Here is a 141,453-nt window from a genome sequence, read left to right on the forward strand (position 1 = left end):
GACAGCTGTGCCCAGGAGCAGCTCTTGTGCACAGCACAGCCTGCAGCTAACAGAAGGAGCAGTGAGAAAGGGAAGAGAGGATGGGTACAGTGTGAGCAGACTGTACGCTCGCAACAGGAGCATTGCTCTCATGCCTTGACATGGTAAGTCTCACTGCAGACCATTCAGCTGCTGTTCCTATAGGGTTAACTAAAACTGAGACATCCCATAGCAGATCAGGCTGCAGGCACTGCATGCTCTTTTCCTGTGGAAAAAGATTTCTGCTTTAGCTGAGGTTTCCCATGCTGCACTATGAAAGCACAGCCCTGAGGGTTGCGTGTCCCAGCACGGCTGCAAGCTGTGCAAACGTGGCTGCAGGCGGGTGCCCAGGGCTGTCCCTGCTGTGTTCCAGGGGCTGTGTCCTGGTATGGGACTTCGCCACCTGCCAGGCCCAGCACTAAGCCAGCCCAGGGTGCTGTGGGGATACGTGTGGGGGGAAAGAGCCCCCCGGCAGGGCTTGTGCTGCCACAGCTGCTGACTGGGGCAGGGGGATCACAGCTCCACTGCACAGCAGAATGTTTCTGAGGGAACTTTGCAAGAGGATAGCCAAGGCAGAGATTTTCCATTTCCTATTCTGAGGGAAGATTTGAGGCAGAAGTATAAAAGGGGCTGTCAACTCTGAACACAGCTCGGAGACTCCTCAATATTTCTCCAATCAGTTAGCTGTTTTGTAAACAGTCCCACAGGTTATGCTTTCAGCCTCATGTACCTAGAAGTATATAGTCAGCTTACGTTATAGTTGTTTTGTGCAGGCATTAATAGTTCACTTGTCCTGCAAACAGGCTGATTTGTCTTAGATGATTTGAATTGCACAGATGCTGGGGCTGGGGTCCCAAAGAGCAGCTGCAGTAAAGAGGAAAATATCCAAGAGGCTGGGATATGATTAGGAAATGAGAAGAAAGTAAGAGCTTCCCAATCTCCTACTACTTAAGGGATGGTTAAACTCATGAAAATAAATACAAGTTCTGGAATTAAGTGAACATTTTCCTACGTCAAATGAGAAGAGCCAAGGAAGGGGGTTTCAATTTCCTTCTCTAAGGCAAAAAAGGATTGGATGCAGAAATCGTAAAGTGGCTGTCAGAGTTCTGAGAAGTTTTGTCAATTAATTGCTTGTTTTGTGAACAGGAGTGTGTCTGAGAATGGTCTGGACTTGTCATTATCTTCTGCACTCTGAACAGGACTCCAAGCCCACGGACAACAGATGCCCAACAGCAGCTCCAACAGCGAGTTCTTCCTCCTGGCATTGGCAGACATGAGGCAGCTGCAACTTCTGCACTTCTGGCTCTTCCTGGGCATCTACATGGCTGCCCTCCTGGGCAATGGCCTCATCAGCACAGCCGTAGCCTGCGACCGCCGCCTGCGCTCCCCCATGTACTTCTTCCTCCTCAACCTGGCCCTCCTCGACCTGGGCTGCATCTCCACCACTCTCCCCAAAGCCATGGCGAGTGCCCTCTGGGACACCAGGGCCATCTCCTACGCAGGATGTGTTGCACAGCTCTTTTTCTTTGTCTTCTTTATCTCAGCAGAGTATTCCCTTCTCACCATCATGTCCTATGACCGCTATGTTGCCATCTGCAAGCCCTTGCACTACAGGACCTTGATGGACAGCAGAGCTTGTGCCACCATGGCAGCAGCTGCCTGGGGCACTGGTGTTCTCCATTCCCTGCTGCACACTGCCAGTACTTTTTCATTGCCTCTCTGCAAAGGGAATGTTGTGAACCAGTTTTTCTGTGAAATTCCCCAGATTATCAAGCTCTCCTGTTCAGCCTCCTACCTCAGGGAAGTTGTGTTTCTCAGTTTTAGTTTCAGTTTAGTCTTTGCGTGCTTTGTTTTCATTGTTGTGTCCTATGTGCAGATCTTCATGGCCGTGCTGAGGATGCCCTCTGAGCAAGGACGGCACAAAGCCTTCTCCACGTGCCTCCCTCACCTGGCTGTGGTCTCCCTCTTTCTCAGCACTGGCTTTTATGCCCTCCTGAAGCCCTCCTCCGTCTCCTCCCCATCCATGGACCTGATGTTGGCACTTCTGTACTCGGTGGTTCCTCCAGCAGTGAACCCCGTCATCTACAGCATGAGGAACCAGGAAGTCAAGGATGCAGTGAGGAAAGTGATGACCAAATGTGTTTAATAAATATTGGACTGCCCATCTTTTGGAATTCATTACATGTACTGCATCCTTTTTACTGAATCTAGATCTCTTTTATTGTTTGTTTTGTTCCATTTTATATGTGTAATTTATTCTTATGATTTAAAAAATAATCCTGTAATGCTTTTCATTACAAAGTCATTACTCAACTCAATTCCTATTCAGCTTGTACCTTTGCTGTGTACTTCGGACACACTGTATATAGTGAAACAGGCTCTCTGTGAACCATAACATAATAAAGGTCATGCAGTGACTCTGTCTGTCAACCTTCTTGTGAGACATTTCTGGAGCTGTCAGGGTCGGATGTTCTCAGAAACCCACAGTCCAGCAGGAAGCACACGGCTGTTCATCAAACTGTGTGGTGACTTCAGCCTGCAAGAGTTTTCAGCTGGTCCCTTGCCCAGTGTTCCCCATAACACTGACAATATAGTTTCAAAATATTCTTTTCTTATCTGGCCTGACATCCTGCTTACCCAAGCCCCTCTGCAATAGTTAAGCCCCTCTGCAATAGTTAAGCCTTAGATTGTCCCCTTGTTTGAACTCAATCTTCCCTTTTCTTGGACCTAGCAAATCCTTTTGCTAGATTACTTCAATCTGGGAAAGGGAAGATTTCAAATAACTTCCGCTCTCCACTTTCTGTCTTAGCTTGTGCTTTTTGTATTCTTCATAGCTATTCCCATAGGTTTTACACTGCTGTAATACACACCTCATTTCAACATACATTAAAACAAGCATGATGATTACAATATTGCAAAGCAATAAAGAGTTGCTTTAGCCATGCAAAATGCGGTAGCCAACCAGTAAGTTTTTCCCACAGTTAGGTGAATCCAAATAAAGTCTGATCTATCAATACTTGATGAAGTAGTTTAGTATGTTCCCATATTGCCTGTAGACCAGATTATCTCTTTTGTTGTTTGTAAGAGATGTAGTTAATCCAATCTACATTGCTGTTAATTGTCACCCACCAGAACAGTGACTCAAACCCTGCAGCAATTGGATTTCTCACCTTAAATTTATCAGAGACACCTCTGGGCACTCCAATCGAATCTATATCTATATACAGCATCATCAAATGAGAACCCTAAGCTCCTTTTGTTCCTTCTGGGGGTGTGTGACATCCCATTTGTGAATGCCAGGGTGAATGGTAGAGCTCATGGAGGAATTGCACAGGTAGCTCCTCAGTGAGATAGGAGAGTGGACCGTAAGATCTTCTCACCCGCTGCAACATCACCAGAGATCTGCTCTACATGCATTTGCAGATGACTTGCGTGCAGGAGTAGAAGATGTTTGCTGATTATACCAGATGAGCAGGTGATATTGCCTCCACTGAGGCTGGAGAAGACTTGCAGAGAGATGCTGACAAGTCAGAGAACTGGGTACCAGTTGGTACTAAGCACCAAGTGCATAACGCATAACAAGTACCTAACTGTGCACCTGGGTTGGGGCAACCCCGGACATACACACAGACTGGATAAGGGACACTGGAGAGCCATCTGACTGAATAGGATTGGGGGCCCTGGTCAACATCAAATTGAATGTGAGTCAGCAGGGTCCCCAGGCAGCCAGGAAGGCCAGCGGTCCCCTGTGCTGCATCAAGCAAGGTATTGCCAGCTGGGTGAAAGTAAGGATCGTCCCTCTCTGCTCTGCACTGCTGCAGCCTCACGTGGAGCACTGGCTGCACTTCTGGGCATTGCAGAGCAGAAAGGACAACAAACTATGAGAGTGTGTGCAAAGAGGGCACTGGAACTAAAAGATATCAAGTTCAGAGTTTCATTGGGATTGACTACTTGTTCAGACAGGGTCCTTCTCACATCCTACATTCTGCAATGAGAGTCGGGGCACACATGGGACAAGAACCTCACAGTGTCCTTGCACCCCATGCAGACCGTTGGATCTTCTCTCCCTGTGTCTTTGATTGACATCATACAGACCTTCATTGACTTCCCAGGAAGGATCCTGAGCAAACATGAAGGACAGGATCTCCCTGCCAAGGGTCTGGGAATCAGGACTTATTTACAACTTAATATGGAGTAGGACTCATGAGAATTTCACATGTTGAGAAGGGTTAACGTGTATTCATTGATTTCTGTCTTTGTTTCACTTTTATAGGTATTAATGAACATCACGCAGACTTTCAGCTCAAAAAAAAAACAAACCAAAAAACAAAACAAAACAAAACAAAAAAACAAACAACCAAGTGGGATATCCATTTGTGTTTCACACGTGGCCCGGTGCCCCCTTGACCTTCACATTCCCCACCAGCCTTTCCTTGCTGGTGAGTATGAGATCCAGCAGTGTTGCACAATGGCTGCAATAACAGGGCAGCCATGAAGATGTGTATGAGCATAGCCTGTATCACAGTACAGACTGCATAACCATGGGAAAGTGTTAGGGGTTAAGCAAAGGACACAATGCCCTTGAAGCAAGCTGCAAACAACTAAAACTGGAGTTTGTATCCGCTGGTCTAAGGAAGCTGGTGAGTGTCCTAACCGCAGTAGCCCACACAGTGGTCTTGCTTGATAACTGCTTTATATGGCTATTCTGCCTAGCTTCATATGGTTATTCCCTCTAGCTTCATATGGCTGTTCCACCTGGCAACTATAAGCTACTCAACAATGACAAATGACACACGTATTAGGAGCACTGTATAAGCTGTGTGAGAGTCACAATAAAGTTGAAACTTGATCACTCATGTTGAGTTGGTGATGCTTCCCAGTTGGATGGCAATCACACAGAGAACCCGACCCACGGCACATCAGAGCATCTCTCTTCCATGGTTCCTCCATGGCTTGGTCAAGAAGCTGCCATCTGTGCTCTCCAGGGATCTCAGAAAAAGAATCCTTGTGAAGGTATAGAAGTGATGTGAGAACTTGTAATAAAAAGTTTGGATCGTTCCAATCTGAGTCCATGCTTCAGATGCAGCATTCCTGTGCACCTATGTCCACAATGCCCCCCACAGCACTTTCCCCCACGTCCGTGCTGTACACCTTTTCCAGTACTGGGGGTCCTGGGATGGAAATGGTGGTTCTGTCAGGGACTGTGGGGGTCTGTGAGACTACAGGGGGCCTGGAATGGGTAAGGGAAGTCTAAGGGAGGAAATAGGGGGGTTCAGTGGAAACCCAGTGGGGCACATGGGGCGCTGTTTGAGACAACGTAGTTCTGTGAAGTTTTGGGCCAGCTATGGGGAAGGTGTACAGGGTCTAAGGAAGTCCTGGAAGGGTTCTGGGGCTCTGTGGGGGCTGTGGGGTGGCTACAGGTTCTTGGATGGGTGTGGGGATGCAAGAAAAGCTGTTCAGAGCAGCAGCTGTGGAGCAAGATAAACAGCATGAGAACCAAGGACACCTCTGCAAGGAGAAGAAGAGTCTCACAGCTCTGATTGGATATGTGCCTGCACGGACAGTTGAAAAGTGTTTTGTAGAATGCTTTGCTGACATGTAAGGTGTTTGGGAAAGTTGTAAGGGCGGATGGGAAAGTTAGAAAATAACAACTTGTGAAGGTATATAAGGGATGTGAGAACTTGTAATAAACGATTTGGATCGTTCACATCTGAGTCCGTGCCTCAAACGCTGCAGATGGGAAACACTGATGGGTACTGAGGCACTCAGGGAATTATGGGTGGCTGTCATGGGAAAGAAAGGGCAATCTTCTGGAAAGCAAGGGGCAGCCACGGGGATGGAAGGGACACCTACTGGAATGCAAAGGTAATCCAGGCTGAATCACAGAATCACAGAATTGTAGAGGTTGGAAGGGAGCTTTAGAGATCATCGAGTCCAACCCCCCTGCCAAAGCAAGCTCCCTACACCATGTCACACAGGTAGGCGTCCAGGCGGGTCTTAAATATCTCCAGAGAAGGAGACTCTGCTTTCATTCCCTGTCAGCACACAGCGATGAGCCGTACAGCCCATGCTCTCAGCACACACACCTCTTACCAGATGCTTGCATTCCTGTGCAGTGCTGCTCAAAGCCCTCCTCCAGCTCTCCCTTCACTATGTAATCCACAGCTCTAGGCTGTTTGATGCCTGGACCATCATCAGGTCCTGCAGAACAAACCTTGGGCTTCAGAGCTTGGAGGAGACAAGCGCTCTGTCTAGGAACATTCACCATCTGAAGCACTTCAATAAATGACCTCTTGAAAGCCCTGGATCTTTGTGACACATCAGGAGATGCTGAACTCAACCCACAGCCCTCTCCACAATGGAAGAGCTCTTCCCAACTGGCTGGAGGGGAAGCAAAGACCGTCTCAAGACCTCCAGTCCAGCTTCAAGGCCTTCAGGCTTCTTGGGCGGTAGATGTCCAAGACCACTAGGTTCAAGGACAATTCCTAGGTCTTCTTGGCCTCTGTTCTTCCAGACTCCCTCTTTCTTGGCCTCCATGCCTCAGTTTGGACTCAGGACTACTAAAGCTGCAAGGCCTCTTGGCCAGGCTTTCGGCCTCGCTCCACTCTGTTTTACCTGAAGGCCTCTAAGCCTCCTTGGCAACCTCTAGGCCTTTAGGCCTCCTTCTATGCCTCTAGGACATCTGTGCCTCCAGGAGTACTATCCATCACACCTCTAAGCCTTCCTCTGTGCCTTAAATACTCAGGGACTTATGGTCTCATTTTTGGCCTTTCTCTATGCGTCAGGCCCTCAAAACCTCAGTGCTTCTAGTCCAGCCCATTAGTACCTTGGCTCAGCTGGTGATGCTGCAGGCAGTGCTTCCTATGCCTGCCCAGCCTAAAGCCAGCACACAACGTTAGCGGCTGCCTGCTGCTCAGATACAAGCACAAGTGTTGGTGGAGAATCAGAGCAAAGCACAGCCTGAATAGACCCCGTAGACCCCATAGCCCCATAGACCCCATAACCCAAAAGCCCCCATTGACCCCATAACCTCCATTGACCCCATAACCCCCATAGACTCCATAGACCCCCATAGACACCATATCCCCATAGACCCCATAGACCCCATAACCCCATAGACCCACATCCGAAGCCCAGGACCAGCAGCAGCTCTGTTGCCCTACAGAGGGACATTGACTTTGGAACCCCACTGACCCCATTGACCCCATAGAACCCCATAACCCCATAGACCCCATGTATAGGTGGTGTCTAAAGGTGGTGTAAAGGTGGCTAATATAAAGATGTTGACCAAGATGGTGATAAATAGAGGCTTAGAGTCTTAGGGAGAGTAATACAAATGTTTCAAGGGTACTAGGAGGGGAAGGTCTGCCCTGCAAGGCAAGATACAGGCCGTATTCTTACCTTGGGTCAATACTTCTGCTTGTACCGGATTATGCCCCGGATGCTGATGCCATACCCTCTGGCCAGATATCTGTGGCTGTATAACTATATCTGGCACCAGAGGAGGATTTTAATTTGCCATAAGGACATGATAGGTGTCCCTTTAGCAATGAAGTATTGACCATGATGTCAGTAGGCCATGTACCTATCACCGAGGGGGTGACTGAACCTCCCACCTCCAATAATCTCCCCCAAGAGGCAAGTAGGCCACACCACTTGGGTCCTACCTGCACCTTCCAGGACCAATTTATCTTATGGATTCCTGGTTCTAGATTCTCAGGGGCAGGGAGCAGAAGATTATTTTCATTACCAACCTGCAGTTTTACCTGATTATCAGTACCCGTAATTTGGATCCTAAGACGGGAGGCCCATATAGTCTGCAGTATTTTTAGGGCACTGGGTCTGCCATCTCGAGGTCTTTCATTCATGTCCTGCAGGGTTTCATATAGTCATTTTGTCCACCCCTGAAGGGACTGGGAGTCTGTCTTCAGGGCAGTCTTGAGGATACCATTGTAACGTTCAGTAAGGCCTGCCCCTGTTGGATTATATGGTAGGTGGAATCGCCATTCAATGTTGTTTTCTTCTGCCCAGCACTGTATCATTGCACCAGTAAAGTGAGTCCCTTGGTCACTCTCAGTAACTTGAGGTGTCCCATAGGTAGACATCAATTTAGTAAGTGCCTAGATGGTATACACCTGATTTGCTTTTGGCACTGGATAGGCTTGCAGCAGTCCACTTACTGTGTCAATGCAGGTCAGGGTATATCTCGCCCCCTCAGATCGAGGAAGGGGCCCAATGTAATCAACCTGCCATCTTTGAAGAGGACTGTATCCTCTAGCAATGTGGGATGTTGTTTCGGGCAACGGTCTTGGTCTCATCTTTGAGCAAGCGTTGCAATCCTGACATGCTTGGACTATATCAGATAGTTGTACAGGCAGCCCCCATGCTTTAGCGGCTGCCCACATTATCTTTTGTCCAGCATGTCGTAGTTTCTGATGTAACCAACGGGCAATATTTTCGGATTGTGAGTTCTTAATCCATCGGATTCGGGCCAGTGTGTCAGCTTCATCATTTCCTGTTGACTGTAGGGGTTGATGACCGCAGACATGGTAGACACATACTGTCCCGCGTTTGTCTGCATTCCGTATATTTAACCACATGTCTTTACCCCAAATCAGTTGGGTGTGGATAGTCCATTCTTGAGTAGCCCACTGCGTAATCCAAAGAGTGAGCTTCCGATACACAGCCCAACTATCTGTACAGATGTTCAGGACACCGTCACCAGGTTCTTTAGTTATAACCATCCACACAGCTCACAATTCTGCCCATTGGCTGCTCTGACCACCCCCCTCATCAAACCAGATTGTCTCAGTAGAGGGTTGGTATGCTATCGCTCGTCACTTACTCCGGTTGCCTTTGCTTGATCCATCCGTAAACCAGGCATCATCAGGAATAGAATATCTTCCTTCCTGTATGGGACTCTTCTCTGGTGGAGCAACCATCGGTTCTTTTGGTGCATCACTGTGATATGTCACTGGGCCTAGGATTTTCTGTAGTTCTTCTTTAAGTGGAGATGAAGACAGACCACTTCTCTGGCACAGATAGGCGACCCATTGTGCTACCGTTTGTGCTTGGGCCACCCCTGTCTTAGGAAGGTGGGTCAAATTCCTTACCCACCCCTGGATTGGTAATGTAGTTTTTACTATGACTTTTGCTGTCTGCGTTATTGGCTCTACTGCTTTCCACGCCAAATAGGCAGCCAATAACTGTTTCTCAATCATGCTATACCTTTGCTCTGCTCCATGCCAAACCTGAGACCAGAATCCAATGGGGGTTTGAACAGCACTCTGGCATTGCCACAGGCCCCAGCCAAAACCATTCTGAGTAACATGAACATCTAATTTGGCTGGGAGGGTAGGATAAAATATACCCAATGCCTGAGCTTGTTTAACTGCCATTTTTGTCTGTTGAAAAGCATCCTGTTCTACCTTCCCCCAATCCCATGACTGACCCTTTTTAGTGAGTTTGTACAATGGCCTCAATAGCTGCGCCAAATGAGGTATAAAGGAGCGCCAATACCCCAATATACCTAAGAATTCTTGCAGCTGCTTAGATGTTGTAGGGACGGAAATGCCTGAACCTAATCAACTACTGCACTGGGTAGTACTTTGGTTTTCCTCTACCAAATAACTCCCAGGAATTTCACAGATTACCCTGGACCTTGCACCTTCTGTGGGTTTATAGCCCACCCTCTTTTCTGCAGATAAGTTGTCAACAAATCTGCTGCTTGTCCTACCGCCTCTAATGAGTCAGATGTTAACAGGAGGTCGTCAATATAATTATATAAATTGACATTATCTGGCTTTTCCCAATTAGCCAGGTCAAGCGCCACTAAATTATGATGATAGGTGGGAGAATGCACGTACCCTTGTGGTAGGACCTGGAAAGTCCACTGCCTGCCCTCCCATGTAAAAGCAAACTGGTCTTGTGATTCTTCCTTGGTTGGAATGCAGAGGAATGCATTTGCTAAATCCAGGAAACAGTGGTATGTTTTAATTTATCTGCTTAGTGTGTCCATAAGGGAGGCAATATTGGGTACGGCCGCATGAATGGGCGGCATGAGCTTATTCAATTCTCTATAATCTACTGTCATCTACATGTTCCATCCAGTTTTTGCACTGGCCATACTGGGGAGTTGTATGGGCTATGTGCTGGTCTTATAATACCCTCTCTCTCTAACTCCTGCACTGTTTTTGTTATTTCGTCCTGCCCACCCAGGAGTCTATATTGTTTTACATTAGTAATCCGGCATGGCTTCGGCAGAGAAATAGGCTCATGTTTGGCACGGCCTCTCAATATTGTTTGTATTGCTCGGATACTAATGCATCTCTGTTGGAGCCGAAACTCCCCCACCATTGTGTGGAGAGCCAGGCCCCACAAGATGTCAGTCCCCAATATATACTCTGGAACTGGGGCAATGGATACCTTATACTCCCGTGGTGGGAGGCACTCAACCCCCATTTTTACCCAGGTTTGGGTGACTGGAATGGTCTGTCCCCCAAAACTTCCAATTATCACTCTATTGCCTTTGAATTTTGTTGGGTCTCCATAAATTATAGATGTTTCAGCCCCAGTATCCACTAGGGCCATAACCTTTTGTATATTTTTCCAGGACCAATGTATTTTTAATTCTTACATAGGGCCTCCGGTCCCGTCTGGAGGCCCTAGGGGGACTGACGTCCCTCATCATGCCATGAATTGGGCTAGGTTCAAATCTTTTACCTCTGAAGTCTCAGGTATTGTAGCTCGAGATACTTGAGGCGGTTTCTTTTTTCTACTAGGAACAATGAAATCTTCTAAGTTCCAAGTTACTGTTGGACATCGTTCTATGATTCTTATCCTTGGTCTTTTAGGATGGTTTTGAAATTTTTGTTCATCCTTCAGCTGCTTCCACAACTGAAGGAGGACATGGTTAGGCTGGCCATCAACTTTTGTAAATTGAATGCCTGCCCAAAGAAGATCACCAAACATTTGTTTTCAGGACACTCTTATAGGTCCCGACTGAGGGGTTCGCAGGGCTGGTTTCCTAGTTCAAGTTATTGGAAAGATCTCTGCATCTTCTATTACCCTAATATTGCGCTTAGCTCTTAAACGCTTTGTCTCCCCCAGATCCGCTACTAATTGAGCAGCTTGTTGAACTGCTGCTTCCGAAGCCACCAATGGATTTAATATGGAAACTAATGTTCCATACATATGTGAGGGAGCTTGTTGCAGTATTAGGTCCCTCATCTCTACAGAAAATTTTACCATATCAGGGCTATCGAATGTATGTTCAGAAATGGCTTTTCGCATGCCCAATTCCCGTATATAATTTTGAAGGTCCTCCATCGAAGACCACATGCCCATGTTTACCAGTACGTCAGATTTATTTGATCATACCATGCGGCATGCAGCCATCAACCAGTCTATGATTGAATAATTTTCATCAGGGAACTGGGTCCCTGCATATATAACATTTGCCTAATGGCAGGATCATCATAGTATCATAGTCTCGTGCGGGTTGGAAGGGACCTTAGAGATCATCGAGTCCAACCCCCCGGATTCGAGCCTCCGTGTAGCAGAGCGGCACTTCTACCACTTGCGCCACAGGGGAATTCGAACCCAGGGCCTCCAGTGTTGCAAAGTGGTGTCCTTAACCACTTGCGCCACCGGAGGCACACAAAGGATGGATAGTTATAGTTGCTAGTTTAGATACTTTGGGTCCGCTAACTAATACACTTTCTGCCCCTGAATCCCATAGACGCAACAGCCAGGCCGGAACACTTTCTCACGGCCTTTGTCTAAATCGCTGAACCAAATCCATGAGTTCAGTGGATGTGTAGGGGCAGGCTGTTACATGTAGGTAAGTCTCGACAGGGGGCCACTGATCTGGTGGCACGCCTGTTGACTGGTTCCGGATCTTTTCTGTCTTTTGAGTCACCACAAGACGGACATCTAATAAGTCCACCTTAGGTGGTTCCTCCAGATCAGCTTTGGTGACTTTGTCCTGATCTGTTGTTTCACGATCTTGTTCTTCATTCATTGTAATATATCTAATTTGAGGATTTGGTGAAAAAAATGATGGATTTTTCCCTGTTAACTGAGCTCACTTTCTAGCTTTTCAATTTGAGCCTTTAATAATTGATTTTCATGCTCAATATCATTTTATCTCATTTCAGCCTGATTTAAAGCAGTTAGTAAGGACCAAGCTACTATAGACGCAGCCATTTGTCTTTCTCTGGTAGTAAGTATATCCATATGTAATCCTTGAAAATATTCAGTTAAATGAAATGGGGACATGTTGTCCACCACCCGTAAGGGACCCCATTGTTCAATAATAGTCGCAAGTTGGAAATATGGGGATCCCATGAATCCTGGGATTTGCCCAGGAAGGATCTTTCCTAAAGGAATGGCCTTCTCCCTCTTGAACCAGCTAAACATATTCCACAAGAAAGACATCTCTTTACCTGTATCCACAGGCTACACTGCCTGGCTCGCCAAATGTAAAGGTGGTGTATAAAGGTGGTGTAAAGGTGGCTAATATAAAGATGTTGACCAAGATGGTGATTGTCACGGGTTACCTAGATTTACCTATGCCCGTGACAGAGGGGAGCCACCCCGTAGGGCACCCCTGGCCCGGAAAGGAAAGGAAAAAAGGGGAATGGGATAAAAACAGCAGCAATCTAAGGAGGAAAACTTATTTTACTAAATATGATATAGGAATACAAGATAACACAATATAATAATATAATATAATTGAGGCTAATAAATTGAACAAAACAGAGAGTCCCCAAAAACCGAGAGGCCTACTGTGAACTCTAGGCGACACGGCTAGAACGCTTCCCACTCTCCAAGAAGTCTGAGAGAGAGAGAACTCCAGCCTGGGAATGAGATTATATAGCGTCCTGGTCCCGTGACTCATCCCTGACTGTGATGTTCTCTGGGATATGTAGTCTTCTTCTGTGGACTGCACATTTGATAAAAATGTCCATGTTTTACATGATGTTATGATGTGGAATACTGATAGCAAAATTACAAAATTACAAAACCATGACATTCCACCCCTTATTCTATTTTACATGTATTATATATGTATATATATATACATATATATAACTATGATAGCTAAATAGTACAATTAAATGAAACATAACTAAATGTATAACTATAATAACTAAAATACACTACACATGCAAATATATACATAGATACATAAAATTATTGACTGCACAACCTCAGCATCAAATTCCCTTGTGGTACACACAGAACATCCCCACCCTTCTGCATTACCCACCAAGTGCACCCAGGTCCCTGGGCAAAGACAGTTCCACGGACAGGTTTTCCCTTTCCAGAGGCTGGAAGGACCCAAACAGCTTTTCCCAACATGTTCTTTACATGTACAACAGGGACCTTATCTCCTTCTATAGTGTGTAGGGGGCTAGATTGACTAGGACCATCACGATTGACAGATCCTCTAGTATTGACCAACCAAGTGGCTTCTGCCAGATGCTTCTCCCAGTGCTTCAATGTTCCACCACCCATTGCTTTCAACATACTTTTCAACAACCCATTATATCGTTCAATTTTACCAGAAGCTGGTGCATGGTAGGGAATATGATAAATCCACTCAATGCCATGATCTTTGGTCCAAGTATTTATAAGACAATTTTTGAAATGTGTCCCATTATCAGATTCAATTCTTTCTGGGGTGCCATGTCGCCATAGGACTTGTTTCTCAAGACCCAATATAGTGTTTCGAGCAGTAGCGTGGGGTACAGCATATGTTTCAAGCCACCCAGTGGTTGCCTGTTCCATGGTGAGTACATAACACTTACCACAGCAATATTGTGCCCCAGTGGCACAGATGGTAGGAATGCCGCATTGCAACACCAGGGCCCGGGTGTTCAAATCCCCCTGTGGCGCAAGTGGGAGAAGTGTCGCTCTGCAGCACAGAGGCTCGAATCCCAGGGATTGGACTCGATGATCTCTGAGGTCCCTTCCAACCCGCACGAAACTATTACTATTACTTTTACTTTTACTATTACTATTACTATTACTATTACTATTACTATTACTATTACTATTACTATTACTATTACTATTACTATTACTATTACTATTACTATTACTATTACTATTACTATTAATATTGTGGCAAGGTGATATAATCAACCTGCCATGCCTCGCCATATTTATACTTTTGACATCGCCCTTCCTCCCAGAGAGGTTTCATCCTCTTGGCTTGTTTAATTATGGCACGTTTCACAATCATGAATAATCTGTGCAATAGCGTCCATAGTTAAGTCCACCCCTCGGTCTCTGGCCCACTTATATGTCATGTCTCTTCCTTGATGACCTGAGGTCTCATGGGCCCATTGAGCTAGAAATAATTCGCCCTTATTCTGCCAGTTGAAGTCAATTTGAGCCACCTCAATTCTGCCAGCTTTATCTACCTGATGGTTGTTTTCTTGTTCTTCAGTAGCCCGACTTTTGGGCACATGTGCATCCACGTGACGCACCTTTACAACCATATTCTTTGTTTGGGCAGCAATGTCCTTCCATAGTTCAGCTGCCCAAACAAGTTAACCCCTCCGTTGCCAGTTATTTTGTTCCCACTCCTGTAACCACCCCCATAAGGCATTTGCCACCATCCATTAGTCAGTATAAAGATACAGCATTGGCCACCTCTCCCGTTCAGGAACATCTAAGGCCAGCTGGACAGCTTTTACCTCTGCAAACTGACTTGATTCTCCCTTACCTTCAGTGGCCTCTGCAACCTGTCGTGTGGGGCTCCACACAGCAGCTTTCCATTTGCGATGCTTCCCTACAATGCGACATGATCTGTCAGTGAATAGGGCATATTTCTTTTCATTTTCTGGTAGCTCATTGTATTTAGCATGTGACACCTCTTCTGCTGGTGATGTTCCAAACCTTTTACCTTCAAGCCAGTCCATGATCACCTCTAGGATTCCTGGACGATTGAGGTTTCCCATTCGTGCTCGCTGTGTAATCAGTGTAATCCACTTGCTCCAGGTGACATCGGTAGCATGATGCGTGGAGGGAACCAGTCCTTTGAACATCCAGTTCAGCACTGGCAGTTGAGGTGCCAAAAGGAGCTGTGTTTCAGTCCCAACTACTTTGGAAGCAGCCCGAACCCCCTCATACACAGCTAAGTTCTTTACATCCTGTCCAGTCAGTACTGGCCCCAGGGCTACGGCGCGGGCTATCTCTTGTTGAATCTGTTCAAAAGCCTGCTGCTGCTCAGGGCCCCATGCAAAATCATTCTTCTTCCACGTCATCTGATAAAGGGGGCTTACAATGAGGCTGTAGTTTGGAATGTGCATCCTCCAAAAGCCCACTGCACCCAGGAAAGATTGTGTCTCTCTCTTGCTAGTTGGTGGAGACACGGCAGCGATTTTGTCAATCACATCTGTTGGGATGTGACGATGTCCATCCTGCCACTTCATACCTAAGAACTGAATTTCCTGGGCAGGCCCTTTTACTTTGCTTCGCTTAATAGCAAAGCCGGCTTGTAGAAGAATCTGGATTATCTGCTCTCCTTTTGTGAAAACTTTCTCTGCTGTATTGCCCCACACAACAATGTCATCAATGTATGACAGGTGTTCAGGAGCACTACCCTGTTCCAATGCAGTTTGGACCAACCCATGGCAAACGGTTGGGCTGTGTTTCCACCCCTGGGGCAAATGGTTCCAAGTATACTGAATGCCCCTCCAGGTGAAGGCAAACTGTGGCTTACGTTCTGCGGCCAAAGGAATAGAGAAGAAGGCATTGGCAGTGTCAATGGTGGCATACCATTTGGCTGCTTTTGACTCCAGCTCGTACTGGAGTTCCAACATGTCCGCACAGCAGCGCTCAATGGGGGTGTGACCTCATTCAGGCCACGGTAGTCTACTGTCAGCCTCCATTCTCCACTGGCTTTACGCACTGGCCATATGGGGCTGTTAAAAGGGGAGTGAGTTTTACTGATCACTCCCTGATTCTCCAGCTGGTGAATCAAATCATGAATGGGGAGCAAGGAATCCCTGTTGGTGCGATACTGCTGTCTGTGCACTGTCTTTGTAGCAATCGGTACCTGCTGCTCTTTTACTCGTAGCAGCCCCACAACAGACGGGTCCTCTGACAGGCCAGGCAAAACAGACAGCTGCTTAATGTTGTCCATATCTACAGCAGCTATCCCAAAGGTCCATTAATACCCCTTAGGATCCTTGAAATGCCCCCTTCTGAGGTAATCAATACCCAGTATACATGGAGCCCCTGGGCCAGTCACAATAGGATGTTTTTGCCAGTCTTTGCCAGTGAGGCTTATTTCAGCCTCCAGCACAGTCAGTTCTTGAGAGCCCCCAGTCATTCCAGAAATATGGATTGATTCTGTCCCTTCATGACAGGAGGGCATCACGGTGCACTGTGCACCAATATCCTCCAGCGCCTTATATTTCTGTGATTCTGTGATTCTTTATGGGGTCCTTTGTGGTCCATATGGGGTCCTTATGGGGTCCTTATGGGGTCCTATGTGGTCCTTACAAGGTCCTTATTGGGTCCTATGTGGTCATTACGGGGTCATATGGAGGATTTATGGGGTCCTATTTGGCTCCTATAGGGTTTTTATGGGGTCCTATGTGGTCCTACGGGGTCCTTATGGGATCCTTTGTGGCTCTTATGTGGTCTTTATGGAGTCCTATGTGGTCTTTATGGGGTCCTTATGTGGTCTTCATGGGGTCCTATGTGGCTCTTTATGTGGTTTTTATGGGGTCTTATGTGGTCTTATGGGGTCCTTATAGGGTCCTAACGATCTTGGAGGTCCTTCCCAACCCTAATGACTCTGTGATTCTATAAGAAGGGAGATTTAGGCTGGGTCTAAGAAGTTCTTTACGACATCGGAGGGCGATGCCACATCCACGTCCCTTAGCTCCAAAGCACTTTGCTGTGCCACTGGGCAAGCAGTGCTGACCCAGCACTGGGACTGACCTCACACTGGGCCTCCACTCTGTGGGGGGGTTGTTTGCTTACATCTCAAATCCCATCTTAACAAACCAGCGCTGATAACTCAGCCTCTACAATTGCTGAAGTACATTCCCAAGTATATTGACCTATAGCCCAATAGGACTTCAGCTGTTTAGCATTCAAAGTGAGCTATAAATCAAAGCTTACGAAGGCATTACATTGTATAATACTAACACAGAACTTGATGTGGCTTGCTCAGCACCAGTGGCTAAGTTTGCTGATGCCTTAGGCCACAAGCTGTGGACCTCCACCAAGTCAGTCAAAGGAAGACCCTACTCGCTGCTTTTAGCCAGAGGACGAGGAAGCCTCGCCCAGCAGAAGAAGAGTTTACTTGCCATGTTGTTCTCACAAGACTGCAAATATCCAGGTTTGCAGATAAGGTACCACTAAGTCCCAAGGTCATAAGGAGCTACACACGCCACTCCCATCTACCACAGCCTTTAAACTCTAGTGAATGTCATCAGTCATCAGTCATCAGTCAAATGCTTCCTAAGCTGAGTTCTGTCATGCAAATATTTTAATCAGTTTCATTAACCACATGCATATCAAGGCCTAGAGAATTGGATATCAGTGTGTTTATATGTCTAGGCCTACTGGCCTCTGCATACACCAGAGACTGAAATGTTCGGTACGTGTACAGTCATTGCAGCAACCCTGAAATATTGTTCAGGAAGAAGGATGAGGCCTTAAGTCCAAATGCTGCACATCACATGTTGCCTGGAGAGAAGGCATTATTCAGCCTCAAGTCAAATTCCAGTTTCCCAAGTCGTTTTCCTCACCTCATGCCTCAGAGCAACCTGGAGATATGTGTGTGGTGGATCTCCTGTATACCTAAGCTGCTGCTTATCTGTAGTAGAGTGGAAAATCATTAGTGTGAATCTGATTCACGTTCAGTGTCACTCTCTCCAACAATGACCCTACAGGGTCTGTGAAAAAGGAATGGCCATGAGAGTTCTGCAGAACGGGAGCCCCAGGGCAGCTGGGAGGGAGGACCAGTTGTGCTCTCGATTGGCCTTATTTTCACCAAGAACCATTTCTGAGATGAGGAGAGTTAGGAGCTGTTTGAAACCAGCCCACTCTAAACAGCATTAGAACCAGCCACCAACATGCAGCTAGCTCTGCTTGACCCATGGTTTACAAATGGCATTGATTAGACAAGAGTACCTTCACTTTTCTTGGGATCTAACTAAAGCACTGTAGATATCTTCCCGGTTCTCATAGGCCATATTCCCTCTGGGGCAGCCTCTTGCTATCCCCTACATTAGAGCCGTAGTCAAGCCTGGGTGCCTCATTGGAGAGCTACTAACTGCAAGGAGAGAAACCTTGAGACTCTAATAATGCACAGCGGAGCCAATTGAGGTGCATCGCCGTCATTTGTCAGGCATCAACTTTTTAACCACATCGACTGAGACCTCATTAAAATCATCTCCCAGAGGGGGGGAAACCAATGTTATTAAATAGTTTGAATACAGTTAAATAGGTGGCCAAAAGCTGAATGGAATTTGTGTTTGACTTCAGAGTAATTATCTCTGGTTTCTGCAGTGATTGCATCATGCTTCCTTGCGGCAAAGAGAACATAGCAGATAATTCCCCTAGGGTGGGTGATTATATTCCAGTACCTGAAAGGAATCCAAGGCTGGGAGTGAAAATTGGCAGAAGGTACCTGAATAGGTAGGTTCTGAAGTTACTGGGGTGTGTGCCTGAGCTTCAGCAGAACAAAGGTGTCCTATGGGTTTTGTTCCCATGATGATCCAGCCTCCTGTCATGGCTTCAGAGAAAGTGAGTCTTGTTTTATCCGAATATGCGGAAAGAAATAATAGAGAGCTGATAAACTGCTTAGAACTGCAAACAACTCAAGGATTCTGCAAGGAAACATGATATGCCAATTTGAAATGCTTCATCTGACAGAGCAGCCAGCTGGCCACAGCTTTCATGGGGCATTTCCCATAAACAGGAGAGCTGCTATGGGTCATCTCTGAGAAGAGCACTTGAACGTTTACGTTAGAAATGGCCCAGAGAGCAGCCAGCTAAAAGAGTTTCCTTTAGGCTGCTTCTGCTCTGGGCATTTGTCAGAGTTGATCAGTGCTGCCTCAATCACTACACTTAAATGTAACGTGGCATTATCCCTACTCTGGGGTTCTTTTGGAAAGAACCAACCAATTGTCCATACTGCCATCACTGAGGAATCTTGACTGAGGGGAGGTACAGACTGTCTTTGAGATCAGTGCAAAGCAGGTGGATGACACTTGATAGCAATTAGATGTGAAAGATCCTCCTCAGGAAAAACCCTTGGCTGGACTGATGACATCTAAAAAGAAATATTCAGGCTTTTGTAACAGTCAAACACTGAACAAGTGAAATGTGACATGGTCTGAGTTCTCAGGCTGCTCAGCAACAGCCTCCCCTGCAGTGATCTCCCAATCACAGCATCATTTAGGTTTGAAATGACTTCTCCGATCATCCAACTGTTAACTCAGAGCTGTCAAGTCAACTGCTAAACCCATATCTGTGACATGTCTCCCGATCTTTGCTATGGCACATTGCTGGGCCCTGAACTTGTTCTGCTGGGGAACAGATGTAGGGATTTCCATGGTACAGCATGTTCTTGGTTGGGCTTGATGACCTCAGATGTCTTCTCATTCTGGGATTCGAGGAAATTCATGTTCCATCACGATAGTAGCATTCTCATATTTGATGTTGTTTCTCCAATTCTGGATTTCTTGGATTCTAGAGCCATAGGAGCATAGAAATTCCAGCACGTAGGATTCTTGCTTTATAGGATTCTGGATTTTTCCTTTTCTTAGTTTTGTAGGATGGTAGGACTCTTAGATTCCAAGATTTCAATTGGTCGCTGCGCCCCCTGGTGGCCTCCTTTGGATCTGCGGGATCAGCCCCAATGTTCCAGGCTCTGCACCACTGTGTCAGAGTGCTAGGGGAAAAAATTTACAGTTGTTGACACTGACCAATACTTGCTGAATGCTTCTGGAGACCAAACAATGGGTGTGAGCAGAGCGAGGCAGAGGGAGGTTGTAGAGAGTGTTATTTACAGCTGGTTAGCTGAGAAGGGTTGTAAACACAGAGCAGCTAAACAAGCATCCTTACCACCTGCAAGGACAGCAAGAACAACAGGATGCCCTGTGATGATGAGAAACTAGCCACGGTTTTGTGAACTCAGCAAGGGAGTAACTTTCAGGATGATAACAAGTTGCAAAGATACTTGGGGACGGTATGTAATTGGGAACCAACGACGAGCTCCGCTTTTGCAATATGTATGAGCTAATTATCCATATTATAAAGGTACACACAGCCAAGGAATAAACGAGATTAGCTGATCATATGTCAATGACAGGTGTGGTCGTTTGCTTTTCTCCAGCTATTCTGCAACAAAAGGTGTATTTCAGCAGCAGTAATGGTGGGTCACCTCCTCTGGTGCAGAAGTTTATGAGCAGTCTGACCAGTACAGGTCCAGAAACGTCTCACAAGAAGGACGGCAGACAGAGTGACTGCATTTCCTTTATTCTGTTAAGATTCACAGAGAACCTGGTACATTATGTACAGTGTGTCTGGGCTACACTACAAAGGTACAAACTGAACAAGAATTGGTTTCAATAATGACTTAGTAGCGAAAACATTACAGTATTTTTTTAAAAAAGAATAAGAATAAATTACACCGAAAAAATGGCACAATACAAACAAACAATAAAAGAGAGCTAGATTGACTAACAGTCTGCATTACAAGCCATGAATTCTGAAAGATGGGCAGTTCACTGCTTTTAAAACACATTTAGTAATCAGTTTCCTCACTGCATCCCTTACTTCCCGGTTCCTCACGCTGTAGATGAGGGGGTTCACTGCTGGAGGAACCACTGAGTACAGAAGTGCCACTGTCAGATCCAGGAGAGGGGAGGAAATAGAGAAGGGCTTCAGGAGGGCAAAACATGCAGTGCTGACAAATAGGGAGACCACGGCCAGGTGAGGGAGGCACGTGGAGAAGGCTTTGTGCCGTCCATGCTCAGAGGGCATCCTCAGCACAGCCATGAAGATCTGCACATAGGACACAACAATGAAAACAAAACACCCAAAGCCTAAACTGACACTAAAAATGAGAAGCACAACTTCCCTGTGGTAGGAGCCTGAGCAGGAGAGCTTGAGAATCTGTGGGATTTCACAGAAAAACTGGTTCAAAACATTCCCTTGGCAGAGAGGCAGTGAAAACGTATTGGTAGTGTGCAGTACGGAATAGAGAGCCCCAGTGCCCCAGGCAGCTGCTGCCATGTTGGCACAAGCTCTGCTGTCCAACAAGGTCCCATAGTGCAGGGGCTTGCAGATGGCAATGTAGCGGTCATAAGACATGATGGTGAGAAGGGAATACTCTGCTGAGATGAAGAAGACAAAGAAAAAGATCTGTGCAGCACATCCTTTGCAGGAGATTTCCCTGGTGTCCCAGAGGACATTGGCCATGGCTTTGGGGAGAGTGGTGGAGATGCAGCCCAGGTCGAGGAGGGCCAGGTTGAGGAGGAAGAAGTACATGGGGTTGTGGAGGCGCTGGTCACAGGCTACAGCTGTGCTGATGAGGCCATTGCCCAGGAGGGCAGCCAGGTAGATGCCCAGCAAGAGCCAGAAGTGCAGGAGCTGCAGCTGCTGTGTGTCTCCTAGCGGTAGGAGGAGGAACTCACTGATGGAGCTGCTGTTGGGCATCTGCTTTTCCTGGGCTTGGAGTCCTGTTCAGGGTGCAGAATGTAATGAGAAATTCAGACGATTCTCAGAGAAACTCCTTCTGCTATGCTAATAAATTTTCCATTCCCCCTCAAAAATGATCATTTAGCACTATAACTTGAATTTATTTTCATGAACTTCACCATTCCTTAAGGAGAAGAAGATTAGGGAGTTCTTTCTCACTTCTCATTTCCTAATCATATACCAGCATTCTGAGTATTTTCCTCTTGACTCCAACTGCTCTTTGATACCCCAGCCCCAGCCTCTCTGCACATCAATTTGTCTTTGAGAAATCTGCCTGTTTGCAGGAAAAGTGAACTATTAATGCCTGCAGAAAACAAAGAAACTCTAATTTAAGCTGATTATATCCTTTTAACTAGATGAGGCTGAGAGCACAACTTGTGTGACTGTTTACAAAACAGCTAATTGACTGTAAAAATATTGGGGAGTCTCCAAGCTGTGTTCAGAGTTGACAGCCCCTTTTATATTTCTGCCTCCAATTTTCCCTTCCCTCTGAAAAGGAAATGAAAAATCCCTGACTTGGCTATCCTCTTGCAAAGTACCCGTACAGACACTCAGTTCTGCAGTGGAGCTGTGATCCCCCTGTCCCAGGCAGCAGCTGTGGCAGCACAAGTTCTGCCGGGAGGCTCCTTCCCCCCCAGGAATTGGTATACACACGTCTCCATGCAGAGCCCTGGGCAGCTCCCCGGGCAGGCTGAATGCTGAGCCTGGCAGGCAGCAGAGTCCCATACCCGGCACACAGCCCCTGGGCACAGCAGGGACCCTGCTCTGCAGAACAGCCCTGGGCACCCGCCTGCAGCCCTGGCTGCACAGCCTGCAGCTGTGCTGGGTATCGCAGCCCTCAGGGCTGTGCTCTGATGCTGCAGCACAGAAGCCCTCAGCTGGAGCAGAAGGATTTATCCAGTGTAAGGAAACATGCACTGCCTGCAGCCAGATCTACTATGGGATGTGTCATATTTATTTATCCCTGTATTAAATGTAGCTGCATGGCCTGATGTGAGACTTACCATGACATGGCATGCGATCAATGCTCCTCCAGTAAGCTCTCAGCTCACTCACACATTATACATCCCATAAGCTGTCGCTCCCTTCTCTTCTATCCTCATATCACCTGCAGATCATGCCCCAGCCCTGCTATGCTGTGCACAAGAGCTGCTCCTGGGCACAGCTTTCTCTCTGCAGCGCTCCCTAGTTTTAGGAGCTCCCTGTGTCCCAGGAGCCCAGCTCAGCTCATCAGCAGAGGATGTCATTGTTTTCCTTCCAACTTGTCTCCCCTGAGATGTCTTTGGGCCTTCATTGGCCAACAGCTCCTGAATAACAACAGCATCATAACTGTACTTTGAAATCTGTTAAACACCAGATTTCAAGTGGTCTGTGACTAATTCCAGTCATGTGGTGAGTCCTCCCAGAGTGTGTTTGCTGAAACAAAAAGTGTACACAGACAAGGACAGGGAATCCTAGAATCATAGAATCACTAAGGTTGTAAAAGTCCTAAAAGATCATCCAGTTCGGCTGTTCACCTATCACCAACAGCTCCAACTAAACCATGTCCCTCATCACAATATCCAGTTGTTCCTTGAACACCTCCAGGTGACTTGCAGAATCAAACTCCATTGACACAAATTAATTATAAAGCAGGTATGTTTAATGAGTGATGCGCACACACCCTGGTGCAAGGGGGATAGCTGCACCTCACTTGCACACCGTTATGAGAAAGCGTGCTACAGATGTAGGCTGAACTGATACATCACAGTAGCTGGCAGGAATTGGTATACATATTCATTGCATTCCTGAGACCCAATTAGCACGCAGTCCCTCCCCCTTTGTGCGTGTGTAGTGAGTTGTGGGGGTGGTTGTAAACTTTCAACCCTGCGGGGGGGGTGCAGCCTCCAAACTAGTTCCAGTTTGCCCTGTGGACATCTAATCACCACACTGTTCTTAGGCTGTTCCACCCTTATCTTCATGGCCTTCATCCCCCTTGTTATTCCAGCCCCAGTGCTACTCAAAACTTTCACATAAACTGTCTTTTCAGTCTCCTTGTTCCAGTTTCTGTAACAGATTCTTTCTCTCCCTTACTGTGGGACCCTTCTCTCATCCTTCAGACTCATTTACCTGGGAATGTGAGCAAAGCCTAGAGACACAGAGCAAGAATGTTTTCCAGCAGGCTGAGCATGTCAGAGGCAGGTCCTTGCTAGGAGAGCTTGTGCTTTAAAGCATCAGGTCATGTAGAGAAGGTAATTCTAAAAGCAAGCTTACCAGTTCTTTTTTACCTATCTGTTTTTTACCGAAGTGATTTGAGATGCTGATTTGAGACTACTGCCATTGAGGCCATCCATCCTTCAGGCTGAGGAGTGAGAGTGCCAGGCCCCTATGGACTGAAGGCAGGCAAAGAAGTGGGGCTTGCTGGAGGAAAAGCCAAGAACCAGCCCCGAGGACTCTGAGAGCAGCCTGGGGAAAGGTTGCAGGGTGGAGGTTCCTGAACGAAAGTGGCTCTTAGGTCAGGGCAAAGGTGCCAGCCAAGAGAGGTGGTCTGTGCAGATGGTAATGACCATGACAAGCAGCAGCAGAGGCCTTTAGGGGAGGGGCCAGAAAAGAAAAGAGAGGGAGAGGGATGTCAAGGACAGAATGAATGTCCTGTGACTGATCCCCATCCTCAGCCAACTTCTGTACTGCTGGCTAACTTTGTTCATCACAATGGAGCCTGAGAGAGTCCTGAGAGTCTGCGCCCAGGTGCTGGGGGCTTGCAAGGAGCAAACTGAGCTGGTGGTGAGTAGACAACCCACAAAAGCCTCATGTTCCCTCACAACAGTGGCATCTCTAGAAGGAAGCCCTGCCCAGCTGGCTTAACAGACAGGCTAAGTCCTGATTCTCAGACTCTTGGCAGGGAGATTCTGTCCTTCATGTTGGCTCAGGGCTCTTCGTGGGCAGTGGATAGAGGTTTGTATGATGTCAAATAAAAGACATGGGGACAGAAGACCCCAGGCTCCACATGGGGTGCAAGGACAATGTGAGGTACATGTCCCATGTGTGCCCTGTGACTCATTGCAGAATGTGGGAGCTGAGAAGGGCCCAAACTGAACAACCAGTCAATCCCAATGAAACTCTGAACTTGAGAACTCTCAGTTCCAGTGCCGTCCTTTGCACACACTGCCATAGTTTGTTGTCCTTTCTGCTCTGCAATGCCCAGAAGTGAAGCCAGTGCTCCACGTGAGGCTGCAGCAGTTCAGAGCAGAGAGGGACAATCCTTTCCCTCACCCAGCTGGCAATACCTTGCTTGATGCGCTACAGGGGACCGCTGGCCTTCCTGGCTGCCTGGGCACCCTGCTGACTCACGTTCAATTTGATGTTGACCAGGACCACCAATCCTATTCAGTCAGATGGCTCTCCAGTGTCCCATATCCAGTCTGTTTTTATGTCCAGGGTTGCCTCTACCCAGGTGCACAATCAGGCACTTGTTCTTGTTAAGCTTTATGCATTTGGTGCTTAGTGCCAACACGTACCCAGTTCTCTGACTTGTCCACATCTCTCTGCCAGTCCTCTCCAGCCACAGTGGAGGCAGCAGCACCTGCTCATCTGGTAACATAAGCAAACTTGCTTAGAACATCTTCTAGTCCTGCATGCAAGTCATCCACACAAACATGAAAGAGAACTGGCCCTAAAATGGAGCCCTAGGGAGCCCTGACAGTGACCATCTATCAGCATGATTAAAACGCATTGACTGTAATCCTTTGGGCTTTACCTACTGGCCAACAGCTCACCCACCACGTTCTGTTTCTGTCCAGCCAGATGCAGGACATTCTGTCCAGAAGGGCGCTGTGAGAAACAGTATCAAAAGCTCTAATGAAATCCTCAAAGATAACATCAGCTGGCTTCCCTTGTTCAGCTAAATGGATATAGGTGTCATAAAAGGACCTGAAATTGAATAGGACATTCCCCTGGGAATATTGTGTTGGCTGTGACCAATGACAAAATTGTCTTTCAGCTGTTTTTCCATAACTGCCACCATCATTTTCTCCATAATTTTACCAGGCACTGGAGTGAGACTGACAGGTCCATAATTGCCCCTGTCATCCTTCTTGCTCTTCCTTACAATGAGACAACACTTGCCAGCTTCCCATCAAGTGGTATGACCATAGATTTATTTAGATGCAATTGAAATGCAAGCCCAGAGCATACCAAATTGTCATCATTACAAGAACGTAGATGTGCCACTGTTTTGCAATGCCTTGAACTCTGGAGTATGCCACAGATGGAAGATAAAGACTGGCCTCTTCTGTTGGCAAGCAGAATAACACTACATGATACACAAGGACTGTGACTCTGCTCTGCTATGCTCTGCTGGCAGGGGAAAGGTGCAGGGGGTTGCTCTCATGTCAGTGCTCATACCTGAGGTGTGGAGTCAAAGTAGAGAGACCAGGCTCTTTTCAGCAGTGTGTGAAGACAAGACAAGGGGAAATGGACAGAAACTGGAGCATAGGAAGTTCTGCACGAATGTGTGCAAGAACTTCTTTCCAGTGAGGGTGCCGGAGCACTGGAACAGGCTGCCCAAGGGGTTGGGAAGTCTCCTTCTCTGGAGATATTCAAGACCCGCCTGGACGCCTACCTGTGTGCCTACGTGGTGTTCCCCAGGGGTCTGTGCTGGGGCCTGTCCTCTACAATATCTTTATTGATGACCTGGATGAGGACATTGAGTGCATCCTTTGTAAGTTTGCAGACTACACCAAATTGGCTGGGAGTGTGGATCTGCCTGGAGTTAGCAAGGCCCTACTGAGGGATCTGGACAGGCTGGAGAGCTGGGCTGAAGCCACTTCAATGAGGTTAACTGAGACCAAATGCCGCATCCTGCTTTTCAGCTGCAACAACTGCGGGTGACGCTATGCAGGCTTGGAGTGAAGTGGCTGGAAGACTGTGTAGAGGAAACGGACCTGTGGGTATTGATTGATGCTCGGCTGAACATGAGCCGACAGTGTGCCCAGGAGGGCAAGAAGGCCAACGGCATCCTGCCTTGCATCAGAAACAGGGTTGCCAGCAGGAGCAGAGAGCTGATTATTCCCCTGTACTCAGCACTGGTGAGGCTGCAACTCGAGTTCTGTGTCCAGTTTTGGGCCCCTCACTGCAAGAAAGACACTGAGGCCCTTGAACATGTTCAAAGGAGGGCAACAAAGCTGGTGAGGGGTCATATGAGGAGAGGCTGAAGGGGCTGGGAATGTTCAGTCTGGAGAAGAGGAGGCTCAGTGGAGACGTTATTGCTCTCTGTAACTTCCTGAAGGGAGGTTGTAGTGAGCTGGGGGTCGGACTCTCATGTCATTTATGATAGGATTAGAGGGAATGATTTCAAGCTGCAGCAGGGGAGATTCTGGCTGGACAGTAGGAAATATTACTTATCAGAAAGGGTGGTCAGGCACTGGAATGGACTGCCCAGGGAGGTGGTGGAGTCACCGACCCTGGGGGTGCTCAAGAAAGGATTGGATTTTGTGTTGAGGGACATGGTTTAGTGGAAGCTGTAGGTAACAGGTGAACGGTTGGACTGGGTGATCTTACAGGTCTTTTACAACCTTAGTGATTCTATGATTCTATGATTCCCTTGCCCTTTTTCCTTCAGCAAACACTCCCTGGGAGGTCTCAACACATATCTGGAATTGAAATCTGGTGTTTAATTCAACAGGTTTCAAAGTACAGTCATGATGCCGTTGTCTTTCAGGAGCTGTTGGCCACGAGGACCCAGGGACATCTCAGGGGAGGCGAGTGGAAAGGATAACAATGACGTCCTCTGCTGATGAGCTGGGCCGGGCTCATGGGACACAGGGAGCTCATACAAGTGGGCAGCGCTGCAGAGAGACAGCTGTGCCCAGGAGCAGCTCTTGTGCACAGCACAGCATGCAGCTGACAAAAGGAGAGGAGAGACAGGGGAGAGAGGATGAGTACAGTGTGAGCAGACTGTGAGCTCGCGACAGGAGCATTGCTCTCATGCCATGACATGGTAAGTCTCACTGCAGACCATGCAGCTGTAGTTCCTATAGGGTTAACTAAAACTGAGACATCCAATAGCAGATCCAGCTGCAGGCACTGCATGTTTCTTTCTTGTGGAAAAAGATTTCTGCTTTAGCTGAGGGCTTCCATGCTGCAGCACCAGAGCACAGCCCTGAGGGCTGCGATACCCAGCACAGCTGCAGGCTGTGCAGCTGGGGCTGCAGGCGGGTGCCCAGGGCTGTCCTGCAGAGCAGGGTCCTTGCTGTGCCCCAGGGGCTGTGTGCCGGGTATGGGACTCTGCTGCCTGCCAAGCTCAGCACTCAGCCTGCCCGGGGAGCTGCCCAGCGTGTTATGGGGAGAAGTGTGGGGGGAAGAAGACCCCCGGCAGGGCTTGTGCTGCCACAACTGCTGCCTCGGGCAGGGGGATCACAGCTCCACTGCAGAAATGAATGTCTGTAAGGGTACTTTGCAAGAGGAGAGCCAAGTCAGGGGTTTTTCCTTTCATTTTCAGAGGGAAGGGAAGATTGGAGGCAGAAATATAAAAGGGGCTGACCACTCTGAACACAGCTCTGAGACTCCCCTATATTTTTCCAATCAGTTAGCTGTTTTGTTAACAGTCACACAAGTTATGCTTTCAGCTTCATCTACCTAAAAGGATATAATCAGCTTAGGTTAAAGGTTTCTTTGTTTTCTGCAGATATTAATAGTTCACTTGTCTGGCAAACAGGCAGATTTCTCTAAGACAAATTGAAGTGCAGAGCGGCTGGGGCTGTGGTCTCGAAGAGCAGCTGGATTAAAGACGAAAATATCCAGAATGCTGGGGTATGACTGGGAAATGAGAAGTGAGAAAGAGCTCCCTAATCTTCTTCTCCTTAAGGGATGGTGAAGTTCATGGTAATAAATTCAAGTTATGGTGTTAAATGATCATTTTTGAGAGGGAATGGAAAATTTTGTAGCATAGCAGAAGGAGTGTCTCTGAGAATCGTCTGAACTTGTCATTATCTTCTGCACTCTGAGGAGGACTACAAGCCCAAGAATAGAAGATGTCCAACAGCAGCTCCATCAGTGAATTCCTCCTCCTGGTGTTGGGAGACACACGGCAGCTGCAGCTCCTGCACTTCTGGTTCTTGCTGGGTATCTATTTGGCTGCCGTCCTGGGCAACGGCCTCATCAGCACAGCCATTGCTTGTGACCAGCGCCTGCACACCCCCATGTACTTCTTCCTCCTCAACCTGGCCCTCCTTGACCTGGGCTGCATCTCCACCACTCTCCCCAAAGCCATGGCCAACGCCCTCTGGGACACCAGGGCCATCTCCTACACAGGATGTGCTGCACAGCTCTTTTTCTTTGTCTTCTTCATCTCAGCAGAGTGTTCCCTTCTCACCGTCATGTCCTATGACCGCTACGTTGCCATCTGCAAGCCACTACACTACGGGACCTTGATGGACAGCAGAGCTTGTGCCACCATGGCAGCAGCTGCCTGGGGAACTGGGGTTCTCTATTCCCTGCTGCACACTGCCAGTACGTTTTCACTGCCTCTCTGCCAAGGGAATGTTTTGAACCAGTTTTTCTGTGAAATCCCCCAGATCCTCAAACTCTCCTGCCCTGGCTCCTACATCAGGGAAGTTGTGCTTCTCATTTTTAGTGTCTGTTTAGGCTTTGGGTGCTTTGTTTTCATTGTTGTGTCTTATGTGCAGATCTTCATGGCTGTGCTGAGGATGCCCTCTGAGCAGGGAAGGCACAAAACCTTCTCCACGTGCCTCCCTCACCTGGCCGTGGTCTCCGTCTTTCTCAGCACTGCCATTTATGCCTACCTGAAGCCTTCTTCTGTCTCCTCCCCATCCATGGACCTGATGTTGGCACTTCTGTACTCGGTGTTGCCTCCAGCAGTGAACCCCCTCATCTACAGCATGAGGAACAAGGAGGTCAAGGATGCAATCAGGAAAGTGATGACCAAATGTATTTCAAAAGCAGTGAACTGCTCATCTTTTGGAATTCATTGCTTGTAATGCAGCTCTTTACAGAATCAAGCTCTCCTTTATTGTTTGTTTCATGCCATTTTATCTGTGTAATCTATTCTTATTCTTCTTTAAAAAATATTGTAATCTTTTCACTACTAAGTCATTATTGAAACCAATTCCTGTTCAGGTAGTACCGTTGTTGTGTAGCCCAGAAACATTGTACATAATGTACCAGGCTCTCTGTGAACCTTAACAGAATAAAGGAAATGCAGTCACTCTCTCTGTCCTCCTTCTTGTGAGACTTTTCAGGACCTGTACTGGTCAGACGATCTCAGAAATTCACAGTCCAGCAGGAAGCACATGACTGTACATCAAACTGTGCAACGGCTTCAGCCTGCAACAGCTAATGGACCATCCCTGGGCTCCTGTCTGGTGTCTGTGCTTTCAAGCTCACATCTGTCAGTGCCTCTGAGAGTCCAGCAGCAGCAGCTGGTTTGCACGTTGGTTGTCAGATACCCTCTTCCTCATTCCCTGTGAGACCCTGCACACAACAAGTTCTTGGATGTGTGTTATCATGTCAGAAGTTCCCAAGCTTCCTCCAGGGCTTCTTCCAGTTTCTACACAGACGTGGTCACTGCCTCCAGGATGGTCTGTGGAGAGAGAAATCTCCACAGATCTCTCATTGCCAGTGGTAGCTCTGCCCCGCCCCCAGCCTCTCATTGGCAAGTGGCAGCTCTGCCCCGTCCTCAGCCGCTCATTGGTTAGAGGCAGTTCTGGCCCCATGTCGCCATCTCATTGGTCAGCGGCAGCGCCGCCCACTCCGATTGGCTGAGCCTCCGCACATGCGAGTGGCCGCCATCTTCCTTCTCGGGGCTGCCTGGCTCTCCCCTCATTCTGCTGAAGCCGCACAGCAGCTGTAGGGAGGGAGTAGGGTAGTATGGGGCTGTGGGTGGCAGTGGGATGAATCTAGGGGTGAATAGTGGGGGATATGGGGTTGTAGTGGGCTGAGGGGGGATACCAAGGGATATAAGGAATGGGTGGCTGTGAGGGGAATGTGAGGGCTGTAGGGGGATATGGGTTGTAGATAGCTGTTGTGGGAATGTAGAGGGATGTGGAGGTGTGGAGGGGCTATCGGGAGAGATCTGGGGCTATAGGGAGCATTTGGGGGGCTATAGAGGGATATAGGGCTGTGCAGGGTTTCTAGGAGGATATGGGGCTTAGGGTGCTAGGGGGACTGCAGGGGTAGATGTAGGTGTATGTGAGGCTATGGGGAGCTTCCAAGTGGCCATAGGAGGGGTATGGAGTTATAGAAAGTTGTCACGGACTTCTGAAGTGGTATAAGGGTATATGGGACTGTGGGGACTCTGGGGAGAATAGAGATGACTGCGGAGGGGATACAGGGCTTATACTGGGCTGAGGGGTCTACAGGGGATCATAGATCTATAGGGAGCTTAGGGGCTGCAGTGTTATGTAGGGCTGCTGAGGAGGTTCTACAAGAGTCCCATAGGATGCTCTGGATGGGCTATAGGAGGATTATAGAGGATATGTGTCTCTAGGGGGCTGTGGGTGGGCAGTAGGAGGATTCTAGTGGGATACAGGGCTCTTGGGGATGTATGGGGCTATAGGGCGATATGGGGCTATAGAGTGGGTTATAGTGGCATGTGGGGCTAGAAGGCTCTCCCTCGCTTTCCCCTTTCCTTTCCCCTCCCTGTTCCCCTTCCATAGCAGGGTGGGTGAAATGCTAGTCCTGAAATTTAAATCAGAATTGGAATTGTATTGGACTAGAAAATGACTGTTTTGTGGTCTTGGATCTGAACTGTGTTTTCTCCTGGGTCTTCAGGTCCAGGTGCTGTTTAATATTGACTTATGAGAAGGTTTCAGCATTCAGTCTGCTGCTCAGGAAGAAAGAAGGAGGATTCTGGAGGACTTGCTGAATAGTGGAGCGGCTGCTGAACCTCCCCTTCTAAGAAGGCTGCAGGTGAGGACGTGGTGCATCTCAGCCTTTCCTCAGTGCAAGGTATTGTCATAGGGCTTTGGGGTCAATGGGGTAATGGGGATAATGTCCCTCTGTAGGGCAAAAGAGACGTTGCTGGTCGGGGGCATTGGATGAGCGTTTTTGGGGTCAATGGGTGTTATGGGGTCAATGGGGGCACTGGGATCATCTCTGTGTGCTGACAGGGAATGCAAGCAGAGATCTTTGCTCTCTGTTCTTTGTTGTAAGGCTGCGGCCCCTCAAAGCGTGCTGAGGATCGGCAGCATGACGACAAGCCAAGGGTGGCAGCAAGAGATGCAGGGCAGCCCTCTCCAGCAGCCAGGTGCATTTATTCCTCTTTCTGCTTCTTAACCTAGAAGGTGTGTTGAGCTTCCATAGTTGGTGCCTTGGTCGCCTGTTTTGAAGGCTTTTAAGCTCTTCCTCTTTTTCTCACATCCTAAGACAGCCAAGGACTTCCCTGATTTGATAGGAATGGCTCATGTGCAAGGGCATGGCTGTCTGTGTCTGTTCCAGATGGTGAAGGGGATGGTTATGTGAGTGCAATGATGGAGCTGACTTTTTAATGGCACTTGCACCCCGCTGACGTGCAGCTCTTTCTGACACAGGCAGGAGACGGGCGGCAGGACTGCAGCTCCTCTGGCAGTTTTACAGCAAAGCTGGGAATTAGAAGATACGGGTTTGAAAGAGGAACTCAGCTACATTTCCTGTTTTTCTCCTGGCTATCCCCTGGCCTCAGCCCGGATTCCCTTTGCATTCCAGTAGGTGTCCCTTCAATCCCCATGGCTGCCCCTTGCTTTCCAGAAGATTGCCCTTTCTTTCCCATGAGAGCCTACCCATAATTCCCTGAATGCCCCAATACACTTTCAATCTTTCCCATCCAAGAACCTGTAGCCACCCCACAGCCCCCACAGAGCCCCAGAAACCTTTCAGGACTTCCTAAGATTCTGTACACCTTCCCCATAGCTGGCCCAAAACTTCACAGAACTGGGTTGTCTCAAACAGCACCCCATGTCCCCCACTGGGCTCCCACTGAATCCACCCTTGGCCCTTCCTTACCCATTCCAGGCCCCCCATAGTCTCACAGACCCCCATGGTCACTGACAGAACCACCATCTCTGTCCCAGGACCCCCAGTACTGGAAAAGGCGTAGGGCACGGACGTGGGGGAAAGTGCCGTGGGGTGCATTGTGGACATAGGTGCACAGGAATGCTGCATCTGAAGCATGGACACAGATTTGAACGATCCAAACTTTTTATTACAAGTTCTCACATCACTTCTATACCTTCACAAGGTTTCTTTTTCTGAGATCCCTGGAGAGCACAGATGGCAGCTTCTTGACCAAGCCATGGAGGAACCATGGAAGAGAGATGCTCTGATGTGCCGTGGGTCGGGTTCTCTGTGTGATTGCCATTCAACAGGGAAGCATCACCAACTCAACATGAGTGATCAAGTTTCAGTAGCTTATAGTTGCCAGATGGAACAGCCATATGAAGCTAGAGGGAATAGCCATATGAAGCTAGGCAGAATAGCCATATGAAGCAGTTATCAAGCAAGACCACTGTGTGGGCTACTGCAGTTAGGACACTCACCAGCTTCCTTAGACGAGCAGATGCAAACTCCAGTTTTAGTTGTTTGCAGCTTGCTTCAAGGGCATTGTGTCCTTTGCTTAACCCCTAACACTTTCCCATGGTTATGCAGTCTGTACTGTGATACAGGCTATGCTCATACACATCTTCATGGCTGCCCTGTTATTGCAGCCATTGTGCAACACTGCTGGATCTCATACTCACCAGCAAGGAAAGGCTGGTGGGGAATGTGAAGGTCAAGAGGGCACCAGGCCACGTGTGAAACACAAATGGATAACCCTCTTTTTTTTATTTATTTATTTATTTATTTAATTTTAAACTATTATTCTACACGATGTTGATTAATGCCAATAAAAGTGAAACAAAGACAGAAATCAATGAAAACACGTTAACCCTTCTCAACATGTAAAATTCTCATGAGTCCTGCTCCATATTAAGTTGTAAATATGAGACATTGAGGGGATTTTGTGTATTTTTTTTTCCTGTAATTACATTGTTTTCCAGAACTGTGTTTGCAGGACACAGATGCCTTCAGGTACAGGGAGACAGAGAGTGGTGCCAGTCCCAATGCCCTGTGACTACAGCCTGGGATCTAACTCATTCCTTGTACAAATATTTCCACTGAAAGACAAAACCCATGAGATGCAGCCAGGACATGGCAAGCAGTTGATCACTGTATTTTACCGTTCGTTCAATTGCATCACCTTTCCTTCTCCTCGCTGGCCAAAAAAAAAGAGAATTCTTTCCTTGCCCACGTGCAGCTGTATCTCTGAGGAAAGCCTGTGGGAGTTGGTGCAAAACAGGTTTAAAACTGAGCTGGAGACTGCAGAGGAGAAGAGTGATGTGAGGAAAAGTGATGTGAGTCCCATGGGGCCAATGTGAGTAGAAATGTGGTGGGGAGTTTGAGAAGGACGTTTGACCATGCAGTAACAGAATAGAACTTATTGGGTACATCCTGGTTTGATATCTGTTGCACAGTGCTGATTTGATGTCTGCTTTAAACCCAACTATAAATAAATAGACAATAATTGTCTGCTGGACTCTGGCTCTTTAAGCTCTCTTCAGATACCTCTCCATTTTGATGAACAAGTTCTGAAAACCTGCAGAAGATGGCAGGAGGGCACAAGGCACAAGAGGCTCTTTAAGTTATAATGGGCCCCAGGGTGCATTTGCTGCTGAGTCCATCAACATCCAGTGCAGAGAGAAGTTTGCACAAAGTGCTCAACAAGACAGAGTCAGAGGTAACAGTGAAGTGAATTAATGTGAAACAGTATTAATGGCCCACTGAGGGCCGTTACCAAGTGAGCTTCCCAGGGGACTTGTTAGAGAAGACAACTGGAAGGTATGACTACAGGCAGGCAAAGGCACTGGCACGGTGGCTCTGATTTTGAAAAACCCCTCCATAGCCTTACAAAGCAGGCAGGCTAAGTCCTGATTCGCAGACCCTTGGCAGGGAGATCCTGTCCTTCATGTTTGCTCAGGACCCTTCCTGGGCAGTGGATGGAGGTCTGTATGATGTCAAATGAAAGACATGGGGACAGAAGATCCCCAAGCTCTGCATGGGGTGCAAGGACACTGTAAGGTTCATGTTCCATGTGTGACCTGCGTGTCATCACAGGATGTGGAATGTGAGAAGGATCCTGTCTGAACAAGCAGTCAATCCCAATGAAACTCTGAACTTGAGATCTCTCAGTCCCTGTGACCTCCTTCCCACACACTCCCATAGTCTAATGTCCTTCATGTTCTGAGGTGCCCAGAGGTGCACCCAGTGCTCCACGTGAGGCTGCAGCAGTGCAGAGCAGAGAGGGATGACCCTTTCCCTCACCCAGCTGGCAATACCTTGCTTGATGCGCTACAGGGGACCGCTGGCCTTCCTGGCTGCCTGGGCACCCTGCTGACTCACGTTCAATTTGATGTTGACCAGGACCCCCAATCCTATTCAGTCAGATGGCTCACCGGTGTCCCATATCCAGTCTGTGTTTATGTCCAGGGTTGCCTTTACCCAGGTGCACAATCCGGCAATTGTTCTTGTTAAGCTTTATGCACTTGGTGCTTAGTGCCAACAGGTACCCAGTTCTCTGACTTGTCCACATCTCTCTGCCAGTCCTCTCCAGCCACAGTGGAGGCAGCAGCACCTGCTCATCTGGTAACATAAGCAAACTTGCTCAGAACATCTTCTAGTCCTGCATGCAAGTCATCCGCAAAATCATGAAAGAGAACTGGCCCTAAAATGGAGCCCTAGGGAGCCCTGACAGTGACCATCTATCAGCACGATGAAACCCATTGACTGTAATCCTTTGGGCTTCACCTACTGGCCAACAGCTCACCCACCATGTTCTGTTTCTGTCCAGCCAGATGCAGGACATTCTGTCCAGAAGGTCGCTATGAGAAACAGTATCAAAAGCTCTAATGAAATCCTCAAAGATAGCATCAGCTGGCTTCCCTTGTTCAGCTAAATGGATATAGGTGTCATAAAAGGACCTGAAATTAAATAGGACATTCCCCTGGGAATAGCGTGTGAAGACAAGACAAGGGGAAAAAACAGAAAGTGGAGCATAGGAAGTTCTGCATGAATGTGTGCAAGAACTTCTTTCCAGTGATGGTGATGGAGCACTGGAACAGGCTGCCCAAGGGGTTGGGAAGTCTCCTTCTCTGGAGATATTCAAGACCCGCCTGGACGCCTACCTGTGTGCCTACCTGGTGTTCCCCAGGGGTCTGTGCTGGGGCCTGTCCTCTACAATATCTTTATTGATGACCTGGATGAGGACATTGAGTGCATCCTTTGTAAGTTTGCAGACTACACCAAATTGGCTGGGAGTGTGGATCTGCCTGGAGTTAGCAAGGCCCTACTGAGGGATCTGGACAGGCTGGAGAGCTGGGCTGAAGCCACTTCAATGAGGTTAACTGAGACCAAATGCCACGTCCTGCTTTTCAGCTACAACAACTGTGGGTGATGCTATGCAGGCTTGGGGTGAAGTGGCTGGAAGACTGTGTAGAGGAAATGGACCTGTGGGTATTGCTTGATGCTCGGCTGAACATGAGCCGACAGTGTGCCCAGGTGGCCAAGAAGGCCAACGGCATCCTGCCTTGCATCAGAAACAGGGTTGCCAGCAGGAGCAGAGAGGTGATTGTTCCCCTGTACTCAGCACTGGTGAGGCTGCACCTCGAGTTCTGTGTCCAGTTTTGGGCCCCTCACTGCAAGAAAGACACTGAGGCCCTTGAACATGTTCAAAGGAGGGCAACAAAGCTGATGAGGGGTCATATGAGGAGAGGCTGAAGGGGCTGGGAATGTTCAGCCTGGAGAAGAGGAGGCTCAGGGGAGACGTTATTGCTCTCTGTAACTTCCTGAAGGGAGGTTGTAGTGAGCTGGGGGTCGGACTCTCGTGTCATTAGCGATAGGATTAGAGGGAATGATTTCAAGCTGCAGCAGGGGAGATTCTGGCTGGACAGTAGGAAATATTACTTCTCAGAATGGGTGGTCAGGCACTAGAATGGACTGCCCAGGGAGGTGGTGGAGTCACCAAACCTGGGAGTGTTCAAGAAAGGATTGGATTTTGTGTTGAGGGACATGGTTTAGTGGAAGCTGTAGGTAACAGGTGACCGGTTGGACTGGGTGATCTTACAGGTCATTTACAACCTTGGTGATTCTATGATTCTATGATTCCCTTGCCCTTTTTCCTTCAGCAAACACTCCCTGGGAGGTCTCAACACATATCTGGAATTGAAATCTGGTGTTTAATTCAACAGGTTTCAAAGTACAGTCATGATGCCGTTGTCTTTCAGGAGCTGTTGGCCACGAGGACCCAGGGACATCTCAGGGGAAGCAAGTGGGAAGGATAACAATGACATCCTCTGCTGCTGAGCTGGGCCGGGCTCATGGGACACAGGGAGCTCATACAAGTGGGCAGCCCTGCAGAGAGACAGCTGTGCCCAGGAGCAGCTCTTGTGCACAGCACAGCCTGCAGCTAACAGAAGGAGAAGAGAGACAGGGGAGAGAGGATGAGTACAGTGTGAGCAGACTGTGAGCTCGCGACAGGAGCATTGCTCTCATGCCATGACATGGTAAGTCTCACTGCAGACCATGTAGCTGTTGTCCCTATAGTGTTAACTAAAACTGAGACATCCAATAGCAGATCCGGCTGCAGGCACTGCATGTTTCTTTCTTGTGGAAAAAGATTTCTGCTTTTGCTGAGGGCTTCCATGCTGCAGCACCAGAGCACAGCCCTGAGGCTTGTGATACCCAGCACAGCTGCAGGCTGTGCAGCCGGGGCTGCAGGCGGGTGCCCAGGGCTGTCCTGCAGAGCAGGGTCCCTGCTGTGCCCCAGGGGCTGTGTGCCGGGTATGGGACTCTGCTGCCTGCCAGGCTCAGCACTCAGCCTGCCCGGGGAGCTGCCCAGCATGTTATGGGGAGACATGTGGGGGGAAGAAGCCCCCCAGCAGGGCTTGTGCTGCCACAACTGCTGCCTGGGGCAGGGGGATCACAGCTCCACTGCAGAACTGAGTGTTTGTATGAGTACTTTGCAAGAGGAGAGCCAAGGGAAGGATTTTCCACTTCCTGTTCTGAGTGAAGGGAAGAGGATTAGGCGCAGAAATCTAATAGGGGCTCTCAACTTTGAACACAGCTCTGAGACTCCCCAGTTTCGGAAGCTCCCCATGCATTGGTTATTTTGTGGACAGTCATTCAGATAGATTTTTTCTACAGGCATTAGTAGTTCACATGTCCTGCAAACAGGATGATTTGTCTTAGATGATTTCAAGTGCAGAGATGCTTGGGCTGTGGTCTCTAAGAGCAGCTGCAATAAAGAGGAAAATATCCACGAGTATGGGATATGACTAGGAAATGAGAAGAAAGTAAGACTTTCCTAATATTCTACTCTTTAAGGTATGGTTCATATTCATGAAAATAAATTCAAGTTCTGGAGTTAAATGATCATTTTCCAAAGGAAAGGAAAGTTACAGTATAGCAGAAGGAGTGTCTCTGAGAACTGTCTGGACTTGTCATTATCTTCTGCACCCTGAACAGGACTACAAGCCCAGGAATAGAAGATGTCCAACAGCAGCTCCATCAGTGAGTTCCTCCTGCTGTTGGGAGACACGCGGCAGCTGCAGCTCCTGCACTTCTGGATCTTGCTGGGCATCTACCTGGCTGCCCTCCTGGGCAACGGCCTCATCAGCACAGCCGTAGCCTGCGACCAGCGCCTGCACACCCCCATGTACTTCTTCCTCCTCAACCTGGCCCTCCTCGACCTGGGCAGCATCTCCACCACTCTCCCCAAAGCCATGGTCAACGCCCTCTGGAACACCAGGGCCATCTCCTACACAGGATGTGCTGCACAGATCTTTTTCTTTGTCTTCTTCCTCTCGGCAGAGTGTTCCCTTCTCACCGTCATGTCCTATGACCGCTACGTTGCCATCTGCAAGCCCCTACACTACAGGACCTTGATGGACAGCAGAGCTTGTGCCACCATGGCAGCAGCTGCCTGGGGCACTGGGGTTATCAATTCCCTACTGCATACTGCCAGCATGTTTTCACTGCCTCTCTGCCAAGGCAATGTTTTGAACCAGTTTTTCTGTGAAATCCCCCAGATCCTCAAGCTCTCCTGCCCTGGGTCCTACATCAGGGAATATGTTTTTCTCATTTTTAGTGTCAGTTTAGGCTTTGGGTGCTTTGTTTTCATTGTTGTGTCTTATGTGCAGATCTTCATGGCCGTGCTGAGGATGCCCTCTGAGCAAGGACGGCACAAAGCCTTCTCCATGTGCCTCCCTCACCTGGCTGTAGTCTCCCTATTTGTCAGCACTGGCTTTTTTGCCTACCTGAAGCCTTCCTCTGTCTCCTCCCCGTACATGGACCTGATGCTGTCACTTCTGTACTCGGTGGTGCCTCCAGTAGTGAACCCGCTCATCTACAGCATGAGGAACAGGGAGGTCAAGGATGCAGTGAGGAAAGTGATGACCAAATATGTTTCAAAAGCAGTGAACTGCACATCTTTTTGAATTCATAGCTTGTAATGCAGCTCTTTACTGAATCAAACTGTCCTTTATTGTTTATCTGTGTAATTTATTCTTATTCTTCTTTAAAAATACTGTAATCTTTTCACTACTAAGTCATTATTGTAACCCATTCCTGTTCACCTTGTACCATTGTAGTGAAGCCTAGACACACTCTATATAATGTACCAGGCTCTCTGTTAACCTTAACAGAATAAAGGAAATGCAGTCACTCTCTCTGTTCTCCTTCTTGTGAGACTTTTCAGGACCTGTACTGGTCAGACGTTCTCTGAAACCCACAGTCCAGCAGGAAGCACACGGATGTTCATCAAACTGTGCAATGGCTTCAGGCTGCAACAGCTGATGGGCCATCCCTGGGCTCCTGGATGGGGTCTGTGCTTTCAGGCTCACATCTGTCAGTGCCTCTGGGAGTCCCGCAGCAGCAGCTGGTTTGCACACTGGTTGTCAGGTCCCTTCTCCTCATTCCCTGTGAGACCCTGCACACAACAAGTTCTTGGATGTGTGTTATCATGTCAGAATTTTCCAATCTTCTTCCAGGGCTTCTTCCATTTTGTACACAGAGGTGGTCACTGCCTCCAGGATGGTCTGTGGAGAGGGAAAGAAGTCACGGAAGTGATGATCGCTCCCTCACTGAGTGGATGTGGTTTTGGTGTTCTTCCAAGCCATGGCGCCTTCCATTTCAAAGTAGGCTTCTCAGGCTTCAGAAACCTATCTCTCTTATGCTTTTTTGATTTATTAGCCTCAGTTTCAGTTAGATTGTATTATATTGTGTTATCTTGCATTCTGATATCATAGTTAGTAATATAAGTTTTTTCTCCTTAGATTGTTGCTGCTTCTCTCTTTGTCCCCTTGAGCCCATTTCCCATCTCCCTACCCCCTTTCCCTTTTCCTTTCCCATTTTTCTGGTCAGGGGTCCCGTGGGCATACAGCCCCCCCTGTCATGGACACAGATTGATCTAGAGAACGCCATGACACAGAGGCAGGTCATTGCTAGGAGAGATTGTTCTTTAAAGCATCACGTCATGTACAGAAGGTAATTCTAAAAGCAAGCTTGCCAGTTCTTTATTACCTAAGTGTTTTCTGAGCAAGGAAAGATTTGAGATGCTGATTTGAGTCTACTGCCATTGAGGCCATCCATCCTTCAGGCTGAGTAGTGAGAGTGCCAGGCTCCTATGGACTGAAGGCAGGCAAAGAAGTGGGGCTTGCTGTAGGAAAAGCCAAGAGCCAGCCCCGAGGACTCTGAGAGCAGCCTGGGGAAGGGTTTCAGGGTGGAGGTTCCTGCACAGAAGTGACTTAGTTGAGGGCAGAGGTGCCAGCCAGGAGAGGTGGGCTGTGCAGATGGTAATGACCATGACAAGCAGCCTTTAGAGGAGGAGCCAGAAAAGGAGATTTTGGGAGGGGGATGTCAAGGACAGAAAGTCACCTGTCCTGTGACTGATCCCCATCCTGTGCTGGCTTCTGCACTGCTGGCTAACTTTTTCCAACACACTGGAGCCTGAGGGAGCCCTGAGAGTCTGTGCCCAGGTGTTGTGGGCTTGCAAGGAGCAAAGTGAGCTGGTGGTGAGTTGACAACCCATATATGCCTCATGTCCCCTCTCAGCAGCGGCATTTCTGGAAGAGAGCCCTGCCCAGCTAGGTTCTGGGTCTTGACTCTGCTGGGGCTCTGGGGATGTCCCTCTGCCTGCCCTTTTACTTTATCTCCACTAGGGGACAAACGTGGGCAGGAGAAGTGGATGAGAACTTGAAGCCACCTGAGACTTTTTCCCTGCCTCTCACCCCTGCAGAAAGAATGCTCTCACAAATAATTTGGTACCCTGTTGGGACCGCTGGAGCCACTGACCTGTGACTTCCTATCCACATCCCACAAGTGGGCAGGGGTCTGCCTGGACTGCTTTCTTCAAAAGGAGAGCGGGTGCCCTGCAGCCTTAGTCAACCTGATTGTGCTAAGGAAACGTGCTCAGCAGTGAACGTCTCTTCACCTGCAGGCACACAACTAAACTGTAGAGGATGTTGGGGACCTTGGGATTCAGATCTTACAGCACTTAACTACAGGCCCATCAGTCTGAACATGGTGCTCGGAAAATTTATGGAACAAATCATCTTAGAAGAGGTCACACTACATATGTGTGGCATCCATGGGATCAGGTCCAGACATCATTGTCTTGGAAGGACTGTGCATTTCTCTGGGTCTACCTGTCGGGTACCCAGATATCACAGTGGATCTGTCGCACTTGGATGTATTCATAGTAGTTCTGTGAGGGTTTTATCCATCAGAAGGAGAAGAGAGTGGAATTGTTTAAAAGCTGCTGCAAAGAAGTCAAAGCATTAAGTCAATTAGGATGCCAATATTTTGTGAAGGTGCAGTAAGAAAATGAAGCAGTGGCTCTTTATTGTCTATCAAAAGGTATGGCAATATCCACAACATAAATCAGTGTGGGGGGAAAAAAAACACTCATTTAATGGATAAGTTTCCAGTGAACAATGAATGGTGCCTTGATGGTGTTACCTCTTATATCTACCTGTATTATCCCCAGCCTTTACTAATAAGTCGGCGGAATTCAGCCCAGAATAGTAAAGAAAAGGCTATGGCAATTTTAAAAAATAACAAAATAAAATAAACAAGCATAGCATGTACATAGTTTCAAGAAAAATTTAGCATGAGTGAAGATACTTTGAAGGCTAACTTTCTAAAATCTTTAATAAAGACAGCCATTAGAAAAAGAAGAAAAAGCATATGATTATAAAAGTCTCAGACATGTTTCATTCTGAAAAAATACGTAACATCTTCTACAGCACCATAATTTTACACTGGGTAACTTATAGATCAGTGTGGTGATGCACTGGAACAGGTTGCCGAGAGATGGTGGATGCCGCACCCCTGGCGGCATTCAAGTCCAGCTGGATGTGGCTCTGGGCAGCCTGGTCTGGTGCTTGGCGACCCTGCACATAGCAGGGGGATTGAAATTAGACCAGCTTCAAGGTCCTTTTCCACCCAGACCATTCTACGAGCCTTTGTTTCTATGATTTTGCGTTTACAGGTAGAAGGCTGGACAGCTTCCCAGCCCCCATGCTGAGAGCTCCGCTGCGGTCACCACTGTTGCCAGCACCTTCCCCTCTGGAGCAGTATGAACATCAAGCACTGGGGAGGTGAAAAGAACAGTACATGGAGCGTTATGGGCTGAGCGCAGGCAAGTAGTGCAGGTTGGGCTCCAGCCCGGCTCTCAGGATCTACTGCCAACGGAGCATACCAGGGGAGCTGCTGCTTCCGCTCCAGCTTCTGCCAGTTTCTTTCTGCTGTGCCAGCAAAAGCCCCTTGCTGGTGGAGGTGCAGCTCCAAACTTCACAGCACCTGAGCTGTTTGCAGGGAAAGGAGGCTGCAACAGGAGGAGGAAGTCATCCCTCAGGATCTGCTGAGCCCCCCACCCAGGCCCTCACCACCATCCTGCCCCATGTCCCCACCCTTGCACCCCTCAAGCAGTTTTTGGCCATGCATGTCCCCGAGCTAAAGCATTGTCACAGCTGCCTGAGTGCCTCAGGCAGACAAAAGAGCCTGCACACACTTAGCATGCAGTGCCAGCTTGGTCACTGCTCCCATTTTACTTGCTGGCAGAGGATCCACATCCTTTCTCCATCTCCTCCCCACCTGCTGTCCCCTGGGCTGGGCTGGAGGATGTGGAACACACACACTTGCCCTGGCAAACTGCTGCCAAAGAGGAGAAAGTGACAGCAAACCGGCTGGGAAATGGGGCTGTTTCCCACAGGCCCTCTGTAAAGCATCCTTCAGTAGGCCTGGCAAGCTGGAGACTCGGCCCTGCCAGCCCACAGCTGCCTTCTTCCCTTCTCCCTGCAGTTCTGGTGCCAAGCTCTCCTCCCAGGGAGGAGCAGGCCAGCCTCTGCCATGCCACTTCGTGCCCGCCTTGCTCCCTGTCACGTGTTACCTAGATTTACCTGTGCCCATCATAGGAGCAGCCACCCTGTAGAGCCCACGGCCCCAAAGTGAAGGGAAAAAGGAGAATGGGAAAATAGAACAATGGCGGCAATCTAAGGAGGAAAACTTATTTTACTAAATATGATATCGGAGGAGGTGGGAAGGAAGCCTGTCTCCTGGCCAGCTAAGTGCTGCAGAGGAAATGCACTCACCTCAGGAACACCTGGATCCCATGAGCAGTGGTTTCTGGCCCCACATCAGCAGAATGTTTGGAACAGTTTCTCTGCAAAGGCACGCAAGCCTACTGGAGGCTTGCCAAGGCCATTTTTCATGGCTCTTGCTGACAGGAAGCCAGCCTGGCTTTCATGCCAAGAGAGAAAACTACTCTCCACCAAAGCCCCTACCGTGAAAATCAGAGATTTCTTCTGCTCTGAAGGAGATGGATGGAGAAATACTGGGGCCGTGCAAGAGCACTGCCAGATTTTCTGCATGGGCAGAGACCCAGGAAATCCCTTTTCACATGGAGAAAGCTGTGGGAGCAAGCATGCGGAAAGGCCTTAGACTGCCCTGACACAACCAGGCTGGCCAACAGTGACCTGATGGTACACCCTCAAAACCTTCTCAACTTACACTGTGGAGCACTGCAGTTAGGCTGGCATTGCTGTCCTGCATTTTAATGCAGCTGTGCAGGAACCTCATGCAGAGGAAGTTGTCCTGGCACGTCATGATACCGATGTTCTTGAGGGAGGTGGAGACATGAGCCTTGCTCCTCAGGAGATGACAGTACAAGAGGACAGTCTCTTGCACACAGCACTGCACCTCATGCAGCGGGACGGTGGAGGCTCGCTGTCATGGGTTAACTGAAAATCTACCTGTGTCCCTGACAGGGGAAACGATTCCAGCCCCAAAGTGGCTGCCAAAGTGAAGACAGTGACAGCAAACCTACTGGGAAATGGAGCCATTTCCCACAGGCCCTCTGTAAAGCATCCTTCAGTAGGCCTGGCAAGCTGGAGGCTCGGCCCTGACAGTCCACAGCTGCCTTCCGCCCTTCTCCCTGCAGTTCTGGTGCCAAGCTCTCCTCCCAGGGAGGAGCAGGCCAGCCTCTGCCATGCAACTTCGTGCCCATCTTTCTTCCTGTTTTTGCCAGTCTTTGCCAGTAAGGCTTATTTCAGCCTCCAGCACAGTCAATTCTTGAGAGCCCTCAGTCATTCCAGAAATATGGATTGATTCTGTCCCTTCATGACAGGAGGGCATTAGGGTGCACTGTGAACCAGTATCCACCAGCGCCTTATATTTCTGTGATTCTGTGATTCTTTATGGGGTCCTTTGTGGTCCATCTGGGGTCTTTATGGGGTCCTATGTGGTCCTTATGGAGTCCTTATGGGGTCCTATGTGGTCCTTACGGGGTCATATGGAGGCTTTATGGGGTCCTATGTGGCTCTGATAGGGTTCTTATGGGGTCCTTTGTGGTCCTATGTGGTCCTTATTGGGTCCTCATGGGGTCCTATGTGGCTCTTATGTGGTCTTTAGGGGGTCCTTATGGGGTCCTAATGACCTGTGGCACAGCACACATGATCCTAGATGTCCACCCTTGCTCATAATGAATACTTGGCCATGCTTTGAACAAACAGCTTCCATTTTCAGAACCGGTGTGATCAAAGAGATGGTTTTGTCAGGCAACCCAGTTGGCCTTGATGGTTGGACCTAATGATCTTGGAGGTCCTTCCCAACCCTAATGACTCTGTGATTCTATAAGAAGGGAGATTTAGGCTGGGTCTAAGAAAGAAGTTCTTTACGACATCAGAGGGCGATGTCACATCCACGGCCCTTAGCTCCAAAGCACTTTGCTGTGCCACTGGGCAAGCAGTGCTGACCCAGCACTGGGACTGACCTCACACTGGGCATCCACTCTGTGTGGGGGCTGTTTGTTTACATGTCAAATCCGATCTTAACCACCCAGTGCTGATAACTCAGGTTCCACAACTGCTGAAGTACGTTCCCAAGTGTATTGGTCTATAGCTCAATAGGACTTCAGTTGTTTAGCATTCAAGTGAGCTACAAATCAGAGCTTACAAAGTCATTATATTGTATAATACTTACAAAGAACTTAAAGTGGCTTGCTTAGCACAAATGGCTAAGTTTGCTGACGCCTTAGGCCACAAGCTGTGGACCACCACAAAGACAATCAAAGGAAGACTTTACTCACTGCTTTTAGCCAGAGGATGAGGAAGCCTCATCCACCAGCAGAAGCAGAGTTTACTTGCCATGTTGTTCGCACAAGACTGCAAATATCCAGGTTTGCAGATAAGGTACCATAAAGTCCCATGGTCATAATGAGCTACACACGCCACTCCCATCTACAACAGCCTTTAAACTCTAGTGAATGTCATCAGTCATCAGTCATCAGCCACCAGTCAAATGCTTCCTAAGCTGTGTTCTGTTATGCAAATATTTTAATCAGTTTCATTAACCACATGCGTACCAAGGCCTAGAGAATTGGATATCAGTGTGTTTATATGTCTAGGCCTACTGGCCTCTGCATACACCAGAGACTGAAATGTTCGGTACGTGTACAGTCATTGCAGCAACCCTGAAATATTGTTCAGGAAGAAGGATGAGGCCTTAAGTCCAAATGCTGCACATCACATGTTGCCTGGAGAGAAGGCATTATTCAGCCTCAAGTCAAATTCCAGTTTCCCAAGTCGTTTTCCTCACCTCATAATGCCTCAGAGCTACCTGGAGATATGTTTGTGGTGGATCTCCTATATACCTAAGCTGCTGCTTATCCGTAGTAGAGCGGAAAATCATTAGTGTGAATCTGATTCACGTTCAGTGTCACTCTCTACAACAATGACCCTACAGGGTCTGGGAAAAAGGAATGGCCATGAGAGTTCTGCAGAACGGGAGCCCCAGGGCAGCTGGGAGGGAGGACTAGTTGTGCTCTCGATTGGCCTTATTTTCACCAAGAACCATTTCTGAGATGAGGAGAGTTAGGAGCTGTTTGAAACCAGCCCACTCTAAACAGCATTAGAACCAGCCACCAACATGCAGCTAGCTCTGCTTGACCCATGGTTTACAAATGGCATTGATTAGACAAGAGTACCTTCACTTTTCTTGGGATCTAACTAAAGCACTGTAGATATCTTCCCGGTTCTCATAGGCCCTATTCCCTCTGAGGCAGCCTCTTGCTATCCCCTACATTAGAGCCGTAGTCAAGCCTGGGTGCTTCATTGGAGAGCTGCTAACTTCATGGAGAGAAACCTTGAGACTCTAATAATCCACAGCGGAGCCAATTGAAACAGGCTTAAACTCAGGCACTGGGGGGGAAACCAATGTTATTAAATAGTTTGAATACAGGTGGCCAAAAGCTGAATGGAATTTGTGTTTGACTTCAGAGTAATTATCTCTGGTTTCTGCAGTGATTGCGTCATGCTTCCTTGCGGAAAAGAGAACATAGCAGATAATTCCCCTAGGGTAGGTGATTATATTCGAATACCTGAAAGGAATCCAAGGCTGGGAGTGAAAATTGGCTGAAGTTACCTGATTAAGTTCTGAAGTCACTGGGCTCTGTGCCCGAGCTTCAGCAGAACAAAGATGTCCTATGGGTTTTCTTCCCATGATGATCCAGCCTCCTGTCATGGCTTCAATGACAGGGAGGCTTTTTTTATCTGGATGAAAGGAAAAAAATAATAGAGAGCTGATAAATGGCTTAGAAATGCAAACAACTCAAGGATTCTACAAGGAAACATCATATGCCAATTTGAAGTGCTTCATCTGACAGAGCAGCCAGCTGGCCACAGCATTCATGGGGCATTTCCCATAAACAGGAGAGCTGCTGTGGGTCATCTCTGAGAAGAGCACTTGAATGTTTACGTTGGATATGGCCCAGAGAGCAGCCAGCTGGAAGAGTTTCCTTTGGGCTGCTTCTGCTCTGTGCAGTATTTGTCAGATCTGATCAGTGCTGCCTCATTCACTACACTTAAATGTAATGTGGCATTATCCCTACTCTGGGGTTCTTTTGGAAAGAACCAACAAATTGTGAGGAATCTTGACTGAGGTGAGGTACAGACTGTCTTTCAGATCAATGCAAAGCAGGTGGATGACACTTGATAGCAATTTCGTGTGAAATGTTCTCCTCAGGAAAATCCCTCAGCTGGAATGATGACATAAAAAAAGAAATACTCCATCTTTTGCAGCAGTCAAACACCGAATAAGTGAAATGTGACATGGTCTGATTTTTCAGGCTGCTTATCCAACAGCCTCCCCTGCAGTGATCTCCCCATCACGGCATCATTTAGGTTAGAAATGACCTCTCAGGTCATCTAACTGTTACCTCAGATAAGAGTTGCTTCAGAAGTAATGCCTCTTCTTATGTGACCTGGGTCATAAAATCAAAGGCGGATGTTGGTGATGTGACTGTAGAGGCTGAACCTTACTAACAACATCTCATTAAGTGTTGCTGCCAGGAGACTGTTGTCAGCAGAGGGGCAGCCTGACAGAATGGCATCTGACATGGATGTGCATATGAAGCAAAGGTGTGCCATTCAATAACTACAAGTAGAAAACGGTTACACTCGTTGACATTGACCAATACTTGCTGAATGTTTCTGGAGAATAGACAGTGGATGTGAGCAGAGCGAGGCAGAGGGAGGTGTGTTTCAACAGTGGTAACGGTGGGTCACCTTCTCTGGTGCAATGCATATAAGCAGGGCATGTAGGCTCCTCTTCCTTACCCTCACTCTCCCACCTCTGTTCTCCAGGCTTCTCCTGACCTCCTTGTGTCAGTCATTACACTAGGGGCAGATTTCTACCTACCAGCATATTCTACGGAATGTCTCCTGTAGGACCTATCAGAGTTTGTGCACAGTTCCTCTTCCACAGACTATCCTGGAGTCAGTCACCACCTCTGTGTACAAAATTGAAGAAGCCCTGAAGGAAGCGTGGGAACTTCTGACATGATAACCCATATCCAAGAACTTCTTGTGTGCAGGGTCACCCAGGGAATGAGGAAGAGGGGACCTGACAACCAATGTGCAAACCAGCTGCTGCTGCTGGACTCTCAGAGGCACTGACAGATGTGAACCTGAAAGCACAGACACCAGACAGGAGCCCAGGGATGGCCGGTCAGCTGCTGCAGGCTGAAGCCATTGCACAGTGTGATGAACAGCCATGTGCTTCCTGCTGGACTGTGGGTTTCTGAGAACGTCTGACCAGTACAGGCCCAGAAACGTCTCACAAGAAGGAGGACAGGCAGAGTGACTGCATTTCCTTTATTCTGTTAAGGTTCACAGAGGCAGAGAGCCTGGTACATTATGTACAGTGTGTCTGGGCTACACTATAAAGGGACAAGCTGAACAGGAACTGGTTTCATTAATGACTTAGTAGTGAAAACATTACAATATATTTAAAGAAGAATGAGAACACAGATAAAATGGCACAAACCAAATAATAAAGGACAGCTTGAATCAGTAAAGAGCTGCATTACAAGCCATGAATTCCAAAAGATGGGCAGTTCACTGCTTTTGAAACACATTTGGTCATCACTTTCCTCAATGCATCCTTGACCTCCCTGTTCCTCATGCTGTAGATGAGGGGGTTCACTGCTGGAGGAACCACTGAGTACAGAAGTGCCACAGTCAGATCCTGGAGAGGGGAGGAAATAGAGTAGGGCTTCAGGAGGGCAAAAAAGGCAGTGCTGAGAAAGACGGAGACCACGGCCAGGTGAGGGAGGCACGTGGAGAAGGCTTTGTGCCGTCCATGCTCAGAGGGCATCCTCAGCACGGCCATGAAGATCTGCACATAGGACACAACAATGAAAAGAAAACACCCAAAGCATAAAATGACACTAAAAATGAGAAATCCAACTTCCCTGTGGGAGGAGCCTGAGCAAGAGAGCTTGAGAATCTGTGGGATTTCACAGAAAAACTGGTTGACAACATTTCCTTTGCAGAGAGGCAGTGAAAACGTGCTGGCAGTATGAAGCAGGGAATAGAGTACCCCAGTGCCCCAGGCAGCTGCTGCCATGGTGGCACAAGCTCTGCTGTCCATCAAGGTCCCGTAGTGTAGGGGCTTGCAGATGGCAACGTAGCGGTCATAGGACATGATTGTGAGATGGAAATACTCTGCTGAGATAAAGAAGACGAAGAAAAAGAGCTGTGCAACACATCCTGCGTAGGAGATGGCCCTGGTGTCCCAGAGGACGTTGGCCATGGCTTTGGGGAGAGTGGTGGAGATGCAGCCCAGGTCGAGGAGGGCCAGGTTGAGGAGGAAGAAGTACATGGGGGTGTGCAGGCGCTGGTCGCAGGCTACGGCTGTGCTGATGAGGCCGTTGCCCAGGAGGGCAGCCAGGTAGATACTCAGCAAGAGCCAGAAGTGCAGGAGCTGCAGCTGCCGTGTGTCTCCCAACGGCAGGAGGAGGAACTCGCTGATGGAGCTGCTGTTGGGCATCTGCTGTTCTGGGCTTGGAGTCCTGCTCAGAGTGCAGAAGATAATGACAAGTCCAGACCATTCTCTGGCACACTCCTCCTGCTATACTCTATATTTTCTTTCCCTTTGGAAAATGATCATTTAACTCCAGTTCTTGTTTTTATTTTCTTGAATATGAACCATCTCTTAAGGAGTTGAATATTAGGAAAGTCTTACTTTCTCCTCATTTCCTAATCATATCCCAGCCTCCTGGATATTTTCCTCTTTACTCCAGCTTCTCTTCAAGACCCAAGACCCAGTTTATGTGCACTTCAGGTTGTCTTAGAGAAATCAGACAGTCTGCAGGACAAGTGAATTATTCATGCCTGCAGAAAATGATGAAAACAGAAATTAATTGTATCATTTTAGGAAGGAGAAGCTGAAAGCACAACATGTGGGACTGTTCAGAAAACAGCCAATGGATGAAGAAATACTGGGTCATCTCAGAGCTGTGTACAAAGTTGACAGCCCTTTTAGAATTCTGTCTCAAATTCTCTTCCCTTCCTTAAAAATAGGAAATGGAAAATCCCTGCCTTGGCTCTTGCAATGTACCCTTACCAACATTCTGTTGTGTAGTGGAGCTGTGATCCCCCTGCCCCAGGCAGCAGCTGTGGCAGCACAAGCCCTGCCAGGGGTCTCCTTCCCCACACACGTCTCCCCACAGTGCCTTGAGCAGCTCCCCGGGCAGGCTGAATGCTGAGCCTGGCAGGCGGCAGAGTCCCATACCCGGCACACAGCCCCTGGGGCACAGCAGGGACCCTGCTCTGCAGGACAGCCCTGGGCACCCGCCTGCAGCCCCGGCTGCACAGCCTGCAGCTGTGCTGGGAAATGCAGCTCTCAGGGCTGTGCTCTGATGCTGCAGCACAGAAGCCCTCAGTTGGAGCAGAAGTCTTTTTCCACAAGAAAGAAACATGCAGTGCCTGCAGCCATATCTGCTATGGGATGTGTCAGATTTATTTATCCCCGTATTAAATGTAGCTGCATGGCCTGATGTGAGACTTACCATGTCATGGCATGCGATCAATGCTCCTCCAGTAAGCTCTTAGCTTGCTCACACCTTATACATCCCATAAGCTGTCTCTCCCTTCACTTCTATCCTCATATCACCTGCAGATCATGCTCCAGCCCTGCTGTGCTGTGCACAAGAGTGGCTCCTGGGCACAGCTGTCTCCCTGCAGCACTGCCCACTTTTATGAGCTCTGTGTTTCCCAAGAGTCCAGCTCAGCTCAGTAGCAGTGGATGTCATTTTTATACTTCCCAATCGTCTCCCATGAGATGTCCCTGGGTCTTCATGGACAACAGCTCCTGAAAGACAATGGCATCATGACTGTACTTGAAATTCCAGACATTCCGTGAGTCCTTCCAGAGGTTGTTTAAAGAAACTAAAAGGGCACAGAGACAAGGACAGGGACGGTTGGACTTTCCCTGTGAAGGGCAGTGATCCAGCTGAGGCTGGATCCCTCTCATCTGTAGAGGGAAACCCTGCGGCTGAAATGGGATTCAGCTCCCCATGGACCCACAGGAGCTGGGATTCCTCTGGTTAAGTTCAGATGAGCACAAGGAGTTGCCTGCATTTGAACTCCTGCTCTGAGTCCTCGGTCCTTCAGCAGGGAGGCGGTTGCTCACACACACGTACACTGGGTGATGCCCAAGGAGCCTGGGGTGCTCTTGGAAGTGTACCAGGGCTTGTAAACAGTTTTCATGGAGTTATCTAGATCAATCTATGTCCATGACAAGGGGAGGCAGTAGGCCTTTGGGCCCCCCACCCCTGACAAATGGGAAGGTCAAAAGGGAAAGGGGTTGGGAGATGGGAACTGGGCTCAAGGAAGCAAACAGAGAAGCAATAATGATCTAAGGAGAAAAACTTATTGCACTTACTATGGAATTCAGAATAACACAATATAATACAATCTAATTGAAACTGAGGTTAACAAATCAAGTAAAATAAGAGAGAGAGAGGGAAGTTTCTGAAGACTGAGAAGCCTGCTTTGAAATTGAAGGCTCCACAGCTTGGAAGTACACCCACACCTGCTGCCAGGCAGTGAAAGAGAGAGCGTGCCTTCTGTGACATGATTCCCTCTCCAACTGTGTGGTCCTCTAGATTGTTTGGTTCTTCTTTTCTGCGCAACCATGGAGTGGCTTGAAACATATGCAGTACCCCATGTTACTGCCCAAATCATCATACTGGGTCATGAGAAACAAGGCCTGTGGCAACATGGCACCCCAGAAAGAATTGAATATGATAATGGGACACATTTCAAAAATTCTCTTATAAATACTTGGGCCAAAGATCATGGCATTGAGTGGATTTATCATATCACCTACCATGCACCAGCTTCTGGTAAAATTGAACGATATAATGGGTTGTTGAAAACTACGTTGAAAGCAATGGGTGGTGGAACATTGAAGCACTGGGAGAAGCATCTGGCAGAAGCCACTTGGTTGGTCAATACTAGAGGATCTGTCAATCGTGATGGTCCTAGCCAATCTAGCCCCCTACACACTATAGAAGGAGATAAGGTCCCTGTTGTACATATAAAGAACATGTTGGGAAAAGCTGTTTGGGTCCTTCCAGCCTCTGGAAAGGGAAAACCTGTCCGTGGAACTGTCTTTGCCCAGGGACCTGGGTGCACTTGGTGGGTAATGCAGAAGGATGGGGATGTTCTGTGTGTACCACAAGGGAAATTGATGCTGGGGGGGTGCAGTCAATAATTTTATGTATCTATGTATATATTTGCATGTGTAGTGTATTATAGTTATTTTAGTTATACATTTAGTTATGGTACATTTAATTGTATTATTTAGCTACCATAATTTTACATATGTGTATATAGGTAATATATTAACAATGTTGTAATACTGTAGAATAAGGGGTGGAATGTCATGCTTTTGTAATTTTGTTATTTTGCTATCAGTATTCCACATCATAACATCCTGTAAAGCATGGATGATTTTGCTGAATGTGCAGTTCACAGAAGAAGACAACATATCCTAGAGACCATCATGGTCAGGGATAAGTCATGGGACCAGGACGCTATATCATCTCGTTCCCAGGCTGGAGCTCTCTCTCTCAAACTTCTTGGGGAGTGGGAAGCGTTCCAGCTGTGTCGCCTAGAGTCACAGTAGGCCTTTTGGTTTTCAGGGACTCTCTATGTTTCGTTCGATTTATTAGCCTCAATTATGTTATATTTTGTTATCTTGTATTCCAATATCATATTTAGTAAAATAAGTTTTTCCTCCTTAGATTGCTGCTGTTTTTTCCCATTCCCCCTTTTTCCCTTCCTTTCCAGGCCCGGGGGGCCCTAAGAGGATGCTCCCCCTGTCATGGGCATAGGCACATCTAGGTAACCCGTGACAATCAGTCACAGGACAGGCGACTTTCTGTACTTGACATCCCCCTCCCAAAATCTCCTTTTCTGGCTCCTCCTCTAAAGGCTGCTTGTCATGGTCATTACCATCTGCACAGCCCACCTCTCTTGGCTGGCACCTCTGCCCTGAACTAAGAGTCACTTCAGTGCAGGAACCTCTACCCTGCAACATTTCCCCAGGCTGCTCTCAGAGTCCTCGGGGCTGGCTCTTGGCTTTTCCTCCAGCAAGCCCCACTTCTTTGCCTGCCTTCAGTCCATAGGTGCCTGGCTCTCTCACTCCTCAGCCTGAAGGATGGATGGCCTCAATGGCAGTAGACTCAAATCAGCATCTCAAATCTTTCCTTGCTCAGAAAAAAACTTAGGTAATAAAGAACTGGCAAGCTTGCTTTTAGAATTACCTTCTGTACATGACGTGATGCTTTAAAGAACAATCTCTCCTAGCAATGACCTGCCTATGTGTCATGCCGTTCTCTAGATCAATCTGTGTCCATGATAGGGGGGGCGGTAGGCCCATGGGACCCCTAACCACAAACATGGGAAAGGAAAAGGGAAAGGGGGTAGGGAGGCGGGAACTTGGCTCAAGGGGACAAACAGAGAAGCAGCAACAATCTAAGGAGAAAAAACGTGTATTACAAACTATGATATCAGAATGCAAGATAGCACAATAGAATACAATCTAACTGAAATTGAGGCTACTAAATCAAGTAAAGTAAGAGAGAGAGAGAGGTTTCTGAAGCCTGAGAAGCCTACTTTGAAATGGAACGTGCCATGGTTTGAAAGAACACCAAAACCACAGCCAGGCAGATAGAGAGAGAGCAAGCATCCCTTACATGACTTATTTCTCTCTCCACAGACCATTCTGGAGGCAGTGACCACCGCTGTGTACAAAATGGAAGAAGTCCTGAAGGAAGCTTGGAAACTTCTGACAAGATAACACACATCCAAGAACTTGTTGTGTGCAGGGTCTCACAGGGAACGAGGAAGAGGGGACCAGGCAACCATTGTGCAAACCAGCTGAGCTGCTTCTGCTGGCCGCTGCTGCTGGTGAACAGCTCTGTGCTTCCATCTGGACTGTGGGTTTCTGAGAACATCTGACCCTGACAGCTCCTGAAATGTCTCACAAGAAGGTTGACAGGCAGAGTCACTGCATGACCTTTTTTATATTATGGTTCACAGAGAGCCTGTATCACTATATACAGCATGTCTGGGCTAAACTACAAAGGTACAAGGTGAACAGCAAATGATTTCAGTAATAACATTATAGTGAAAAACAATACAATATTTCTAAAAAAAAAGAAAAGAAAGAAAGAATAAATTACACATATAAAATGGCACAAAATAAAAAAGCAAAGTGCTCGATTCAGTAAAAATCTGTATTACAAGCCATGAATTCCAAAAGATGGGCAGTTCACTGCTTTTGAAACACATTTGGTCATCACTTTCCTCAATGCATCCTTGACTTCCCTGTTCCTCATGCTGTAGATGAGGGGGTTCACTGCTGGAGGCACTACTGAGTACAGAAGTGCCACTGTCAGATCCATGAGTGGGGAGGACATGGAGGCGGGCTTCAGGTAGGCAAAAAAGGCAGTAGTGACAAATAGGGAGACCACAGCCAAGTGAGGGAGGCATGTGGAGAAGGCTTTGTGCCGTCCCTGCTCAGAGGGCATCATCAGCATGGCCATGAAGATCTGCACATAAGACACAACAATGAAAACAAAACACCCAAAGCATAAAATGACACTAAAAATGAGAAATCCAACTTCCCTGATGTAGGAGCCAGGGCAGGAGAGCTTGAGAATCTGTGGGATTTCACAGAAAAACTGGTTCACAACATTCCCTTGGCAGAGAGGCAGTGAAAATGTACTGGCAGTGTGCAGCAGGGAATTGAGAACTCCAGTGCCCCAGGCAGCTGCTGCCATGTTGGCACAAGCTCTGCTGTCCATCAAGGTCCCGTAGTGCAGGGGCTTGCAGATGGCAACATAGCGGTCATAGGACATGATGGTGAGAAGGGAACACTCTGCTGAGAAAAAGAAGGCAAAGAAAAAGAGCTGTGCAGCACATCCTGTGTAGGAGATGGCCCTGGTGTCCCAGAGGACGTTGGCCATGGCTTTGGGGAGAGTGGTGGAGATGCAGCCCAGGTCAAGGAGGGCCAGGTTGAGGAGGAAGAAGTACATGGGGTTGTGCAGGCGCTGGTCGCAGGCTACGGCTCTGCTGATGAGGCCGTTGCCCAGGAGGGCAGCCAGGTAGATGCCCAGCAAGAGCCAGAAGTGCAGGAGCTGCAGCTGCCATGTGTCTCCCAACGGCAGCAGGAGGAACTCACTGATCGAGTTGCTGTTGTGCATCTGCTGTTGTTGAGCTTGGAGTCCAGCACAGAGTTCAGAAGATAATGACAAGTCTAGACCATTTTTCGAGACATTCCTCCTGCTATACTATATAAATTTTCCTTTCCCTTTTGAATATAATTATTTAATTCCATAACTTGTATATACTTTCATGAACTTCAGCATCCCTTGAGCTCTTATTTTCTTCTCATTTCCTAATCATACTGCAGCCTCTTTGGTATTTTTGTCTTTACTCCAGCTACTCTTTGATACCCCAGCCCTAGCCTCTCTACACTTCAATTTGTCTTAGAGAAATCTGCCTTTTTCCAGGACAAGTGAACTATTAATGTCTGCAGAAAACAACTATAACCTAAGCTGATTGTATCCTTATAGGTAGAAGAGGCTGAAAGCACAACTTGTGTGACTGTTTACAAAACAGCTAACTGATTGGTGAAATATAGGGGAGTCTCCGAGCTGTGTTCAAAGTTGACAGCCCCTTTTATATTTCTCCCTCCAATCTTCCCTTCCATCAGAACAGGAAATGGAAAATCCTTGCCTTGGCTCTCCTGCAATGTACCCTTACAAACATTCTGTTGTGCAGTGGAGCTGTGATCCCCCTGCCCCAGGCAGCAGCTGTGGCAGCACAAGCTCTGCCGGGGGGCTCCTTCCCCTCAGACATCTCCTGCAGCACCCTGGGCAGCTCCCCAGGCAGGCTGAGTGCTGAGCCTGGCAGGCGGCAGAGTCCCATACCAAGACACAGCCCCTGGAACTCAGCAGGGACCCTGCTATGCAGGACATCCCTGGTCACCCACCTGCAGCGCCATCTGCACAGCTTGCAGCCGTGCTGGGACACGTAACCCTCAGGGCTGTGCTTTCATAGTGCAGCATGGAAGCCCTCAGCTAAAGCAGAAGTCTTTTTTCACTAGAAAGAAACATGCAGTGCCTGCAGCCAGATCTGCTATGGGATGTCTCAGTTTTAGTTAACCCTATAGGAACAGCAGCTGCATGGTCTGCAGTGAGACTTGCTGTTTAATGGCATGAGAGCAATGCTCCTGTCACGAGCTCACAGTCTGCTCACACTGTACTCATCCTCTCTCCCCTTCTTCTCTGCTCCTTCTGTCAGCTGCAGGTTGTGCTGTGCACAAGAGCTGCTCCTGGGCACAGCTGTCTCTCTGCAGCGCTGCCCACTTGTATAAGCTCCCTGTGTCCCATGATCCCGGCCCAGCTCAGCACACCCGAGGATTTGAGTTTCTCTTCCTCATTGCTTCCCCTGGAGATTTCCCTGGGGCTCCAGGGCTGAAAGCTCCTTATAGACAGCAGGGTCATCTCTGCTAAATGCACTTGGATGTCAGATCAATTATTTGCCAGTGGATAGACTGATACCAGAAGCATGGCTTTGATTTGCAAAAGCACCAGGTACAAGCGGGAGCACTCCTATCTTGCACGGCAGCAAGCAGAATGTTACATATTTGAAAGCCAAGCTCAGACTTATTCAACAAATTTCCTGGTACTCATCTACATATTCATTATTTTCCAGGAACTCATTTACATTCTGTCCCTCCCTCCGGCACATGCGTTGTTTGTATCTGGGTCTTCCTCTGGTGGTTGTGGGGATGAAGTCAGGTGTCTTCCTTGCAAAAGCTCAAAGTCTTCCTAACTCTGTCCTTTTTACCCCATCATGTTTGATTGAAGTAGTCTGTTTCTAGGCGGCTTCTTCGGCAGTGTTCCTTTCAGTATGCAGGTTGTTCTTCCCTTATCATAACCACACATCCTACTTGGTTATGGACCCACATACCTAACTCTTATTTTTGAGATTTACTCTTTTACTATATCAGTTTGTTAACAGATCGTGTTGGCCTAGCAGACGTGGCATAACTACCAATTAACACGACTTATCCCGGGACCTTGACCTTCCTGGGGAGAGAGACACAAACATGGATGCCATGAAGTCTTCTCTCAATCTATTGATGTGTCACACTCCTTACATACCATCCTAAATCCTGCGCAGACGTGTACACACTCTATGCATAACACAACGCATGCGAGAGAACCTGTACGCATACATACCTAAACACCTCGCCCACTAACTTCTAACGTACAACCGTAACTCAGCTATTTCAGAACACTCCATCAACTCAGAACTACTGTATGCACTCATAAATCCTCACAAAGACAACTTAGTGCCCCAACACAGAAGTGCAAATGCCTCATCTGGAAAGCTCTTTGTGGGGAGCACTGCAGGGCACCGGGAGGCAGCGTGGGTCCAGCCCCGGCAGGTTGCAGCGTTTCAGGCAGTGCCTGCGTGCATCAGGGGACGGACACATGGGTGCGACATATGAGCCACAGGTACTCGGGGCGGTCTCATGTCATGGTATATAAGGCTTTGTTGCGCAGCATTAAATTGGCATTAGGCATTAGACACTATATGTATGTTATGTATGGCCGTGGGCTGTGGATGTCCAGAACGTAAAGGGTTAGCCTTGCTGGTTGTCGTGGTTTAATAATTTTGTAATTTTGCTATCAGTATTCCACATCATAACATCATATAAAGCATGAATAATTTTACTGAATCTGCTACTTACAGAAGAAAACTACATCTCCCAGAGAACAACACGATAGGTCACGGGACCTGGACTCTATATTAACTCGGTTGCAGACTAGACTGATCTCTCTTTCGAGTTCTGGCGTTCAGGGGAGTGTGTGGGAGCCTTCACCGTCTCGCCTAAAATTCACAGTAGGCCTCTCGGTTACGGGACTCATTCTCTCTCCTATTTTGCCTGATTCGTTAGCTCAATTTTCAATTACATTATATTATTTTTTTATTATCCTGTATTTCGATATAGTATTTAGTAAATAAGTGTGCCTCCTTAGATCGTTGTCGCTGTTTTCTTTTCCTAATTAACTTTTTCCTTTCGGCCTAGGGCCCCCGCGGGGCCTACGGCCCCCTGTCACGGGTGCAAGTGGACTTTTTCATTCAAACCGTGACAGATTTTGGTGGAGAATGCGTGCAATTTGAGTTGCTGTTTTTCTGTGTTTTCTTCTGTTGCTCTTTTAGCTTTTAACAGGGCTACAAGTTGTTTTTCTTTGTTAAGGAGCTATCTTAGGTTTGCGATTCTGCGCCTGCGAGCTTGACCTTGAAAGTCCAGGCGGACTGCCAATACTCCGGTTTATTTTATAAACACTACTGAGCTTTGCATTTTTAACTTTCTTTTTTTTCTCTCTCTATTGGAAAAAAAAAAAAAAAAGTTCTCTCTACTAAGTTTGCTTTATAAGGTACTGCATTTCATTAGTTCCTCTTTTATGATGCTCCAAACATATTGGACCATGTTTAAGCTAGCCCATTTTTCCTATGAAGTTATAGGAATGTATTATAGATTGAAAGCATGGTTAGCAACGCTTACTTCGTATTTGCATGCAGCTCCAGAGGGAGCAACTAATGCAACTAGTGCAACCAATAGTACGGAAATGGTGGTTTTTGAGCGTGCTCTTCCTTTTTTCTTTGCATCCTTTAAGCAGTCTTCGACTGACCAGTTGTCCCAGTGGACCACACTGTCAATCGTATTAATCTCCCTGAATTTACTGTTGGTTATTGTAGTGATCTCACTCAGTATCTGGATTTATAACCTCAGGAGGAAGTCTTCCCTAGAATTAGAGAATACTGAGTGGCAGGGAGTGTGGAGAGACTTTGGAGAGACTTTTAGAAGACAGACATCTTTAGTGTCATGGAGCTTTACTCCTGAACACTTAAAGAATCCCAAGAGTTTGACCGCATATTTGAGACAGGAATGTTGTGGCTCAGGCAGATCTCAGGAGGCACAAATGACTTGGGGCCTAGCTAATGCTTATCGGGCCTTATTTAATACCATTTCTGAGAGGGAAGTTTTTGATGCTGAGAGAGGGAGTCTCAGGGCTGAGAATGAGAGTCTCCTTGATGAGAGAAATAACCTCCTACAACAACGAGACTCATTCTGGTATGAGAAAGAGAGTCTCAGAGCTGAGAGAGAAGACCTCCTATATCAACGAGACACATATTGGTATGAGAAAGAATCCCTGCAATCCAAACTCAACACTCTTCAGTCCGAGCACAGCGCTCTCCGGTCCGAGCATGGCACTCTCCAGTCCGAGCACAACACTCTCCAGTCCGAGCACAACGCCCTCCAGACTGAGAATAGCTGCCCCCAGTCTGAGCGCGACATTCTCCCATCGGAGCGTGACACCCTCCAGACTGATTACAACGCCCTCCAGTCTGAGCACAACATCCTCCAGTCCAAGTGCAACACCCTCCGATCTGAGCGAGACGTCCTCCGGTCCATGTACAGCGACCTCAAGGTTCAGTTCGATGCTATCAAGATCGATTGTAACAACCTCCAGACCATGTACGATGCCGTCCAATCTGAGCGCAACACTCTCCAGTTCAAACACGACGCGCTCCAGTCCGGGTTCGACACAATTCAGTCCAAGTACAACGCCCTCAGGGCTGAGTTCGACACCCTGGAGTTCGAGCGCGATCTCCTCCGATCCAAGCTATGCACCCTCCAGTCCAAGGGGAACATCCCCAAGTCTGAACCGTATGTACCACACCTTGACCAACTACCAGGGGCACCAGATACAATGTTGGTTGCCCCTGTAAGAGGGCGAAAAATAAAACAGTTTTCAACTCAGTTAGAGAAAATGCAGAAGGAGTTAGAAGAGCGGAGGGAGTTAGGAGAGCAGGACTCAGGAGAGCAGGGGGACTCAGGTGAGCAGGGGGAGTAAGAAGACCAGAAGAAGTTGGAGGAGCAGAGGATGTTAGACGGGTATAAGAAGATGATAGAGGAGCAGAAGAAGTATGAGGAGCAGAGGAAGTTAGGAGAGAGGAAAAAGAAGGAGGGCTACCTGGAGGAAATAATACAAGAGTCAGAGTCAGATGAAGAAGAGGAGCCGAAAGTTAGATTTTCTTTACGAGAATTTCTCGAGTCCAAACTTGTACAGGGGGCAGCCTCATCAACACAGTTGCCACCATCAACATCTGGGACTCTTGATAGAGCAAAAGGTGAGCAAAGTATTACGACCATTATTGATAGATCTTTAAAACTGAGTGAAATTTGGGATCTAAGAAAGGATTACACACATCAACCAAAAGAACATATGGTCACTTGGTTACTTCAATGTTGGGACAATGGTGCCAGCAGTGTGTGGCTTGATGGCAATGAAGCTCGCCAACTGGGTAGCATTTCCAGAGATGCACGTGTGGACAGAGGTATTGGCACATGCCAAGATCAGTCCTACACCCTCTGGAAGCGGATGTTGATAGCGGTAAGAGATAGATTCCCCTTTAAACGGGACTTGGAGCCTGAGAAAAGGAAATGGACTGATATAGAGAAAGGCATCCAAACTTTGAGAGAAAATGCTCTGGTGGAAATGCTATACAGCTCCCACTTCAACCGCAATGACCCGAACCAATTACATGATCCTGAGATAGTCTGTGTACCACGACAAATGTGGCGTGACTTTACAAGGGCTGCTCCAGAAAAGCATGCCAGTGCACTTGCATTAGTATATGGCCAAGGGGAAAGGAAACCCCTTGTTAATGAACTAATTGCTAAACTTCAGGAGCTTGAATTATTTATAAGCACTATAAAGTTAATCGTTATACTTCAGCCATTGTCAAAATAGCTGAAAGGTTAAACAGAATGGAGGGAACACAAAATGATATCATTGACATGTTGACTAACATGCCTGATGTAGATGGATCCATGGTGGTACCAGATGATGGGGACCAGGATTCCCACAATCGCCTATTGAAAAAGCTAAACAACATGAGTTCCTCTCGACCCGTATCATCGAAAATCTCAACCATAAAAAAGAGAGGTCCTCATATTCAAGCAAATGACAACAATAAGACACCTCGTATTCAAGCAAATGACAACGATAAGACCGTACGTTTTGCTTTGTTGTATTTCTTGAGTAATCATAGGGAGGATATAAAGAGGTGGTATAATTCATCCACTTCTGCACTTCAGGCACAAGTGAAAGAATTACAGTGCAAAACAACCACCAAGGTGAATTCTTCCAAAAGGGGGAAAGTTCCAGTTGCTGCAAGCCACCGAGGTAAACAATAGAGGGGCCCTGCCCCCAGCCGGGGGGAGTAAGGGACAACAGAGTATACTGGACTGTGTGGATTAAGTGGCCTGGCACATCTCAACCACAGAAATATAAAGCCATGGTGGACACTGGTGCACAATGCACCCTAATGCCCTCAAGTCACCAAGGGACACAACCAATATATATCCATGGAGTGACTGGGGATTCTCAAGAATTGACTATGTTGGAGGCCAAAATAAGCCTCACTGGTAAAAACTGGCAAAAACACCCTATTGTGACTGGTCCAGAGGCTCCATGTATACTGGGAATCGATTACTGTCACGGGTTACTTAGATTTACCTATGCCCGTGACAGGGGAAGCCACCCCGTGGCCCCCCCCAACCCCCCCCGGGGCCCGGAAAGGAGGGGGAAAAGGGGAGTGGGATAAAACAGCGACAATCTATGGAGGAAAAACTTACAATAAGGTGCTAACTACCCCCAGTAAATGCCATTTTGCCATCTATAATTCTGAGTTATGGTGGCTTTGGTCCAGGCAGGGAACAACACTAGACTTTAGGGCAGAGTGTGGTTGAACCATGGAAGCACGCAGCAAAACCCGGCCCAAGGCAGTCTGACCACTGGGAAGTGGCAGATGCAGTGTGACCTGCTTTTCCTCTGCCCTCCAGAGCCAGTTGCCATCTGGGATGCGGTGGCCACCTACGTATGAGAGCAGCTGCTGGTGCACAAGGTGTGTTGGCTGTTGGGTTCCTCCTCTCCCTGTCCAGCTCAGCCTACAGTTCCTCTGAGTCTTCCCCTGCACGCACAACAGGAGACTCAGCCCACATTTCCCTGCTGTGCATCCCATGGGCTTCCTGCAAATGCAGGAATGCTTGTGCTAGGCTGGGTTGCAGCTCAGGCTGAGCCCAGCCTCAGGAAGCCTCTGGGTTCCATCAGACTGCTTCCGCCCTGACTACTGTGCTGCATTTGGGAGGTCAAGGGGAAGGAGGAGGCTGCACGGCTCCTTCCCAAAGCCTCTCCGCTGCCCTGCCTTTTGCCTCTGAACAGCAGGTGGGGGCTTCTGAGCTCTGTCCCTACACAGGACCAACTCCAGCTCGTCTGCAGCCAGCCCGTAACCCTGTAGCCCGTGCTTTTTCTTCCACCTGCAGGGTGTCTGGACTCCCACCTTGGGCTCATTTGACACCATCTCCTAAGACATCAGGACTGACGATGGGACAATGACTCTGTGAAGGCCCGCGTTTCAGCTGGCCAGGAACCGCAGAGCCATGCACCACTTCCAGTCTGACAAGGAATCCCTGCCAGGTAGGAGGGGGATTAAACCCTTGCTGGCTTCATGAACGGGGCAAAGAAAGCCACCCCCTCCCTTCGCAGAACGAGATCTCCCCCCCCAAGGAAGGGTGCCAGCTGGGAGATGGCTGCAAGTATCAGTTCTAAAGAAGCACCTGTGGAAAACTGAATGTAGGATCAACTCCGATCCTCCTATTTTTCAGCCCTTAAGGAGGTGGAGCCCCTGAAATACTGCAAGGTGGCTGCTGTTGTCTCTGTGAGCTGGCAGAGAGGGAAGGCCTGCGACCAAAACACTGTTGCCCTCCTCTCCAGCTGCCTGCAGGACGAGGAGAACAATGCCTTTGTCCCAAAGGACACTGGAGTGCTACTCTTTCAAGGAATGAACTTTGAACTGAAATACTATTACAACATCCTTGAGAAGCTCTGTGGGAAGGAGACGTTCAGAAAAGTTGAATTCAAGGTGAGCCGTAGGTTTCTCCCTGGTCTGGGCAGCCCTGTCAGCCTTGCTCAGGCCGCACGTGGCCCACCAGGACCTGGCCAGCTGCTCAGTGCAGGTGCTGTGGTGCTGTCAGCTCCCCCTGCCGTGTTCTCCTCCAGTCCCCAGTGCCTCAGCCATGAACAGGCCGTCCCACAACCTCCCCGTTCCCCCTGCACAAGCCCCTTAGCTGCTGGACATGTTGCTGTCCCAGGTAGCACTGGTGGCCTCCCTGACTCTCCCTGGCCGGCTTGTGGTCCTTCCTATGTGAGTGTGGGAACCTTGAGCCCAGTTCCCATCTCCCAACCCCTTTCCCTTTTGACCTTCCCATTTGTCAGGGGTGGGGGGCCCAAAGGCCTACTGCCTCCCCTTGTCATGGACATAGATTGATCTAGATAACTCCATGAAAACTGTTTACAAGCCCTGGTACTCTTCCAAGAGCACCCCAGGCACCTTGGGCATCACCCAGTGTACGTGTGTGTGAGCACTGCCTCCCTGCTGAAGGACCGAGGACTCAGAGCAGGAGTTCAAATGCAGGCAACTCCTTGTGCTCATCTGATCTGAACCAGAGGAATCCCAGCTCCTGTGGGTCCATGGGGAGCTGAATCCCATTTCAGCCCCAGGGTTTCCCTCTACAGATGAGAGGGATCCAGCCTCATCTGGATCACTGCCCTTCACAGGGAAAGTCCAACCGTCTCTGTCCTTGTCTGTGTGCCCTTTTAGTTTCTTTAAACAACCTCTGGAAGGACTCACGGAATGTCTGGAATTTCAAGTACAGACATGATTTCATTGTCTTTCAGGAGCTGTTGTCCATGAAGACCCAGAGACATCTCATGGGAGATGAGTCTGAAGGATAACAATGACATCCTCTGCTGATGAGCTGAGCTTCCCTCTTGGGAAACACAGAGCTCATAAAAGTGGGCAGTGCTGCAGGGAGACAGCTGTGCCCAGGAGCCACTCTTGTGCACAGCACAGCAGGGCTGGGATATGATCTGCAGGAGATATGAGGATAGAAGTGAAGGGAGAGACAGCTTACAGGATGCTTTAGGAGGGAGCAAGCTAAGAGCTTACTGGAGGAGCATTGATCGCATGCCATGACATGGTAAGTCTCACATCAGGCCATGCAGCTACATTTAATACAGGGATAAATAAGTCTGACACATCCCATAGCAGATCTGTCTTCAGGCACTGCATGTTTCTTTACACTGGAAAAAGCCTTCTGCTCCAGCTGAGGGCTTCTGTGCTGCAGCATCAGAGCACAGCCCTGAGAGCTGCATGTCCCAGCACAGCTGCAGGCTGTGCAGCCGGGGCTGCAGGCGGGTGCCCAGGGCTGTCCTGCAGAGCAGGGTCCCTGCTGTGCCCCAGGGGCTGTGTGCCGGGTATGGGACTCTGCCACCTGCCTGGCTCAGCACTCAGCCTGCCCAGGGAGCTGCCCAGGGTGCTGCAGGGAGATGTGTGGGGAGAAGGAGCCCCCCGGCAGAACTTGTGCTGCCACAGCTGCTGCCTGGGGCAGGGGGATCACAGCTCCACTGCAGAACTGAGTGTCTGTAAGGGTACTTTGCAAGAGGAGAGCCAAGTCAGGGATTTTTCATTTCATTTTCAGAGGGAAGGGAAGATTGGAGGCAGAAATATAAAAGTGGCTGTCAACTCTGAACACAGCTTGGAGACTCCCCAATATTTTTACAGTCAATTAGCTGTTTTGTAAACAGTCACACAAGTTGTGCTTTCAGCCTCATCTAGTTAAAAGGATATAATCAGCTTAAATTAGAGTTTCTTTTTTTTCTGCAAACATTAATAGTTCACTTTTCCTGCAAACAGGCAGATTTCTCAAAGACAAATTGAAGTGCAGAGCGGCTGGGGCTGTGGTCTCGAAGAGCAGGTGGTTTAAAGACGAAAATATCCAGAATGCTGGGGTATGACTGGGAAATGAGAAGTGAGAAAGAGCTCCCTAGTCTTCTTCTCCTTAAGGGATGGTGAAGTTCATGGTAATAAATTCAAGTTATGGTGTTAAATGATCATTTTTGAGAGGGAATGGAAAATTTTGTAGCATAGCAGAAGGAGTGTCTCTGAGAATCGTCTGAACTTGTCATTATCTTCTGCACTCTGAGGAGGACTACAAGCCCAGGAATAGAAGATGTCCAACAGCAGCTCCATCAGTGAATTCCTCCTACTGCTGTTGGGAGACACACGGCAGCTGCGGCTCCTGCACTTCTGGTTCTTGCTGGGTATCTATTTGGCTGCCGTCCTGGGCAACGGCCTCATCATCACAGCCATTGCTTGTGACCAGCGCCTGCATACCTCCATGTACTTCTTCCTGCTCAACCTGGCCCTCCTCGACCTGGGGTACATCTCCACCACTCTCCCCAAAGCCATGGCCAACGCCCTCTGGGACACCAGGGCCATCTCCTACAAAGGATGTGCTGCACAGATCTTTTTCTTTGTCTCCTTCATCTCAGCAGAGTGTTCCCTTCTCACCGTCATGTCCTATGACCGCTACGTTGCCATCTGCAAGCCCCTGCACTACGGGACCTTGATGGACAGCAGAGCTTGTGCCACCATGGCAGCAGCTCCCTGGGGCACTGGGGTTCTCAATTCCCTACTGCACACTGCCAGTACGTTTTCAATGCCTCTCTGCCAAGGGAATGTTGTGAACCAGTTTTTCTGTGAAATCCCCCAGATTCTCAAGCTCTCCTGCCCTTGCTCCTACATCAGGGAAGTTGTGCTTCTCATTTTTAGTGTCAGTTTATACTTTGGGTGCTTTGTTTTCATTGTGGTTTCATATGTGCAGATCTTCATGGCTGTGCTGAGGATGCCCTCTGAGAAGGGAAGGCACAAAGCCTTCTCCACGTGCCTCCCTCACCTGGCCGTGGTCTCCCTATTTGTCAGCACTGCCTTTTTTGCCTACCTGAAGCCTTCCTCTGTCTCCTCCCCATACATGGGCCTGATGTTGGCACTTCTGTACTCAGTGGTGCCTCCAGCAGTGAACCCCCTCATCTATAGCATGAGGAACAAGGAGGTCAAGGATGCAGTGAGGAAAGTGATGACCAAATGTGTTTTAAAAGCAGTGAACTGCCCATCTTTTGGAATTCAGGGCTTGTAATGCAGCTCTTTACTGAATCAAGCTGTCCTTTATTGTTTGTTTCGTGCCATTTTATTTGTGTAATCTATTCTTATTCTTCTTTAAAAAATACTGTAATCTTTTCACTATTAAGTCATTATTGAAAACAATTCCTGTTCAGCTAGTACCCTTGTAGTGTAGCACAGACACATTGTACATAATGTACCAGGCTCTCACTGAAACTTAACAGAATAAAGGAAATACAGTCACTCTCTCTGCCCTCCTTCTTGTGAGACACTTCTATACCTGTACTGGTCAGACATTCTCAGAAACCCACAGTCCAGCAGGAAGCACACAGATGTTCATCTAACTGTGCAATGGCTTCAGGCTGCAACAGCTGATGGGCCATCCCTGGGCTCCTGGTTGGGGTCTGTGCTTTCAGGCTCATATCTGTCAGTGCCTCTGGAAGTCCAGCAGCAGCAGCTGGTTTGCACATTGGTTGTCAGGTCCCTTCTCCTCATTCCCTGTGAGACCCTGCACACAACAAGTTCTTGGATGTGTGTTATCATGTTGGAAGTTTCCAAGCTTCTTCCAGAGCTTCTTCCATTTTGTACACAGACATGATCACTGCCTCCAGGATGGTCTGTGGAGAGGGAAAGAAGTCACGGAAGGGATGCTCGCTCTCTCACTGACTGGATGTGGTTTTGGTGTTCTTCCAAACCGTGGCACCTTCCATTTCAAAGTAGGCTTCTCTGGCTTCAGAAACTTCTCTCTCTTATTTTTCTTGATTTATTAGCCTCAGTTTCAGTTAGATTGTATTATATTGTGTTATCTTGCATTCTGATATCATAGTTAGTAATATAAGTTTTTTCTCCTTAGATTGTTGCTGCTTCTCTCTTTGTCCCCTTGAGCCCATTTCCCATCTCCCTACCCCCTTTCCCTTTTTTTTTCCCATTTTTCTGGTCAGGGGTCCCATGGGCCTACAGCCTCCTCTGTCATGGACACAGATCGATCTAGAGAATGCCATGACACAGAGGCAGGTCATTGCTAGGAGAGATTGTTCTTTAAAGCATCACGTCATGTACAGAAGGTAATTCTAAAAGCTGAGGAGTGAGAAATCCAGGCACCTATGGGCTGAAGGCAGGCAAAGAAGTGGGGCTTGCTGGAGGAAAAGCCAAGAGCCAGCCCCGACGACTCTGAGGGCAGCCTGGGGAAGGGTTTCAGGGTGGAGGTTCCTGCACAGAAGTGACTCTTAGTTCAGGGCAGAGGTGCCAGCCAGGAGAGGTGGGCTGTGCAGATGGTAATGACCATGACAAGCAGCCTTTAGAGGAGGAGCCAGAAAAGGAGATTATGGGAGGGGGATGTCAAGGACAGAAAGTCACCTGTCCTGTGACTGATTGTCACGGGTTTCCTAGATTTGCCTATGCCCGTGACAGGTGGAGCCACCCCATAGTGCCCCCCAGGCCCAGAAAGGAAGGAAAAAAGGGGGAATGGGTAAAAACCGCAGCAATCTAAGGAGGAAAACTTATTTTCTAAATATGATATTGGAATACAAGATAACACAATATAATAAAATATAATTGAGACTAATAAATCAAACGAAACAGAGAGAGTCCCCGAAAACCAAGAGGCCTACTCTGAACTCTAGGCGACATGGCTGGAACGCTTCCCACTCCCAGAGAAGTTCAAGAGAGAGAGAACTCCAGCTGGGCACAATATTATATAGTGTCCTGGTCCCGTGACTTATCCCTGACCGTGATGTTCTCTGGGATATGTAGTCTTCTTCTGTGAACTGCACATTCAGCAAAATCATCCATGCTTTACATGATGTTATGATGTGGAATACTGATAGCAAAATTACAAAATTACAAAACAATGACAAACATATTCATTGTTTTTCCTGGAACTCATTTCCATGCTGTCCCTCCTACTGCCGCGTGCGCAGTCCGTAGTGGGGGTCTCACTCCAGTGGTCATTGCGATGAATTCAGAAGTCTTCCTCAGGTTGATTTGACCCAGCTCCTCCAATCAATACGTCAAAGCCATTTTCTTTGGCTACCTTTCCCTTCCAGCTGTATTGTCTTAAGTATAGACCCAGCTGTGTTATCCCAGCTGTACTGTAACTACAGCAATGTCTACATGTCCAACTAGTCCTATTCTTCTGACATTCCCCAAAGCCTAGGATACTTAATCTTCATGAAGGGCCCCTATTTTCTTGATTCTTATTTTCTGCTGTGACCAAAGACCCGTTGTGAATGAAGTTATCCCAGCTGGAGGCCATTCAGGACTGGTATTCCCCAGGTTTCAGTGCTGGGGCCACTTCTCTTTACTATTTTCATCAGTGTTCCTCTGGGGTTGGTATTGGAGCCTGTCCTGTTCAATATCTTTTTGATGACCTGGATGTATTGGAGTCTGTCCTGTTTAATACCTTTCTTGATGACCTGAATGAGGGGATTGAGTGCATGCTCAGTGAGTTTGCAGATGGCAGCAAACTGGGAGAAAGTTTTGGTCTGCCTGGGGGAAGGAACATCCTGCACAGGGATCTGGATTGCTGGGCTGAAGCCAATGGGATAAAGATCAGTAAGACCAAATGATGAGTCCTGCACTTTGGCCACAACAACTCCAGGCAGCGCTGCAGTCCTGTGGCAGAATGGGTAGAAGACTGCATGAAAGAAAAGGACTGGGGGTGTTGGCTGATACACAGCTGAATGTGAGTGTAGCCACGAAGACCAATGGCATTTCGGCTTGGATCAGAAATTGTGTAGTCAACTGGGCTATACAGCAACCCCAAACAAACCTACAGGCTTGGGGAGGCGTGGCTGGAAAGCTTCCAGATGGAAAGGGACCATGGTGTATGTGCTGATGGACAGTTGGCTGAATATGAGCCAGCAGTGTGCCCAGGTGGCCAAGAAGGCCAATGGCATCCTGGCTTGTATCAGAAATGGTGTGGTGAGCAGGACTAGGGAAGTCATCCTGCCCCTGTACTCGACATTGGTGAGGCCTCACATCAAGTGCTGAGTTCAGTTTTGGGCACCTCAGCACAAGAAAGACATGGAGGTGGTGGAGCAGGTCCAGAGAAGGGCAACGAGGCTTGTGAAGGGCTTGGAGAATCAGCCCTATGAGGAGAGGCTGAGGGAGCTGGGGCTGTTTAGTCTGGGGAAGAGGAGGCTGAGGGGAGACCTTATAGCCCTCTTCCAGTACCTGAAAGGTTCTTACAGTGAGAGTGGGGCAGGTCTCTTCTCACTGGTGACTGGTGACAAGTGACAGGACGAGGGGAAATGGCCTCAAGTTGCACCATGGCAAGTTTAGGTTGGATATTAGGAAGAACTTCTTTACAGAAAGGGTAGTTAGGTACTGGAATAGGCTCCCCAGGGAGGTGGTTGAATCACCATCCCTGGTTGTGTTTAAGAGCTGTTTGCATGTGGTGCTCAAGGATATGATTTAGTGTAGGGTTTTTAGAGTTAGGGTACTATGGTTATAGTGTACTATGGGTATAGGATACTATGGTTATAGGGTACTACAGTTTATAGGGTACTATGGTTATAGTGTTCTGGTTAGGCTGCGGTTGGACTTGATAATATTCAAGGTCTTTTCCAACCTGGGTAATTCTATGATTCTATGGAGAAGATGATTCCCTTGTTCTTGGCACTGGTGAGGCCACACCTTGAGTACCGTGTTCAGTTTTGGGCTCTTCACTATAAGAAAGAGACTGAGGCTCTGGAGCGTGTTCAGAGGACAACTGAGCTGGTGAGGGGTCTGGAGCACAAGTCTTAGGAGGAGCAGATCAGGAAATGGGTTGATTTGTCTGGAAAATGGGTGGCTCGTGGGATGTGGTGGTAGATGTAACTGTGAGCAAGTCATAGAATTTATAGAATTACCCAGGTTGGAAAAGACCTTGAAGATCATCAAGTCCAACCACAGCCTAACCAGAACCCTAACTCTAAAAACCCTACACAAAATCATATCCCTCAGTGAGGAAACATTGTGAATATAGCGACCCATAGAGACCAGTAGCGACACATGGAGACCCATAGTGACCCCACAGAGATCCATAGTGACCCATAGCGTCCCATAGAGACACATAGAGACCCATAGTGACCGATAGAGACCCATAGAATGAGGAGGAGCCTTGTCCCTGCATTTTTTGTCCCCAAGGACTTAGGGCAGGAGAAAGACTGGCAGCAGCCAAGAGACCCAGGGCAGGATGTGGGTCCCATGGGGACAGAAGCCACAGCCCCTGTCCCAGCTGCATGGTGACTCTGGGCCATCCATAGGGCACCCTGAGCCTGCCCCCTCCAGATCCGTTCCTCTGCACAGCCCCATAGAGCGCAAGGGAAGGGCTGGAGGTGACAGTGCCCAGGTCCACCTTGAACAGGCCACAGAAGGTCCCCTCCATACCATCAGTTCCCAGCACTGATGCCCAGTCCTCAGTGCTCCAGGTACACACAGGGTCCACCAAGTTCCCTGTGGGGTTGTAAGCATCCCCATGCCACTCACCTAGACATGTAGATCCAGGGCCGCACGTCTCACATGTGGGGGATTCTCCTCTGTCCTGCTGAGCACGTCCTGGGGAAAAAGGGGCTGTTAGGGACACACCGAGGCTATGGAGAGAATGGAACATGCTGGGGGCAATAAGACACAGTGGGACACCCTGAAGGTGCAGGGACCCATTGTGGGCACTAGAACAGCATGGCCAAGGCATGGTCCTGTAGCCAGCTCATCCCTAACTACCCCCATTGCCTCCTTCCCCTGACCATTGCCCTTTCACATCTGGAGGGAGCCCAACAGAGGCCCTGGGGCTGCAGGAGTGTCCCCAAGTCCCAGGGGAACTGAGAACAGGAAGACGTCCCAGCCCCATCCTCACCCCATGGTCAACCAACTCACCAGTCCAGGAAGGGCAACAGCAACAGGTGGTGGCGCCTGGGGAAGAAGAGCCATGGGGCAGCGGTGAGAGCACATTGAGTCTGGGGGATCACAGGGTGACCCCATCCAAGCTGCCTGGTTGTTCCCAGGGCTGCCCCCAACCTCATGGCTGCCAAGGACTGTGTGCGCCTCTGCCCATGGAGGTGCTCAGGGCTGGGGTTGGGTATAGATACTGGGTAGGGGTCTGGGGGGACCAAAGGAGGGGAATAGGGGTGCCAAGAGTCTTGGGGGTGCTAAACAGAGAGGAACGGAGAACGAGGGAAAATGAAACAAAAGGCATTGGGGACCTAAAGAGATAAGAATCAGGTTGCCAATTAAAGGAGATCTGTTGGTGCAAAAAGGATGGGATGTGGGTCCCGAAGAGAGGGCATTTGGAGCCAAGAAGAGAAGGGATTTGGGGAACCCATAAAAAAGATGATGAGGATGCAAATGGAAGAAATTTGGATGTGCCAAATAGAGGGGTAGCCCCTGCCAGGCAGGGAAAGACCCCACCTGCTCCTGCAGAGCTCCATGCAGGGCCACCCTTGGGCACAACCAATGTGTTTGCCCAGACACTCACCACAGTAACTTCCAAGTCCGGCACTTGCAAAAGTGGCTGTGGGGAGAGGAGTAGGAGAGAGCATGAGAGAGATGCTCGCATCGGGGATCCCCAGTGGCCCATCACCTCCAGCCCCAGTCCACATCCCCCACAGATGCTTCACCTGAGCTTCCACTGTGCAGCACAGGGCAGCGAGGAGCATCATGAGGCTGAGCACAGCTGCCTTCAACTTCCTCTGTGCTCTGGGAGCTGGGTGAGGCTGCAGGAGGCAAGGTCTGCATTTATCCTTTAGAGCCCCTACCACTCCCCAGATGCCCCTGGGCTTGGCAGACTCCCCTGACATGGACTGAGCCCTGCATGCAGCCGTCCCCTTCCTTGGCCCCAGGAAACATGAGGAAGCCAGGGATCAGAGGAAGAAGACTGAGTGCTGGGATCCCAATGTCACTGAGCCCAAATCCCCCAGGTCCCAGCACTCAGCACACACGGCATTTCTGTCCTCGAGGACCACCCAGAGATGACGCTGTCCCCATATCAAGGCTTTGTCCAAGGACTCATCACTGAGTCCTGTCCAGTCCTGTGAAGCTACAAGGTTTGAGACTGATTTTATCAGGAACTAGGACACAGCATTTGGGGACACTGGGAGGTGTGAGGATAACAGGGACATGGGGAGTGTGGAACTTACGAAGATATTTGTAAGGCAAGTGGTCACAGGGAGATGGGGACATGAGGATATGGGAACATCATGGGGACATGAGTGTATCATGGCAGTATGGAGACATAATGGAAATATGGGGGAAAGGGGACATGCAGCCAAATGGGAACTTCTTGGTGACAGGGACACAGGAAGATGTAGGTGGGGCCATCAAGGCCAGGCTGGATGTAGCTCTGGGCCACCTGCTCTGGTGCTTGGCAACCCTGCACTAATCAGGAGGATTAAAACTAGATGATCATTGTAATACGATTCAACTCAGGCCATTCTATGATTCTCTGTGGGCAGTGGGGACAGTTGGGTGATGGAGACACATAGACACAGGGAGGTTGGCAGTGTTCACTCAGTGCCTTTGTCATCATGCTGGAGATCAAGAGTGAATAACAAAACTTGGCTGTGGCTGATGGGTTTCCTCCTCATTTATTGCTGAAAACTCCAAAGACCACAACTTTTAGAATTGTGGAATCTCAATATCATGGAATATCTGAACCACGAATTCACAGACTCATAGAACCAGTGACTCATGGAATCACAGAAGCAGGAAATCACAGAACCATAGTACTATAGAATCATGGCATCATTGAAACAGGACAAGACCACTTCAATCACATCAGGAGATGTGCCATATATTTTCTGCTGTCTTTACACAGCCAAGAGCAGAAGTCCCCATGTGACATCCAGAAATCTGCATTGCATGTCTGAGATGGCAGTAGTACACCCTCTGTCCATGAGGACAGTTTGCCATTAGGACATGCAGGCACAGAATCCAAGGTTTGGGGTGAAAACTGGCTGAAGGTACCTAAATAGGTTCTGAAGTCACTGGGCTGTGTGCCTGAGCTTCAGCAGAACAAAGGTGTCCTATGGGTTTTGTTCCCATGATGATCCAGCCTCCTGTCATGGCTTAAAGAAAGTGAGTCTTGTTTTATCCGGATGAAAGGAAAGAAATAATAGAGAGCTGATAAATGGCAGTGAGAGAGAGAGCGAGCATCCCTTCCGTGACTTCTTTCCCTCTCCTCAGACCATCCTGGAGACAGTGACCACCTCTGTGTGCAAAATGGAAGAAGCCCTAGAGGAAGCTTGGAAACTTCTGACATGATAACGCACATCCAAGAACTTGTTGTGTGCAGGGTCTCACAGGGAATGAGGAAGAGGGGATCTGACAACCAACGTGCAAACCAGCTGCTGCTGCTGGACTCTCAGAGGCACTGACAGATGTGAACCTGAAAGCACAGACAACAGACAGGAGCCCAGGGATGGCCTGTCAGCTGCTGAAGGGTGAAGCCATTGCACAGTTTGATGAACAGCAGTGTGCTTCCTGCTGGACTGTGGGTTTCTGAGAACATCTGACCAGTACAGGTCCTGAAACGTCTCATAAGAGGGAGGGCAGAGAGAGTGACTGCATTTCCTTTATTCTGTTAAGGTTCACAGAGAGCCTGGTACATTATGTACAGTGTGTATGGGCTACTCTACAAAGGTACAAGCTCAACAGGAATTGGTTTCAATAATGACTCAGTAATGAAAACAATACAGTATTTATTTATAGAAGAAAAAGAATAAATTACACAGATAAAATGGCACAAAACAAACAGTAAAGGACAGCATGATTCAGCAAAGGGCTGCATTAATAGCCATGAATTCCAAAAGCAGTTCACTGCTTTTAAAACACATTTAGTAATAACTTTCCTCACTGCATCCCTTACTTCCCAGTTCCTCATACTGTAGATGAAGGGGTTCACTGCTGGAGGAACCTCTGTGTACAGAAGTGCCAGCATCAGGTCCATATATGGGGAGGAAATGGAGGGGGGCTTCAGATAGGCATAAAGAACCATGATGAGAAACAGGGAGACCACGGCCAGGTGAGGGAGGCATGTGGAGAAGGCTTTGTGCCGTCCCTGCTCAGAGGGCATTCTCAGCACAGCAGTGAAGATCTGCACATAGGAAACCACAATGAAAACAAAGCACCCAAAGACTATATTCATACTCAAAATGAGAAAAACAACTTCCCTGTGGTAGGAGACTGAGCAGGAGAGATTGAGGATCTGGGGGATTTCACAGAAAAACTGGTTCACAATATTCCCTTGGCAGAGAGGCAATGAAAACGTACTGACAGTGTGCAGCAGGGAATGGAGTACTCCAGTGCCCCAGGCAGCTGTTGCCATGTTGGCACAAGCTCTGCTGTCCATCAGGGTCGCAAAGTGCAGGGGCTTGCAGATGGCAACGTAGCAGTCATAGGACATGATGGTGAGAAGGGAACACTCTGTTGAGGCGAAGAAGACAAAGAAAAAAAACTGTGCAACACATCCTGTGTAGGAGATGGCCCTGGTGTCCCAGAGGGCGTTGGCCAAGGCTTTGGGGAGAGTGGTAGAGATGCTGCCCAGGTCAAGGAGGGCCAGGTTGAGGAGGAAGAAGTACATGGGGGTGTGCAGTCGGTGGTCACAAGCAATGGCTGTGCTGATGAGGCCATTGCCCAGGAGGGCAGCCAGGTAGATACTCAGCAAGAGCCAGAAGTGCAGGAGCTGCAGCTGCCGCGTGTCTGCAAACGGCAGGAGGAGGAACTCGCTCAGGGAGCTGCTGTTGGACATCTGCTGTTCCTGGGCTTGGAGTCCTGCTCAGAATGCAGAAGATAATGACAAGTCTAGACCATTCTCAGACACACTCCTCCTGCTATACTATAGAATTTTTCCTTTCCCTTTGGGAAATGATCACTTAACTCCAGAACTTGAAATTATTTTCATGAGCTTCACCATCCCTTAAGGAGTAGGAGATTGGGAAGCTCTTACTTTCTTCTCATTTCCTAATCATATCCCAGCCTCCTGGATATTTTCCTCTTTACTCCAGCTTCTCTTCAAGACCCAAGACCCAGTTTATGTGCACTTCAGGTTGTCTTAGAGAAATCAGACAGTCTGCAGGACAAGTGAACTATTAATGCCTGCAGAAAATGATGAAAATAGAAATTAATTGTATCATTTTAGGAAGGAGAGGATGAAAGCACATTCTGCGTCACTGTTCACAAAATAACCGATGAAGTGAAGAAATACTGGGGAGCCTCAGAGATTTCTTCAAAGTTGGCAGTCCTTTTTAGAACTCTGCTTCAAATTTTCTTCCCACCCCTTAAAACAGGAAATGGAAAATCTCTGCCTTTGCTCTTCTCTTGCAAAGCACCCTTACAAACATTCTGTTGTGCAGTGGAGCTGTGATCCCCCTGCCCCAGGCAGCAGCTGTGGCAGCACAAGCCGTGCCGGGGGGCTCCTTCCCCCCACATTTCTCCCCATAACACGCTGGGCAGCTCCCCGGGCAGGCTGAGTGCTGAGCCTGGCAGGCGGCAGAGTCCCATACCCGGCACACAGCCCCTGGGGCACAGCAGGGACCCTGCTCTGCAGGACAGCCCTGGGCATCTTCCTGCAGCCCCAGCTGCACAGCCTGCAGCCGTACTGGGACACGCAGCCCGCAGGGCTGTGCTTTCATAGTGCAGCATGGAAACCTTCAGGTAAAGCAGAAATCTTTTTCCACAAGAAAGAAACATGCAGTGCCTGCAGCCAGATCTACTATAGGATGTCCCTGATTTGGTTAATCCTCTATGGAAAGCAGCTGCATAGGCTGCAGTGAGACTTACCTTGTCATGGTCTGTGAGCAGCGCTCCTTCTGTGTGTTCACAGCTCGCTCACACTGTACAGATCCTGTAAGCTCCCTTTCCACTTTCCCTCCTCTCCTTTAGTCAACTGCAGGCTGTGGTGTGCACAAGAGTGGCTCCTGGGCACAGCTGTCTTTCTGCAGCGCTCCCCACTTTTATGAGTTCCCTGTGTCCCATGAGCCCAGCCCAGCTCAGCAGCAGAGGATGTCATTGTTATCCTTCCCACACATCTCCCATGAGATGTCCCTGAGTCTTCATGGACAACAGCTCCTGAAAGACAACGGCATCAAGACTGTACTTGAAATTCCAGACATATGGTGAGTCCTTCCAGAGGTTGTTTGAAGAAACTAAAAGGGCACACAGACAAGGACAGGGAGGGTTGGACTTCCCCTGTGAAGGGCAGTGATCCAGCTGAGGCTGGATCCCTCTCATCTGTAGAGGGAAACCCTGGGTCTGAAATGGGATTCAGCTCCCCATGGACCCACAGGAGCTGGGATTCCTCTGATTCAGTTCAGATGTGCACAAGGAGTTGCCTGCATTTGAACTCCTGCTCTGAGTCCTCAGTCCTTCAGCAGGGAGGCAGTTGCTCACACACACGTACACTGGGTGATGCCCAAGGTGCCTGGGGTGCTCCTGGATGTGTGTCAGTGCTTGTAAACCGTGTGGGAAATCCCTGAGATAGACACCTCCTTTCTGAGCACAAGCTGAGGTCCAGACTGGGGCAAGAGGTATTCTTGGCCATCCTAATGATAACAGATCCCAGCAATTAGGGCATCTCAAATTGTTTTTTTTCACATCTCCATGGAGCAAGCAGAGTTACTCAGGTGACTAAATGGATGAGCTTTGTGTTGTGGGTTTGTGATTTTTGCCAGCAGTATTCCACATAACAACATCATGCAGAACAGTGGGAGTTATAGAGTTCACATTTTGCTTCCATGTTACCGCCGTTTTGGGCATTTGGTGTTCCCAGAGCATAGAGGAGGGGCAGCATCTCCGGAGGACTTGGTGCAAAGAGGAAGTGAGGTCAGACTTAGGGCTAGATCCCAATGGCCTTTTGCCTTTGGCCATCTCAGCTCACAGCAGAGGAAAACACGAGCCTCCATTGCACTATTTGGTGTACTCTTTTCTCACTCATTTTATCTGATTTGCTTACATTTAATAATGTAATATCAGATTGTTGCCAGTGTGTTTTCTCTTTGTTAAAATGTTCTGTTTGCTCTCTGTCCTTCTCCCTTTCCTGGAGTGCTAGGCCCAGGTCTTGACGAGTCACGGGGCAAATTCTTTCCTTTCTTTTCCTTCATTCCTTTGTCTCTCCTTTTTTTTTCTTTTCCGGGTGTCTTTGCCCCCCTGTTCCAGACTGACATCCAGGGAAAACCCATAGACAAAGCTCAAGGAGGCAAAGTTTACATTGGATGTCAGCGGGAAGTTCTTTACAAGTAGAGTGGTGGAAATGATGGGACAGGCTGCCCAGAGAGGTTGTGGATACTCCGTCCCCAGAGATGTTCAACACCATCTTGGATAGGGTCATGGGCAACCTGGTCTAGAGCCAAATCTTGAGGTTGGTGTCTCTGCCTATGGCAAAGGGATTGGAACTTGATGATCCTTGGCGTCCCTTCCAGCCCAAGCAATCCTACCATTCTGTCATCCTATCATTCAGAACAGGGACAGACATTATCATGAACAAGAACAGTACCCACAACTGTTATCTTTTTCACAGCAAATAACACATTTTGAACTGACTTTTTTACCCTAAGACAAAGTTACAGCAGTCTCTCCTGACAATGGAGCAAATGGAGTTCATCAGCAGCAGTGTCCAGCAGCAGCAGCTGGTTTAAACGTTAGTTGTCAGGTCCCCTCTTCCACATTCCCTGTGAGACCCTGCACACAACAAGTTCTTGGATGTGTGTTATCATGTCAGAAGTTCCCAAGCTTCCTCCAGGGCTTGTTCAATTTTCGACACAGATGTGTACGTGGTCAGTGCCTCCAGGATGGTCTGTGGAGAGGGAAATCTCCACAGATCTCTCATTGGCCAGTGGTAGCTCTGCCCTGCCCGCAGCCACTCATTGGCAAGTGGCAGCTCTGCCCCGTCCTCAGCCGCTCATTGGTCAGAGGCAGTTCCGGCCCCATGTCGCCATCTCATTGGTCAGCGGCAGCGCCGCCAACTCTGATTGGCTGAGCCTCCGCACGTGCGATCGGCCGCCATCTTCCTTCTCGGGGCTGCCCGGCTCTCCCCTCATTCTGCTGAAGCCCCACGGCAGCTGTAGGGAGGGAATAGGGTAGTATGGGTCTGTTGGTGGCAGTGGGATGGATCTAGCGGTGAATAGTGGGGGATATGGGGTTATAGTGGGCTGAGGGGGGATACCAAGGGATATAAGGAATGGGTGGCTGTGAGAGGAACGTGGGGGCTGTAGGGGGATATGGGTTGTAGATAGCTGTTGTGGGAATGTAGAGCGATGTGGAGGTGTGGAGGGGCTATCGGGAGAGATGTGGGGCTATAGGGAGCATTTGGGGGGCTATAGAGGGATATTAGGCTGTGCGGTGTTTCTAGGAGGATATGGGTCTGTAGGGTGCTAGGGGGACTGCAGGGGTAGATGTAGGTGTATGTGAGGCTATGGGGAGCTTCCAAGTGGCCATAGGAGGGGTATGGAGTTATAGAAAGTTGTCAGGGACTTCTGAAGTGGTATAGGGTAATATGGAACAGTGGGGACTCTGGGGAGAATGTAGATGACTGCGGAGGGGATACAGGGCTTATGCTGGGCTGAGTGGTCTACAGGGGATCATAGAGCTATAGGGAGCTTAGGGGCTGCAGTGTTATGTAGGGCTGTTGGGGAGGTTCTAAAAGAGTCCCATAGGGATCTCTGGGTGGGCTATAGGAGGATTATGGGGGATATGTGTCTCTAGGGGGCTGTGGGTGGGCAGTAGGAGGATTCTAGTGGGATACAGGGCTCTATGGGGCTATAGGGTGATATGGGGCTATAGAGTGGGTTATAGTGGCATGTGTGGCTAGAAGGCTCTCCCTTGCTTTCCCCTCTCCTTTCCCCTCCCTGTTCCCCTTCCATAGCTGGGTGGGTGAAATGCTAGTCCTGAAATTTAAGTCAGAACTTGAATTGTACTGGACTAGAATATGACTGTTTTGTGGTCTTGGATCTGAACTGTGTTTTCTCCTGGGGCTTCAGGTCCAGGTGCTGTTTAATAATGACTTTGGAGAAGGTTTTAGCATCCAGTCTGCTGCTCAGGAAGAAAGAAGGAGGTTTCTGGAGAACTTGCTGAATAGTGGAGCGGCTGCTGAACCTCCCCTTCCAACAAGGCATCGGGTGAGTACGTGGTGCATCTCAGCCTTTTCATAGTGCAAGGTAGCTGCGATTCAGGCTGTGCTATGCTCTGTTTCTTCACCAGCATTTGTGCTTGTATCTGAGTTATAAGATTGGTTCTAAGGGAAGGTATGAGGATATATTGGGCAAACGGACCCTACAAAATACGATCCCAGTACCAGGAACAGGGCACAAGTGGGTCTAATGGGAAAGGGAACCTTCCAGGGACAAAGTGGCAAATTGAGTTCTCAGAACTGCCAAGAAAAGGGGTTGTCGCTGTATGTTGATACCTTTTTATAGTGGCCAGAGGCTTCCCTTGTAGAACTATTAAGGCACTCACGCATCACTAAAGTATTTTGACTGGAGATGATTCCAAGATGCTGAGGAACTACTTGGTCTGTCAAGGAAAGTGCTCCATGGAAAGTTAAACTGATAAAGAAATGATGAGTCAGTCACTAATTTGCTTTGCCATGTAATCGGCAGCTTTTCTAAACCATGATACTTCTCTGATTCCTGGGTCTGTACACGATTACCAAAGGCAGGGTCGGAAGCACCGTGATCTGGGATCCTGTCACTAAATTCATCTGCTCAGTACAGATATAAAAGCGGTCAAAGAGAGTCCATTTCCTGAGGGGCAGGTGCCATATGAAACAGTGGCCGCTATGAAGGGAAGTAATAGCACTCTCGTTAATGGGCACGAGTATCAAAATGGAAGTCATAGAATGAGCAAGTGCTGTTTGGGTCAAGGTTTTGGGTGGCTGTGGGGAGATGGGAGAGCTCAAAGTCCCACCTGGCATAGTGAGAACTGTGTGGAGCCAGTATCAAAATACCAAAAGAGAACATGAGGTATGGGAGAGGCATGAGCTAAGAGAAAAGGTGGAGAGCGAGGCTTATTTCAGGACACATCAAGAAAGAATCAAATGATCCAGCAGGTGGAAGTCCTGGTAGATGAAAGGAAAGGGGGGCATAGAAGAGTGAGAGAAGGGCCCCACAATGAGGGAGAGAAAGAAATTGTCATAGAAACTGGGCAGGGGGAGTAAAAAGACTGTTTATGTCAAAGTTGTTAGAAGAATGGGGAGTGCAGACACTGGGTGTGGAATACCAAGGGGGATGAAGGCCATAAAGATAAGGGTGGAACAGCCCAAAAACAGTGGGGTGATGAGATGTCCACAGGGCAGCTGGAACCAGTTTGGGGGTCCCCATCATGCAGGGTTGAAAGTTTACAGCGACGAAGCCAAAGAGCCTTCGTGAGGAAGATGATGAGCCTTCATCTCAGCCTGTAATGCTTCTGACTTTCCTCTCTCTTCCACTCGCAGGGGGTCTGGATTCCCACCTTCGGCTCCTTTGACATCATCTCCAAGGAGATCAGGATGGAGGACATGAGCATGACCCTGTGCTGGCCTGTGTTTCACCTGGCCAGCAACCTCATCACTATGCACCACCTCAAGTCCCGCAGGGAGTCCCTGCCAGGTAGGAGGGGGGATTCAAGCTCTGCTGACTTTGTGGACGGGGCAAACAGGGCCACCGCCTCCCTTCTCAGATGCAGACCTCCCCCTCTGAGTAGCCCGTCCAAACGCGGGGCCGTTCTGGATGATGTCCCTTTGAAGCAGTTCTGTGGAAGCAGCTGTGGAACAGGAAGTGTATCATTAGCCTCGTCCCTGGTATTTTCTCAGCCCACAGGAAGGTGGAGCCCCTGAAGTGCAGCCAGGTGTCTGCAGCTGCTTCTGTGAGCTGGCAGAGAGCACAGACGTGCCTCCAAAGCACCATATCGCTGCTCTCCGGCTGCCTGCAGAACAGGGAGAACATCGCTGTGGTCCAGAAGGATGTCGGAGTGCTTCTCATTGATGGTCTGACCTTCGAAAGGAAGTTCTATTATGACTTCCTCGAGAAGCTGTCTTCTGCCTGAACAGCATCCAGCCAAACCCAAAGCTGAGGCGGAACCCAAGGCCAAGCAGGAGACCTGGGCCGAGTCAAGGCACTGAAACCCACCCCATAGTCCTCAGTGAGCTCAAAGTCCAGCCTGCCCTCGGTGTCCAAAGGGAGTAAGAGAGCGCTGCAGCCACCGAGCTCCTGGTCACTAGATGACAGACATCTAGGAGCGATAAGCTCAGGCCAGCACAAGAAGAGCCTCAGATGCCGGTGGGCTCAGCATCTCATGGCGAGGCCAGCCTGCCCACGGGGCCTAGCGCCACAACCTCTGGTGTGGTGCTGCTGGAACACGAGGGGTCCAGGAATGGGCAGTGGCAACCACCAAGGGGCAGAACTGGGCTCCTGCTGTGTCATGGCGGGCAGCAGGCTGCTGTGCCAGTGTAATTATGGGCAGCTGCCAGCACTGGCCACATTGTCACTGCATTGCTGTGGCGACATCTGATACACGGCAACCCTGGAGGTGGTGAAGGCGGAGCATGGCAGTGGGTCCTGCATCCTGAAGGAGCATCTGTCACGGAGCAGATGCATCTGAATGGATGAGCTCCAGCATGGGTTGTGCCAACAAGGAGTAACCCACCAGCACAAGGCAGAACACACTGAGCAAAAACAGCCCTGCAGCGGGGAATGCCTCCAGCTGATGGACACTAACGCGAAAGTTACTCAGGACCGCAGCCAGCACAGGAGCGGTGCTGCAGCCCATCTTGGTGCTCAGCAGGAGAGGCCCAGCATGGAAACCAACTCGGGGCTGTCTACATGTATACGGGGCTGGGGACGGAGACGACACTTTCTATCTGCCACCTCCTTCCCGTGTGTTGTAGGCGTTAGCGAGGATTTGGGATGTGATGTGGCAGTACCTCCCCTGTTCTGTCCCCTGACCTGTGATGTATGTTGGGTGCATATTTCAATCATGCCCTCAAGGGGGCATAGACAAAGTGATTAATGTATATAAGGTGCTAACTACCCCCAGTAAATGCCATTTTGCCATCTATCATTCTGAGTTATAGTGGCTTTGGACCTGGCAGGGAACAACACTAGACTTTAGGGCAGAGTGTGGTTGAACCATGGAAGCACGCGGCAACACCCGGCCCAAGGCAGTCTGACCACTGGGAAGTGGCAGATGCAGTGTGACCTGCTTTTCCTCTGCCCTCCAGAGCCAGTTGCCATCTGGGATGCGGTGGCCACCTACGTATGAGAGCAGCTGCTGGTGCACAAGGTGTGTTGGCTGTCGGGTTCCTCCTCTCCCTGTCCAGCTCAGCCTACAGTTCCTCTGAGTCTTCCCCTGCACGCACAACAGGAGACTCAGCCCACATTTCCCTGCTGTGCATCCCATGGGCTTCCTGCAAATGCAGGAATGCTTGTGCTAGGCTGGGTTGCAGCTCAGGCTGAGCCCAGCCTCAGGAAGCCTCTGGGTTCCATCAGACTGCTTCCGCCCTGGCTGCTGTGCTGCATTTGGGAGGTCAAGGGGAAGGAGGAGGCTGCACGGCTCCTTCCCAAAGCCTCTCCGCTGCCCTGCCTTGTGCCTCTGAACAGCACGTGGGGGCTCCTGAGCTCTGTCCCTGCACAGGAACAACTCCAGCTCTTCCTGCAGCCAGCCCATAACCCTGTAGCCCGTGCTTTTTCTTCCACCTGCAGGGTGTCTGGACTCCCACCTTGGGCTCATTTGACACCATCTCCGAAGACATCAGGACTGATGATGGGACAATGACTCTGTGCAGGGCCACATTTCAGCTGGCCAGGAACTGCAGAGCCATGCACCACCTCCAGTCTGACAAGGAATCCCTGCCAGGTAGGAGGGGGATTAAACCCTTGCTGGCTTCATGGACGGGGCAAAGAAAGCCACCCCCTCCCTTCTCAGAACGAGACCTCCCCCACCAAGGAGGGGTGCTGGCTGGGAGATGGCTGCAAGTAGCAATTCTATGGAAGCAGCTGTGGAAAACTGATTGTAGGATCAACTCCAATCCTCCTATTTTTCAGCCCGTAAGGAGGTGGAGCCCCTGAAATACTGAAAGGTGGCTGCTGTTGTCTCTGTGAGCTGGCAGAGAGGGAAGGCCTGCGTCCAAAACACTGTTGCCCTCCTCTCCAGCTGTCTGCAGGACGAGGAGAACATTGCCTTTGTCCTGAAGGACACTGGAGTGCTCCTCTGTCAAGGAATGAACTTTGAACTGAAATACTACTACAACATCCTTGAGAAGCTCTGTGGGAAGGAGACGTTCAGAAAAGTTGAATTCAAGGTGAGCCATAGGTTTCTCCCTGGTCTGGGCAGCCCTGTCAGCCTTGCTCAGGCCGCACGTGGCCCACCAGGACCTGGCCAGCTGCTCAGTGCAGGTGCTGTGGTGCTGTCAGCTCCCCCTGCCTTGTGCTCCTCCAGTCCCCAGTGCCTCAGCCATGAACAGGCCGTCCCACAACCTCCCCGTTCCCCCCGCACAAGCCCCTTAGCTGCTGGACATGTTGGTGTCCCAGGTAGCACTGGTGGCCTCCCTGACTCTCCCTGGCCGGCTTCTGGTCCTTCCTATGTGAGTGTGGGCACCTTGAGCCCACTTCCCATCTCCCAACCCCTTTCCCTTTTGACCTCCACATTTGTCAGGGTGGGGGCCCAAAGGCCTACTGCCTCCCCTTGTCATGGACATAGATTGATCTAGATAACTCCATGAAAACTGTTTACAAGCCCTGGTACACTTCCAAGAGCACCCCAGGCTCCTTGGGCATCACCCAGTGTACGTGTGTGTGAGCAACTGCCTCCCTGCTGAAGGACCGAGGACTCAGAGCAGGAGTTCAAATGTAGGCAACTCCTTGTGCTCATCTGAACTGAATCAGAGGAATCCCAGCTCCTGTAGATCCATGGGGAGCTGAATCCCATTTCAGACCCAGGGTTTCCCTCTACAGATGAGAGGGATCCAGCCTCAGCTGGATCACTGCACTTCACAGGGAAAGTCCAACCGTCCCTGTCCTTGTCTGTGTGCCCTTTTAGTTTCTTTAAACAACCTCTGGAAGGACTCACGGAATGTCTGGAATTTCAAGTACAGTCATGATGCCATTTTCTTTCAGGAGCTGTTGTCCATGAAGACCCAGAGACATCTCATGGGAGACGATTGGGAAGTATAAAAATGACATCCTCTGCTGATGAGCTGAGCTTGCCTCTTGGGAAACACAGAGCTCATAAAAGTGGGGAGCGCTGCAGGGAGACAGCTGTGCCCAGGAGCCACTCTTGTGCACAGCACAGCAGGGCTGGGATATGATCTGCAGATGATATGAGGATAGAAGTGAAGGGAGAGACAGCTTACAGGATGCTTAAGGTGTGAGCAAGCTAAGAGCTTACTGGAGGAGCATTGATCGCATGCCATGACATGGTAAGTCTCACATCAGGCCATGCAGCTACATTTAATACAGGGATAAATTCTGACACATCCCATAGCAGATCTGTCTTCAGGCACTGCATGTTTCTTTACACTGGAAAAAGCCTTCTGCTCCAGCTGAGGGCTTCTGTGCAGCAGCATCAGAGCCCAGCCCTGAGAGCTGCATTTCCCAGCACAGCTGCAGGCTGTGCAGCCAGGGCTGCAGGCGGGTGCCCAGGGCTGTCCTGTAGAGCAGGGTCCCTGCTGTGCCGCAGGGGCTGTGTGCCGGGTATGGGACTCTGCCGCCTGCCAGGCTCAGCACTCAGCCTGCCCAGGGAGCTGCCCAGGGCGCTGCAGGGAGATGTGTGGGGGGAAGGAGACCCCCAGCAGGGCTTGTGCTGCCACAGGTGCTGCCTGGGGCAGGGGGATCACAGCTCCACTGCAGAACTGAGTGTCTGTACGGGTACTTTGCAAGAGGAGAGCCAAGTCTGGGATTTTTCATTTCCTTTTCAGAGGGAAGGGAACATTGGAGGCAGAAATATAAAAGGGGCTGTCAACTCTGAACACAGCTCTGAGACTCCCCAATATTATTCCAATCAGTTAGCTGTTTAGTAAACAGTCACACAAGTTGTGCTTTCAGCTTCATCTACCTAAAGGGATATAATCAGCTTAGGTTTTAGTATCTTTGTTTTCTGCAGACATTAATAATTCACTTGTCTGGCAAACAGGCAGATTTCTCTAAGACAAATTGAAGTGCAGAGGGGCTGGGGCTGGGGTCTCGAAGAGCAGCTGGATTAAAGAGGAAAATATCCAGAAGGCTGGGGTATGACTGGGAAATGAGAAGTGAGAAAGAGCTCCCTAATCTTCTTCTCCTTAAGGGATGGTGAAGTTCATGGAAATAAATTCAAGTTATGGTGTTAAATGATCATTTTTGAGAGGGAATACAAAATTTTGTAGCATAGCAGAAGGAGTGTCTCTGAGAATCGTCTGAACTTGTCATTATCTTCTGCACCCTGAACAGGACTCCAAGCCAAGAACAGCAGATGCCCAACAGCAGCTCCATCAGCGAGTTCCTCCTCCTGCCGCTGGGAAACACACGGCAGCTGCAGCTCCTGCACTTCTGGCTCTTCCTGGGCATCTACCTCGCTGCCCTCTTGGGCAATGGCCTCATCTGCACAGCCATTGCTTGTGACCAGCGCCTGCACACCCCCATGTACTTCTTCTTCCTCAACCTGGCCTTCCTCGACCTGGGCTGCATCTCCACCACTCTCCCCAAAGCCATGGCCAACGCCCTCTGGGACACCAGGGCCATCTCCTACACAGGATGTGCTGCACAGATCTTTTTCTTTGTCCTCTTTATCTCAGCAGAGTATTTCCATCTCACCGTCATGTCCTATGACCATTACGTTGCCATCTGCAAGCCCCTGCACTACGGGACCTTGATGGACAGCAGAGCTTGTGCCACCATGGCAGCAGCTGCCTGGGGCAATGGAACTCTCTATTCCCTGCTGCACACTGCCAGTTCGTTTTCACTGCCTCTCTGCCAAGGCAATGTTGTGAACCAGTTTTTCTGTGAAATCCCCCAGATCCTCAAACTCTCCTGCCCTGGCTCCTACATCAGGGAAGTTGTGCTTCTCCTTTTTAGTGCCTGTTTAGGCTTTGGGTGCTTTGTTTTCATTGTTGTGTCTTATATGCAGATCTTCATGGCCGTGCTGAGAATGCCCTCTGAGCAGGGACGGTACAAAACCTTCTCCACGTGCTTCCCTCACCTGGCTGTGGTCTCCCTATTTGTCAGCACTGCCATTTATGCCTACCTGAAGCCTTCCTCTGTCTCCTTCTCATCAATGGACCTGGTGTTGGCACTTCTGTATTCAGTGGTGCCTCCAACACTTAACCCCCTCATCTACAGCATGAGGAACAAGGAGGTAAAGGATGCAGTGAGGAAAGTAATGACAAAATTTCTTTCAAAAGCAGTGAACTGCCCATCTTTTGGAATTCATGGCTTGTAATGCAGCTTTTTACTGAATCAAGCTCTTTTCTTGTTTATTTTCTGCCATTTAATATGTGTAATTTATTCTTATTCTTTTTAAAAAAATATTGTATTGTTTTTCACTACAATGTCATTACTGAAATCAATTCCTGTTCACCTTGTACATTTGTAGTTTAGCCCAGAAATGCTGTATATAGTGAAACAGGCTCTCTGTGAACCATAACATAATAAAGGTCATGCAGTGACTCCGTCTGTCAACCTTCTTGTGAGACATTTCAGGAGCTGTCGGGGTCAGATGTTTTCAGAAACCCACAGTCCAGCTGGAAGCAGAGAGCTGATGATCAGCAGCAGTGGCCAGCAGCAGCAGCTGGTTTAAACGTTGGTTGTCAGGTCCCCTCTTCCTCACTCCCTGTGAGACCCTGCACACAACAAGTTCTTGGATGTGTGTTATCATGTCAGAAGTTCCCAAACTTCCTCCAGGGCTTCTTCCAATTTCTACACGGACGTGGTCACTGCCTCCAGGATGGTCTGTGGAGAGAGAAATCTCCACAGATCTCTCATTGGCCAGTGGTAGCTCTGCCCCACCACCAGCCTCTCATTGGCAAGTGGCAGCTCTGCCCCGTCCTCAGCCGCTCATTGGTCCGCGGCAGTTCCAGCCCCATGTTGCCATCTCATTGGTCAGCGGCAGCGCCGCCAACTCCAATTTGCTGAGCCTCCGCACTTGCAAGCAACCGCCATCTTCCTTCTCGGGGCTGCCCGGCTCTCCCCCATTCTGCTGAAGCCGCACAGCAGCTGTAGGGAAAGAATAGGGTAGTATGGATCTGTGGGTGGCAGTGGGATGAATCTAGGGGTGAATAGTGGGGGATATGAGGTTGTAGTGGGCTGAAGGGGGATACCAAGGGATATAAGGAATGGGTGGCTGTGAGGGGAACGTGGGGGCTGTAGGGGGATATGGGTTGTAGATAGCTGTTGTGGCAATGTAGAGGGATGTGGAGGTGTTGAGGGGCTATCGGGAGAGATCTGGGGCTATAGGGAGCATTTGGGGGGCTATAGAGGTATATTAGGCTGTGCAGGGTTTCTTGGAGGATATGGGGCTGTAGGGTGCTAGGGGGACTGCAGGGGTAGATGTAGGTGTATGTGAGGCTATGGGGAGCTTCCTAGTGGCCATAGGAGGGGTATGGAGTTATAGAAAGTTGTCAGGGACTTCTGAAGTGGTATTGGGGTATATGGGACAGTGGGGACTCTGGGGAGAATATAGATGACTGCGGAGGGGATACAGGAATTATGCTGGGCTGAGAGGTCTACAGGGGATCACAGAGCTCTAGGGAGCTTAGGGGCTGCAGTGTTATGTAGGGCTGTGGTGGAGGTTCTACAAGAGTCCCATAGGGTGCTCTGGGAGGGCTATAGCAGGATTATGGGGGACATGTGTCTCTAGGGGGCTGTGGGTGGGCAGTAGGAGGATTCTAGTGGGATACAAGGCTATTTGGCATGTATAAGGCTATAGGGTGATATGGGGCTATAGAATGGGTTATAGTGGCATGTGCGGCTAGAAGGCTCTCCCTTGCTTTCCCCTCTCCTTTCCCCTCCCTGTTCCCCTTCCATAGCAGGGTGGGTGAAATGCTAGTCCTGAAATTTAAATCAGAACTTGAATTGTACTGGACTAGAATATGACTGTTTTGTGGTCTTGGATCTGAACTGTGTTTTCTCCTGGGGCTTCAGGTCCAGGTGCTGTTTAATATTGACTTATGAGAAGGTTTCAGCATCCAGTCTGCTGCTCAGGAAGAAAGAAGGAGGTTTCTGGAGGACTTGCTGACGAGTGGAGCGGCTGCTGAACCTCCCCTTCTAAGTAGGCTGCAGGTGAGGATGTGGTGCATCTCAGCCTTTCCTCAGTACAAGGTATTGTCATAGGGCTATGGGGTCAATGGGGGCATTGGGGTTATGGGGTCAGTGGGTTCTATGGGGCTATGGGATCTATGGGATCTATTCAGGCTGTGCTTTGCTCTGATTTTCCACCAGCACTTGTATCTGACCAGCAGCGGCCGCTAACATTGTGTGCTGGCTTTAGGCTGGGCAAGCATAGGAAGCACTGCCTGCAGCAGAACCAGCTGAGTCGAGGTACCAATGGGCTGGACTAGAAGCCCTGAGGTTTTGAGGGCCTGACGCACAGAGAAAGGCCAAAAAAGAGACCATAAGTCCCTGAGTATTTAAGGCACAAAGGAAGGCTTAGAGGTGTGATGGAGAGCACACTTGGAGGCACAGGTATCCTAGAGGCATAGAAGGAAGCCTAAAGACCTAGAAGTTGCCCAGGAGGCTAAGAGACCTTCAGGTAAAACAGCGTGGAGGGAGGCCGAATGCCTGGCCAAGAGGCCTTGCAGCTTTAGTAGTCCTGAGGCCAAGCTAAGGCATGGAGGCCAAGAAAGAAAGAGTCTAGAAGAGCAGAGGCCAAGAAGACCTAGGAGTCGTCCTTGAACCTAGTGGTCTGGACACCTACAGCCCAAGAAGCCTGAAGGCCTTGAAGCTGGACTGGAGGTCTTGAGACGGTCTTTGCTTCCCCTCCAGCCAGTTGGGAAGAGCTCTTCCATTGTGGAGATGGCTGTGGGTTGAGTTCAGCATCTCCTGATGTGTCCCAAAGATCCAGGGCTTTCAAGAGGTCATTTATTGAAGTGCTTCAGATGGTGAATATTCCTAGACATAGCGCTTGTCTCCTCCAAGCTCTGAAGCCCAAGGTTTGTTCTGCAGGTCCTGATGATGGTCCAGGCATCAAACAGCCTAGAGCTGTGGATTACATAGTGAAGGGAGAGCTGGAGGAGGGCTTTGACCAGCACTGTGCAGGAATGCAAGCATCTGGTAAGAGAAGAGATGTGTGTGCTGAGAGCACGGGCTGTACGGCTCATCTCTGTGTGCTGACAGGGAATGAAAGCAGAGATCTTTGCTCTCTGTTCTTTCCTGTAAGGCTGCAGCCCTTCAAAGCGTGCTGCGGATGGGCAGCATGACGACAAGCCAAGGGTGGCAGCAAGAGATGCAGCGCAGCTCGTACCAGCAGCCAGGTGCATTATTCCTCTTTCTGCTTCTTAACCTAGAAGGTGTGTTGAGCTTCCATAGTTGGTGCCTTGGTCACCTGTTTTGACGGCTTTTAAGCTCTTCCTCTTTTTCTCACATCCTAAGACAGCCAAGGACTTCCCTGTTTTGATAGGAACAGTTCATGTGCAAGGGCATGGCTGTCTGTGCCTGTTCCAGATGGTGAAGGGGATGGTTATATGAGTGCAATGATGGAGCTGACTTTTTAATGGCACTTGCACCCCGCTGATGTGCAGCCTTCAGGTACAGGGAGACAGAGAATGGTGCCAGTCCCAATGCCCTGTGACTACTGCCTGGCATCTAACTCATTCCTTGTACAAATATTCCCTCTGAAAGACAAAACCCATGAGATGCAGCCAGGACATGGCAAGCAGTTGATCACTGTATTTTACCGTTCATTCAATTGCATCACCTTTCCTTCTGCTCGCTGGCCAAAAAAAAAGAGAATTCTTTCCTTGCCCACGTGCAGCTGTATGCAGTATACTGTCCATGCAGTAACAGAATGGAATTTTTGGGTACATCCTGGTTTGATATCAGTTGCACAGTGCTGATTTGATGTCTTCTTTAAACCCAACTATAAATAAATAGACAATAATTGTCTGCTGGGCTCTGGCTCTTTAAGCTCTCTTCAGATACCTCTCCATTTTGATGAACAAGTTCTGAAAACCTGCAGAAGATGGCAGGAGGGCACAAGGCACAAGAGGCTCTTTAAGTTATAATGGGCCCCAGGGTGCATTTGCTGCTGAGTCCATCAACCTCCAGTGCAGAGAGAAGTTTGCACAAAGTGCTCAACAAGACAAAGTCAGAAGTAACAGTGAAGTTTCTAGGAGTATTAATGGGTCCACTGAGGGCTGTTACCAAGTGAGCTTCCCAGGGGACTTGTTAGAGAAGACAACTGGAAGGTATGACTACAGGCAGGCAAAGGCACTGGCATGGTGGCTCTGATTTTGAAAAACCCCTCCTTAGCCTTACGAAGCAGGCAGGCTAAGTCCTGATTCCCAGACCTTGGCAGGGAGATCCTGTCCTTCATGTTTGCTCAGGACCCTTCCTGGGCAGTAGATGGAGGTCTGTATGATGTCAAATAAAAGACACAAGGAGAGAAGATCCCAGGCTCTGCATGGGGTGCAAGGATACTGTGAGGTTCATGTCCCATGTGTGCCCTGAGTCTCATTGCAGAATGTGGGATGTGAGAATGGCCCAGTCTGAACAACCAGTCAATCCCAATGAAACTCTGAACTTGAGAACTCTCAGTTCCAGTGCCATCCTTTGCACAAACTGCCATAGTTTGTTGTCCTTTCTGCTCTGCAATGCCCAGAAGTGCAGCCAGTGCTCCACGTGAGGCTGCAGCAGTGCAGAGCAGAGAGGGATGATCCTTTCCCTCACCCAGCTGGCAATACCTTGCTTGATGCGCTACAGGGGACCGCTGGCCTTCCTGGCTGCCTGGGCACCCTGCTGACTCACGTTCAATTTAATGTTGACCAGGACCCCCAATCCTATTCAGTCAGATGGCTCTCCAGTGTCCCATATCCAGTCTGTGTTTATGTCCAGGGTTGCCTCTACCCAGGTGCACAATCAGGCACTTGTTATGCTTTATGCACTTGGTGCTTAGTGCCAACAGGTACCCAGTTCTCTGACTTGTCCACATCTCTCTGCAAGTCCTCTCCAGCCACAGTGGAGGCAGCAGCACCTGCTCATCTGGTATCATAAGCAAACTTGCTGAAAACATCTTCTAGTCCTGCATGCAAGTCATCCGCAAAAACATGAAAGACAACTGGCCCTAAAACCCATTGACTGTAATCCTTTGGGCCTGACCTACTGGCCAACAGCTCACCCAGCACATTCTGTTTCTGTCCAGCCAGATGCAGGACATTCTGTCCAGAAGGGCGCTGTGAGAAACAGTATCAAAAGCTCTAATGAAATCCTCAAAGATAACATCAGCTGGCTTCCCTTGTTCAGCTAAATGGATATAGGTGTCATAAAAGGACCTGAAATTAAGTAGGACATTCCCCTGGGAATATTGTGTTGGCTGTGACCAATGACAGAATTGTCTTTCAGCTGTTTTTCCATAACTGCCACCATCATTTTCTCCATAATTTTACCAGGCACTGGAGTGAGACTGACAGGTCCATAATTGCCCCTGTCATCTTTCTTGCTCTTCCTTACAATGAGACAACATTTGCCAGCTTCCCGTCAACTGGTATGACCCTAGATTTATTTAGATGCAATTGAAATGCAAGCCCAGAGCATACCAAAGTGTCATCATTGCAAGAACATAGATGTGCCACAGCTTTGCAATGCCTTGAACTCTGGAGTATGCCACAGATGGAAGATAAAGACTGGCCTCTTCTGTTGGCAAGCAGAATAACACTACATGATACACGAGGACTATGACTCTGCTCTGCTATGCTCTGCTGGCAGGGGAAAGGTGCAGGGGGTTGCTCTCATGTCAGTGCTCATATCTGAGGTGTGGGGCCAAAGTAGAGAGACCAGGCTCTTTTCAGCAGTGTGTGAAGACAAGACAAGGGGAAAAAACAGAAAGTGGAGCATAGGAAGTTCTGCGTAAATGTGTGCAAGAACTTCTTTCCAGTGAGGGTGCCGGAGCACTGGAACAGGCTGCCCAAGGGGTTGGGAAGTCTCCTTCTCTGGAGATATTCAAGAATCACCTGGACGCCTACCTGTGTGCCTACCTGGTGTTCCCCAGGGGTCTGTGCTGGGGCCTGTCCTCTACAATATCTTTATTGATGACCTGGATGAGGACATTGAGTGCATCCTTTGTAAGTTTGCAGACTACACCAAATTGGCTGGGAGTGTGGATGTGCCTGGAGGTAGCAAGGCCCTACTGAGGGATCTGGACAGGCTGGAGAGCTGGGCTGAAGCCACTTCAATGAGGTTAACTGAGACCAAATGCCACGTCCTGCTTTTCAGCTACAACAACTGTGGGTGACGCTATGCAGGCTTGGGGTGAAGTGGCTGGAAGACTGTGTAGAGGAAATGGACCTGGGGGTATTGATTGATGCTCGGCTGAACATGAGCCGACAGTGTGCCCAGGTGGCCAAGAAGGCCAATGGCATCCTGCCTTGCATCAGAAACAGGGTTGCCAGCAGGAGCAGAGGTGATTGTTCCCCTGTACTCAGCACTGGTGAGGCTGCACCTCGAGTTCTGTGTCCAATTTTGGGCCCCTCACTGCAAGAAAGACACTGAGGCCCAGGAACATGTTAAAAGGAGAGCAACAAAGCTGGTGAGGGGTCATATGAGGAGAGGCTGAAGGGGCTGGGAATGTTCAGTCTGGAGAAGAGGAGGCTCAGAGGAGACGTTATTGGTCCTATAACTTCCTGAAGGGAAGGTTGTAGTGAGGTGGGGGACAGCCTCTCATGTCATTAGTGATAGGATTAGAGGGAATTATTTCAAGCTGCTGGAGGGGAGATTCTGGCTGGACGGTAGGAAATATTACTTCTCAGAAAGGGTGGTCAGGCACTGGAATGGACTGCCCAGGGAGGTGGTGGAGTCACTGACCCTGGGGGTGCTCAAGAATGGACTGGATTTTGTGTTGAGGGACATGGTTTAGTGGAAGCTATAGGTAACAGGTGAATGATTGGACTGGGTGATCTTACAGGTCTTTTACAACCTTGGTGATTCTATGATTCTATGATTCTATGATTCCCTTGCCCTTTTTCCTTCAGCAAACACTCCCTGGGAGATCTCATCACATATCTGGAATTGAAATCTGGTGTTTAATTCAATAGGTTTCAAAGTACAGTCATGATGCCGTTGTCTTTAAGGAGCTGTTGACCATGAGGACCCAGGGACATCTCAGGGGAAACGAGTGGGAAGGATAACAATGACATCCTCTGCTGATGAGCTGGGCCGGGCTCATGGGACACAGGGAGCTCATACAAGTGGGCAGCACTGCAGAGAGACAGCTGTGCCCAGGAGCAGCTCTTGTGCACAGCACATCCTGCAGCTAACAGAAGGAGAGGAGAGGAGAGAAAGGGGAGAGAGCTTACAGGATGTGTACAGTGTGAGCAGACTGTGAGCTCGCGACAGGAGCATTGCTCTCATGCCATGACATGGTAAGTCTCACTGCAGACCATGCAGCTGTTGTTCCTATAGGGTTAACTAAAACTGAGACATCCAATAGCAGATCCAGCTGCAGGCACTGCATGTTTCTTTCTTGTGGAAAAAGATTTCTGCTTTAGCTGAGGGCTTCCATGCTGCAGCACCAGAGCACAGCCCTGAGAGCTGCGTTTCCCAGCACAGCTGCAGGCTGTGCAGCCGGGGCTGCAGGCGGGTGCCCAGGGCTGTCTGCAGAGCAGGGTCCCTGCTGTGCCCCAGGGGCTGTGTGCCGGGTATGGGACTCTGCTGCCTGCCAGGCTCAGCACTCAGCCTGCCCGGGGAGCTGCCCAGCGTGTTATGCTGAGAAATGTGGGGGGAAGAAGACCCCCGGCAGGGCTTGTGCTGCCACAACTGCTGCCTCGGGCAGGGGGATCACAGCTCCACTGCAGAAATGAGTGTCTGTAAGGGTACTTTGCAAGAGGAGAGCCAAGTCAGGGGTTTTTCCTTTCATTTTCAGAGGGAAGGGAAGATTGGAGGCAGAAATATAAAAGGGGCTGTCAACTCTGAACACAGCTCTGAGACTCCCCTATATTTTTCCAATCAGTTAGCTGTTTTGTTAACAGTCACACAAGTTGTGCTTTCAGCTTCATCTACCTAAAAGGATATAATCAGCTTAGGTTTTAGTTTCTTTGTTTTCTGCAGATATTAATAGTTCACTTGTCTGGCAAACAGGCAGATTTCTCTAAGACAAATTGAAGTGCAGAGGGGCCGGGGCTGGGGTCTCGAAGAGCAGCTGGATTAAAGACGAAAATATCCAGAATGCTGGGGTATGACTGGGAAATGAGAAGTGAGAAAGAGCTCCCTAATCTTCTTCTCCTTAAGGGATGGTGAAGTTCATGGAAATAAATTCAAGTTATGGTGTTAAATGATCATTTTTGAGAGGGAATGGAAAATTTTGTAGCATAGCAGAAGGAGTGTCTCTGAGAATCGTCTGAACTTGTCATTATCTTCTGCACTCTGAGGAGGACTACAAGCCCAAGAATAGAAGATGTCCAACAGCAGCTCCATCAGTGAATTCCTCCTACTGCTGTTGGGAGACACACGGCAGCTGCAGCTCCTGCACTTCTGGTTCTTGCTGGGTATCTATTTGGCTGCCGTCCTGGGCAACGGCCTCATCATCACAGCCATTGCTTGTGACCAGCGCCTGCACACCCCCATGTACTTCTTCCTCCTCAACCTGGCCCTCCTTGACCTGGGCTGCATCTCCACCACTCTCCCCAAAGCCATGGCCAACGCCCTCTGGGACACCAGGGCCATCTCCTACACAGGATGTGCTGCACAGATCTTTTTCTTTGTCTTCTTTATCTCAGCAGAGTATTTCCATCTCACCGCCATGTCCTATGACCGCTACGTTGCCATCTGCAAGCCCCTGCACTACGGGACCTTGATGGACAGCAGAGCTTGTGCCACCATGGCAGCAGCTCCCTGGGGCACTGGGGTTTTCAATTCCCTACTGCATACTGCCAGTACGTTTTCAATGCCTCTCTGCCAAGGCAATGTTGTGAACCAGTTTTTCTGTGAAATCCCCCAGATTCTCAAGCTCTCCTGCCCTGGCTCCTACATCAGGGAAGTTGTGCTTCTCATTTTTAGTGTCAGTTTATACTTTGGGTGCTTTGTTTTCATTGTGGTTTCATATGTGCAGATCTTCATGGCTGTGCTGAGGATGCCCTCTGAGAAGGGAAGGCACAAAGCCTTCTCCACGTGCCTCCCTCACCTGGCCATGGTCTCCCTATTTGTCAGCACTGCCTTTTTTGCCTACCTGAAGCCTTCCTCTGTCTCCTCCCCATCCATGGACCTGATGTTGGCACTTCTGTACTCGGTGGTGCCTCCAGCAGTGAACCCCCTCATCTATAGCATGAGGAACAGGGAGGTCAAGGATGCAGTGAGGAAAGTGATGTCCAAATGTGTTTTAAAAGCAGTGAACTGCCCATCTTTTGGAATTCAGGGCTTGTAATGCAGCTCTTTACTGAATCAAGCTGGCCTTTATTGTTTGTTTCGTGCCATTTTATTTGTGTAATCTATTCTTATTCTTCTTTAAAAAATACTGTAATCTTTTCACTATTAAGTCATTATTGAAAACAATTCCTGTTCAGCTAGTACCCTTGTAGTGTAGCACAGACACATTGTACATAATGTACCAGGCTCTCACTGAAACTTAACAGAATAAAGGAAATGCAGTCACTCTCTCTGCCCTCCTTCTTGTGAGACACTTCTATACCTGTACTGGTCAGACATTCTCAGAAACCCACAGTCCAGCAGGAAGCACACAGATGTTCATCAAACTGTGCAATGGCTTCAGGCTGCAACAGCTGATGACAGGCCATCCCTGGGCTCCTGGCTGGTGTCTGTGCTTTCAGGTTCACATCTGTCAGTGCCTCTGGGAGTCCAGCAGCAGCAGCTGGTTTGCACATTGGTTGTCAGGTCCCTTCTCCTCATTCCCTGTGAGACCCTGCACACAACAAGTTCTTGGATATGTGTTATCATGTCGGAAGTTTCCAAGCTTCTTCCAGGGCTTCTTCCATTTTGTACACAGACATGATCACTGCCTCCAGGATGGTCTGTGGAGAGGGAAAGAAGTCACGGACGGGATGCTCGCTCTCTCACTGACTGGATGTGGTTTTGGTGTTCTTCCAAATTGTGGCACCTTCCATTTCAAAGTAGGCTTCTCTGGCTTCAGAAACTTCTCTCTCTTATTTTTCTTGATTTATTAGCCTCAGTTTCAGTTAGATTGTATTATATTGTGTTATCTTGCATTCTGATATCATAGTTAGTAATATAAGTTTTTTCTCCTAAGATTGTTGCTGCTTCTCTATTTGTCCCCTTGAGCCCAGTTCCCATCTCCCTACCCCCTTTCCCTTTTCCTTTCCCATTTTTCTGGTCAGGGGTCCCATGGGCCTACAGCCTCCCCTGTCATGGACACAGATCGATCTAGAGAATGCCATGACACAGAGGCAGGTCATTGCTAGGAGAGATTGTTCTTTAAAGCATCACGTCATGTACAGAAGGTAATTCTAAAAGCTGAGGAGTGAGAAATCCAGGCACCTATGGGCTGAAGGCAGGCAAAGAAGTGGGACTTGCTGGAGGAAAAGCCAAGAGCCAGCCCCGAGGACTCTGAGGGCAGCCTGGGGAAGGGTTTCAGGGTGGAGGTTCCTGCACAGAAGTGACTCTTAGTTCAGGGCAGAGGTGCCAGCCAGGAGAGGTGGGCTGTGCAGATGGTAATGACCATGACAAGCAGCCTTTAGAGGAGGAGCCAGAAAAGGAGATTCTGGGAGGGGGATGTCAAGGACAGAAAGTCACCTGTCCTGTGACTGATTGTCACGGGTTTCCTAGATTTGCCTATGCCCGTGACAGGTGGAGCCACCCCATAGTGCCCCCCAGGCCCAGAAAGGAAGGAAAAAAGTGGGAATGGGTAAAAACAGCAGCAATCTAAGGAGGAAAACTTATTTTCTAAATATGATATTGGAATACAAGATTACACAATATAATAAAATATAATTGAGACTAATAAATCAAACGAAACAGAGAGAGTCCCCGAAAGCCAAGAGGCCTACTCTGAACTCTAGGCGACACAGCTGGAACGCTTCCCACTCCCAGAGAAGTTCAAGAGAGAGAGAACTCCAGCTGGGCACAATATTATATAGTGTCCTGGTCCCGTGACTTATCCCTGACCGTGATGTTCTCTGGGATACGTAGTCTTCTTCTGTGAACTGCACATTCAGCAAAATCGTCCATGCTTTACATGATGTTATGATGTGGAATACTGATAGCGAAATTACAAAATTACAAAACAATGACAAACATATTCATTGTTTTTCCTGGAACTCATTTCCATGCTGTCCCTCCTACTGCCGCGTGCGCAGTCCGTAGTGGGGGTCTCACTCCAGTGGTCATTGCGATGAATTCAGAAGTCTTCCTCAGGTTGCTTTGACCCAGCTCCTACAATCAATACGTCAAAGCCATTTTCTTTGGCTACCTTTCCCATCCAGCTGTATTGTCTTAAGTATAGACCCAGCTGTGTTATCCCAGCTGTACTGTAACTATAGCAACGTCTATATGTCCAACTAGTCCTATTCTTCTGACATTCCCCAAAGCCTAGGATACTTAATCTTCATGAAGGGCCCCTATTTTCTTGATTCTTATTTTCTGCTGTGACCAAAGACCCGTTGTGAATGAAGTTATCCCAGCTGGAGGCCATTCAGGACTGGTATTCCCCAGGTTTCAGTGCTGGGGCCACTTCTCTTTACTATTTTCATCAGTGTTCCTCTGGGGTTGGTATTGGAGCCTGTAATGTTCAATATCTTTTTGATGACCTGGATGTATTGGAGTCTGTCCTGTTTAATACCTTTCTTGATGACCTGAATGAGGGGATTGAGTGCATGCTCAGTGAGTTTGCAGATGGCAGCAAACTGGGAGAAAGTTTTGGTCTGCCTGGGGGATCTGGATTGCTGGGCTGAAGCCAATGGGATAAAGATCAGTAAGACCAAATGATGAGTCCTGCACTTTGGCCGCAACAACTCCAGGCAGCACTGCAGTCCTGTGGCAGAATGGGTAGAAGACTGCATGAAAGAAAAGGACTGGGGGTGTTGGCTGATACACAGCTGAATGTGAGTGTAGCCACGAAGACCAATGGCATTTCGGCTTGGATCAGAAATTGTGTAGTCAACTGGGCTATACAGCAACCCCAAACAAACCTACTGGCGTGGGGAGGTGTGGCTGGAAAGCTTCCAGATGGAAAGGGACCATGGTGTATGTGCTGATGGACAGTTGGCTGAATATGAGCCAGCAGTGTGCCCAGGTGGCCAAGAAGGCCAATGGCATCCTGGCTTGTATCAGAAATGGTGTGGTGAGCAGGACTAGGGAAGTCATCCTGCCCCTGTACTCGACATTGGTGAGGCCTCACATCAAGTGCTGAGTTCAGTTTTGGGCACCTCAGCACAAGAAAGACATGGAGGTGGTGGAGCAGGTCCAGAGAAGGGCAACGAGGCTTGTGAAGGGCTTGGAGAATCAGCCCTATGAGGAGAGGCTGAGGGAGCTGGGGCTGTTTAGTCTGGGGAAGAGGAGGCTGAGGGGAGACCTTATAGCCCTCTTCCAGTACCTGAAAGGTTCTTACAGTGAGAGTGGGGCAGGTCTCTTCTCACTGGTGACTGGTGACAAGTGACAGGACGAGGGGAAATGGCCTCAAGTTGCACCATGGCAAGTTTAGGTTGGATATTAGGAAGAACTTCTTTACAGAAAGGGTAGTTAGGTACTGGAATAGGCTCCCCAGGGAGGTGGTTGAATCACCATCCCTGGTTGTGTTTAAGAGCTGTTTGCATGTGGTGCTCAAGGATATGATTTAGTGTAGGGTTTTTAGAGTTAGGGTACTATGGTTATAGTGTACTATGGGTATAGGACACTATGGTTATAGGGTACTACAGTTTATAGGGTACTATGGTTATAGTGTTCTGGTTAGGCTGCGGTTGGACTTGATAATATTCAAGGTCTTTTCCAACCTGGGTAATTCTATGATTCTATGGAGAAGATGATTCCCTTGTTCTTGGCACTGGTGAGGCCACACCTTGAGTATCGTGTTCAGTTTTGGGCTCTTCACTATAAGAAAGAGACTGAGGCTCTGGAGCGTGTTCAGAGGACAACTGAGCTGGTGAGGGGTCTGGAGCACAAGTCTTAGGAGGAGCAGATCAGGAAATGGGTTGATTTGTCTGGAAAATGGGTGGCTCGTGGGATGTGGTGGTAGATGTAACTGTGAGCAAGTCATAGAATTTATAGAATTACCCAGGTTGGAAAAGACCTTGAAGATCATCAAGTCCAACCACAGCCTAACCAGAACCCTAACTCTAAAAACCCTACACAAAATCATATCCCTCAGTGAGGAAACATTGTGAATATAGCGACCCATAGAGACCAGTAGCGACACATGGAGACCCATAGTGACCCCACAGAGATCCATAGTGACCCATAGCGTCCCATAGAGACACATAGAGACCCATAGTGACCGATAGAGACCCATAGAATGAGGAGGAGCCTTGTCCCTGCATTTTTTGTCCCCAAGGACTTAGGGCAGGAGAAAGACTGGCAGCAGCCAAGAGACCCAGGGCAGGATGTGGGTCCCATGGGGACAGAAGCCACAGCCCCTGTCCCAGCTGCATGGTGACTCTGGGCCATCCATAGGGCACCCTGAGCCTGCCCCCTCCAGATCCATTCCTCTGCACAGCCCCATAGAGCGCAAGGGAAGGGCTGGAGGTGACAGTGCCCAGGTCCACCTTGAACAGGCCACAGAAGGTCCCCTCCATACCATCAGTTCCCAGCACTGATGCCCAGTCCTCAGTGCTCCAGGTACACACAGGGTCCACCAAGTTCCCTGTGGGGTTGTAAGCATCCCCATGCCACTCACCTAGACATGTAGATCCAGGGCCGCACGTCTCACATGTGGGGGATTCTCCTCTGTCCTGCTGAGCACGTCCTGGGGAAAAAGGGGCTGTTAGGGACACACCGAGGCTATGGAGAGAATGGAACATGCTGGGGGCAATAAGACACAGTGGGACACCCTGAAGGTGCAGGGACCCATTGTGGGCACTAGAACAGCATGGCCAAGGCATGGTCCTGTAGCCAGCTCATCCCTAACTACCCCCATTGCCTCCTTCCCCTGACCATTGCCCTTTCACATCTGGAGGGAGCCCAACAGAGGCCCTGGGGCTGCAGGAGTGTCCCCAAGTCCCAGGGACTGGGTTGGTCCCAGGGCTGCCCCCAACCTCATGGCTGCCAAGGACTGTGTGCGCCTCTGCCCATGGAGGTGCTCAGGACTGGGGTTGGGTATAGATACCGGGTAGGTGTCTGGGGGGACCAAAGGAGGGGAATAGGGGTGCCAAGAGTCTTGGGGGTGCTAAACAGAGAGGAACGGAGAACGAGGGAAAATGAAACAAAAGGCATTGGGGACCTAAAGAGATAAGAATCAGGTTGCCAATTAAAGGAGATCTGTTGGTGCAAAAAGGATGGGATGTGGGGACCCGAAGAGAGGGCATTTGGAGCCAAGAAGAGAAGGGATTTGGGGAACCCATAAAAAAGATGACGAGGATGCAAATGGAAGAAATTTGGATGTGCCAAATACAGGGGCAGCCTCTGCCAGGCAGGGACAGACCCCACCTGCTCCTGCAGAGCTCCATGCAGGGCAACCCTTGGGCACAACCAATGTGTTTGCCCAGACACTCACCACAGTAACTTCCAAGTCCGGCACTTGCAAAAGTGGCTGTGGGGAGAGGAGTAGGAGAGAGCGTGAGAGAGATGCTCGCATCGGGGATCCCCAATGGCCGATCACCTCCAGCCCCAGTCCACATCCCCCACAGATGCTTCACCTGAGCTTCCACTGTGCAGCACAGGGCAGCGAGGAGCATCATGAGGCTGAGCACAGCTACCTTCATCTTCCTCTGTGCTCTGGGAGCTGGGTGAGGCTGCAGGAGGCAAGGTCTGCATTTATCCTTTAGAGCCCCTACCACTCCCCAGATGCCCCTGGGCTTGGCAGACTCCCCTGACATGGACTGAGCCCTGCATGCAGCCATCCCCTTCCTTGGCCCCAGGAAACATGAGGAAGCCAGGGATCAGAGGAAGAAGACTGAGTGCTGGGATCCCCATGTCACTGAGCCCAAATCCCCCAGGTCCCAGCACTCAGCACACACGGCATTTCTGTCCTCGAGGACCACCCAGAGATGACGCTGTCCCCATATCAAGGCTTTGTCCAAGGACTCATCACTGAGTCCTGTCCAGTCCTGTGAAGCTACAAGGTTTGAGACTGATTTTATCAGGAACTAGGACACAGCATTTGGGGACACTGGGAGGTGTGAGGATAGCAGGGACATGGGGAGTGTGGAACTTACGAAGATATTTGTAAGGCAAGTGGTCACAGGGAGATGGGGACATGAGGATATGGGAACATCATGGGGACATGAGTGTATCATGGCAGTATGGAGACATAATGGAAATATGGGGGAAAGGGGACATGCAGCCAAATGGGAACTTCTTGGTGACAGGGACACAGGAAGTTGTAGGTGGGGCCATCAAGGCCAGGCTGGATGTAGCTCTGGGCCACCTGCTCTGGTGCTTGGCAACCCTGCACTAATCAGGGGGATTAAACTAGATGATCATTGTAATACGATTCAACTCAGGCCATTCTATGATTCTCTGTGGGCAGTGGGGACAGTTGGGTGATGGAGACACATAGACACAGGGAGGTTGGCAGTGTTCACTCAGTGCCTTTGTCATCATGCTGGAGATCAAGAGTGAATAACAAAACTTGGCTGTGGCTGATGGGTTTCCTCCTCATTTATTGCTGAAAACTCCAAAGACCACAACTTTTAGAATTGTGGAATCTCAATATCATGGAATATCTGAACCATGAATTCACAGACTCATAGAACCAGTGACTCATGGAATCACAGAAGCAGGAAATCACAGAACCATAGTACTATAGAATCATGGCATCATTGAAACAGGACAAGACCACTTCAATCACATCAGGAGATGTGCCATATATTTTCTGCTGTCTTTACACAGCCAAGAGCAGAAGTCCCCATGTGACATCCAGAAATCTGCATTGCATGTCTGAGACGGCAGTAATACACCCTCTGTCCATGAGGACAGTTTGCCATTAGGACATGCAGGCACAGAATCCAAGGTTTGGGGTGAAAACTGGCTGAAGGTACCTGAATAGGTTCTGAAGTCACTGGGCTGTGTGCCTGAGCTTCAGCAGAACAAAGGTGCCCTATGGGTTTTGTTCCCATGATGATCCAGCCACCTGTCATGGCTTAAAGAAAGTGAGTCTTGTTTTATCCGGATGAAAGGAAAGAAATAATAGAGAGCTGATAAATGGCAGTGAGAGAGAGAGCGAGCATCCCTTCCGTGGCTTCTTTCCCTCTCCACAGACCATCCTGGAGACAGTGACCACCTCTGTGTACAGAAAGGAAGAAGCCCTGGAAGAAGCTTGGAAACTTCTGACATGATAACACACATCCAAGAACTTGTTGTGTGCAGGGACCTGACAACCAACGTGCAAACCAGCTGCTGCTGCTGGACTCTCAGAGGCACTGACAGATGTGAACCTGAAAGCACAGACACCAGCCAGGAGCCCAGGGATGGCCGGTCAGCTGTTGCAGGCTGAAGCCGTTGCACAGTTTGATGAACAGCAGTGTGCTTCCTGCTGGACTGTGGGTTTCTGAGAACATCTGACCAGTACAGGTCCTGAAACGTCTCATAAGAGGGAGGGCAGAGAGAGTGACTGCATTTCCTTTATTCTGTTAAGGTTCACAGAGAGCCTGGTACGTTATGTACACTGTTTCTGGGCTACACTACAAATATACAAGCTCAACAGTTGGTTGAACAATTGGTTTCAGTAATGACTCAGTAATGAAAAACAACAATGTATTTATTTAAAGAAGAAAAAGAATAAATTACACAGATAAAATGGCACAAAACAAACAGTAAAGGACAGCATGATTCAGTAAAGGGCTGCATTACAAGTCATGAATACCAAAAGATGTGCAGTTCACTGCTTTTAAAACACATTTATTAATCACTTTCCTCACTGAATCTCTTACTTCCCTGTTCCTCATACTGTAGATGAAGGGGTTCACTGCTGGAGGCACTACTGAGTACAGAAGTGCCACTGTCAGATCCATGAGTGGGGAGGACATGGAGGCGGGCTTCAGGTAGGCATAAAGGACCGTGATGAGAAACAGGGAGACCACGGCCAGGTGAGGGAGGCATGTGGAGAAGGCTTTGTGCTGTCCCTGCTCAGAGGGCATCCTCAGCACAGCAGTGAAGATCTGCACATAGGAAACCACAATGAAAACAAAGCACCCAAAGACTATATTCATACTCAAAATGATAAAAACAACTTCCCTGAGGTAGGAGCCTGAGCAGGAGAGCTTGAGGATCTGGGGGATTTCACAGAAAAACTGGTTCAAAACATTCCCTTGGCAGAGAGGCAATGAAAACGTACTGGCAGTGTGCAGCAGGGAATAGAGTACCCCAGTGCCCCAGGCAGCTGCTGCCATGGTGGCACAAGCTCTGCTGTCCAGGAGGGTCCCGTAGTGCAGGGGCTTGCAGATGGCAACGTAGCGGCCATAGGACATGATGGTGAGAAGGGAACACTCTGCTGAGACAAAGAAGGTAAAGAAAAAGATCTGTGCAGCACATCCTGTGTAGGAGATGGCCCTGGTGTCCCAGAGGGCATTGGCCATGGATTTGGGGAGAGTGGTGGAGATGCAGCGCAGGTCAAGGAGGGCCAGGTTGAGGAGGAAGAAGTACATGGGGTTGTGCAGGCGCTGGTCGCAGGCTACGGCTCTGCTGATGAGGCCGTTGCCCAGGAGGGCAGCCACGTAGATGCCCAGGAAGATCCAGAAGTGCAGGAGCTGCAGCTGCCATGTGTCTCCCAACAGCAGCAGGAGGAACTCACTGATCGAGTTGCTGTTGTGCATCTGCTGTTGTTGAGCTTGGAGTCCAGCACAGAGTTCAGAAGATAATGACAAGTCTAGACCATTTTTCGAGACATTCCTCCTGCTATACTATATAAATTTTCCTTTCCCTTTTGAATATAATTATTTAATTCCATAACTTGTATATACTTTCATGAACTTCAGCATCCCTTGAGCTCTTATTTTCTTCTCATTTCCTAATCATACTGCAGCCTCTTTGGTATTTTTGTCTTTACTCCAGCTACTCTTTGATACCCCAGCCCTAGCCTCTCTACACTTCAATTTGTCTTAGAGAAATCTGCCTTTTTCCAGGACAAGTGAACTATTAATGTCTGCAGAAAACAACTATAACCTAAGCTGATTGTATCCTTATAGGTAGAAGAGGCTGAAAGCACAACTTCTGTGACTGTTTACAAAACAGCTAACTGATTGGTGAAATATAGGGGAGTCTCCGAGCTGTGTTCAAAGTTGACAGCCCCTTTTATATTTCTCCCTCCAATCTTCCCTTCCATCAGAACAGGAAATGGAAAATCCTTGCCTTGGCTCTCTTGCAATGTACCCTTACAAACATTCTGTTGTGCAGTGGAGCTGTGATCCCCCTGCCCCAGGCAGCAGCTGTGGCAGCACAAGCTCTGCCGGGGGGCTCCTTCCCCTCAGACATCTCCCTGCAGCGCCCTGGGCAGCTCCCCAGGCAGGCTGAGTGCTGAGCCTGGCAGGCGGCAGAGTCCCATACCAAGACACAGCCCCTGGAACTCAGCAGGGACCCTGCTATGCAGGACATCCCTGGTCACCCACCTGCAGCGCCATCTGCACAGCTTGCAGCCGTGCTGGGACATGTAACCCTCAGGGCTGTGCTTTCATAGTGCAGCATGGAAGCCCTCAGCTAAAGCAGAAGTCTTTTTTCACTAGAAAGAAACATGCAGTGCCTGCAGCCAGATCTGCTATGGGATGTCTCAGTTTTAGTTAACCCTATAGGAACAGCAGCTGCATGGTCTGCAGTGAGACTTGCTGTTTAATGGCATGAGAGCAATGCTCCTGTCACGAGCTCACAGTCTGCTCACACTGTACTCATCCTCTCTCCCCTTCTTCTCTGCTCCTTCTGTCAGCTGCAGGTTGTGCTGTGCACAAGAGCTGCTCCTGGGCACAGCTGTCTCTCTGCAGCGCTGCCCACTTGTATGAGCTCCCTGTGTCCCATGAGCCCGGCCCAGCTCAGCACACCCGAGGATTTGAGTTTCTCTTCCTCATTGCTTCCCCTGGAGATTTCCCTGGGGCTCCAGGGCTGAAAGCTCCTTATAGACAGCAGGGTCATCTCTGCTAAATGCACTTGGATGTCAGATCAATTATTTGCCAGTGGATAGACTGATACCAGAAGCATGGCTTTGGTTTGCAAAAGCACCAGGTACAAGCGGGAGCACTCCTATCTTGCACGGCAGCAAGCAGAATGTTACATATTTGAAAGCCAAGCTCAGACTTATTCAACAAATTTCCTGGTACTCATCTACATATTCATTATTTTCCAGGAACTCATTTACATTCTGTCCCTCCCTCCGGCACATGCGTTGTTTGTATCTGGGTCTTCCTCTGGTGGTTGTGGGGATGAAGTCAGGTGTCTTCCTTGCAAAAGCTCAAAGTCTTCCTAACTCTGTCCTTTTTACCCCATCATGTTTGATTGAAGTAGTCTGTTTCTAGGCGGCTTCTTCGGCAGTGTTCCTTTCAGTATGCAGGTTGTTCTTCCCTTATCATAACCGCACATCCTACTTGGTTATGGACCCACATACCTAACTCTTATTTTTGAGATTTACTCTTTTACTATATCAGTTTGTTAACAGATCGTGTTGGCCTAGCAGACGTGGCATAACTACCAATTAACACGACTTATCCCGGGACCTTGACCTTCCTGGGGAGAGAGACACAAACATGGATGCCATGAAGTCTTCTCTCAATCTATTGATGTGTCACACTCCTTACATACCATCCTAAATCCTGCGCAGACGTGTACACACTCTATGCATAACACAACGCATGCGAGAGAACCTGTACGCATACATACCTAAACACCTCGCAGCACATCCTGTGTAGGAGATGGCCCTGGTGTCCCAGACGGCGTTGACCATGGCTTTGGGAAGAGTGGTGGAGATGCAGCCCAGGTCGAGGAGGGCCAGGTTGAGGAGGAAGAAGTACATGGGGGTGTGCAGGCGCTGGTCACAAGCAATGGCTGTGCTGATGAGGCCATTGCCCAGGAGGGCAGCCAGGTAGATACTCAGCAAGAGCCAGAAGTGCAGGAGCTGCAGCTGCCGCGTGTCTGCCAACGGCAGGAGGAGGAACTCGCTGATGGAGCTGCTGTTGGACATCTGCTGTTCCTGTGCTTGGAGTCCTGTTCAGGGTGCAGAATATAATGACAAGTCTAGACCATTCTCAGACACACTCCTCCTGCTATACTATAGAATTTTTCCTTTCCCTTTGGAAAATGATCACTTAACTCCAGAACTTGTAATTATTTTCATGAGCTTCACCATCCCTTAAGGAGTAGGAGATTGGGAAGCTCTAACTTTCTTCTCATTTCCTAATCATATCCCAGCCTCCTGGATATTTTCCTCTTTTCTCCAGCTTCTCTTCAAGACCCAAGACCCAGTTTATGTGCACTTCAGGTTGTCTTAGAGAAATCAGACAGTCTGCAGGACAAGTGAACTATTAATGCCTGCAGAAAATGATGATAACAGAAACTAATTGTATCATTTTGTGAAGGAGAGGATGATAGCACATTCTGCGTCACTGTTCACAAAATAACCGATGAAGTGAAGAAATCCTGGGGAGCCTCAGAGATTTCTTCAAAGTTGGCAGTCCTTTTTAGAACTCTGCTTCAAATTTTCTTCCCACCCCTTAAAAGAGGAAATGGAAAATCTCTGCCTTTGCTCTTCTCTTGCAAAGCACCCTTACAAACATTCTGTTGTGCAGTGGAGCTGTGATCCCCCTGCCCGAGGCAGCAGTTGTGGCAGCACAAGCCCTGCCAGGGAGCTCCTTCCCCCCACACATCTCCCTGCAGCGCCCTGGGCAGCTCCCCGGGCAGGCTGAGTGCTGAGCCTGGCAGGCGGCAGAGTCCCATACCCGGCACACAGCCCCTGGGGCACAGCAGGGACCCTGCTCTGCAGGACAGCCCTGGGCACCTGCCTGCAGCCCCAGCTGCACAGCCTGCAGCCGTACTGGGACACCCAGCCCGCAGGGCTGTGCTTTCATAGTGCAGCATGGAAACCTTCAGGTAAAGCAGAAATCTTTTTCCACAAGAAAGAAACATGCACTGCCTGCAGCCAGATCTACTATAGGATGTCCCTGTATTGGTTAATCCACTATGAAAAGCAGCTGCATAGGCTGCAGTGAGACTTACCTTGTCATGGTCTGTGAGCAGCGCTCCTGCTGTGTGTTCACAGCTCGCTCACACTGTACACATCCTGTAAGCTCTCTTTCCACTTTCCCTCCTCTCCTTTAGTCAACTGCAGGCTGTGCTGTGCACAAGAGTGGCTCCTGGGCACAGCTGTCTCTCTGCAGTGCTCCCCACTTTTATGAGTTCCCTGTGTCCCATGAGCCCAGCACAGCTCAGCAGCAGAGGATGTCATGTTTATCCTTCCCACACGTCTCCCATGAGATGTCCCTGAGTCTTCATGGACAACAGCTCCTGAAAGACAACGGCATCATGACTGTACTTGAAATTCCAGACATATGGTGAGTCCTTCCAGAGGTTGTTTGAAGAAACTAAAAGGGCACATAGACAAGGACAGGGAGGGTTGGACTTCCCCTGTGAAGGGCAGTGATCCAGCTGAGGCTGGATCCCTCTCATCTGTAGAGGGAAACCCTGGGTCTGAAATGGGATTCAGCTCCCCATGGACCCACAGGAGCTGGGATTCCTCTGATTCAGTTCAGATGTGCACAAGGAGTTGCCTACATTTGAACTCCTGCTCTGAGTCCTCAGTCCTTCAGCAGGGAGGCAGTTGCTCACACACACGTACACTGGGTGATGCCCAAGGTGCCTGGGGTGCTCCTGGATGTGTGTCAGTGCTTGTAAACCGTGTGGGAAATCCCTGAGATAGACACCTCCATTCTGAGCACAAGCTGAGGTCCAGACTGGGGCAAGAGGTATTCTTGGCCATCCTTATGACAACAGATCCCAGCAATTAGGGCATCTCAAATTGTTTTTTTTCACATCTCCATGGAGCAAGCAGAGTTACTCAGGTGACTAAATGGATGAGCTTTGTGTTGTGGGTTTGTCATTTTTGCCAGCAGTATTCCACATAACAACATCACGCAGAACAGTGGGAGTTATAGAGTTCACATTTTGCTTCCATGTTACCACCGTTTTGGGCATTTAGGGTTCCCAGAGGGTAGAGGAGGGGCAGCATCTCCGGAGGACTTGGTGCAAAGAGGAAGTGAGGTCAGACTTAGGGCTAGATCCCAATGGCCTTTTGCCTTTGGCCATCTCAGCTCACAGCAGAGGAAAACACGAGCCTCCATTGCACTATTTGGTGTACTCTTGTCTCACTCATTTTATCTGATTTGCTTACATTTAATAATGTAATATCAGATTGTTGCCAGTGTGTTTTCTCTTTGTTAAAATGTTCTGTTTGCTCTCTGTCCTTCTCCCTTTCCTGGAGTGCTAGGCCCAGGTCTTGACGGGTCACGGGGCAAATTCTTTCCTTTCTTTTCCTTCATTCCTTTGTCTCCCCTTTTTTTTTCTTTTCCGGGTGTCTTTGCCCCCCTGTTCCAGACTGACATCCAGGGAAAACCCATAGACAAAGCTCAAGGAGGCAAAGTTTACAGTGGATGTCAGCGGGAAGTTCTTTACAAGTAGAGTGGTGGAAATGCTGGGACAGGCTGCCCAGAGAGGTTGTGGATACTCTGTCCCCAGAGGTGTTCAACACCATCTTGGATAGGGTCCTGGGCAACCTGTTCCAGAGCCAAAACTTGAGGTTGGTGTCCCTGCCTATGGCAAAGGGAATGGAACTTGATGATCCTTGGCGTCCCTTCCAGACCAAGCCATCCTATCATTCTGTCATCCTATCATTCAGAACAGGGACAGACATTATCATGAACAAGAACAGTACCCACAACTGTTATCTTTTTCACAGCAAATAACACATTTTGAACTGACTTTTTTATATTAAGACAAAGTTACAGCAGTCTCTCCTGACAATGGAGCAAATGGAGTTCATCAGCAGCAGTGGCCAGCAGCAGCATCTGGTTTGCACATTGGTTGTCAGGTCCCCTCTTCCACATTCCCTGTGAGACCCTGCACACAACAAGTTCTTGGATGTGTGTTATCATGTCAGAAGTTCCTAAGCTTCCTCCAGGGCTTGTTCAATTTTCGACACAGATGTGTACGTGGTCAGTGCCTCCAGGATGGTCTGTGGAGAGGGAAATCTCCACAGATCTCTCATTGGCCAGTGGTAGCTCTGCCCTGCCCGCAGCCACTCATTGGCAAGTGGCAGCTCTGCCCCGTCCTCAGCCGCTCATTGGTCAGAGGCAGTTCCGGCCCCATGTCGCCATCTCATTGGTCAGCGGCAGCGCCGCCAACTCCGATTGGCTGAGCCTCCGCACGTGCGATCGGCCGCCATCTTCCTTCTCGGGGCTGCCCGGCTCTCCCCTCATTCTGCTGAAGCCGCACGGCAGCTGTAGGGAGGGAATAGGGTAGTATGGGGCTGTGGGTGGCAGTGGGATGGATCTAGGGGTGAATAGTGGGGGATATGGGGTTGTAGTGGGCTGAGGGGGGATACCAAGGGATATAAGGAATGGGTGGCTGTGTGAGGAACATGGGGGCTGTAGGGGGATATGGGTTGTAGATAGCTGTTGTGGGAATGTAGAGGGATGTGGAGGTGTGGAGGGGCTATCGGGAGAGATGTGGGGCTATAGGGAGCATTTGGGGCGCTATAGAGTGATATTAGGCTGTGCAGGGCTTCTCGGAGGATATGGTACTGTAGGGTGCTAGGGGGACTGCAGGGGTAGATGTAGGTGTATGTGAGGCTATGGGGAGCTTCCTAGTGGCCATAGGAGGGGTATGGAGTTATAGAAAGTTGTCAGGGACTTCTGAAGTGGTATAGGGTAATATGGAACAGTGGGGACTCTGGGGAGAATATAGATGACTGCGGAGGGGATAGAGGGCTTATGCTGGGCTGAGGGGTCTAAAGGGGATCATAGAGTTCTAGGGAGCTTACAAGCTGCAGTGTTATGTAGGGCTGTTGGGGAGGTTCTAAAAGAGTCCCATAGGGTTCTCTGGGTGGGCTATAGGAGGATTATGGAGGATATGTGTCTCTAGGGGGCTGTGGGTGGGCAGTAGGAGGATTCTAGTGGCATGCATGGCTTTTGGGGATGTATGGGGCTATAGGGTGATATTGGGCTATAGAGTGGGTTATAGGGGCATGTGGGGCTAGAAGGCTCTCCCTCGCTTTCCCCTTTCCTTTCCCCTCCCTGTTCCCCTTACATAACATGGTGGGTGAAATGCTAGTCCTGAAATTTAAATCAGTACTTGAATTGTACTGGACTAGAATATGACTGTTTAGTGGTCTTGGATCTGAACTGTGTTTTCTCCTGGGGCTTCAAGTCCAGGTGCTGTTTAATAATGACTTTGGAGAAGGCTTTAGCATCCAGTCTGCTGCTCAGGAAAAAAGAAGGAGGTTTCTGGAGAACTTGCTGAATAGTGGAGTGGCTGCTGAACCTCCCCTTCTAAGAAGGCTGCAGGTGAGGACGTGGTGCATCTCAGCCTTTTCATAGTGCAAGGTAGCTGCGATTCAGGCTGTGCTTAGCTCTGTTTCTCCACCAGCATTTGTGCTTGTATCTGAGTTATAAGATTGGTTCCAAGGGAAGGTATGAGGATATATTGGGCAAACGGACCCTACAAAATACGATCCCAGTACCAGGAACAGGGCACAAGTGGGTCTAATGGGAAAGGGAACCTTCCAGGGCAACAGTGGCAAATTGAGTTCTCAGAACAGCCAAGAAAAGGGGGGTGTCGTGTTGTATTAGGCGAGTGTGCGCTTTTCGGGCTGTGACGAGATAGGTCCATCCCCATGTCATCAAGATATATGGTGTATACGTTTCCAGTGGGCGTACACATAGGGCATAGGGTATATATATGTGTGTTAGCTTCAATAAATTGCTTTTTTTTTTTACTGTTCATCATATTGGTGTCATATCAGTAATTGGTCAAGCTGCAAACTTCCAGAGAACACTGACAAGATAAAGGTAACAGTGTCGCTGTATGTTGATACCTTTTTATAGTGGCCAGATGCTTCCCTTGTAGAACTATTAAGGCCCTCACGCGTCACTAAAGTATTTTGACAGGAGATGATTCCAAGATGCTGAGGAACTACTTGGTCTGTCAAGGAAAGGGCTCCATGGAAAGTTAAACTGATAAAGAAATGATGAGTCAGTCACTAATTTGCTTTGCCATGTAATCGGCAGCTTTTCTAAACCATGATACTTCTCTGATTCCTGGGTCTGTACACGATTACCAAAGGCAGGGTCGAAAGCACCGTGATCTGGGATCCTGTCACTAAATTCCTCTGCTCAGTACAGATATAAATGCGTTCAAAGGGAGTCCATTTCCTGAGGGGCAGGTGCCATATGAAACAGTGGCCGCTATGAAGGGAAGTAATAGCACTCTCGTTAATGGGCACGAGTATCAAAATGGAAGTCATAGAATGAGCAAGTGCTGTTTGGGTCAAGGTTTTGGGTGGCTGTGGGGAGATGGGAGAGCTCAAAGTCCCACCTGGCATAGTGAGAACTGTGTGGAGCCAGTATCAAAATACCAAAAGAGAACATGAGGTATGGGAGAGGCATGAGCTAAGAGAAAAGGTGGAGAGCGGGGCTTATTTCAGGACATATCAAGAAAGAATCAAATGATCCAGCAGGTGGAAGTCCTGGTAGATGAAAGGAAAAAGGGGTATAGAAGAGTGAGAGAAGGGCCCCACAGTGAGGGAGAGAAAGAAATTGTCATGGAAACTGGACAGGGGGAGTAAAAAGACTGTTTATGTCAAAGTTGTTAGAAGAATGGGGAGTGCAGACACTGGGTGTGGAATAACAAGGGGGATGAAGGCCATAAATATAAGGGTGGAACAGCCCAAAAAAAGTGGGGTGATGAGATGTCCACAGGGCAGCTGGAACCAGTTTGGGGGTTCCCCTCATACAGGGTTGAAAGTTTACAGCGACGAAGCCAAAGAGCCTTCGTGAGGAAGATGATGAGCCTTCATCTCAGCCTGTAATGCTTCTGACTTTCCTCTCTCTTCCACTCGCAGGGGGTCTGGATTCCCACCTTCGGCTCCTTTGACATCATCTCCAAGGAGATCAGGATGGAGGACATGAGCATGACTCTGTGCTGGCCTGTGTTTCACCTGGCCAGCAACCTCATCACTATGCACCACCTCAAGTCCCGCAGGGAGTCCCTGCCAGGTAGGAGGGGGGATTCAAGCTCTGCTGGCTTTGTGGACAGGGCAAACAGGGCCACCACCTCCCTTCTCAGATGCAGACCTCCCCCTCTGAGTAGCCCGTCCAAACACGGGGCCTTTCTGGATGATGTCCCTTTGAAGCAGTTCTATGGAAGCAGCTGTGGAACAGAAAGTGTATCATCAGCCTCGTCCCTGGTATTTTCTCAGCCCATAGGAAGGTGGAGCCCCTGAAGTGCAGCCAGGTGTCTGCAGCTGCTTCTGTGAGCTGGCAGAGAGCACAGATGTGCCTCCAAAGCACCGTGTCGCTGCTCTCCGGCTGCCTGCAGAATAGGGAGAACATCGCTGTGGTCCAGAAGGATGTCGGAGTGCTTCTCATTGATGGTCTGACCTTCGAAAGGAAGTTCTATTATGACTTCCTCGAGAAGCTGTCGTCTGCCTGAACAGCATCCAGCCAAACCCAAAGCTGAGGCGGAACCCAAGGCCAAGCAGGAAACCTGGGCCGAGTCAAGGCACTGACACCCACCCCATAGTCTTCAGTGAGCTCAAAGTCCAGCCTGCCCTCGGTGTCCAAAGGGAGTAAGTGAGTGCTGCAGCCACCGAGCTCCTGGTCACCAGATGACAGACTTCTAGGAGCGAGAAGCTCAGGCCAGCACAAGAAGAGCCTCAGATGCCGGTGGGCTCAGCATCTCATGGCGAGGCCAGCCTGCCCACGGGGCCCACTGCCACCACCTCTGGTGTGGTGCTGCTGGAACACGAGGGGTCCGGGAATGGGCAGTGGCAACCACCAAGGGGCAGAACTGGGCTCCTGCCGTGTCATGGCGGGCAGCAGGCTGCTGTGCCAATGTAATTATGGGCAGCTGCCAGCACTGGCCGCATTATCACTGCGTTGCTGTGGCGACATCTGATACACGGCAACCCTGGAGGTGGTGAAGGCAGAGCATGGCAGTGGGTCCTGCATCCTGAAGGAGCATCTGTCACGGAGCAGATGCATCTGAAGGGATGAGCTCCAGCATGGGTTGTGCCAACAAGGAGTAACCCACCAGCACAAGGCAGAACACACTGAGCAAAAACGGCCCTGCAGCGGGGAATGCCTCCAGCCTGATGGACACTAACGTGAAAGTTACGCAGGTCCGCAGCCAGCACAGGAGCGGTGCTGCAGCCCATCTTGGTGCTCAGCAGGAGAGGCCCAGCATGGAAACCAACTCGGGGCTGTCTACATGTATACGGGGCTGTGGACGGAGACGACACTTTCTATCTGCCACCTCCTTCCCATGTGTTGTAGGCGTTAGCGAGGATTTGGGATGTGATGTGGCAGTACCTCCCCTGTTCTGTCCCCTGACCTGTGATGTATGTTGGGTGCGTATTTCAATCATGCTCTCAAGGGGGCATAGACAAAGTGATTAATGTATATAAGGTGCTAACTACCCCCAGTAAATGCCATTTTGCCATCTATCATTCTGAGTTATAGTGGCTTTGGACCTGGCAGGGAACAACACTAGACTTTAGGGCAGAGTGTGGTTGAACCATGGAAGCACGCGGCAACACCCGGCCCAAGGCAGTCTGACCACTGGGAAGTGGAAGATGCAGTGTGACCTGCTTTTCCTCTGCCCTCCAAAGCCAGTTGCCATCTGGGATGCGGTGGCCACCTACGTATGAGAGCAGCTGCTGGTGCACAAGGTGTGCTGGCTGTCAGGTTCCTCCTCTCCCTGTCCAGGTCAGCCTACAGTTCCTCTGAGTCTTCCCCTGCATGCACAACAGGAGACTCAGCCCACATTTCCCTGCTGTGCATCCCATGGCCTTCCTGCAAATGCAGGAATGCTTGTGCTAGGCAGGGTTGCAGCTCAGGCTGAGCCCAGCCTCAGGAAGCCTCTGGGTTCCATCAGACTGCTTCCGCCCTGGCTGCTGTGCTGCATTTGGGAGGACAAGGGGAAGGAGAAGGCTGCACGGCTCCTTCCCAAAGCCTCTCCGCTGCCCTGCCTTGTGCCTCTGAACAGCAGGTGGGGGCTCCTGAGCTCTGTCTCTGCACAGGACCAACTCCAGCTCTTCCTGCAGCCAGCCCGTAACCCTGTAGCCCGTGCTTTTTCTTCCACCTGCAGGGTGTCTGGACTCCCACCTTGGGCTCATTTGACACCATCTCCGAAAACATCTGTGCAGGGCCGCATTTCAGCTGGCCAGGAACTGCAGAGCCATGCACCACCTCCAGTCTGACAAGGAATCCCTGCCAGGTAGGAGGGGGATTAAACCCTTGCTGGCTTCATGGGCGGGGCAAAGAAAGCCACCCCCTCCCTTCTCAGAACGAGACCTCCCCCACCAAGGAGGGGTGCCGGCTGGGAGATGGCTGCAAGTAACAGTTCTAGGAAAGCACCTGTGGAAAAGTGACTGTAGGATCAACTCTGATCCTCCTATTTTTCAGCCCATAAGGAGGTGGAGCCCCTGAAATACTGAAAGGTGGCTGCTGCTGCCTCTGTGAGCTGGCAGAGAGGGAAGGCCTGCGTCCAAAACACTGTGGCCCTCCTCTCCAGCTGCCTGCAGGACAAGGAGAACGTTGCCTTTGTCCCGAAGGACACTGGACTGCTCCTCTTTCAAGGAATGAACTTTGAACTGAAATACTACTACAACATCCTTGAGAAGCTCTGTGGGAAGGAGACGTTCAGAAAAGTTGAATTCAAGGTGAGCCATAGGTTTCTCCCTGGTCTGGGCAGCCCTGTCAGCCTTGCTCAGGATGCACGTGGCCCACCAGGACCTGGCCAGCTGCTCAGTGCAGGTGCTGTGATGCTGTCAACTCCTCCTGCCTTGTGCTCCTCCAGTCCCCAGTGCCTCAGCCATGAACAGGCCGTCCCACAACCTCCCCGTTCCCCCCGCACAAGCCCATTAGCTGCTGGACATGTTGCTGTCCCAGGTAGCACTGGTGGCCTCCCTGACTCTCCCTGGCCAGCTTGTGGTCCTTCCTATGTGAGTGTGGGCACCTTGAGCCCAGTTCCCATCTCCCAACCCCTTTCCCTTTTGACCTTCCCATTTGTCAGGGGTGGGGGGCCCAAAGGCCTACTGCCTCCCCTTGTCATGGACATAGATTGATCTAGATAACTCCATGAAAACTGTTTACAAGCCCTGGTACACTTCCAAGAGCACCCCAGGCTCCTTGGGCATCACCCAGTGTACGTGTGTGTGAGCAACTGCCTCCCTGCTGAAGGACAGAGGACTCAGAGCAGGAGCTCACACACAGGCAACTCCTTGTGCACATCTGAACTGAATCAGAGGAATCCCAGCTCCTGTGGATCCATGGGGAGCTGAATCCCATTTCAGCCCCAGGGTTTCCCTCTACAGATGAGAGGGATCCAGCCTCAGCTGGATCACTGCCCTTCACAGGGAAAGTCCAACCGTCCCTGTCCTTGTCTGTGTGCCCTTTTAGTTTCTTTAAACAACCTCTGGAAGGACTCACGGAATGTCTGGAATTTCAAGTACAGTCATGATGCCATTGTGTTTCAGCTGTTGTCCATGAAGACCCAGAGACATCTCATGGGAGACAAGTGGGAAGGATAACAATGACATCCTCTGCTGATGAGCTGAGCTTGCCTCTTGGGAAACACAGAGCTCATAAAAGTGGGGAGCGCTGCAGAGAGACAGCTGTGCCCAGGAGCCACTCTTGTGCACAGCACAGCAGGGCTGGAGCATGATCTGCAGGTGATATGAGGATAGAAGTAAACGGAGAGACAGCTTACAGGATGCTTTAGGAGGGAGCAAGCTAAGAGCTTACTGGAGGAGCATTGATCGCATGCCATGACATGGTAAGTCTCACATCAGGCCATGCAGCTACATTTAATACAGGGATAAATAAGTCTGACACATCCCATAGCAGATCTGTCTTCAGGCACTGCATGTTTCTTTACACTGGAAAAAGCCTTCTGCTCCAGCTGAGGGCTTCTGTGCAGCAGCATCAGAGCCCAGCACAGAGAGCTGCATTTCCCAGCACGGCTGCAGGCTGTGCAGCTGGGGCTGCAGGCGGGTGCCCAGGGCTGTCCTGCAGAGCAGGGTCCCTGCTGTGCCCCAGGGGCTGTGTGCCGGGTATGGGACTCTGCTGCCTGCCAGGCTCACCACTCAGCCTGCCCGGGGAGCTGCCCAGGGCGCTGCAGGGAGATGTGTGTGGGGAAGGAGCCCCCCGGCAGGGCTTGTGCTGCCACAACTGCTGCCTGGGGCAGGGGGATCACAGCTCCACTGCAGAACTGAGTGTCTGTAAGGGTACTTTGCAGGAGGAGAGCCAAGGCAGGGATTTTTCATTTCCTTTTCAGAGGGAAGGGAAGATTGGAGGCAGAAATATAAAAGGGGCTGTCAACTCTGAACACAGCTCTGAGACTCCAGACTTTTCCAATCAGTTAGCTGTTTAGTAAACAGTCACACAAGTTGTGCTTTCAGCTTCATCTACCTAAAAGGAAATAATCAGCTTAGGTTTTAGTTTCTTTGTTTTCTGCAGACATTAATAGTTCACTTGTCTGGCAAACAGGCAGATTTCTCTAAGACAAATTGAAGTGCAGAGGGGCTGGGGCTGGGGTCTCGAAGAGTAGCTGGAGTAAAGAGGAAAATATCCAGAAGGTTGGGGTATGACTAGGAAATGAGAAGAGAGAAAGAGTTCCCTAATCTTCTTCTCCTTAAGGGATGGTGAAGTTCATGGAAATAAATTCAAGTTATGGTGTTAAATGATCATTTTTGAGAGGGAAGGGAAAATTTTGTAGCATAGCAGAAGGAGTGTCTCTGAGAATCGTCTGAACTTGTCATTATCTTCTGCACCCTGAACAGGACTCCAAGCCCAGAACAGCAGTTGTCCAACAGCAGCTCCCTCAGCGAGTTCCTCCTCCTGCCGCTGGGAAACACACGGCAGCTGCAGCTCCTGCACTTCTGGCTCTTGCTGGGCATCTACGTCTCTGCCCTCTTGGGCAATGGCCTCTTCTGCACAGCCATTGCTTGTGACCAGCGCCTGCACACCCCCATGTACTTCTTCCTCCTCAACCTGGCCTTCCTCGACCTGGGCTACATCTCCACCACTCTCCCCAAAGCCATGGCCAACGCCCTCTGGGACACCAGGGCCATCTCCTACACAGGATGTGCTGCACAGCTCTTTTCCTTTGTCTTCTTTATCTCAGCAGAGTATTTCCATCTCACCGTCATGTCCTATGACCGCTACGTTGCCATCTGCAAGCCCCTGCACTACGGGACCTTGATGGACAGCAGAGCTTGTGCCACCATGGCAGCAGCTCCCTGGGGAACTGGGGTTCTCTATTCCCTGCTGCACACTGCCAGCACATTCTCACTGCCTCTCTGCCAAGGGAATGTTGTGAACCAGTTTTTCTGTGAAATCCCCCAGATCCTCAAACTCTCCTGCCCTGGCTCCTACATCAGGGAAGTTGTGCTTCTCATTTTTAGTGTCTGTTTAGGCTTTGGGTGCTTTGTTTTCATTGTTGTGTCTTATGTGCAGATCTTCATGGCTGTGCTGAGGATGCCCTCTGAGCAGGGAAGGCACAAAGCCTTCTCCACATGCCTCCCTCACCTGGCCGTGGTCTCCGTCTTTCTCAGCACTGCCTTTTTTGCCTACCTGAAGCCTTCTTCTGTCTCCTCCCCATCCATGGACCTGGTGTTGGCACTTCTGTACTCGGTGTTGCCTCCAGCAGTGAACCCCCTCATCTACAGCATGAGGAACAAGGAGGTCAAGGATGCAGTGAGGAAAGTGATGACCAAATGTGTTTCAAAAGCAGTGAACTGCCCATCTTTTGGAATTCATGGCTTGTAACGCAGCTCTTTACTGAATCAAGCTGGCCTTTATTGTTTGTTCTGTGCCATTTTATCTGTGTAATTTATTCTTATTCTTCTTTAAAAAATACTGTAATCTTTTCACTACTAAGTCATTATTGAAACCAATTCCTGTTCAGCTAGAACCTTTGTAGTGTAGCCCAGACACATGGTACATAATGTACCAGGCTCTCTGTGAATCTTAACAGAATAAAGGAAATGCAGCCACTCTCTCTGCCCTCCTTCTTGTGAGACATTTCTAGACCTGTACTGGTCAGATGTTCTCAGAAACCCACAGTCCAGCAGGAAGCACACAGATGTTTATCAAACTGTGCAATGGCTTCACCCTGACAGGTCAACCCTGGGCTCCTGTCTGGTGTCTGTGCTTTCAGGTTCACATCTGTCAGTGCCTCTGAGAGTCCAGCAGCAGCAGCTGGTTTGCACGTTGGTTGTCAGGTCCCCTCTTCCTCATTCCCTGTGAGACCCTGCAAACAACAAGTTCTTGGATGTGTGTTATCATGTCACAGGTTTCCAAGCTTCCTCCAGGGCTTCTTGCATTTTGTACACAGAGGTGGTCACTGCCTCCAGGATGTTCTGTGGAAATGAACTGTGCACAAATCTCTGATAGGTTCTACAGGAGACATTCCGGAGCATAGGGATGTAGATAAGAAGCTGCCCCTAATGAGATGACTGACATGAGGAGGTCAGGAGAAGCCTGGAGAACATAGATGGGAGAGTGAGGGTAAGGAAGAGGAGCCCACATGCCCTGCTTATATGCATCTGCACCAGAGAAGGTGACCCACCATTACCACTGCTGAAACACACCTCCCTCTGCCTCTCTCTGCTCACATCCACTCTTTGGTCTCCGGAAACATTCAGCGAGTATTGGTCAATGTCAATGAGTGTAACTGTTTTCCGCTTGTAGTTAATGAATAGCACACCTTTGCTTCATGTGCACATCCACGTCAGATGCCATTCTGTCAGGCTGCCCCTCTGCTGACAACTGTCTCCTGGCAGCAACACTTAATCACAGAATCACAGAATCACAGAATTATCAAGGTTGGAAAAGACCTAGAAGATCATCTAGTCCAACCATTACCAATACTTCCTGGCTAAATCATATTCCTCAGTGCCACATCCAAGCGTTTCTTGAACACTCCCATGGTCGGTGACTCCACCACCTCCCTGGGCAGTGCATTCCAATGCCTGACTACTCTTTCCGAAAAGCAATACTTCCTAATCTCCAGCCTGAATCTCCCCTGACGCAGCTTAAAACCATTCCCTCTAGTTCTATCACTGATACACGAGAGAAGAGGCCAACCCCCAGCTCACTACAACCCCCCTTCAGGAAGTTATAGAGAGCAATAAGGTCTCCCCTGAGCCTCCTCTTCTCCAGGCTGAACAATCCCAGCTCCCTCAGCCTCTCCTCATAAAGCCTGTGCTCCAGACCCCTCACCAGCTTTGTTGCCCTCCTCTGAATGCGTTCCAGGGCCTCAATGTCTTTCTTGCAGTGAGGGGCCCAAAACTGAACACAGTACTCAAGGTGCAGCCGCACCAATGCCGAGTATGGGGGACAATCACCTCCCTGTTCCTGCTAGTAACACTGTTTTTGATGCAAGCCAGAATGCCGTTGGCCTTCTTGGCCACCTGGGCACACTGTCGGCTCATGTTCAGCCCAGCATCAATCAATACCCCCAGGTTCGTTTCCTCCGCACAATCCTCCAGCCATTACACCCCAAGCCTATAGCACAGCCTGGAGTTGTTGTGGCCAAAGTGCAGGACCTGGCATTTGGTTTTGTTGAACTTCATCCCTTTGGCTTCGGCCCAGCTCTCCATCCTGTCCAGATCCCTCTGCAGGGCCTCGCTACCCTCAGGCAGATCGACACTCCCTGCCAATTTGGTGTCATCCGCAAACTTACTGAGGGTGCACTCAATGCCCTCATCCAGGTCATCAATAAAGATGTTGAAGAGGACAGGCCCCAGCACCGACCCCTGGGGAACACCACTCATGACTGGTCTCCAACTGGATTTAACTCCATTAACCACCACTCTCTGGGCCCGGCCCTCCAGCCCGCTCCTTACCCAGCCGAGAGTGTACTCATCCAAGCCATGGGCTGCCAGCTATTGCAGGAGAACAGCGTGGGAGACAGTTGTGAAGGCTTTGCTGAAGTCCAAGTAGAGCACATCAACAGCCTTTCCTTCATCTATTAGATGGGTCACGGGATCGTAGAAGGAGATCAGATTGGTCAAGCAGGAGCTGCCCTTCACGAACCCATGCTGGCTAGGTTTGATCTCCTGGTCATCCCACACCTGTCTCGTGATCTCCCTCAAGACAATTCGTTCCATTACCTTCCCTGGCACCTGTAGTTCCCCGGATCCTCCTTTCAACCTTTCTTGTAAATGGGAGTCACGTTGGCAAGCCTCCAGTCTTCCGGGACCTCACCCGTTAACAGGGAGCACTGAAAGATAACGGAAAGCGGCACAGCGATCACCTCCACCAGTTCCTTCAGTACTCTCAGGTAAATCTCATCCGGACCCATGGACTTGTGATAGTCCAGTTGGAGTAGTAATTCCCTGACCACTTCTTCAAGAATCACATAGGGTTCAGTCTGCTCCCCAGCCAAGACTACCAAGTCAGAGTGTGGGGAGCCCTGGGAATAACCAAGATGACTTTTAAAGACAGATGTAAAGAAGGCATTCAGAACCTCTGCCTTTTCCTTATCCTTTGTGATCACGTTTCCAGCCTCATCCAGTAAAGAATGGAGATTCCCCTTTGTCCTCCTCTTACAGTTGATGTATTTGTAAAAGAGTTTCTTGTTTGTTTTCACCCCAGCGGCCAGCTTAGATTCAAGCTGTGCTTTTGCCTCTCTGATTTTCCCTCTACACATATTGACCGCCTCTTTGTAGTCATTCTGAGTTGCTCTTCCCTCCTTCCACAGACAGTAAATTCTCTTCTTCTCCTGCAACCTTAAGAAAGTTCCCTATTCATCCACGCCGGTCTTCTTCCCCGCCGGCTCATTTTGCGGCTCATGGGGAACCGCCTGCTCCTGTGCCTTCAAGACTTCCTTCCAGAAGAGCAACCAGCCATCTTGGACCCCTTTGTTCTCTAAGACTGAACGCCAGGGGACTGCCCCTACTAGTCTTCTGAACAAATCAAAGTCTGCCCTCTGGAAGTCTAAGGTGGCAGTTTTGCTATTCTCCCTCCATGCTCCACCTAGAATCGAGAACTCTACCATTTCATGGTCACTCTGACCAGGACAGACCCCAACCTCCACATCTCCCACCAGACCTTCCCTGTTTGTGAACAGCAGGTCTAGCAGGGCAGCTCCTCTTGTGGGCTCTATCACCAGCTGCATTAGGAAGTTATCCTCTATGCATTCCAGGAACCTCCTAGACTGCTTCTTCTCAGCCATGTCATACTCCCAGCATATGTCAGGGAAGTTAAAGTCACCCCTGAGGACAAGGACCGGTGACCGCGCTGCTCCTGCCAGCTGCTTATAGAACAGCTCATCTGCCTCTTCATCCTGGTTTGGCAGTCTATAAGAGACGCCCACCAGGATGTCTGCCATATCAACCCTTCCCCTGATCTTTACCCATAGGGATTCAACCACATCGTCCCCAGTCACAAGCTCTGCAGCATGAAAGCATTACCTGACATAGAGAGCCACACCGCCACCCCTCCTTCCTTGCCTATCCTTCCTGAAGAGTTTGTAGCCATCCATTGCAGCACTCCAGTCATGGGAGCAATCCCACCATGTTTCTGTTATGGCAACTAGGTCATAGTTTGCCTGCCTCACAATGGCTTCCAACTCTTCTTGTTTGTTGCCCATGCTGCGTGCATTGGTATAGGCGCACCTCAGCCGAGCTTCTCGCCTCACTCCTAATCCCAATATCACTTCCTCAGGCTTATCACTAGAAGACCTGGCTTTACAGTTTCCCCTCTTCATAGGGTCATCCTCCTCCATCACAAAGGCACAAGACCATGGGTTCTTACAAGGACGCCCCTCTCCTGCAAGCACTGGTTAGCTACGTGCCGACTTTGTGTTAGCGGCTCCAGTTACACACCCATTCCCCTTCATATTTAGTTCAAAGCCCTCTGAAAGAATCTGCCCAACTCTCGGACTAAGATCCTTTTTGAACGGTAGGAGAAGCCACTCCTATCGGTCTCTAGCCGGTCTAGTCTCTTGTACACAGAGCCTAAGTCAAAGAACCCAAACCCCTGCCGAGCATACCAAGCTCGGAGCCAGTGCATTATATTAAGCCCCTCGTTATTCCCTATATCTGAAGGGATTGAGGAGAACACAACTTGTGCTCCCGAACCCTTTACCTGTCTTCCCAGGGCTCTGAAATCCTTTTTCAGAGTCCTTAGGGAAGTTTTGTGTAAATTATCTCTACCAACCTGAAACAACAACAGAGGATAGTAATCAGTGGGCCAGACCAGGGAAGGAAGAAAAAAAAAATAGACCATAAGTCCCTGAGTATTTAAGGCACAAAGGAAGGCTTAGAGGTGTGATGGAGAGCACGCCTGGAGGCACAGGTATCCTAGAGGCATAGAAGGAGGCCTAAAGGCCTAGAAGTTGCCCAGGAGGCTTAGAGGCCTTCAAGTAAAACAGCGTGGAGGGAGGCCGAAAGCCTGGCCAAGAGGCCTTGCAGCTTTAGTAGTCCTGAGGCCAAGCTAAGGCATGGAGGCCAAGAAAGAGGGAGTCTAGAAGAGCAGAGGCCAAGAAGAACTAGGAGTCGTCCTTGAACCTAGTGGTCTGGACACCTACAGCCCAAGAAGCCTGAAGGCCTTGAAGCTGGACTGGAGGTCTTGAGACGGTCTTTGCTTCCCCTCCAGCCAGTTGGGAAGAGCTCTTCCATTGTGGAGATGGCTGTGGGTTGAGTTCAGCATCTCCTGATGTGTCCCAAAGATCCAGGGCTTTCAAGAGGTCATTTATTGAAGTGCTTCAGATGGTGAATGTTCCTAGACAGAGCGCTTGTCTCCTCCAAGCTCTGAAGCCCAAGGTTTGTTCTGCAGGTCCTGATGATGGTCCAGGCATCAAACAGCCTAGAGCTGTGGATTACATAGTGAAGGGAGAGCTGGAGGAGGGCTTTGAGCAGCACTACACAGGAATGCAAGCATTTGGTAAGAGAAGAGGTGTGTGTACTGAGAGCACGGGCTGTACGGCTCATCTCTGTGTGCTGACAGGGAATGCAAGCAGAGATCTTTGCTCTCTGCTGTTTCCTGTAAGGCTGCGGCCCTTCAAAGCGTGCTGCGGATGGGCAGCATGACGACAGCCCAAGGGTGGCAGCAAGAGATGCAGCGCAGCTCTCTCCAGCAGCCAGGTGCATTATTCCTCTTTCTGCTTCTTAACCTAGAAGGTGTGTTGAGCTTCCATAGTTGGTGCCTTGGTCACCTGTTTTGACGGCTTTTAAGCTCTTCCTCTTTTTCTCGCATCCTAAGACAGCCAAGGACTTCCCTGATTTGATAGGAACAGTTCATGTGCAACGGCATGGCTGTCTGTGTCTGTTCCAGATGGTGAAGGGGATGGTTATGTGAGTGCAATGATGGAGCTGACTTTTTAATGGCACTTGCACCCCGCTGATGTGCAGCCTTCAGGTACAGGGAGACAGAGAGTGGTGCCAGTCCCAATGCCCTGTGACTACAGCCTGGCATCTAACTCATTCCTTGTACAAATATTCCCTCTGAAAGACAAAACCCATGAGATGCAGCCAGGACATGGCAAGCAGTTGATCACTGTATTTTACCGTTCGTTCAATTGCATCACCTTTCCTTCTGCTCGCTGGCCAAAAAAAAAGAGAATTCTTTCCTTGCCCACGTGCAGCTGTTTCTCTGAGGAAAGCCTGTGGGAGTTGGTGCAAAACAGGTTTAACACTGAGCGGGTGACTGCAGAGGAGAAGAGTGATATGAGGAAAAGTGATGCAAGTCCCATGGGGGCAATGTGAGTAGAAATGGGGTGGGGAGTTTGAGAAGGATGTTTGACCGTGCAGTAACAGAATAGAACTTATTGGGTACATCCTGGTTTGATATCAGTTGCACAGTGCTGATTTGATGTCTGCTTTAAACCCAACTATAAATAAATAGACAATAATTGTCTGCTGGACTCTGGCTCTTTAAGCTCTCTTCAGATACCTCTCCATTTTGCTGAACAAGTTCTGAAAACCTGCAGAAGATGGCAGGAGGGCACAAGGCACAAGAGGCTCTTTAAGTTATAATGGGCCCCAGGGTGCATTTGCTGCTGAGTCCATCAACCTCCAGTGCAGAGAGAAGTTTGCACAAAGTGCTCAACAAGACAGAGTCAGAAGTAACAGTGAAGTTTCTAGGAGTATTAATGGGTCCACTGAGGGCTGTTACCAAGTGAGCTTCCCAGGGGACTTGTTAGAGAAGACAACTGGAAGGTATGACTACAGGCAGGCAAAGGCACTGGCACGGTGGCTCTGATGTTGAGAAACCCCTCCTTTGCCTTACGAAGCAGACAGGCTAAGTCCTGATTCCCAGACCCTTGGCAGGGAGATCCTGTCCTTCATGTTTGCTCAGGACCCTTCCTGGGCAGTAGATGGAGGTCTGTATGATGTCAAATAAAAGACACAAGGAGAGAAGATCCCAGGCTCTGCATGGGGTGCAAGGATACTGTGAGGTTCATGTCCCATGTGTGCCCTGAGTCTCATTGCAGAATGTGGGATGTGAGAATGGCCCAGTCTGAAAAAGCAGTCAATCCCAATGAAACTCTGAACTTGAGAACTCTCAGTTCCAGTGCCATCCTTTGCACACACTGCCATAGTTTGTTGTCCTTTCTGCTCTGCAATGCTCAGAAGTGCAGCCAGTGCTCCACGTGAGGCTGCAGCAGTGCAGAGCTGAGAGGGACGATCCTTACTTTCACCCAGCTGGCAATACCTTGCTTGATGCGCTACAGGGGACCGCTGGCCTTCCTGGCTGCCTGGGCACCCTGCTGACTCACGTTCAATTTGATGTTGACCAGGACCCCCAATCCTATTCAGTCAGATGGTGCACCGGTGTCCCATATCCAGTCTGTGTTTATGTCCAGGGTTGCCTCTACCCAGGTGCACAATCAGGCACTTGTTCTTGTTATGCTTTATACACTTGGTGCTTAGTGCCAACAGGTACCCAGTTCTCTGACTTGTCCACATCTCTCTGCAAGTCCTCTCCAGCCACAGTGGAGGCAGCAGCACCTGCTCATCTGGTATCATAAGCAAACTTGCTCAGAACATCTTCTAGTCCTGCATGCAAGTCATCCGCAAAAACATGAAAGAGAACTGGCCCTAAAACCCATTGACTGTAATCCTTTGGGCCTGACCTACTGGCCAACAGCTCACCCAGCACGTTCTGTTTCTGTCCAGCCAGATGCAGGACATTCTGTCCAGAAGGGCGCTGTGAGAAACAGTATCAAAAGCTCTAATGAAATCCTCAAAGATAACATCAGCTGGCTTCCCTTGTTCAGCTAAATGGATATAGGTGTCATAAAAGGACCTGGAATTAAGTAGGACATTCCCCGGGGAATATTGTGTTGGCTGTGACCAATGACAGAATTGTCTTTCAGCTGTTTTTCCATAACTGCCACCATCATTTTCTCCATAATTTTACCAGGCACTGGAGTGAGACTGACATGTCCATAATTGCCCCTGTCATCCTTCTTGCTCTTCCTTACAATGAGACAACACTTGCCAGCTTCCCATCAACTGGTATGACCCTAGATTTACTTAGATGTAATTGAAATGCAAGCCCAGAGCATACCAAAGTGTCATCATTACAAGAACGTAGATGTGCCACAGTTTTGCAATGCCTTGAACTCTGGAGTATGCCACAGATGGAAGATAAAGACTGGCCTCTTCTGTTGGCAAGCAGAATAACACTACATGATACACGAGGACTGTGACTCTGCTCTGCTATGCTCTGCTGGCAGGGGAAAGGTGCAGGGGGTTGCTCTCATGTCAGTGCTCATATCTGAGGTGTGGAGTCAAAGTAGAGAGACCAGGCTCTTTTCAGCAGTGTGTGAAGACAAGACAAGGGGAAATGGACAGAAACTGGAGCATAGGAAGTTCTGCACGAATGTGTGCAAGAACTTCTTTCCAGTGAGGGTGCCGGAGCACTGGAACAGGCTGCCCAAGGGGTTGGGAAGTCTCCTTCTCTGGAGATATTCAAGACCCGCCTGGACGCCTACCTGTGTGCCTACCTGGTGTTCCCCAGGGGTCTGTGCTGGGGCCTGTCCTCTACAATATCTTTATTGATGACCTGGATGAGGACATTGAGTGCATCCTTTGTAAGTTTGCAGACTACACCAAATTGGCTGGAAGTGTGGATCTGCCTGGAGTTAGCAAGGCCCTACTGAGGGATCTGGACAGGCTGGAGAGCTGGGCTGAAGCCACTTCAATGAGGTTAACTGAGACCAAATGCCGCATCCTGCTTTTCAGCTGCAACAACTCCGGGTGACGCTACGCAGGCTTGGGGTGAAGTGGCTGGAAGACTGTGTAGAGGAAACGGACCTGTGGGTATTGATTGATGCTCGGCTGAACATGAGCCGACAGTGTGCCCAGGAGGGCAAGAAGGCCAACGGCATCCTGCCTTGCATCAGAAACAGGGTTGCCAGCAGGAGCAGAGAGGTGATTATTCCCCTGTACTCAGCACTGGTGAGGCTGCAACTCGAGTTCTGTGTCCAGTTTTGGGCCCCTCACTGCAAGAAAGACACTGAGGCCCTTGAACATGTTCAAAGGAGGGCAACAAAGTTGGTGAGGAGTCATATGAGGAGAGGCTGAAGGGGCTGGGAATGTTCAGTCTGGAGAAGAGGAGGCTCAGTGGAGACGTTATTGCTCTCTGTAACTTCCTGAAGGGAGGTTGTAGTGAGCTGGGGGTCGGACTCTCATGTCATTTATGATAGGATTAGAGGGAATGATTTCAAGCTTCAGCAGGGGAGATTCTGGCTGGACAGTAGGAAATATTACTTATCAGAAAGGGTGGTCAGGCACTGGAATGGACTGCCCAGGGAGGTGGTGGAGTCACTGACCCTGGGGGTGCTCAAGAAAGGATTGGATTTTGTGTTGAGGGACATGGTTTAGTGGAAGCTGTAGGTAACAGGTGAACGGTTGGACTGGGTGATCTTACAGGTCTTTTACAACCTTGCTGATTCTATGATTCTATGATTCCCTTGCCCTTTTTCCTTCAGCAAACACTCCCTGGGAGGTCTCAACACATATCTGGAATTGAAATCTGGTGTTTAATTCAACAGGTTTCAAAGTTCAGTCATGATGCCGTTGTCTTTCAGGAGCTGTTGGCCACGAGGACCCAGGGACATCTCAGGGGAGGCGAGTGGGAAGGATAACAATGACGTCCTCTGCTGATGAGCTGGGCCGGGCTCATGGGACACAGGGAGCTCATACAAGTGGGCAGCACTGCAGAGAGACAGCTGCGCCCAGGAGCAGCTCTTGTGCACAGCACAGCATGCAGCTGACAGAAGGAGAAGAGAGACAGGGGAGAGAGGATGAGTACAGTGTGAGCAGACTGTGAGCTCGCAACAGGAGCATTGCTCTCATGCCATGACATGGTAAGTCTCACTGCAGACCATGCAGCTGTTGTTCCTATAGGGTTAACTAAAACTGAGACATCCAATAGCAGATCCAGCTGCAGGCACTGCATGATTCTTTCTTGTGGAAAAAGATTTCTGCTTTAGCTGAGGGCTTCCAAGCTGCAGCACCAGAGCACAGCCCTGAGGGCTGCGATACCCAGCACAGCTGCAGGCTGTGCAGCCGGGGCTGCAGGCGGGTGCCCAGGGCTGTCCTGTAGAGCAGGGTCCCTGCTGTGCCCCAGGGGCTGTGTGCCGGGTATGGGACTCTGCTGCCTGCCAAGCTCAGCACTCAGCCTGCCCGGGGAGCTGCCCAGCGTGTTATGGGGAGAAATGTGGGGGGAAGAAGACCCCCGGCAGGGCTTGTGCTGCCACAACTGCTGCCTCGGGCAGGGGGATCACAGCTCCACTGCAGAACTGAGTGTCTGTAAGGGTACTTTGCAAGAGGAGAGCCAAGTCAGGGGTTTTTCCTTTCATTTTCAGAGGGAAGGGAAGATTGGAGGCAGAAATATAAAAGGGGCTGTCAACTCTGAACACAGCTCTGAGACTCCCCTATATTTTTCCAATCAGTTAGCTGTTTTGTTAACAGTCACACAAGTTGTGCTTTCAGCTTCATCTACCTAAAAGGATATAATCAGCTTAGGTTTTAGTTTCTTTGTTTTCTGCAGATATTAATAGTTCACTTGTCTGGCAAACAGGCAGATTTCTCTAAGACAAATTGAAGTGCAGAGGGGCCGGGGCTGGGGTCTCGAAGAGCAGCTGGATTAAAGACGAAAATATCCAGAATGCTGGGGTATGACTGGGAAATGAGAAGTGAGAAAGAGCTCCCTAATCTTCTTCTCCTTAAGGGATGGTGAAGTTCATGGTAATAAATTCAAGTTATGGTGTTAAATGATCATTTTTGAGAGGGAATGGAAAATTTTGTAGCATAGCAGAAGGAGTGTCTCTGAGAATCGTCTGAACTTGTCATTATCTTCTGCACTCTGAGGAGGACTACAAGCCCAAGAATAGAAGATGTCCAACAGCAGCTCCATCAGTGAATTCCTCCTACTGCTGTTGAGAGACACACGGCAGCTGCAGCTCCTGCACTTCTGGTTCTTGCTGGGTATCTATTTGGCTGCCGTCCTGGGCAACGGCCTCATCAGCACAGCCATTGCTTGTGACCAGCACCTGCACACCCCCATGTACTTCTTCCTCCTCAACCTGGCCCTCCTTGACCTGGGCTGCATCTCCACCACTCTCCCCAAAGCCATGGCCAACGCCCTCTGGGACACCAGGGCCATCTCCTACACAGGATGTGCTGCACAGATCTTTTTCTTTGTCTTCTTTATCTCAGCAGAGTATTTCCATCTCACCGCCATGTCCTATGACCGCTACGTTGCCATCTGCAAGCCCCTGCACTACGGGACCTTGATGGACAGCAGAGCTTGTGCCACCATGGCAGCAGCTGCCTGGGGCAATGGAACTCTCAATTCCCTACTGCACACTGCCAGTACGTTTTCAATGCCTCTCTGCCAAGGCAATGTTGTGAACCAGTTTTTCTGTGAAATCCCCCAGATTCTCAAGCTCTCCTGCCCTGGCTCCTACATCAGGGAAGTTGTGCTTCTCATTTTTAGTGTCAGTTTATACTTTGGGTGCTTTGTTTTCATTGTGGTTTCCTATGTGCAGATCTTCATGGCTGTGCTGAGGATGCCCTCTGAGAAGGGAAGGCACAAAGCCTTCTCCACGTGCCTCCCTCACCTGGCCGTGGTCTCCCTATTTGTCAGCACTGCCTTTTTTGCCTACCTGAAGCCTTCCTCTGTCTCCTCCCCATCCATGGACCTGATGTTGGCACTTCTGTACTCGGTGGTGCCTCCAGCAGTGAACCCCCTCATCTATAGCATGAGGAACAGGGAGGTCAAGGATGCAGTGAGGAAAGTGATGTCCAAATGTGTTTTAAAAGCAGTGAACTGCCCATCTTTTGGAATTCAGGGCTTGTAATGCAGCTCTTTACTGAATCAAGCTGGCCTTTATTGTTTGTTTCGTGCCATTTTATTTGTGTAATCTATTCTTATTCTTCTTTAAAAAATACTGTAATCTTTTCACTATTAAGTCATTATTGAAAACAATTCCTGTTCAGCTAGTACCCTTGTAGTGTAGCACAGACACATTGTACATAATGTACCAGGCTCTCACTGAAACTTAACAGAATAAAGGAAATGCAGTCACTCTCTCTGCCCTCCTTCTTGTGAGACACTTCTATACCTGTACTGGTCAGACATTCTCAGAAACCCACAGTCCAGCAGGAAGCACACAGATGTTCATCAAACTGTGCAATGGCTTCAGGCTGCAACAGCTGATGACAGGCCATCCCTGGGCTCCTGGCTGGTGTCTGTGCTTTCAGGTTCACATCTGTCAGTGCCTCTGGGAGTCCAGCAGCAGCAGCTGGTTTGCACATTGGTTGTCAGGTCCCTTCTCCTCATTCCCTGTGAGACCCTGCACACAACAAGTTCTTGGATGTGTGTTATCATGTCGGAAGTTTCCAAGCTTCTTCCAGGGCTTCTTCCATTTTGTACACAGACATGATCACTGCCTCCAGGATGGTCTGTGGAGAGGGAAAGAAGTCACGGAAGGGATGCTCGCTCTCTCACTGAGTGGATGTGGTTTTGGTGTTCTTCCAAATTGTGGCACCTTCCATTTCAAAGTAGGCTTCTCTGGCTTCAGAAACTTCTCTCTCTTATTTTTCTTGATTTATTAGCCTCAGTTTCAGTTAGATTGTATTATATTGTGTTATCTTGCATTCTGATATCATAGTTAGTAATATAAGTTTTTTCTCCTAAGATTGTTGCTGCTTCTCTATTTGTCCCCTTGAGCCCAGTTCCCATCTCCCTACCCCCTTTCCCTTTTCCTTTCCCATTTTTCTGGTCAGTGGTCCCATGGGCCTACAGCCTCCCCTGTCATGGACACAGATCGATCTAGAGAATGCCATGACACAGAGGCAGGTCATTGCTAGGAGAGATTGTTCTTTAAAGCATCACGTCATGTACAGAAGGTAATTCTAAAAGCTGAGGAGTGAGAAATCCAGGCACCTATGGGCTGAAGGCAGGCAAAGAAGTGGGACTTGCTGGAGGAAAAGCCAAGAGCCAGCCCCGAGGACTCTGAGGGCAGCCTGGGGAAGGGTTTCAGGGTGGAGGTTCCTGCACAGAAGTGACTCTTAGTTCAGGGCAGAGGTGCCAGCCAGGAGAGGTGGGCTGTGCAGATGGTAATGACCATGACAAGCAGCCTTTAGAGGAGGAGCCAGAAAAGGAGATTCTGGGAGGGGGATGTCAAGGACAGAAAGTCACCTGTCCTGTGACTGATTGTCACGGGTTTCCTAGATTTGCCTATGCCCGTGACAGGTGGAGCCACCCCATAGTGCCCCCCAGGCCCAGAAAGGAAGGAAAAAAGTGGGAATGGGTAAAAACAGCAGCAATCTAAGGAGGAAAACTTATTTTCTAAATATGATATTGGAATACAAGATTACACAATATAATAAAATATAATTGAGACTAATAAATCAAACGAAACAGAGAGAGTCCCCGAAAGCCAAGAGGCCTACTCTGAACTCTAGGCGACACAGCTGGAACGCTTCCCACTCCCAGAGAAGTTCAAGAGAGAGAGAACTCCAGCTGGGCACAATATTATATAGTGTCCTGGTCCCGTGACTTATCCCTGACCGTGATGTTCTCTGGGATACGTAGTCTTCTTCTGTGAACTGCACATTCAGCAAAATCGTCCATGCTTTACATGATGTTATGATGTGGAATACTGATAGCGAAATTACAAAATTACAAAACAATGACAAACATATTCATTGTTTTTCCTGGAACTCATTTCCATGCTGTCCCTCCTACTGCCGCGTGCGCAGTCCGTAGTGGGGGTCTCACTCCAGTGGTCATTGCGATGAATTCAGAAGTCTTCCTCAGGTTGCTTTGACCCAGCTCCTACAATCAATACGTCAAAGCCATTTTCTTTGGCTACCTTTCCCATCCAGCTGTATTGTCTTAAGTATAGACCCAGCTGTGTTATCCCAGCTGTACTGTAACTATAGCAACGTCTATATGTCCAACTAGTCCTATTCTTCTGACATTCCCCAAAGCCTAGGATACTTAATCTTCATGAAGGGCCCCTATTTTCTTGATTCTTATTTTCTGCTGTGACCAAAGACCCGTTGTGAATGAAGTTATCCCAGCTGGAGGCCATTCAGGACTGGTATTCCCCAGGTTTCAGTGCTGGGGCCACTTCTCTTTACTATTTTCATCAGTGTTCCTCTGGGGTTGGTATTGGAGCCTGTAATGTTCAATATCTTTTTGATGACCTGGATGTATTGGAGTCTGTCCTGTTTAATACCTTTCTTGATGACCTGAATGAGGGGATTGAGTGCATGCTCAGTGAGTTTGCAGATGGCAGCAAACTGGGAGAAAGTTTTGGTCTGCCTGGGGGATCTGGATTGCTGGGCTGAAGCCAATGGGATAAAGATCAGTAAGACCAAATGATGAGTCCTGCACTTTGGCCGCAACAACTCCAGGCAGCGCTGCAGTCCTGTGGCAGAATGGGTAGAAGACTGCATGAAAGAAAAGGACTGGGGGTGTTGGCTGATACACAGCTGAATGTGAGTGTAGCCACGAAGACCAATGGCATTTCGGCTTGGATCAGAAATTGTGTAGTCAACTGGGCTATACAGCAACCCCAAACAAACCTACTGGCGTGGGGAGGTGTGGCTGGAAAGCTTCCAGATGGAAAGGGACCATGGTGTATGTGCTGATGGACAGTTGGCTGAATATGAGCCAGCAGTGTGCCCAGGTGGCCAAGAAGGCCAATGGCATCCTGGCTTGTATCAGAAATGGTGTGGTGAGCAGGACTAGGGAAGTCATCCTGCCCCTGTACTCGACATTGGTGAGGCCTCACATCAAGTGCTGAGTTCAGTTTTGGGCACCTCAGCACAAGAAAGACATGGAGGTGGTGGAGCAGGTCCAGAGAAGGGCAACGAGGCTTGTGAAGGGCTTGGAGAATCAGCCCTATGAGGAGAGGCTGAGGGAGCTGGGGCTGTTTAGTCTGGGGAAGAGGAGGCTGAGGGGAGACCTTATAGCCCTCTTCCAGTACCTGAAAGTTTCTTACAGTGAGAGTGGTGCAGGTCTCTTCTCACTGGTGACTGGTGACAAGTGACAGGACGAGGGGAAATGGCCTCAAGTTGCACCATGGCAAGTTTAGGTTGGATATTAGGAAGAACTTCTTTACAGAAAGGGTAGTTAGGTACTGGAATAGGCTCCCCAGGGAGGTGGTTGAATCACCATCCCTGGTTGTGTTTAAGAGCTGTTTGCATGTGGTGCTCAAGGATATGATTTAGTGTAGGGTTTTTAGAGTTAGGGTACTATGGTTATAGTGTACTATGGGTATAGGACACTATGGTTATAGGGTACTACAGTTTATAGGGTACTATGGTTATAGTGTTCTGGTTAGGCTGCGGTTGGACTTGATAATATTCAAGGTCTTTTCCAACCTGGGTAATTCTATGATTCTATGGAGAAGATGATTCCCTTGTTCTTGGCACTGGTGAGGCCACACCTTGAGTACCGTGTTCAGTTTTGGGCTCTTCACTATAAGAAAGAGACTGAGGCTCTGGAGCGTGTTCAGAGGACAACTGAGCTGGTGAGGGGTCTGGAGCACAAGTCTTAGGAGGAGCAGATCAGGAAATGGGTTGATTTGTCTGGAAAATGGGTGGCTCGTGGGATGTGGTGGTAGATGTAACTGTGAGCAAGTCATAGAATTTATAGAATTACCCAGGTTGGAAAAGACCTTGAAGATCATCAAGTCCAACCACAGCCTAACCAGAACCCTAACTCTAAAAACCCTACACAAAATCATATCCCTCAGTGAGGAAACATTGTGAATATAGCAACCCATAGAGACCAGTAGCGACACATGGAGACCCATAGTGACCCCACAGAGATCCATAGTGACCCATAGCATCCCATAGAGACACATAGAGTCCCATAGTGACCGATAGAGACCCATAGAATGAGAGAGAGCAGAGGGAGGGTATTGTGGCTGCTTGGCAGCAAGAGGAGCTCGATCATTTAGGGCTTTGGAGTAGATGGTGAGAAAGGGTGGGGAAGCCCACAGGGGGGCAGGACATGGTGCACATGGCACGGAGCTGGGGAAGCTTCCCAGCACTTTGAGGTGACCACTGCCAGGCAGGGACAAATCCCAGCAGTCCATGCTGAGCATGAGAACAAGGACACACAACAGACACACAGTGTGTAGCTTTGCTGAGGGATTTATTGATCATCAGGGGGTGTCATTGATCATCAGGATCTTCATTATCAGAGGGCAAAGCTGGTCATCAGAGGGCAGCACTGGTCATCCGAGGGCAGCAGTGGTCATCAGAGGATGTCAGAGGGCATCACTGGCAAGGAGGAGCCTTGTCCCTGCAGGGTTTGTCCTCAAGGACTTAGGTCAGGAGAAAGACTGGCAGGAGCCAAGAGACCCAGGGCAGGATGTGGGTCCCCTGGGGACAGAAGCCACAGCCCCTGTCCCAGCTGCATGGTGACTCTGGGCCATCCATAGGGCACCCTGAGCCTGCCCCCTCCAGATCCGTTCCTCTGCACAGCCCCATAGAGCGCAAGGGAAGGGCTGGAGGTGACAGTGCCCAGGTCCCCCTTGAACAGGCCACAGACAGTCCCCTCCATACCATCAGTTCCCAGCACTGATGCCCAATCCTCAGTGCTCCAGGTACACACAGGGTCCACCAAGTTCCATTTGGGTTTGTAAGCATCCCCATGCCACTCACCTAGACATGTAGATCCAGGGCCACATGTCTCACATGTGGGGGATTCTCCTCTGTCCTGGGGAAAAAGGGGCTGTTAGGGACACACCGAGGCTATAGAGAAAGTAGAACGTGTTGGGGCAATAAGACACAGTGGGACACCCTAAAGGTGCAGCACTACACACCTTGTGGGCACTAGAACAGAATGCCCAAGGCATGGTCCTGTAGCCAGCTCATCCCTCCTAACTAACCCCATTGACTCCTTCCCCTGCCCATTGCCCTTTCACATCTGGAGGGAGCCCAACAGAGGCCTTGAGGCTGCAGGAGTGTCCCCAAGTCCCAGGGACTGGGTTGGTCCCAGGGTTACCCCCAACCTCATGGCTTCCAAGGACTGTGTGCGCCTCTGCCCATGGAGGTGCCCAGGGCTGGGGTTGGGTATAGATACCGGGTAGGGGTCTGGGGGGACCAAAGGAGGGGAATAGGGGTGCCAAGAGTCTTGGGGGTGCTAAACAGAGAGGAACGGAGAACGAGGGAAAATGAAACAAAAGACATTGGGGACCTAAAGAGATAAGAATCAGGTTGCCAATTAAAGGAGATCTGTTGGTGCAAAAAGGATGGGATGTGGGGACCCGAAGAGAGGGCATTTGGAGCCAAGAAGAGAAGGGATTTGGGGAACCCACAAAAAAGATGACGAGAATGCAAATGGAAGAAATTTGGATGTGCCAAATAGAGGGGTAGCCCCTGCCAGGCAGGGACAGACCCCACCTGCTCCTGCAGAGCTCCATGCAGGGCCACCCTTGGGCACAACCAATGTGTTTGCCCGGACACTCACCACAGTAACTTCCAAGTCCGGCACTTGCAAAAGTGGCTGTGGGGAGAGGAGTAGGAGAGAGCGTGAGAGAGATGCTCGCATCGGGGATCCCCAGTGGCCCATCACCTCCAGCCCCAGCCCACATCCCCCACAGATGCTTCACCTGAGCTTCCACTGTGAAGCACAGGGAAGCAAGGAGCATCACGAGGCTGAGCACAGCTGCCTTCATCTTCCTCTGTGCTCTGGGAGCTGGGTGAGGCTGCAGGAGGCAAGGTCTGCATTTATCCTCCAGAGCCCCTCCCACTCCCCAGATGCCCATGGGCTTGGCAGACTCCCCTGACATGGACTGAGCCCTGCATGCAGCCATCCCCTTCCTTGGCCCCAGGAAACATGAGGAAGCCAGGGATCAGAGGAAGAAGACTGAGTGCTGGGATCCCAATGTCACTGAGCCCAAATCCCCCAGGTCCCAGCACTCAGCACACACGGCATTTCTGTCCCCGAGGACCACCCAGAGATGACGCTGTCCCCATATCAAGGCTTTGTCCAAGGACTCATCACTGAGTCCTGTCCAGTCCTGTGAGGCTACCAGTTTTGAGGCTGATTTTATCGGGAACTAGGACACAGCATTTGGGGACACTGGGAGGTGTGAGGATATCAGGGACATGGGGAGTGTGGAACTTACGAAGATATTTGTAAGGCAAGGGGTCACAGGGAGATGGGGACATGAGGATATGGGAACAACATGGGGACATGAGTGTATCATGGCAGTATGGAGACATAATGGAAATATGGGGGAAAGGGGACATGCAGCCAAATGGGAACTTCTTGGTGACAGGGACACAGGAAGATGTAGGTGGGGCCATCAAGGCCAGGCTGGATGTAGCTCTGGGCCACCTGCTCTGGTGCTTGGCAACCCTGCACTAATCAGGGGGATTAAACTAGATGATCATTGTAATACGATTCAACTCAGGCCATTCTATAATTCTGTGTGGGCAGTGGGGACAGTTGGGTGATGGGGACACATAGACACAGGGAGGTTGGCAGTGTTCACTCTGTGCCTTTGTCATCATGCTGGAGATCAAGAGTGAATAACAAAACTTGGCTGTGGCTGATGGGTTTCCTCCTTATTTATTGCTGAAAACTCCAAAGACCACAACTTTTAGAATTGTGGAATCTCAATATCATGGAATATCTGAACCACGAATTCACAGACTCATAGAACCAGTGAGTCATGGAATCACAGAAGCACGAAATCACAGCACCATAGAACTATAGAATCATGGCATCATTGAAACAGGACAAGACCACTTCAGTCACATCAGGAGATGTGCCATATATTTTCTGCTGTCTTTACACAGCCAAGAGCAGAAGTCCCCATGTTACATCCAGAAATCTGCATTGCATGTCTGAGATGGCAGTAGTACGACCTCTGTCAATGAGGACAGTTTGCCATTAGGACACGCAGGCATGGAATCCAAGGTTTGGGGTGAAAACTGGCTGAAGGTACCTGAATAGGTTCTGAAGTCACTGGGCTGTGTGCCTGAGCTTCAGCAGAAAAAAGGGGGAAGAAATGGAGGGGGGCTTCAGGTAGGCATAAAGCACCGTGATGAGAAACAGGGAGACCACAGCCAGGTGAGGGAGGCATGTGGAGAAGGCTTTTGTGCCGTCCCTGCTCAGAGGGCATCCTCAACACAGCCATGAAGATCTGCACATAGGAAACCACTATGAAAACAAAGCACCCAAAGACTATATTCATACTCAAAATGAGAAAAACAACTTCCCTGAGGTAGGAGGCTGAGCAGGAGAGATTGAGTATCTGGGGAATTTCACAGAAAAACTGGTTCACAACATTGCCTTGGCAGAGAGGCAATGAAAACGTACTGACAGTGTGCAGAAGGGAATAGAGAACCCCAGTGCCCCAGGCAGCTGCTGCCATGGTGGCACAAGCTCTGCTGTCCATCAGGGTCCCGTAGTGCAGAGGCTTGCAGATGGCAACGTAGCAGTCATAGGACATGATGGTGAGAAGGGAACACTCTGTTGAGGCGAAGATGACAAAGAAAAAGAACTGTGCAGCACATCCTGTGTAGGAGATGGCCCTGGTGTCCCAGAGGGCGTTGGCCATGGCTTTGGGGAGAGTGGTGGAGATGCTGCCCAGGTCGAAGAGGGCCAGGTTGAGAAGGAAGAAGTACATGGGGTTGTGCAGGCGGTGGTCACAAGCAATGGCTGTGCTGATGAGGCCATTGCCCAGGAGGGCAGCCAGGTAGATACTCAGCAAGAGCCAGAAGTGCAGGAGCTGCAGCTGCCGCGTGTCTGCCAACGGCAGGAGGAGGAACTCGCTCAGGGAGCTGCTGTTGGACATCTGCTGTTCCTGGGCTTGGAGTCCTGCTCAGAATGCAGAAGATAATGACAAGTCTAGACCATTCTCAGACACACTCCTTCTGCTATACTATAGAATTTTTCCTTTCCCTTTGGGAAATGATCACTTAACTCCAGAACTTGAAATTACATTCATGAGCTTCACCATCCCTTAAGGAGTAGGAGATTGGGAAGCTCTTACTTTCTTCTCATTTCCTAATCATATCCAAGCCTCCTGGATATTTTCCTCTTTACTCCAGCTTCTCTTCAAGACCCAAGACCCAGTTTATGTGCACTTCAGGTTGTCTTAGAGAAATCAGCCAGTCTTCAGGACAAGTGGACCATTAATGCCTGCAGAAAATGATGATAACAGAAACTAATTGTATCATTTTAGGAAGGAGAGGCTGATAGCACATTCTGCGTCACTGTTCACAAAATAACCGATGAAGTGAAGAAATACTGGGGAGCCTCAGAGATTTCTTCAAAGTTGGCAGTCCTTTTTAGAACTCTGCTTCAAATTTTCTTCCCACCCCTTAAAACAGGAAATGGAAAATCTCTGCCTTTGCTCTTCTCTTGCAAAGCACCCTTACAAACATTCTGTTGTGCAGTGGAGCTGTGATCCCCCTGCCCCAGGCAGCAGCTGTGGCAGCACAAGCCCTGCCGAGGGGCTCCTTCCCCCCACACATCTCCCTGCAGCGCCCTGGGCAGCTCCCCGGGCAGGCTGAGTGCTGAGCCTGGCAGGCAGCAGAGTCCCATACCCGGCACACAGCCCCTGGGGCACAGCAGGGACCCTGCTCTGCAGGACAGCCCTGGGCACCTGCCTGCAGCCCCAGCTGCACAGCCTGCTGTAGCCATACTGGGACACGCAGCCCGCAGGGCTGTGCTTTCATAGTGCAGCATGGAAACCTTCAGGTAAAGCAGAAATCTTTTTCCACAAGAAAGAAACATGCAGTGCCTGCAGCCAGATCTACTATAGGATGTCCCTGAATTGGTTAATCCACTATGAAAAGCAGCTGCATAGGCTGCAGTGAGACTTACCTTGTCATGGTCTGTGAGCAGCGCTCCTTCTGTGTGTTCACAGCTCGCTCACACTGTACACATCCTGTAAGCTCCCTTTCCACTTTCCCTCCTCTCCTTTAGTCAACTGCAGGCTGTGCTGTGCACAAGAGTGGCTCCTGGGCACAGCTGTCTCTCTGCAGCGCTCCCCACTTTTATGAGTTCCCTGTGTCCCATGAGCCCAGCCCAGCTCAGCAGCAGAGGATGTCATGTTTATCCTTCCCACACATCTCCCATGAGATGTCCCTGAGTCTTCATGGACAACAGCTCCTGAAAGACAACGGCATCATGACTGTACTTGAAATTCCAGACATATGGTGAGTCCTTCCAGAGGTTGTTTGAAGAAACTAAAAGGGCACACAGATAAGGACAGGGAGGGTTGGACTTCCCCTGTGAAGGGCAGTGATCCAGCTGAGGCTGGATCCCTCTCATCTGTAGAGGGAAACCCTGGGTCTGAAATGGGATTCAGCTCCCCATGGACCCACAGGAGCTGGGATTCCTCTGATTCAGTTCAGATGTGCACAAGGAGTTGCCTGCATTTGAACTCCTGCTCTGAGTCCTCAGTCCTTCAGCAGGGAGGCAGTTGCTCACACACACGTACACTGGGTGATGCCCAAGGTGCCTGGGGTGCTCCTGGATGTGTGTCAGTGCTTGTAAACCGTGTGGGAAATCCCTGAGATAGAGAACTCCTTTCTGAGCACAAGCTGAGGTCCAGAGTGGGGCAAGAGGTATTCTTGGCCATCCTTATGACAACAGATCCCAGCAATTGGGGCATCTCAAATTGTTTTTTTTCACATCTCCATGGAGCAAGCAGAGTTACTCAGGTGACTAAATGGATGAGCTTTGTGTTGTGGGTTTGTGATTTTTGCCAGCAGTATTCCACATAACAACATCATGCAGAACAGTGGGAGTTATAGAGTTCACATTTTGCTTCCATGTTACCGCCGTTTTGGGCATTTGGGGTTCCCAGAGCGTAGAGGAGGGGCAGCATCTCTGGAGGACTTGGTGCAAAGAGGAAGTGAGGTCAGACTTAGGGCTAGATCCCAATGGCCTTTTGCCTTTGGCCATCTCAGCTCACAGCAGAGGAAAACACGAGCCTCCATTGCACTATTTGGTGTACTCTTTTCTCACTCATTTTATCTGATTTGCTTACATTTAATAATGGAATATCAGATGGTTTCCAGTGTGTTTTCTCTTTGTTAAAATGTTCTGTTTGCTCTCTGTCCTTCTCCCTTTCCTGGAGTGCTAGGCCCAGGTCTTGACGGGTCACGGGGCAAATTCTTTCCTTTCTTTTCCTTCATTCCTTTGTCTCTCCTTTTTTTTTTCTTTTCCGGGTGTCTTTGCCCCCCTGTTCCAGACTGACATCCAGGGAAAACCCCTAGACAAAGCTCAAGGAGGCAAAGTTTACATTGGATGGCAACGGGAAGTTCTTTACAAGTAGAGTGGTGGAAATGCTGGGACAGGCTGCCCAGAGAGGTTGTGGATACTCCGTCCCCAGAGGTGTTCAACACCATCTTGGATAGGGTCCTGGGCAACCTGTTCTAGAGCCAAATCTCAAGGTTGGTGTCCCTGCCTATGGCAAAGGGATTGGAACTTGATGATCCTTGGGGTCCCTTCCAGCCCAAGCCATCCTATCATTCTGTCATCCTATCATTCAGAACAGGGACAGACATTATCGTGACCAAGAACAGCAACCACAACTGTTATCTTTTTCACGGCAAATAACACATTTTGAATCGACTGTTTTACCTTAAGACAAAGTTACAGCAGGCAATGGTCAGAGAACAGCATACTTCAAGCATCAGGATCTCTTCCTCTTACACGTACAGCCCTTATTATAGTGAGGATGCCTAGAGTCTTGGCCACTGGATTCATGCAGCATGGCAAGTGGTACAATGAAATAACTGCTAAAAGAAGCCTTGCTGAACTCCTGTCCAACACAAGCATTAAATGCACCATTTATGCACTTTGTTCTGATGTCCATGTCACCCATCTGCTTCCATGTGTCCCATATCCCTATGTCCTCATATCACCATGATGTCTTCATCATCATATCATCATAGTATCGTAGTCTTGTGCGGGTTGGAAGGGACCTTAGAGATCATCGAGTCCAACCCCCCGGGATTCGAGCCTCCTGTGTAGCAGAGCGGCACTTCTACCACTTGCGCCGCAGGGGCACACTTCATGTTCCCATATTGCCACTGTCTTCATTTCTCCATATCTTTGTGTCCCCATGATGTACCTGTAGCACCACGATGTCACCACAGTGTTTTTCTCCATTGGCCTCTCACCTCTCAGTGTCCCCACAAGCCATGTTCCTAGGGTCACAAGGGATTAGCTTTTCACCTTGGTGCCTCACAGGACTCGAGAGGACGCCGCCTCCAGTCATAG

At 49.4% G+C, this 141,453-nt stretch overlaps 9 protein-coding genes and 2 long non-coding RNA genes across 11 annotated transcripts in view; 7 read left to right on the forward strand and 4 right to left on the reverse strand.

Moving 5' to 3' along the window:
• LOC146759488 (olfactory receptor 14J1-like) overlaps positions 1-2,164 on the forward strand; it is a 6,432-nt gene extending 4,268 nt beyond the window's left edge. Inside the window, exon 2 of the mRNA XM_085510406.1 lies at positions 1,746-2,164. Within this exon, the coding sequence (XP_085366532.1) occupies positions 1,746-2,164 (419 nt within the window). The remainder of the gene's footprint in view (positions 1-1,745) is intronic.
• A 26,605-nt stretch (positions 2,165-28,769) lies between these two features.
• On the forward strand, positions 28,770-29,735 carry LOC146759489 (olfactory receptor 14C36-like). Its single transcript, XM_085510407.1, has one exon. The coding sequence runs from the start codon at positions 28,770-28,772 to the stop codon at positions 29,733-29,735; it is 966 nt and encodes a 321-aa protein (XP_085366533.1).
• A 7,319-nt stretch (positions 29,736-37,054) lies between these two features.
• Positions 37,055-39,487, forward strand: LOC146759490 (olfactory receptor 14J1-like). Its single transcript, XM_085510301.1, has 2 exons — positions 37,055-37,328; positions 38,290-39,487. The coding sequence occupies exon 2, from the start codon at positions 38,313-38,315 to the stop codon at positions 39,258-39,260; it is 948 nt and encodes a 315-aa protein (XP_085366427.1). The 5' UTR covers positions 37,055-37,328; positions 38,290-38,312; the 3' UTR covers positions 39,261-39,487.
• Positions 39,488-48,459: 8,972 nt separating this feature from the next.
• On the reverse strand, positions 48,460-51,386 carry LOC107307241 (olfactory receptor 14C36-like). Its single transcript, XM_032441733.2, has one exon. The coding sequence runs from the start codon at positions 49,648-49,650 to the stop codon at positions 48,685-48,687; it is 966 nt and encodes a 321-aa protein (XP_032297624.2). The 5' UTR covers positions 49,651-51,386; the 3' UTR covers positions 48,460-48,684.
• Positions 51,387-54,412: 3,026 nt separating this feature from the next.
• Positions 54,413-55,639, reverse strand: LOC107307239 (olfactory receptor 14J1-like). Its single transcript, XM_085510408.1, has one exon. It carries the CDS (start codon positions 55,376-55,378, stop codon positions 54,413-54,415), a length of 966 nt encoding a protein of 321 aa, XP_085366534.1. The 5' UTR covers positions 55,379-55,639.
• A 9,384-nt stretch (positions 55,640-65,023) lies between these two features.
• On the forward strand, positions 65,024-66,300 carry LOC146759491 (olfactory receptor 14J1-like). The gene has a single exon (XM_085510409.1). It carries the CDS (start codon positions 65,335-65,337, stop codon positions 66,298-66,300), a length of 966 nt encoding a protein of 321 aa, XP_085366535.1. The 5' UTR covers positions 65,024-65,334.
• A 4,077-nt stretch (positions 66,301-70,377) lies between these two features.
• On the reverse strand, positions 70,378-71,203 carry LOC146759492 (uncharacterized). Its single transcript, XR_014932308.1, has 3 exons — positions 71,142-71,203; positions 70,755-70,823; positions 70,378-70,392 (listed from the first exon to the last, which is right to left on the reverse strand). It is a non-coding gene; the product is annotated as an uncharacterized LOC146759492 (long non-coding RNA).
• A 14,470-nt stretch (positions 71,204-85,673) lies between these two features.
• LOC146759493 (olfactory receptor 14C36-like) lies at positions 85,674-86,865 on the forward strand. Its single transcript, XM_085510700.1, has one exon. The coding sequence runs from the start codon at positions 85,674-85,676 to the stop codon at positions 86,637-86,639; it is 966 nt and encodes a 321-aa protein (XP_085366826.1). The 3' UTR covers positions 86,640-86,865.
• A 7,934-nt stretch (positions 86,866-94,799) lies between these two features.
• On the forward strand, positions 94,800-95,765 carry LOC146759494 (olfactory receptor 14J1-like). The gene has a single exon (XM_085510410.1). The coding sequence runs from the start codon at positions 94,800-94,802 to the stop codon at positions 95,763-95,765; it is 966 nt and encodes a 321-aa protein (XP_085366536.1).
• A 4,060-nt stretch (positions 95,766-99,825) lies between these two features.
• LOC146759495 (uncharacterized) lies at positions 99,826-101,154 on the reverse strand. Its single transcript, XR_014932309.1, has 3 exons — positions 101,019-101,154; positions 100,203-100,271; positions 99,826-99,840 (listed from the first exon to the last, which is right to left on the reverse strand). It is a non-coding gene; the product is annotated as an uncharacterized LOC146759495 (long non-coding RNA).
• A 15,066-nt stretch (positions 101,155-116,220) lies between these two features.
• Positions 116,221-118,519, forward strand: LOC146759496 (olfactory receptor 14C36-like). Its single transcript, XM_085510302.1, has 2 exons — positions 116,221-116,488; positions 117,495-118,519. The coding sequence occupies exons 1-2, from the start codon at positions 116,481-116,483 to the stop codon at positions 118,480-118,482; spliced, it is 996 nt and encodes a 331-aa protein (XP_085366428.1). The 5' UTR covers positions 116,221-116,480; the 3' UTR covers positions 118,483-118,519.
• Positions 118,520-141,453: the final 22,934 nt, after the last annotated feature.

This window comes from Coturnix japonica, chromosome 10 (genome assembly GCF_054131305.1).
Source record: "Coturnix japonica strain WE chromosome 10, WE-NBRP24, whole genome shotgun sequence".
In the NCBI taxonomy this organism is placed as follows: domain Eukaryota; kingdom Metazoa; phylum Chordata; class Aves; order Galliformes; family Phasianidae; genus Coturnix; species Coturnix japonica.

What these genes read in the sequence shown, in the direction of transcription:
- LOC146759489 (XM_085510407.1), top strand. Translation starts at nt 28,770, where the DNA reads ATGTCCAACAGCAGCTCCATCAGTGAATTCCTCCTCCTGGTGTTGGGA.
- LOC146759490 (XM_085510301.1), top strand. Translation starts at nt 38,313, where the DNA reads ATGTCCAACAGCAGCTCCATCAGTGAGTTCCTCCTGCTGTTGGGAGAC.
- LOC107307241 (XM_032441733.2), bottom strand. Translation starts at nt 49,650, where the DNA reads ATGCCCAACAGCAGCTCCATCAGCGAGTTCCTCCTCCTGCCGTTGGGA.
- LOC107307239 (XM_085510408.1), bottom strand. Translation starts at nt 55,378, where the DNA reads ATGCACAACAGCAACTCGATCAGTGAGTTCCTCCTGCTGCCGTTGGGA.
- LOC146759491 (XM_085510409.1), top strand. Translation starts at nt 65,335, where the DNA reads ATGTCCAACAGCAGCTCCATCAGTGAATTCCTCCTACTGCTGTTGGGA.
- LOC146759493 (XM_085510700.1), top strand. Translation starts at nt 85,674, where the DNA reads ATGCCCAACAGCAGCTCCATCAGCGAGTTCCTCCTCCTGCCGCTGGGA.
- LOC146759494 (XM_085510410.1), top strand. Translation starts at nt 94,800, where the DNA reads ATGTCCAACAGCAGCTCCATCAGTGAATTCCTCCTACTGCTGTTGGGA.